The sequence below is a fragment of the Aulonocara stuartgranti genome (genome assembly GCF_965226115.1).
Source record: "Aulonocara stuartgranti genome assembly, chromosome: 15".
NCBI classification, from domain to species: Eukaryota; Metazoa; Chordata; class Actinopteri; order Cichliformes; family Cichlidae; genus Aulonocara; species Aulonocara stuartgranti.
The window spans coordinates 40,726,007-40,866,844 of record NC_138951.1 but is presented as its reverse complement, the minus strand read 5'-3'; the positions used below and the strand labels follow the sequence as shown (position 1 = coordinate 40,866,844).

At 41.9% G+C, this 140,838-nt stretch overlaps 10 protein-coding genes across 20 annotated transcripts in view; 6 read left to right on the top strand and 4 right to left on the bottom strand.

Annotated features, from left to right (window-relative positions):
* Positions 1-3,454, bottom strand: part of LOC309689058 (uncharacterized protein) — a 3,921-nt gene extending 467 nt beyond the window's left edge. Inside the window, exons 1-3 of one of the 3 annotated variants that reach the window (XM_082505206.1) lie at positions 3,367-3,454; positions 1,317-1,361; positions 1-1,224 (exon numbers count right to left, since the gene is read on the bottom strand). The exon at positions 1-1,224 is cut by the window's left edge and continues 467 nt beyond it. In XM_082505206.1, coding sequence (XP_082361332.1) covers positions 365-1,224; positions 1,317-1,356 — 900 coding nt within the window. In that variant the 5' untranslated portion in view covers positions 1,357-1,361; positions 3,367-3,454 and the 3' untranslated portion in view covers positions 1-364. Of the gene's footprint in view, positions 1,225-1,316; positions 1,362-1,461; positions 2,535-2,729; positions 2,965-3,366 lie in introns of those variants that run through there. The other 2 variants (XM_082505204.1, XM_082505205.1) reach the window with 2 other exon arrangements.
* A 7,973-nt stretch (positions 3,455-11,427) lies between these two features.
* LOC309690058 (chloride channel CLIC-like protein 1) lies at positions 11,428-17,274 on the top strand. Of its 2 annotated transcripts, none has more exons than XM_082506909.1 (3): positions 11,428-13,324; positions 15,521-15,667; positions 15,814-17,274. In XM_082506909.1, the coding sequence occupies exons 1-3, from the start codon at positions 13,010-13,012 to the stop codon at positions 15,979-15,981; spliced, it is 630 nt and encodes a 209-aa protein (XP_082363035.1). In that variant the 5' UTR covers positions 11,428-13,009; the 3' UTR covers positions 15,982-17,274. The 2 variants fall into 2 exon arrangements, with proteins under 2 accessions (XP_082363035.1, XP_082363036.1); XM_082506910.1 differs by having other exon boundaries at positions 11,432-13,304.
* A 1,803-nt stretch (positions 17,275-19,077) lies between these two features.
* LOC309690055 (chloride channel CLIC-like protein 1) lies at positions 19,078-24,900 on the top strand. 2 transcript variants are annotated; one of them, XM_082506905.1, is made up of 9 exons: positions 19,078-19,348; positions 19,434-19,541; positions 20,810-20,920; positions 21,067-21,288; positions 21,597-21,737; positions 21,842-21,941; positions 22,265-22,362; positions 23,019-23,165; positions 23,312-24,900. In XM_082506905.1, the coding sequence occupies exons 1-9, from the start codon at positions 19,217-19,219 to the stop codon at positions 23,471-23,473; spliced, it is 1,221 nt and encodes a 406-aa protein (XP_082363031.1). In that variant the 5' UTR covers positions 19,078-19,216; the 3' UTR covers positions 23,474-24,900. The 2 variants fall into 2 exon arrangements, with proteins under 2 accessions (XP_082363031.1, XP_082363032.1); XM_082506906.1 differs by lacking the exon at positions 19,434-19,541.
* A 778-nt stretch (positions 24,901-25,678) lies between these two features.
* On the top strand, positions 25,679-41,260 carry mcoln2 (mucolipin TRP cation channel 2). The gene is made up of 14 exons (XM_082505753.1): positions 25,679-25,877; positions 26,368-26,521; positions 27,006-27,179; positions 27,474-27,630; positions 28,008-28,086; positions 28,160-28,256; positions 28,352-28,451; positions 28,885-28,997; positions 29,149-29,298; positions 30,899-31,000; positions 31,313-31,435; positions 33,768-33,974; positions 35,142-35,275; positions 40,852-41,260. Coding segments are annotated over exons 1-14 (1,635 nt in total). The 5' UTR covers positions 25,679-25,833; the 3' UTR covers positions 40,853-41,260.
* Positions 41,261-44,940: 3,680 nt separating this feature from the next.
* On the top strand, positions 44,941-53,596 carry lpar3 (lysophosphatidic acid receptor 3). The gene is made up of 3 exons (XM_082506908.1): positions 44,941-45,134; positions 46,105-46,857; positions 51,655-53,596. Exons 2-3 carry the CDS (start codon positions 46,119-46,121, stop codon positions 51,978-51,980), a joined length of 1,065 nt encoding a protein of 354 aa, XP_082363034.1. The 5' UTR covers positions 44,941-45,134; positions 46,105-46,118; the 3' UTR covers positions 51,981-53,596.
* Positions 53,597-71,567: 17,971 nt separating this feature from the next.
* LOC309690053 (afadin- and alpha-actinin-binding protein-like) lies at positions 71,568-78,567 on the top strand. 4 transcript variants are annotated; one of them, XM_082506903.1, is made up of 14 exons: positions 71,568-71,673; positions 73,037-73,151; positions 73,371-73,522; positions 73,738-73,941; positions 74,134-74,244; positions 74,375-74,510; positions 74,641-74,716; positions 75,550-75,730; positions 75,927-76,083; positions 76,383-76,519; positions 76,787-76,960; positions 77,067-77,184; positions 77,386-77,533; positions 77,638-78,567. In XM_082506903.1, exons 2-14 carry the CDS (start codon positions 73,133-73,135, stop codon positions 77,771-77,773), a joined length of 1,749 nt encoding a protein of 582 aa, XP_082363029.1. In that variant the 5' UTR covers positions 71,568-71,673; positions 73,037-73,132; the 3' UTR covers positions 77,774-78,567. The 4 variants fall into 4 exon arrangements, with proteins under 4 accessions (XP_082363029.1, XP_082363026.1, XP_082363027.1 ...); XM_082506900.1 differs by having other exon boundaries at positions 77,383-77,533; XM_082506901.1 differs by having other exon boundaries at positions 71,574-71,677; positions 77,383-77,533.
* On the bottom strand, positions 78,350-102,419 carry LOC309688668 (vitellogenin-1-like; the record flags this gene model as incomplete). The annotated part of the gene is made up of 35 exons (XM_082504543.1): positions 78,350-79,603; positions 79,687-79,848; positions 79,943-80,108; positions 80,227-80,321; positions 80,440-80,534; positions 80,610-80,790; positions 80,867-80,990; positions 81,063-81,198; positions 81,278-81,420; positions 81,525-81,728; positions 81,802-81,882; positions 81,995-82,087; positions 82,280-82,950; positions 83,032-83,236; positions 83,314-83,434; positions 83,541-83,726; positions 85,482-85,575; positions 85,758-85,947; positions 86,040-86,159; positions 86,267-86,368; positions 86,439-86,563; positions 86,653-86,750; positions 86,842-87,059; positions 87,143-87,361; positions 87,456-87,581; positions 87,688-87,853; positions 87,934-88,091; positions 88,182-88,344; positions 88,418-88,566; positions 88,647-88,808; positions 88,886-89,137; positions 89,223-89,374; positions 89,490-89,510; positions 100,563-100,692; positions 102,366-102,419. The coding sequence occupies 35 exons, from the start codon at positions 102,417-102,419 to the stop codon at positions 79,512-79,514; spliced, it is 5,454 nt and encodes a 1,817-aa protein (XP_082360669.1). The 3' UTR covers positions 78,350-79,511.
* Positions 102,420-116,642: 14,223 nt separating this feature from the next.
* Positions 116,643-125,549, bottom strand: vtg2 (vitellogenin 2; the record flags this gene model as incomplete). The annotated part of the gene is made up of 33 exons (XM_082504542.1): positions 116,643-116,752; positions 116,844-117,005; positions 117,146-117,311; positions 117,438-117,532; positions 117,626-117,720; positions 117,812-117,995; positions 118,106-118,235; positions 118,339-118,477; positions 118,665-118,807; positions 118,891-119,097; positions 119,189-119,257; positions 119,337-119,381; positions 119,654-120,249; positions 120,349-120,565; positions 120,647-120,797; positions 120,896-121,081; positions 121,175-121,268; positions 121,365-121,548; positions 121,636-121,755; positions 121,866-121,970; positions 122,098-122,222; positions 122,310-122,407; positions 122,502-122,719; positions 122,828-123,046; positions 123,186-123,257; positions 123,338-123,503; positions 123,582-123,739; positions 123,828-123,978; positions 124,066-124,214; positions 124,304-124,465; positions 124,566-124,817; positions 124,915-125,099; positions 125,510-125,549. The coding sequence occupies 33 exons, from the start codon at positions 125,547-125,549 to the stop codon at positions 116,643-116,645; spliced, it is 5,193 nt and encodes a 1,730-aa protein (XP_082360668.1).
* A 3,494-nt stretch (positions 125,550-129,043) lies between these two features.
* ctbs (chitobiase, di-N-acetyl) lies at positions 129,044-134,670 on the top strand. Its single transcript, XM_082506413.1, has 7 exons — positions 129,044-129,367; positions 131,440-131,578; positions 132,401-132,609; positions 132,898-133,069; positions 133,162-133,259; positions 133,518-133,679; positions 134,195-134,670. Exons 1-7 carry the CDS (start codon positions 129,254-129,256, stop codon positions 134,381-134,383), a joined length of 1,083 nt encoding a protein of 360 aa, XP_082362539.1. The 5' UTR covers positions 129,044-129,253; the 3' UTR covers positions 134,384-134,670.
* A 71-nt stretch (positions 134,671-134,741) lies between these two features.
* spata1 (spermatogenesis associated 1) overlaps positions 134,742-140,838 on the bottom strand; it is a 10,482-nt gene continuing 4,385 nt past the window's right edge. For 2 of the 4 annotated variants that reach the window (XM_082506410.1, XM_082506409.1), the window contains exons 2-13: positions 139,200-139,414; positions 138,964-139,070; positions 138,440-138,557; positions 138,197-138,250; positions 137,692-138,091; positions 136,896-137,061; positions 136,756-136,816; positions 136,510-136,621; positions 136,313-136,438; positions 136,013-136,188; positions 135,134-135,232; positions 134,742-135,004 (exon numbers count right to left, since the gene is read on the bottom strand). In XM_082506410.1, the coding sequence (XP_082362536.1) occupies positions 134,849-135,004; positions 135,134-135,232; positions 136,013-136,188; positions 136,313-136,438; positions 136,510-136,621; positions 136,756-136,816; positions 136,896-137,061; positions 137,692-138,091; positions 138,197-138,250; positions 138,440-138,557; positions 138,964-139,070; positions 139,200-139,259 (1,635 nt within the window). In that variant the 5' untranslated portion in view covers positions 139,260-139,414 and the 3' untranslated portion in view covers positions 134,742-134,848. Of the gene's footprint in view, positions 135,005-135,133; positions 135,233-136,012; positions 136,189-136,312; positions 136,439-136,509; positions 136,622-136,755; positions 136,817-136,895; positions 137,062-137,691; positions 138,092-138,196; positions 138,251-138,439; positions 138,558-138,963; positions 139,133-139,199; positions 139,415-140,838 lie in introns of those variants that run through there. The other 2 variants (XM_082506411.1, XM_082506412.1) reach the window with 2 other exon arrangements.

The following is a 140,838-nucleotide window of genomic DNA, read 5'->3' as shown; positions in this document are numbered from 1 at the left end:
AACCTCACGACCAGCTCCCGATCATCAATCGTTTGCTCGCAAGAAAACCAAACCTGTTTGAAATCCTGTGGGTCGTCCTGAGGGTGTCACCGCAGCGTCTCACACTGCCCACGCACAAACGCAGAAATGAGAGCGAAAAGATGGAGTCGAACGGCGGTGCGGTGTGTGATCTGGACACAAGCGATGGAGGCACAAACCTCTCACCCCTGCGAGTCAATCGTACAGTTTGAGCAGGAGCTGAATAACGCGACTGAAAGAAATCGCACAGTGTCTGCCCAGCTTATTGCAGCATGGAGGATTCAGGGTCACCTGAGTAGGCCATCAGCCTACTAAAAGGATACTGAAGAAACCCGTCGAAATAGTGTTAGTCTTCATCACTGCTGCTGCTGGACTCATTTGAACACCTCCAAAGTTGGCAAACAGGCAAGTATTCCTCTTCTTCCTCAAAGTCCTCTCGGGAACGCTTCCTCGAGCCTCCAGCTTCATGGTTGTCAAGCTCTTCGTGCGCATCTTCAAAAAGTTCATCACTGCTGCTCTCAGAGTGGTCATACACAGCTGAGCTGGTCCCCGAATCAGAGTTTGCAAGCCTGGATTTTTTGCTATTATGCTCTTCTTCGTCTACATCTTCCTCTCTGGACCTTTTCGTGGATCCACCAGGCTGCGGTTCTTCTTCTGTTACCTGCTGAGGACAGCCCTCGCTATCAGTGTCACAAACAGAGAAGAAGTCAGAGTCGTCATCAGAAAACTCCTCGCTCCATCTGATTCTTTTGTTTGGTTCCACATCTGCTTCATCCATCTCTCTAGACCTCCTCCTGGATACACCTGGCTGAGGATCCTCTTCTGGGATGTACTGGTGAACATCCTCACAGTCTTCAAATGCCTCATCAGAATCCTCATTTTCAATTCCACCAACAACAACAGCATTATGATCCTCGTGCTGTTCATTGTTGTCAGCATTGGCATTATTGTCCCTCACATTCACATTTTGAATGTTGACATTATTGTCATTGGCATTGTGACGGTAATTAACATATTGTTCCACTAATACATCTATTAGCTCATTCATCATCCAAAACATATCATTGAGAAGAAAATAAAGATCGATCTGGAAGCCCCGGAGTCCATGAATAGGCTCGAAAGCTGGTCCATTAACTGGTCCATTAACTGGTTCATTAGCTGGTTCCTGATCTCCACTTTCAAACCTTTGTGGGTTAACCTGTCGGCCTGCAAGATCATTTAATCTTTTAATTAGCATTCATAACTATCTGCTGAAAATCAGTTTTTCATCCATTTTAAGACTGAGCACATGTGCTTACCATGACGGTTATTGTGTGATCCATCTCCTCTTCCACTCATTTTGACTACAAGGAACACAAAACAACAATGATCAGTAAACCTCAACTCAGCATGTTCAGAGAATTTGCTTTTTTTGTGATGACTTCAGGCTGCGTCCGAACGTACGCGGCTGTGTTTGAAAACGCACGTTTTTCCTTTTTCGTTTAAAAAAAATCCAGTCCACATGTGCAGTTTTGAAAAAATATCTCCTTCCACATGTAAACGCTAAAAACAAACTGAAACGCTGTCAAGAACACGCCAAATCTTAACCGTGTGGAAATGTTGGCCAATCAGAAGTCTAGAAGCCTGGGTGGGAAAACCTCACAAAACCTTACGTACTTCTGAGAAGTTTTTGTCTTTTTCTGGAAAAGCAGCTAATTTTGTGTTACTTTCACGTGCCTTCATTGTTTCAAATGTTAATAACTAAAGACAGCTTTTTGGCTGGAACAGACTCACAACTTTGGAATGGACAAAATGCATACAGCATACATAAATGTCATTTCTTTAAATGACATTTATTCCAAACTGACGTCAGGATTTGGGTTGGGAGAGCGTCTGTGTTGAATGTAGAAGCCACGTCTGATGCCTCTGTGTTTCTAAATGGAGGCACAGTAACTGTGTGTGTATGTAAGCGTGTAAAAACTGCAGATACTAAGAGTAACAGACACAGTATGTTGTCTACAGCTGCCATTGTAGAAATGGATCTCATGTAAACACTAACGTGGCCACAGCGTCAACAGCGGCGCACACTTTTGACATTGCCTGAGTAAATGTCCGTTTTCCTCGTCCACACCTAAACACAAAAACGTCGTTTTCAAAAATCTCCACCCTGGCAGGAGTTTTTAAAAATCTCACCTTTCAGTGACTCAATCTGCTGTTTAGGTGTGGATGAAAGGCCCAAATGCAGAGACAAAGCTGCGCTTTCAGAAACAGCCGTGTACATGTGGACGCAGCCTCAGTTTCTCAGAAATTCTAATAGTTTGTTGGAGAACAAAATGGTCGGGCATTGCACAGCTACAAGCATTTCACCCCCATGTCATACTGTGTATGGTTGTGTGTGTGTGACAAATAAAATTTGAATTTGAAAACTTAAGTCTTCTCTATTTTCCTAAATTAAGAAAATAATCGTGTTAAAAAGAGCTTCTGTCACTCAGATATGATTAAGAACATTTTCTCATTTATGTATAATTTGTCAAATATTACATCAGCTGACAAATAGTTAAGTCTTCATTTGTTTTCCTGAATAATAGATCCACATCATCCTCTCTATGATGGAAAATATAGTCTAGTCTTGCACAATGTAAAGTACATAAATACTGTCCTGGCAGGCAGGAAAATCAGGCTTTATATTGAAGTAAATGATCTTAAGTTTGTAAAGTGAAATTTGAGCTTACTTTAGTTCTTGGTAAATTACAGAGCAGTTAATCCTCAGGGAAACGTCGAAATGTCACTAAATAGTGGTCTGCTTTCATACGGTTGCAGTGTCTCTTCAGTTTTGTGTTCATATGCTGATGTTTTCGTTCAAAACATGCTTAAATCCCTAACTTTTCCCTGGAGGCATCGCTATGGCAACAAAACAACATGTTCCAAACAAAAACAACCAAGCTGTTTCCAGAGCTTAATATTTAACATATCTTTATTTGTACAAATCTGTGATGTTGATGTGCACAACGTGGGATTTAGACCTCGGAGGGTTAATCAACAACTCACGAAAAATTAGGTTTAAATTTGTGTTCATGACGGTGCAGATTTCTGACATTTTGTGTACTTTAAGCATTTAACAATTTGACTGTTTTCTAATAAAAACTGTGTGAAACTCAAGTTAGACCTGTGTTTGTAAATGAACCGCCCCATGTTGTGTAGCTTTCTGGATTTTATACTTATTGGGCTACATATTAATTTATTATACATGCTATACAGCAGATAAAATCTAAACTCACATGTTTTATGTAACTAAAGTGTTTAATCATGTGGGCCACAGACAATAATCAACTAATGGACTATATTGATATGAGAAACGTGCATACTTACTGCAGTTGAATCATTTTAACCATATGTAACCACCTGAGTATGTCTTTGAAAAAAAAGGCTTTGATTTTTCCCCTCCATTTGATTTCTTTGCCACCCTCATGCCGCCATAAGAAGATTTTTCTAGATCCGCCCCTGTCGAGACTTTCAACCCCAGGTAGGCCAAGTATGGAGAAACGCAAGAAAAAAAATATCTGAAGAAAACAGAACATTTAATGATGTCTGAGCAGATTTATTTGCGTTTCTGATGAGAGCGGTCTACCAGTATGCCTAATTTGTTGATTGTCGATCTTCCACATATGTATTTGAGTAGCTATCCCACACCTTGAACTATGATAAAAACAAACACCGCTCACACCTCACAGATGACAGCTTACAGTCCTGCGTAAAGAGGAAAGTGACTTCGTACAGCTCCGGTCTGCAGAGGTTCAGGAGCAAAAGTCCCATGTTAAACATATCACGGCAGACCCGACGATGTTTGCATGAACATGCTTGTGAAATGCACTATACACAGGTACACACACACACACACACACACACACACACACACACACACACACACACACACACACACACACACACACACACACACACACAGGTCTTTATCACCAGGTTCCACATTTATTTACAATTTTCCCAGGTTATGACTGAACACAGTCTGACAGCTGTCGGTCCCAGCTGATTTCCCTCTCTCTCCGCTCCTCTCCGTCTCACTATAAAAAGGGAGGGAAACCATTATCAGTCCAAATCGCCATCAGCTGTTCTCACCGGCATCTCCAGCACCGCCCCGTTGAGCCCACTGCACCACTCCTCCCCTGCAGCCGCACCCAGGACCACACCTCTGCCACAATGCTTTACGGCTTCTCTTTATTGACCACTTTTCACACACGGTTTCTGTACAAGTGCATCTGGCTAGCTTTCCAGCACAGAGCCCTGTACTAGTGATGTGCGGATCAATACTGAAATATTGATTCCTCCGATACAGTCATTTATGTTCTAGAATTGATTCTCACATTAAAATGTTGATATTTTAGTAATTTAGGGTAAATCTGTAGTCTATCATTAACAGGAACACAGTGGAAAGAAACATAACATTCAAATTCTAATAGTTTTGCCATCCATTCTGCCAGAGTTGCTTCTCTGACAGATTTGTCTAAGGATAGTGGAAAAGGTCTCCCATGAACAACCTCAAATGGTGTAAGTTTTTGAGAGCCTTGTGTTAATCTCATCCACATTTTTACTAGGCCTGTGCATTCAGGCCATGGTCTTCCTGTCTCTTCCATGCATTTTCTGAGTCTCTGTTTTAAGCTGTTAAGGGTTCAATATTGAGGAAGGGTACAAGAGGGGATCGAAGAATAACCACACTGATCCGGCCGGGTGAAGTCAAACGATGATTTTAAAACACGCGTGGGAAGATCACCACAGACAGCAATTGATCTTCGACTTAATCAAAGCATAAACAGATATTTTACATCACCTGGGCTTAAATTTAATGACGCCCCTTCAACGTCACAGATACATTTTATACATAGATCAGGTCAAAACCACAATGACTTTTAACACAATTTAAAAAGAACGCCGCCGTCGTCATCATAACAGGTACATCCTGTTACTGCCGGATGCTCGCTTGTCATCCAGACACATCAGCTGCAGTTCTGCGACAAACTGCTCCTTTTGCAACCCCAAGCAAAACATGCTTAAACTTTCACCTATAAATGATTCTCTCTAACTGAGTGTGTGTGTGTGTGTGTGTGTGTGTGTGTGTGTGTGTGTGTGTGTGTGTGTGTGTGTGTGTGTGTGTGTGCTAACCACAATTGCACCCTACTTCACCTCGCCGACTAGCTCCTGACCTCTCACCAGACAGAGAGACAGAAGCCACTCTCATGTATGTACTAACCTGAACTGAAACTATGTATATATCATCTACTAAATAAATGTTTTAATCAAGCACCTCTACTAAAAGCTTAATACAAAAATATGAACTTATCAATGATAATAAAAATAACCTGATATAAGTGTTTTGTAAGCATGTATTGCAATTTCTTCTATGTTCTAGTTTCCCTCAGCATGTATCACCTGGACAGTCACGCCAGTGAAGCTTAAGACCCTTAATGAACCAAACATCAACTCAAAATAAGCGCAGATATGCAATGTGTATAACATAATTATAACTGCATCTGAAATACAAAGTTAATATGATAACAGTATGCATAAACATCTTAAGGCCATCTTAAAGCTATCTGTTACATTGTTAAAGCAATGATCATACTGCAGATTATATTATGCTGGTAAAATACTTTTGTTCATCCCCACAAAGCCTAAGCCTGGACTCTGTGGGTGAGAAGCACAATGGTTTCTTATGCTGAATCCTAGTGCTTCAGAGACTTTACTGATCGCATCATTGACAAAATATGTGTCCCATTATCTGATCTTATCAGAGTAGGGATGCCATATGTTGGAATGAAATGGTTACATAGGCATTTTGCAACTGAGATTGCATCTGCTTTTTTTCACTGGCCATTTTGAGAATACGTCTATAATCACTAGAGCATATGTTGAGCCTTGACTTTCACTTAATTCAATGAAGTCCATATGAATGGTGTGAAATGGATGAGGTGGTGTGGGGAAATGTCCTCTTTTTGTCCTCAGACTGCCTCGTGAATTGTGTTTTTGACAGATCATGCATGTTCTCACAAATTCTTTTGCTGAAGTTTCGACATTTAGAGTGTAAAAGTGTGTAATAATGATCTGGAGCCTCCCTCCTGATGACACATGGGTTACCCCATGGGTCACTAATGCTGCTGTTCTGTGTAGGGACTTAGGAAGTATTGGTTTTCCTTCACAGATCATCTTTTAGTTGTGCTCCACACTTTAACCATTTCTTTTGTTCTGTGGTTGGTGCTGCGCTTTGTTCGTCTTTAAGGACGTCAAATGGTATTTGCATAGCGGATGCAGACATTAATGTGTCTACAGTTTGTTGTGCGGCTAACTTAGCTGCTTTAGCTGCAAAGTTATTGCCTTTAGTTATTTCTGATTTATCTTTTTGATGTGCAGCACATTTACACAACCCTAACTGTTTTGGCAATATTATTACTTCTAATAGTGTTTGTACTGGGTGTCCAGTGTAATCATTCCTCTGTTCTGCCAAATTTTTGCAAAGTGATGTACTGCTGAAAAAACATACTGACTGTCTGTGTGTATGTTTATGTCTTACCCTTCGTGTAATTCACATGCACGTATTACTGTGGTTTCGCTTCTATGACTCGCTACATGCAGGTAGAAGGGCTTATCATAGTCAGGCAATGCTAAAACTGTATTTGTCTGTAATGCTAGTTTTAAGTTACTGTATGCTTCTTCTTCTTTTTTTTTGTAGATGCGACACTACATTTTTATTTCAAATTCAAATTCAAATTTTATTTGTCACACACACACAGCCATACACAGTATGACATGGGGGTGAAATGCTTGTAGCTGTACAATGCCCGACCATTAAATGACAGAAGAAAAGTTTTACAATATTTACAATTTACAGGTTACTACAAAATTTACAAATTAACTTAGGAATTTACAGTAAAGAACGTGCAAATAGCAGAAGAGATTATAAAGATAAGGATTATAAATTATAGGAATTATAGGATTATAGGAAATGTGTGGTGGTGCGTGTGAGAGTCCAGTCTTATAGTGACGTGTTTGGGAGAGTCCAGTCCTACACCTGGTTCAGGGCCCGAATAGCCTGGGGGAAGAAGCTCCTCCTCATTCTCTCTGTTTTGGCCTTAAGGGAGCGGAAGCGCTTCCCAGACCTCAACAGTGAGAAGAGTCCATTGTTGGGATGGGAGAGGTCCATCATAGTCTTCCTAGCTTTGGACTTGCACCGCTTGGTGTAGATGGACAGCAGGTCAGGGAGCTCTGATTGAATGATGCGTTCAGCCGAGCGCACCTCTCTTTGCAGATCTCGTCTGTCCTGCTTGGTGCAGATGTTTGCCGTCAGGACGCTCTCGATGGTGCAGGAGTAGAAGTTCTTGAGCACCTTCAGTGGCAGATGGAAGTCTCTAAGTCTTCTGAGGAAGAAGAGACGCTGACGGGCTTTGTTAACCAGGGTGTTGATGTGGCAGGACCATGACAGGTCCTGAGTGATGTGGACACCCAGGTATCGGAAACTGTCCACTCTCTCCACTGGTGTGCCACTGATGATGATATTTAAGGCATTTTAGATCATTTCTATTTTTTTCAAAGAATTCACACATCTTACATATTTCAAACTTTTAAGTTAGGATTTAAAAAACTTCTTTATTTGAACTTTTCCCACAAGGTTCCATTCTTTCTATAGCAGCTTCATATAAAGTCTGCACCAGGCTTTTAATCTCAATGTGGATGCATTGCTCTGAGCTCTAAAACTAGACATTAGTAAATCATATGCCTAATCATTATGTGTCACTGTGATCCACAAGTATGATCACAAATTTATTTATTTTTCAAACCAACAACACAAACAAACAAACAAAAACAAGTTGCTGATGGCATGAACGCTTTACACACATGAGTCAGGACACAAAAAGAAAAAAGCTGCTGCCAAAAACAAATCAGAAGTGTGAGGAAAAAACTGAGCTCACAGACAGCTGCATGTGTGAGCTTTAATATCATGCAGCTCCTGCTCTAAAAAAAAAATAAAAAAATGTGTAACTTGCTCATTAGCTTAGCAGTGTCCACATATTTAATTCATCCATCCATCCATCTTCATCCGCTTATCCGAGGTCGGGTCGCGGGGGTAGCAGCCTAAGCAAAGAGGTCCAGACCTCCCTCTCCCCAGCCACCTCCTCCAGCTTGTCCGGGGGAATACCAAGGCGTTCCCAGGCCAGCCGAGAGATATAATCTCTCCAGCGTGTCCTGGGTCTGCCCCGGGGCCTCCTCCCGGTGGGACATGCCTGGAACACCTCGCCCAGGAGGCGCCCAGGGGGCATCCTTGCCAGATGCCCGAACCACCTCAGCTGGCTCCTTTCGATGTGGAGCAGCAGCTGCTCTACTCTAAGCCCCTCCCGGATGGCCGAACTTCTCACCCTATCTCTAAGGGAGAGGCCAGCCACCCTTCGGAGGAAGCTCATTTCCGCCGCTTGTATCCGCGATCTCGTTCTTTCGGTCACTACCCACAGCTCGTGGCCATAGGTGAGGGTAGGGACGTAGATCGACCGGTAAATTGAGAGCTTCGCTTTTACACTCAGCTCCCTCTTCACCACGACTGACCGGTGCAGCGTCCGCATTACTGCAGCCGCAGCCCCAATCCGTCTGTCGATCTCCAGCTCCCTTCTCCCATCACTCGCGAACAAGACCCCGAGATACTTGAACTCCTCCACTTGGGGCAGGAACTCATCCCCGACCCGGAGTGGGCACTCCACCCTTTTCCGGCTGAGAACCATGGCCTCAGATTTGGAGGTGCTGATCCTCATTCCCGCTGCGTTACACTCGGCTGCGAACCGCTCCAGTGCGAGCTGGAGGCCCTCACCCGATGAAGCCAACAGAACCACATCATCCGCAAAAATCAGAGATGAGATTCTGAGGCCACCAAAGCGAAAGCCCTCCGCCACTTGGCTGCGCCTAGAAATCCTGTCCATAAAAATTATGAACAGAACCGGAGACAAAGGGCAGCCTTGGCGGAGCCCATCACCCACCGGGAACGAGTCCGACTTATTGCCGGCAATGCGAACCAAGCTCTTGCAACGGTTGTATAGGGATTGAATGGCCCGTAGCAATGGGCCAGACACCCCATACTCGCGCAACACCTCCCACAGGACGCCCCGAGGGACACGGTCGAATGCCTTCTCCAGGTCCACAAAACACATGTAGACTGGTTGGGCAAACTCCCATGCACCCTCAAGTATCCTCGAGAGGACAAAGAGCTGGTCCAGTGTTCCGCGACCAGGACGAAAACCGCATTGTTCCTCCTGTATCCGAGGTTCGACTAGCGGACGAACCCTCCTCTCCAGCACCCTGGCATAGACTTTCCCAGGGAGGCTGAGGAGTGTGATCCCCCTGTAGTTGGAACACACCCTCCGGTCCCCCTTCTTGAAGATGGGGACCACCACCCCGGTCTGCCAGTCCACAGGTACTGCCCCTGATCTCCACGCAACATTGCAGAGACGTGTCAACCAAGACAGCCCTACAACGTCCAGAGCCTTCAGGAACTCGGGGCGGACCTCATCGACACCAGGGGCTCTGCCACCAAGGAGTTGTTTAACTGCCTCAGTGACCTCGCCCCCGGAAATCGGTGGGTCACACCCCTCATCCCCAGACTCTGCTTCCTCCCCGGAAGACGTGTCCACATATTTAATTCAGCTTCTTAATCTTGTAGCTTTAGCTGTCGCATACAGGGTTTAGCTTATTAGTTGTTAGTATAGGTGTGCTCTATATCTCAGCAAAGTCTCATCTAGGATGACAGGTTTTCAAGCAGGTCAAATGCCTCTGTGTCACGGGTTGCTTAGAGGATCCACTCGCAGGACTCCTGGGTAGCGTTCAAACAGAGATAGTTTATTACAGATCTTCACCAAGTGTATGTACAGACAGTGCGAGGTTAGTGCTATATACAAGACGTGAGGGGCAGGGGTCCAGGGCTCCAGGGAAAATGGGGAAATCACACACGCGCTCAGAACAGCCTCTCTCCACTCTGCTAGCGACCTGCCACTCCTTCCACACTCCACACGGGGAAACACGGGGAATCTAGGAACAAAAGAACACGTTAAGTCTCTGAGACAGAGGCACGGGAAACTTGAGCTAGGTGTGTACTGACAAGAGCCTTCACAACAATCCAGCGTTGAACAGCTGATCTCCTCCTTCTAATATACCAGCTGGTCTGATGAGGCCCAGGTGTGCACGATCCGGGAAGGCGTGGACCGAGGGCGTGAACCCGCCATGAGTTCCGCCCCGGCAAAACAGGGGAGAGGGAGAGAGAGGAAAAAGAGAAGAGAAGGGGGGCTAGGAGTGGAGAGATGCTGATCCCGCAGGTCGTGACACTATGCACTTAATTAGTTTAGATATTTTCTTCATCTCATATGTCGTTGTACTGAATTTGAGCAACCTTAAGCTTGATGCAGACTACTTCTAACAATTATCCACCTCACATCATAACTGACTAAGGTGCCTCTTCATATTAATATTATGTCATTATTAATGTTATTATCTTTTTTTTTTTACATATAACAGCAATGGTAAATGTTAAGCTGAATTGTTAAATGTTTGTCATTTTTATGTTTACCATTTGTACATAGTTTTAAGGAATTATTTCTGTCCTCCCCTCCCCAGATCCTTAAGATTCTGGGAGGGGGGCGGTAGTGTTTATTATCACAGGAACACCCTTGTGAAGGTCTGTTTGATGTGGGGAAAATTCCTCCCCTTTGTATGGCTTCACTGTGCTATCTAGGGTGAACCATCTAGGGTGTGGGGGAGACTACCCTCTTTATGACCAAGGATGTTCCTCCTGTGCTTTTATGTTATATGACCCTTTGATCAGCAGGATCACACACACACACACACACACACACACACACACACACACACACACACACACACACACACACACACACACACACACTCTTACACATATACATACAATGCTTTGTCTTAGAACCAAGGGGGCGTGGCTTTGTTCTGACGAGGAGGAGGTCAGATCTGGGGGTCATTTTCGTGGTAGACACAGACGAGGCCTCCCTTGCGCAAATAATAGATCGATCGACTGTCTTGTTTTCTTCATGATGAATAAGTCTCTAGAATTAGCGGGGCTTGTGGAAACACAGACCCAACAGTAAATTACAATATTTTATTGATATTTTATTTTGTATCCATCAAGGGCTTCGGGTGATCTGCAGTTTCACCCTTTCCCAAGCTGGAGACATTTTCCTTTTCACACACTTTCCTTGGCTGAACAATGACACAACCTTAATATACCTTATGCATCTCTCTATTTCATTTAATATGTCTTCGTGTGAATTATCTGCTTTCATTCATTCTATTCATTCTGGGCATGGTCGTCATCCCAACTATGTTTCATTGTTAATACCAGTTTACAGGTTGTTATCCTTGCTATTATTAGTTTGAATACATTAGAGATAAGCTCTAATTTAATTTATCCTTTTGTTTATTCCACTTTATTCCTCTTGTATTTATATGTATTCAGTTGGCTCTGTATCCAGCCCTTTTTAAACTTGTACTTTGATCTCTAATTTTTCACTTGATGAGGGATTATTATGTTCTGTTTTTCTGACTGTTTATCTTTTTTTCTCTTGTTTTTTCTCTTTGTTTTCGTCTCACCTATCTGCTTCTTTTTTTCTTTGGTTTTTTTTTCAGGCCAGGAAGTATTGTGATTCTTGAGTATGTTTTCCTTTCTTTTTTAAGTCTTTCGTCTCTCCTACTTCTTTTAAAGAGCCTCCTTCAGATGTGTTAGCGCTGAAGGACTACATTTCCCTTCCCAAGTGGGACTTTTATTTTCTTAGGATTTCTCCATCTACAAGCACTGATTTGTCTGGCACCTGGACATTTCTTTTCTAGCACTGCTCGTCAGCAGTGAGTTTGGTGGGCTGATTCCCCATTTACACAGAACTGCAAAGCCTTCTCTGGCACACTTGACTCGGGAGTGGTGGCTTACACGCCCTTCTACTCCGTGCTATTCATGGAGCGGTGTCAGTTTTATGAGGCGGAACTCAACCTTTCCCCTTTGTCACCAGTACGTGGGCTTTTGCAGGATACACAAACATGGAAGTAGTTCAGCAGTTTATTTGTGCTGTGAAATCAACTTACTTCCAAAACACATATAGACATAGACATTCACGCATTTTTAATAATTTGTCACGAAGTAATTGCAGCTACTTCTGAAACCAGTCTAAATATAATTTATCACGTGTTTATTTCTTTAAACCCTTGCGGCCGGTTAGACCTCTTTAGACCCTTGCGGCGGGCTAGACCTATTGCGCAAAAACCTTACGGCAGTTCAGACCAAAACAGTGTTTTCTCACCCTCAGTCGTCTTTTTGCTGGTTGTTCAGGTCGTCTGGCTGGATCCCAGCGACCAGAACTAATTCACCGGCCTGGACCCGAATTCACATCCCAGGACTTTCTCCTCTACCTGGAGAGGGCTGTCAACAGACTTCGGTGCTGGCTTCCCACGACGTCAGGATGCAGCAGTCAGACCTTGGATTGGAGTCACAGAAACGCGTCTGTTGTTTCCACTCCGGCTCGAAGGACCAATTTAAATGACAGGGGATTTCTAAGAATCTCCCAAACAGTTCTTCAGTTGAGACAACTAAGTTAGAAAACACAAACACTGCAGTTGATTTACTTGCAAGGGCAGCCACAGAGCGCTCGTACTCGCAGAGAGACACTCACGGACTCGTGCTCTGTGACTGTCTGCGTTCTTTATTTATACAAGCTGGTTACATGTGCGTACAAAGATAACAAAGTTATTCCAAGAACTCAGAGCTGAGGTTCCCCTTTTCTACATCTGTATGTTCTCGGAAAAGAGGAAGCTGTTAGTTGCTAAAATAAGTTTATCACTCAAAAGTTGTTATATGGCAAGTCACGTAGACATGTGGTTTGCTTAGTGATCCTAAAAAGGGCACATTTCATGTAGCTGATCACACTATGTACAATTTTCTTTTAACAGGGACATGGGCCCATCCTCCCGCAGGCCCACCACCCGCAGGAGGCGCCATAGGGGTCGGGTGCACTGTGTGCTGGGCGGCAGCCAGGAGCGGAGGCCCTGGCGGACTGATCCCCGGCTGCCAAGACTGGCAATTGGGACATGGAATGTCACCTCTCTGGTGGGGAAGGAGCCTGAGTTAGTGCGTGAGGTTGAGAGGTACCGGCTAGATATAGTCGGGCTCACCTCTACGCATGGCTTGGGCTCTGGAACCAGTCTCCTGGAGAGGGGCTGGACTCTGTCTCAGTCTGGAGTTGCCCCTGGTGAGAGGCGGCGGGCTGGGGTGGGTAAAAAAAAAAAAGGCCTGTATTTATATAGCGCTTTTACTAGTCCCTAAGGACCCCAAAGCGCTTTACATATCCAGTCATCCACCCATTCACACACATTCACACACTGGTGATGGCAAGCTACATTGTAGCCACAGCCACCCTGGGGCGCACTGACAGAGGTATTCTAATATCCCCTCGGCTTGCTGCTGGTACATTGGGGTTCTTGGATGAGAGGGTTTGTTCCCTGCTCCTTAGGGTCGGGGAACGGGTCCTGACTGTCAACTGCGCTTATGCGCTGAGTGGCAGTTCAGAGTACCCAGCCTTCTTAGAGTCCCTGGGTGGGGTGCTGGAAGGTGCTCCACCTGGAGACTCTGTTGTTCTGCTGGGAGACTTCAATGCTCACGTGGGTAATGACAGCGAGACCTGGAGGGGCGTGATTGGGAGGAACGGCCTCCCTGATCTGAACCCGAGCGGTGTCTTGTTATTGGACTTCTGTGCATATCACAGTTTGGCCATAGCGAACACCTTGTTTGAACATAAGAGTGTCCATAAGTGCACGTGGCACCAGGACGCTCTAGGCCGCAGGTCGATGATCGATTTTGTAATCGTATCACCAGACCTGCGACCATATGTTCTGGACACTCGGGTAAAGAGAGGGGCTGAGCTGTCAACTGATCACCACCTGGTGGTGAGTTGGATCAGGTGGCGGGGGAGGACGCTGGACAGACCTGGTGCACCTAAACGCGTAGTGAGGGTGTGCTGGGAACGTCTAGCAGAGGCCCCAGTCCGCGAGATCTTCAACACACACCTCCGGCAGAGCTTCAACAGCATTCTGAGGGAGACTGGGGACATTGAGTCCGAATGGACCATGTTCAGCATCTCCATTGCCGAAGCTGCTGCATTGAGCTGCAGCTGCAAGGAGGTTGGTGCCTGCTGTGGTGATAATCCCCGAACCAAATGGTGGACACCAGAGGTGAAGGGAGCCACCAGGCTGAAGAAGGAGTCCTATCGGGCTTGGTTAGCCTGTGGGACTCCGGAGGCAGCCGACAGGTATCGACAAGCCAAGCGGAATGCGGCTCGGGCAGTGGCTGAAGCAAAAACTCGGGTGTGGGAGGAGTTCGGAGAGGCGATGGAAAAAGACTTTCGGACTGCCTCGAAGAGATTCTTGCAAACCGTCAGGAGTCTCAGGAGGGGAAAGCGGTGCTCTACCTGCACTGTGTATAGTGCTGGCGGAGCGCTGCTGACTTGGACTGAGAAAATTTGTCAGGCGGTGGAAGGAATACTTCGAGGACCTCCTTAATCCCACTGACACGTCTTCTGAGGAGGAAGCAGAGTCTGGGGATGAGAGGAATGACCCGCCAATTTCCGGGGGCGAGGTCACTGAGGCAGTTAAACAACTCCTTGGTGGCTGAGCCCCTGGTGTTGATGAGGTCCGCCCCGAGTTCCTGAAGGCTCTGGATGTTGTTGGGCTGTCCTGGTTGACACGCCTCTACAATGTTGCATGGAGATCAGGGACAGTAGTCCTGGACTGGAAAACCAGGGTGGGTCCTCAGCCTCCCTGGGAAAGTCTATGCCAGGGTGCTGGAAAGGAGAGTTTGTCTGCTGGTCCAGTGTTCTGCCTGGTCGCGGAACACTGGACCAGCTCTTTATCCTCTCAAGGATACTAGAGGGTGAATGGGAGTTTGCCCAACCAGTCTACATGTGTTTTGTGGACTTGGAGAAGGCATTCGACCGTGTCCCTCGGGGTGTCCTGTGGGAGGTGCTGCGGGAGTATGGGGTGTCTGGCCCATACCCTTACTCTGAAGGCAAACCATCACTTTTTCAAGTTGTGCAACTTCTCGGCTATTAGTTAGCAAGTATTTACAGACAGATGTGAAAACTTACAGCCACTGTGGCAACCGGCTGAAAACCAAAGTTGTCACAAGGAGGTCTGTGGTACAGCGCCTTCTTTGCACCGATTTCACCCAGCGACCAGTTGGTGAATAACCATTCTTCCCTACAAACCAATGTTTAAATCACATCCGATATGGCTGAAACCTCATTGCTTTGCTTTCTATTAAGCTGACACATACATTTGCCACTTTTCTACCTTTTTCTAACTGCTATACGTTTTTCCATGCAAAGTCTTCCTAAACTGTGTTCCTTTGTATGAGTTTGGACTTTCTATATGTATGTACAGTTTTATAACCTGGACATGCTTCTCTGTTTAGGCAATCTTATTTACCATCACAACCTTCATCACAGAGCCACTGAAGTACTTCGGTCAGGGATTCAGTGAATTTCTTCGAGTGCTCCTCAAAGATCTTCCGGTTACCCTGCAGATCCCAGTCCTGCTCACTACCATGCCTGCTACTGTGGTAAAACCTGTTACCTTATTCACATTATAGAGCTTTCTATAGATGGATAAGATTAATAGAACAGGTCTCTGTCCAGAAGAGCGCAGAAAAGATGCTGCACAGGACCTTCAAGCTCTAAGGCCTTTTTTTATGTATATCTTCTTCAGGTGATTGTGTATGCAAGTGTGCAAGCAGCCTTCCAGAATGGCATCATGGCACTTTTACGCCGCCCACAAAGGGACCCACCACCACCAGAGCTGAACAGATCACCAGAGCTGAACAGACCACCAGAGATGCTGCGCTACCCAGACCTGAGCTCCCGAAGAAGTCGATGATGATGATGACTTCTTGGTTGTTCCTGTGGAAAGTACCAGTGAATATGAAAATCAGATCGTCAACATGCATGAACAAAACATACACAAACCCCAGACACTTCTCATCATGATCTTAATGTTGTACATATATATTTCCTTATTTCTGCATATTTTGCATCCAGGACAGTTGACAGAGCTCATCTTATGGCCTAAGTTTGGAGCCCTCCAAAGGAACTATACATTTGCCAGTCTGTACATAATTATCCAATATAAATAGTTTGCCTGTCAGTTTTTTAGGTGCTAAAACTCTTCTTAAATGTATCTTTGGGCTCAGGGTTGACTCTTTAGTCTGCCATCTTTAGAAAGAATTTCAGTCTGTGATGTTGGAAATTTGAGGCTGTTTTTGATGGATCTGTCAAGCACAAACCCCTCGCTGGAACAATCAGAGACAATTCTACTACAATGGCCAAAAGCATTGGACACAAGGCAGAGTTCTTTGTGTGATCTCGTGCGAGGGAGAGAACTGTGACGAGCGCTGCTCCTGACACTCGAACCCCAGTCACTCTCAGTTAGCTCACCCGTAGCACTGGTCTTTATTGTGGTACATGAATATGCATAGTCTCATTAACATATGACGTCATACACAGGCATACATGTGAACAAAGAGTACCGTCTGTGTGTATCAGAATCAGAATCAGAATCAGAATGGGGTTTATTGCCAAATGTTGAGCAGGTTTACAACATTAGGAAATTGCTGCGGTGCTTCAGTGCAAACATGCTGTCATAAATAGCACTTAAATAGACATGGAAAAAAATAAAAGTAGGGATAAGAATTAAAAGTGCTACGTGGAAAGATATGTGCATGAGATATACATGAGATATATACATGAGAATAAGAATTAAGAGTGCTACGTTGAAAGATATATACATAGAAATTATCCACACCCTCACTTTCCTTAACTGCACTACTGTATAGCTCTGTGTAAACAATCATTCTGTACATACGATAATTTTTAACCCTACAACTGTTTACAACTTGCATAGTTCCCATTTCTGTATAGCTGTATATCTCAGATTTCTGTAAAGTTATTTATTTCATATTCTGTATAGTTTTTCATATTTATATCCTGTTCATATCCTGTACATAGCTTGTACTCACTACAGCCTGTACATACTTATAGTTATAGAATATTCACAACATACTTCATACCGTGTACATTATAACATACCATAATAGACCCATTTCTGTAATATACTTACATATCTATATTATTGCTAATATATATTGTAATATATCTATATCACTAAAGCACTTCTGGATGGATGCAAAGTGCATTTCGTTGCCCTGTACCTGTGCATGTGCAATGACAATAAAGTTGAATTCTATTCTATTCTATTCTATTCTATTCTATTCTATTCTATGAGTGCAGGTGGTGATCAGTGCCAAACATAGAATGATGCAGTGACACAGCGTAGGGTCATGTGTTAGTGGTGGGAACAGTCATATGGTTATTGTTCATGTGTCCAACAGCAGAGGGGAAGAAACTGTTCTTATGGCGAGAGGTTCTGGTGCGAATGGACCGGAGCCTCCTGCCTGAGGGGAGCAGGTCAAACAGACTGTGTCCAGGGTGAGAAGGGTCAGCTGAGATCCGAGCTGCACGCCGCAGTGTCCTGGAGGTGTACAGGTCCTGCAGAGATGGGAGTCTGCAGCCAATCACCTTCTCAGCAGAGCGCACAACACGCTGCAGTCTCTGTTTGTCCCTGATAGTGGCTCCAGCGTACCACACGGTGATGGAGGAGGTGAGGATGGACTCGATGATTGCAGTGTAGAATTGCATCATCGTCCGTGTTGGCAGGTTGAATTTCTTCAGCTGCCTCAGGAAGTACATCCTCTGCTGGGCTTTCTTGATGACGGAGGTGATGGTGGGCTCCCACTTCAGGTCCTGGGTGATGGTGGTACCCAGGAAGCGGAATGAGTCCACAGAGGTGATGGGGGTGTCAGTCAGGATGATGGGGGGGAGTGGGGCTGTGTGCTTCCTGAAGTCCACAATAATCTCCACTGTCTTCTGGGCATTCAGCACCAGGTTGTTGTGGCTGCACCAGGACACCAGACGTTCAACCTCCCTCCTGTAGGCAGACTCGTCCCTACACGCATATGTGTAGGTATGCGTGTGTGTGTCAAGATGTGACCCTGTGAACGACTCCCCAAAGCTGGTGCCAGGAGTCCAGCGGTCCACCTAAACAAAGGGCTCTTATACTTAAACAGATACAGAGTAGGTGTCCTCCAGTACCATAAATCAGTAAGAGAAAGTACGACCTCTCTCATGACCTTAGGATGCGTGGGTATGCCAGAGTGCTCTGGAGGGCACACAGAGTCTTTGCAGACTGCTTAGGATGAGACATCCTATCAATATGCAATTGATTATATAACTCTAAGCATATATGAGTAAATGTTTCTAAGCATAAATGACAATCCAACAATATAAACCTAACAGTTTTTATGCTCACTGTGCGCCCCCTGTTGCATGGCAGTGTACATTGATAAAGATGCTCCATCCACTGGCACCCATCCATTTTGCGTTGCACCTCTCAGCTCTTTTTGTAACCTCATGAGTTGCGCTGCTGCTGCCACAGCTGGGTTGAAGACGCATTTAAATAACCTTCCAACGAAAGTGATCTTAAGTTATTGCATCTCGGCATTATTTTAATGTGTCTACAGCCTACATCCTGTGCCTCTGACACTTTATCCCACCCCATTTAGAGCTTTCTTGGATTTCTTTGAATATTCCTTGAAGAAAAACAGAAAAACAAAACAGCTCTTATAACCTTTTTGAGATGTCAGTCATCAAAACTAAATTAAGCACGAGCCTACAAACTTAAATTGCACTCACTTGGTAAAAATGGTAAATGACCTGTACTTGTATAGCGCTTTACATGGTCCCTAAGGACCCCAAAGCGCTTTACACATTCAGTAATCCACCCATTCACACACACATTCACACATTCACACACTGCATCACGTGGTTGTACAGTAAAGCGATTCCTTTTATGGTCACGTCTGTTAGGCTGTTTTGTTTTGTTCCCGCCTCACCCTGTTATACTACCTTTAAGGCCATGTGTGAGTCAGTGAGGCCGAAGCTGCTTTGTAGTTGAGCCTTAAACTTAGCTAACAGTGCTAGCTATAGGTGTCCACCTATGCTTGTTTTCACTGTAAAGGAATTAACACTGGATAAGAGTCTGTCTTCTCCCAGCCAGGATGCTCCTCATTGCTTTGTTGTGCAACCTGTTGCTCACTGCCGTGGGCCAGGAGGAGGAAAGCAAGTGGGTCAACCCTTACGACATGACCATGTATGATGCTACGACCAAAAGGATGAGAAAGCCTACTGAGGTTGGGAGATTTTTACTCTGAGTATTGTGAAGATGTTGTGTTGTCCAGCTCAGACACTTAGTTTGTATGTGTGTTTGCAACGCAGCCAGCAAGCTGTGACAATCTGGGCACTGAAAGACAAGAGTACAATCAGGACTCCAGCCAGACTGAGCCATCGCCCTGCAACAAACAAGTGGAGGAGTTAGAGGGACAGGTTGGTGTTTAGAGGTTTTAAATAGGAAAAACTATCTTCAAATTGTCTAATTATACGCCTCCAGGCTTATCGCTTTGTTCTAACTGGTACACAAAACATGAACGTCAACCGTGTCTAAAAAGGCCATTTAAATAAGGTGAACTCAATGTCATGTACAACAAACCAGTTTTACATGTTTTGAGCTGTAGTCTGTTAGAACAGTGTTTCCCAACCCTTTAGTGCCACGTCACATAGAAAAATCACAACACCAAATAAAAATGTCACAAAAGTTCATTTCTTACAAGATATATTTAAAATCTACTCTTAAGTTACATAGTGTGAAACCTGTGCCTGTTTAGTTGAACACAAAGCTGATATTCTTGCAGGAGTTGAAGGAAGACACACGAAGATCTTCCTCGACAGTCCTGAGTCTGTGTTTTGGTTTTTTCTTGTCTTGATAGCAATCATGTTTATAAAACCCATAGATGGGTTGTGGAGGAAGGAAGCAGAGCTGAAATAACTTTGTTTGCCAGAAAGGGAAAATAGTCTGTGATCTTGTTTTGAAGTCTTGGGTGTTTTGTCTAGAAATGGCATTTACGTTTACTTGGAACCTTGGCACTGTTTGACAGTTTTTCAGCAGCAGGCATAGTGGAATTGGCTTGGTTGGTTCCCCGGTGAATCCAATGGCAAGATGAGTTTCATTGTATTATCTTGAGCTCTCCTTTTGTTTTTTTCTGACCACTGCTCATGCCTTCAGGGCCTTCATCTGAGTCTTCTCCAGGACTCAGGTCAGATTCACTACTTTTTTTATTTTCAGATATTTATCCATCGCTATTACCTTCTTCTGTTTTACTGGCGGTTGGCAACCCTCTTAATTTGTGCAAGATGTTGCACTGCCCTCTAGTGGAAGAGAATGGAAATTTTCTGCCTATTACTACATGCTCCTCCCTTACCCATCTGGTGAAATTGGATAATCTTCCATGGCACACCTGATGATTTCTCATGGCATACTTCTGTGGGGCTGCACAGTGGTTTGGAAATGCTGTGCTATAACATCATCTGTGGGCAGACAGTGGTTAGCAACAAGACTAGGCTGAGATGTTTAAATGATGGTGAAGTGTTATTACCGGGCTCAAAGTGTATCGAGAAGATATCATTCAGATCCTTACACCACCAACCAGTCTTAGAAGAGAACCTGGGGTCTTTCCCATAATCCCAGAAGCTTTGACTGGGAAATAGGAACTTATTCAGGACAGGCACTTCAGATATTCTGCCTTGCCTTCATTCAGATTGAAGATCATAAGAAGACGATCGAGCGCATCTCACAGCAGCCAACATGCAGCCCAGTGTTCAAGAGATTTCTTAGCAGACTGTTGAAGGCAATACAAAGAGCTGGTGTGGTAGGTGGTCATCTCATGTTTTATGTTGAATTATGAGATTTCAGTCGAGCATATTGTGCTATCATATTTACTCTCTCGTTTAATAATTTTACAAGTGTGGTGGAAAAAAATGTGCAATTTAAGACACTTCTCCCATTTCTCTCCAGCCCAGTGACTCCACAGATGTCTTTTATGATGCCAAACTCAAAATGTCCAAACAAGCCATGGAGGAGATCCAGGCACATCTGGAGAGTGAAGACAGCTGTAGACCAGGCGCCCTGGACAAAGCCATCAGTCAGATACTTGTGGACGTTAAACCGCATGATTATGGGGCCTGGAAGTGGCCATTTGAAGACACCTTTGGGGTGGAGCTGCATACATTATTGAAAGTAATCTCAGTCTTTATTACTGTGACTCCACTTTCTCTGGTTTGAGGCCAACTCCCCCCAAATCTCTTGTCTAGTGTTGTCTCCATGAACAAGAAGGAGAGCTGTCTGTTGATTTCATGTACACTCAGTATGGTTTCGTGAGAAGTTGTCAGTGCAGATATAAAAACATGTCTTTTTTTTTTTTTTAAACCAAATGTAGCTTTTACCTTTGACCCCCTTCTGTTTTGACTTTTCTTAATGTGTCTGCTGTGTTTTAATGGTTTCTATTTTCTGTAACCACTTAAACTGTTCTCTGCTCCGTTCTCCAGATCGTGTTATTTATCCTGGTTATACTAGTCATTATCATGCTCCAACTGCGGACAAAGATCTCCTGGTTTGTGCTGTTCCAACAACTGTTTGCTGTCTGCTTATTCGTCAGTGTTATCTGGAACTGGTTTTACCTGTACAAGGTAAATAGGAGCCCCTGCAGTTTTCAGGGGTTTCAGTTCAACTGCAATTCAGTGTTTTGACTGTAAAATAAGATGTTTTTAATAAATATGTATATTTTGTTCAGCTTGCCTTTGCTGAGCATCAAAGTAATATATTGAAGATGGAGAATTTCAATGCAAAATGCACTGGAGTGGAGAAAATGGATTGGATTGACAGTTTGAAAGGTATGCCACTGCCAGTGTTGAACAGACATAGCATTGGTATTCTGTGAAAACCTCCTATATCTAAAATATTAACCGGCTGAGAAAAAAACTTCTTTTTATTTTTATTTTTAGAGCGTATTAAATATCATTTTGAAATACATTTCACTGCACAGCCATGAGATGGAGAGGAATTTAACGACAAGTCCCTCTGCAGTCATTGTGCAAAATCTGAAGTCTCAGCTGTTTTAATAGTTTTAGACTCCAGCACTGCTGTTTTGGATATATTAATCATATTTAGCGCATAACGTCTGCCTAAGCTTAGGCCTGTATTTGATTTCCTGCAGAGTGGTTTAGAAGCACCTGGACTCTTCAAGATGACCCCTGTAAGAGATACTATGAAGTTCTTATAGTTGACCCTCTTTTGTTGGTATCACCAATCAAGGTAAGTCACTCTGTTCAAGTTATTGAGGTCTTGCAGACACATCACTACTAAACACATGATTTAAATTTGTCTACCATTCTGGACATGTGACAAACATGCTGATAGTGTAGGAGTTTGTGAATCAGTTGCCACACAGACCTGGAGACTTGCTCACGACCATGCAACAACCACTAGTTGTGAGATAAAAAGTAAAAGTTGTGCCTTTTGAAACATCTTAACTGCAGCACTGAAGCACAACTTTTACTCTGAAGGCAAACCATCACTTTTTCAAGTTGTGCAACTTCTCGGCTATTAGTTAGCAAGTATTTACAGACAGATGTGAAAACTTACAGCCACTGTGGCAACCGGCTGAAAACCAAAGTTGTCACAAGGAGGTCTGTGGTACAGCGCCTTCTTTGCACCGATTTCACCCAGCGACCAGTTGGTGAATAACCATTCTTCCCTACAAACCAATGTTTAAATCACATCCGATATGGCTGAAACCTCATTGCTTTGCTTTCTATTAAGCTGACACATACATTTGCCACTTTTCTACCTTTTTCTAACTGCTATACGTTTTTCCATGCAAAGTCTTCCTAAACTGTGTTCCTTTGTATGAGTTTGGACTTTCTATATGTATGTACAGTTTTATAACCTAGACATGCTTCTCTGTTTAGGCAATCTTATTTACCATCACAACCTTCATCACAGAGCCACTGAAGTACTTCGGTCAGGGATTCAGTGAATTTCTTCGAGTGCTCCTCAAAGATCTTCCAGTTACCCTGCAGATCCCAGTCCTGCTCACTACCATGCCTGCTACTGTGGTAAAACCTGTCACCTTATTCACATTATAGAGCTTTCTATAGATGGATAAGATTAATAGAACAGGTCTCTGTCCAGAAGAGCGCAGAAAAGATGCTGCACAGGACCTTCAAGCTCTAAGGCCTTTTTTTATGTATATCTTCTTCAGGTGATTGTGTATGCAAGTGTGCAAGCAGCCTTCCAGAATGGCATCATGGCACTTTTACGCCGCCCACAAAGGGACCCACCACCACCAGAGCTGAACAGATCACCAGAGATGCTGCGCTACCCAGACCTGAGCTCCCAGAAGCGCAGAGTGTCGATCAGGTGACACCCCCCCCCACCCCCACCCCCACACACACACACTTTTTAAAATAATTTTTGTTTAGATTCATCCAATCAGCTTAAATATCAAATTAGACACACAATAGTGGGTTTTGGTGGAGACTAATGTCCTTATTATTTAATGCTTCTGCTGAGATGAAGTTAAATATTCATGTGCAACATAAATTGGTATCTTAATGTTTAATGAAAACTTTTTATTGATATTTTTGTCTTTTGGGGTTTTTTTCTTTGTTTTTGTTTGTTTTGATACCTGCTGATCTCGTCTTAGTTTTTTAATGCATTATTGGCTCTACATTATCATTACTGTTTGTTTCTTAGCTTGCACCTACCCACTCGAACTCTGTGCTCCTCCAGTCAGATGCCTCTATTAGTTTCACGCTCCCAGTTCAAATCTACAGGTGACAGGGCTTTTTCCATTGCCGAGACTCTGGAACAGTCTTCCCTCTTTTATAAAATCCTCTTCATCCTTGGAAGTCTTCAAATCGAATCTGAAGACCTCCCTATGTTCCAAGGCTTTCAGATCTCCCACCTTTATTCTGTTTCAGCTTGTCTGATCTTTTATCTCGTTGGATGATGTTTGCATGTGTAGACACGTATACATGTATTTTATGTTCACATATGTGTACTTGTGTGTGAATGTGTACATATTATTATTATTATCATTTTATTTTATTTTATTTTTATTTTTTTTACAAAAATGTATGGATGTCACAATGTTTCTGTTTTCATCTTATCTGTTTTAATTCTTTTTATCATATTCCTCTGTTCAGCACTTTGGCCGACACTTGATGTCTTTTAAATGTGCTATATGAATAAAGATGACTTGACTTGACTTTCTGCTTTATATATGCTGGATTTCTGTTGCTACCACAACATAGACATCTGTGCAAGAACAGTGGATTTTAACCATAGTGAGCTTGATGGAGCTCGCTCAGTATAAAAAGCAATGAAGTGGCTGAAATCCAGTGCATGTCATCGACTGTATCTCCACGTCATCATTTCATTTTTGTCATTTGAGGACGATGATTTACAGTTTTCCCTCCTGTCTGCTGGATGCAAGCAGCTTCAGGAGCTCACAGGCGTTCCAGCTCTGATCTGTGGAAGTCATATTTGATATCAGGAAGTTGACTTTGTTGCTCTGTGTTCATCAGTGGACAAATAAAGTTTTGTCACATCCGTCATGTTTCTTTGTCCAACGTGAGGTTTTGGAACAGAAATTAAACACGGTCCCTGCGTTTCACATTTAACACACTGTAGCTGTCATCTTAGGTGGATGCCAAGCAGCAGTAGATCGTATCAGGAATGTGCTGGTTTCTGTTTAACATAGGACCCGTCTTCCTCCGACCTCTTAGGATATGCTGCATGTATCTGTGAGACTTGGATGTCAAACATAAGGCCTGGCAAAGACACTGTTCCGGCCACTAGATGGCTTTGGGAAAATGTGAAGGATGGCATAAAAATTTGGAGTTTAAAATATTTGTTAATTTAGGTTTTATAGCTTCTCCTTCTGATAAAGACTTCCCCCGTGGCTATTAATACTATATCAGTTAATTCAATTAAATTACAAAGTACCCTGTTTTTTCACTATTGATCATAGAAACAAAAATGGCATCTTGTCTGAATTAACCAACTTTTTCATGTTTAATTACAGGAACATCTGGGCACTGAGCTATCAGGGTTTTTTCAGTAATTTCACACATTTCTTCTATTTTGAGCCCAAAGAATCACGCTGAAATATTTATTTCATGTACTACAGCACCGTTTCTGTATCATGAGGAAAACCTGAGATGTACCATTGAAACATCTCAGTGGTTAAATGTGTAGTTAAACTTCATTTCATTGACTGAAAGGGCAGTTTGATTGGTGAATTGTATGTTGCGTCCAATGTAAAATGAGTTTGACATCCCTGCTTTATAGTATCATGTGTGATGACGTGACCTACAGACTCTTGCCTGTGAAATATAGAAGTACCTTATGTCTTCTGTGGAGTTTGTTCCTATATCAGTAACTGCTCCAGGTTTTAATCAGTTCAAAGGTTTTACACTGACGCACTGATTTTCACACACACAGCAACGTTTCATTATTATTTTGTTTTTTCTATTTAAATCTAGTTTCTTAACCACATTATGTTTCGGGCCTTTCCGTGAGCACTCGTTCACTCGTAGATTGCGCACCTGTGCCGCCTCAAACCCATTTCCTGATTGGCTGACTGAAAGCGTCGTGGTCTCGCGGGGCACACGCGCAGCAGAGCAGAGTTGTCTCTGACTCTCTGCCGGAGCTGTCCGGCTTACGTTTAATAATCTCCCTTCAGTCATTTGGCTTTTTTCCCCACCTTGCTTTGCAAAAATGGAGTTATTTTCTCGCTATCTGGATAGAAGCAATTCGGTCAGGTAAGCTTTTTATGTTTAAATAAGTTGCGTTCAAATATAGTTTTGTTACCTCATCATTCTGAAATGCCGCATGTTAAAATGTAACAACGTTAAAAACAACCGCGAAAGTCATCAGGAAGTTTTATGACGTGATCAGGGTTGGATTTAACGTTGCACTTTGTAACTTGGAGACTTGGATTTGTGTTGTTTATAGTTGACAAATAATTGGGGGAAATGGTGAAAGTACATTTACTGAGCTAACCTTGAACTTCGTACACGGATCTCTCCGTGTGATTGATTACCAGTCTGGTACACCGCAACAACAAGCGCTGATAAAATAACTGTCTTTCTTTTAAACTTTCACTTCTGCATTTTCAGCCTTCTGGCTGCTTTCTTCTTCCTTCGTAGAGAAACTCCTCTCACCATCTGTTCATTTCCACGAGTTTTAACCGTGTAGCCCACAGCACTGCGATCTGTTTCTGTCATCTGCATGATGGTTGTTGTCTTACAGCTCTGTCATAACTCACGACATTATGAAAGAGGAGAACCTCAGAGATGACCTGAGGTATTATTTCATGAGCCCCTGTGAGAAGTACAGAGCCCGAAGACACATTCCCTGGAAAATGGGAGTCCAGATCCTGAAAATCATCATGGTCACCACACAAGTATGTGCACTGGGGTTTATTGTATGTTGGGAAAGACCAGGAAAGAGGCAGCACTCAGAAGGGGCTTCCTGGAACTGCAATATGTAATTGAAGGCATGCAGCCAAGAGCAGTGTGTATATACATGCTTACACTGAGGGTCCTGCTTAAAATGGGAGAATAAAGGAATATTTGTGTTTGTCTTTATTTTGCTGCTAAATTAGTATTGTTTCGGAAGCACATGGCCCTAAAACAACACAAACGTCTTCAAAGCACCTCATCAGTATTTCACGTAACACTTTAAAACTACTTGTAAATGTGTAGCTGTGGGAGATTGCACAATACTCCACGTCCATAACAACTACAGTTTTGGGTAATCTCCTTTTTAAAAGGCCCAACTGACTGAGAGGTATGTCAGAGATGTAAAGCTACCATAACATGTGTTTTCCACCTCAAAAGGAATAAGACGCGTATATGTTCAACTCTCCTTTCTTGTTTTCCCCACAGCTCGTCCTGTTCGGCCTCAACAACCAGCTGGTGGTTTCCTATAAGGAAGAGAACACCATGGCGCTCAAACACCTTTTCTTAAAAGGCTACAGCGGGGTCGATGAGGACGACTACAGCGTTGCCGTCTACACAAAGCACGACGTCTATGAAAGTCTGTTTTATGTCATGGATCAGGCAAGTAACAGTGACTTTTTTACTGTAGCATTATGAAGTGTATGTAGTGTTGAGTTTTATTATAGAATATGCACATCAGGAACTCCAATCTAATGCTCATATAAACATATCTGGTGTAATTTAAGCATCGCATGAGTTGGAACTGCTTTATTTTTTGAATTTCTTGTTTTATCGTGTTTCACTGCGATATTCCAGTTTTCAGCTTCTTTATTGTCTCGTCACCCTGGAGTGTTTTCTGTTTTTTTTTTTGTTTGTTTGTTTTTTTATTTTCCTAAAATTTCCTGTTGTGTACAGTACAGTCAGCTGGGCCAGCTCTCCGTGGGCCCGATCAGTTACGCAGAGGATGAAAATGGCAAGTTGCTGCCCCTCACCATATGTAAAGAGTACTATAGGAGGGGCAGCGTGGAGCCTTCAGATGAGATCTATGACATCGATGCTCAGCTGGAGACGGGTGAGAGGGAAAATTTGCATGTCAGTTTGCTGTTATACGCGGCGAAGTTGGTGTCAGATTTGCCATTTAGATAATTAAGCTCAGTGTTGTTAAAATTTCCCCTTTGGGCTCCTGTAGTTTTAGTATTTAATGACAAACCTGAATACCTGTAATGTAAATGTGTGATGAGAGTTTTCATTAGAAACGGGACAAAAGATTCATGTTTAAAAATACCATTTCTTATATATTTCAGACATTTTAGAACCATTATGGGATTTACTGGTAATTTAAACAGGTCATGAAATTCCATATTGGAGTATAAGAACAAATTTTGAGGGGGAAACAAAAGCTGTGTCTGTGCTTTTTACACACCTCATATATGTGATGGGTTTTTTCAGTTTGTATGTCACACGATCCAAATACTGCAAACCTGTGGAGAGCAGAGAATTCATCCTTTTTTAATCTGGATTTTTACAGGTATGCTGTTTAAATTATTTACATTACATGCTGACATCCCCTTTTTAAATCAAACATTTCGCCGCTTTTTCAGACTTGTCGACATCAAAATAACCTTCCAGTTGAAGGGAATCAACCTCCAGACGGTGCGTTCGCGAGAGTTACCCGACTGCTACTCCTTCTTTGTTACGGTATAAGTTTCTTGGCTTTATTAACGCCATGTAAAAGCAGCAAACACAGCTGGATTGAAGCACATATAAACACCTGGATCCCTTTGATTTGATAGATAACGTTCGATAACCAGTGTCACAGTGGAAAGGTGAAACTATTCCTGGACATAGACGCTGAAAGCAGCGCGTGCCGAGACTGGAAGATATCGGGGACGGGTAAGGTGAACTTCTCTAACCGAAAAATTAATTAATGGTAACAAATGAGGGAGGAATGAGACAGGTTATGGCGTTGAAAACTGTTTTTCACATTTGAGTAAAACAACAGGTCAGCCTGCAAATGCATGTTTGGAATATTTGTAAAAATATCAAAATGTTGTCAAGTTTTAAAGAATCAGACTAAATAAAAATAAACTCTTGTGGACCAATGTGTCTGTCCAGTTTATTTTGTGTTGCAGCAGCTTGTTCACCACGTTGTTAAAGTGTGTGGAAGGATTTGTCTCCAAACTTGTACCAGGACTGGGCAGTTTCCTGTAACTGAGGCGTTTGCATTCAGACTTGTGTTATCAGTGTCAGAACTGTGAGTGTGAGGGAGTTGAGTGATAAACCCTCTCACACCCACACTTGTGCTTTTTGTGTGTGTGTATTTCAGCTCAGAAGAACACACACTATCTGCTGGTATTTGATGCCTTCGTCATTCTGATGTGCCTCACATCAGCCGTGCTGTGCACTCGCTCCATCATACTGGCCGTCAGGTTACTGCAGGTCAGCAACACCATGCAAGCAGCTACCTTTTTGCTTTTTTTTTTTTCTTTTTGAAATTAACTTAAACATCGTGGATAAAGGTGTGTGCGTGCGTGTGTTTGTGTGTGTGTGTGTGTTAAATTGACTGAATTTCCATTGTTTTATTTTGAAGAGGTTCTCCAGATTCTTCCATGAAAACTTTAATCGGAAAGTGTGCGAGGACGACCAGAGGGAGTTTCTGAACGGCTGGTACTTGCTGGTCATCGTCAGCGACCTCTTCGCCATAATTGGATCGATTCTGAAGATGGAGATACAAGCAAAGGTAAAATGAATAATCCCTTTCTTTCTTGCAATGGCGTTTAACCATACCCCCCCCCCCCCCCCCATTCAGTTGTCATTTAAAAGGTGTCAAATAATTGCAGAAGATTTGAAAATGTACATCTTTATGTAGAAAAGGTTTTGTATAATAAGCTGTTGTCAGAATTTATTTAATATTACTTTCTACACCAGGATCTTTTTCTACAGCTGACGCTGGTAACTGTGCAGGGGCGGATCTAGCAAAGTTTAGCCAGGGGGGCCGATAGGGCATTAACAGGGAAAAGGGGGCACAAAGACATACTTTTCTTTCTTATTCTCATTTAAAATGTTGAGCTTTTAATAAATAATTATCTGAATCTTACACCCAAAGTTTTTACCTGATATAACATGTATAGAAGTCCATTACTGTATATAGTAACTGTTAAGTCTAATATACCCTAGTAAGCTGTAGTACTTTTTCCTTTGGGAACCATCTGTGCAGTCTGCAGCTCTGTTGAAGAAAGATGTTGAATCTATTTAATTATTGTAGAAAAATCATTGATTTCTGTGCATTTTATTTTACCGGTGCATTCGATTAAGGTTGATTACGTCAATTAAGCATCACGAGGTGGAAAGTGGTTCCCTTTGTTGTTGCTGGGAGTTGGCAACCCTATTAGTTAGGTTGTTTAATATTTCTACTAAGTACTCTTTAAAATACCAGAATAGGGAGGCTAGAGGATTTAAGTTTATTAGATTGATCAGTTTTGCTGAACTATGAAGTATTTTTTTTTTTTTTTTTTTTTTTTTTTGTATTTGTTTGTTTTTTTGTTTTTTTTGTTTTTTAAACGTGAGTATGAACTTATACAAAATGCAGCAAGACATTTAAAAAACTGTTTTATTGATTAAAAAAACACTATATCAGATTCATATCGGACATAAAAAAGTGGTATCGTGCCATCTCTAGTGTGTAGGCAAATTTTTATCATATTTCATTATTTTAATGTTTTATTTATATCCACCGATGTGTTTTAAGTTTTAAAGACTCATTTATGCCCAACTTTACTTCTTTTGTATAATTTATCACTGTAGGTGAAGCTCTACTATTATTTGCTACAATAACTTTTCAGCGGAGGTTAAGTTGTCTGATTGCAGCATTAATTCACCAGTTCAGTTTTAATATCTTATAATTACATTGTTAGACGTATAAAGGACAGTTTGGACCTTTAATCAAACTTTAAATTCCAAACCAAATTTCAACGTGACTGACGACACTTTGCATTGTGATTCGGACGTTGATAATAACTTTGAGCAGTTGGACACAAATAGAAATTGCAAAATCAGTGAAGCTGTCCTTTAAGAAACCTGCAGTTTACATTTATAGTTTTCTTCTCAGTGCACATGCATTAAAGCATAAAAGCACGTTAAGGTTTATCGTTCCTTGGCTTCACTTTGTACTTTGAACCCTAATAAAATAATCACCCAGACTATGTCATTTACTGCAATCATACAGCAAAACCAGCTTTACTGTAATATAACTTATGTATACTGTGTGTAATTATGTAACAGAGTTTTCTAGAACTATGATTTCATCCCTAATCGTGGACTTTCTCTGCTCTCTTTTGTAGAACCTTACAAATTATGACGTGTGCAGTATCTTCCTGGGGACGTCTACATTACTGGTGTGGGTTGGAGTGATCAGGTACCTGGGATACTTCCAGAAATACAATGTGAGTCCATGCTCGGCACGACTGATGTAAGGCATTAATGTTCTACATTTATGATCTCAGAGTTTGAAGTCTGTTTCATGTGAGAGCTTCCAATGAGCAAAATATTAAGCAGGAGCTCATCACATTAAGCTTAATGCAACAGTGATGGAGAAACTTGTATTAATATGCTGTGAGAATGATATATTTATTTTAATTCTCATCATGCACATGTGTAGACCTGTATCAGTCCGCTCCACTCTCACATAAATCTTTATTTGTTGTCTCATAAGGTTTAAAATTCACTTAAAAACAGTATATTTCTTCCAAGTTTAGGTGCTGATCCTAACCATGAAGGCAGCCTTTCCAAAGGTCCTGCGTTTCTGCTGCTGTGCTGGCATGATCTACCTCGGCTATACTTTTTGTGGCTGGATTGTACTGGGGCCGTACCACGAGAAGGTAACTTTCTAACTGGTTTTGAGGAAATCACTGTGATGGGTGTGACAGAGATGCAGGGGAAACAGTCCAGGCTTCTTTTTTCTTTCTCTCGAAATGTTGCTGACGCTACAGATATTGAATTGAGGAACTCCCAAAAGTGCACATCTTTTAAAAAACGGACTTACAGTAGTGTTTTAGGTGATTGTTTTTGATCGTGTCCCAGATTCAGACTCTTGATAACCTGTAGATGAGATATTCAAAGTTTGATTTTTATGAGTTTTATGAGATTTGCAAATCAGTGATTTGTTTATTTGACAGTTTATTTTTTATTTACTTTTTTGGAACTGTGGTTGTACGATACTTTCCTTTTTATGATGACTGTCAGATTGGACTTGGAGAAGTTAAATCTTAACTTCTCCATCAGGTTTTCCAAGCTCTTTCTTTCAAATTGCTATTTCAGCATGTTGCTCTTCAAACTGAACAAAGTGTACACATGGCCTTTGGCTTCCCTGTACAGGAGCAACTAGAGTTCACAGTGCATTTATAAGACTCTCTAAATAAAACGGCCACTAGGTGTCAGTGCACGATAATGCTTGTTTTGCTTCACTGGCTGCTGTTTGCTGCTTCATTGGTGACCAGGTTTTCAACATTGTACAGTGATTGCTGCCACATTCATAACACATTCATTTGTACACTGATGTGTGTGCATATGCGTGGATGAATCAACCATTTGAGGAATGAATCAAATGGTTGATGATTAGCAACAGAATTGTGCCACATTCAGTTTTGGGCCAACTGCCCCGAAACAGAGCAAATATCTCAAACTGAAAGAGGCTACAAGAAGCAGTTTCCTCCAAATACATACAAGTGAGAAACAAAGTTGAGCGGCTCATGTTTTAAGAATTTGTGGAGATTACAGCTGGACTTGAGCAACATTTGGAGCACTTCTTAAAATCCTGAGAAACTCTAACCTTAACTGGGAGCTCCCCAGACAGTGATCTGTATGTTTAGCTGTTCTGGCTTGTTAAGATAAATTATTTACGGAAGTCTGAGCAGAAGTAGGCGTCTAAACACGGCAGAGCTCCTAATCTGCAGAGGCAGATGTGGGGAAGCCTGAGAACAGCTGCCTCACATCTTGCCTCTCACTGGCTAAATTGTTGATAATCTTGTGCTGAAGAGGAGTAACTACTGTAAATATATTGTGAGCTGATTTTTGTGTTTGCCTTTATGTCACTTCACTACCTCCCATGTTTAGGAATGCCCGTCTGTGGAACTAACAAAGCATCCATACGGTTGGTGCACTGAAGGCATTCAAGCAGGTCATTTTAGCTGTTAAGTACACTTTTCTCTGTTTAACAGTGAAATAGACTCTTATCAGGCCCACATGAAAAGCAAACTGTTACCCGACTACCATTTGTGCAACCAGCTCTGCTATGCCAGCGTTTCACGTCAGCCGTGTTACAGTTCTTTACGTTTGCGCAGCGATGCAGTCAACGGAGACTTTTATATTTATACTGCGATGTTTCGGGGAGTCCCCCGTAGTGACCTGTAAGTGTTTCCAGGATCCTCAGGTTATTTACAGAAGGAAATCAGCAGGGGATGACCTGCGGCTTGCCGTTCCACACGTCTTCAAGTGCTGTCAGCTGAATCCATAGTGTCTGAGAGCGATGTTGTTTTTAGATCTTATCTCATTCTTGTGGAACATGACTTCTTTCTGTTTTGTGTCGGGCTTTCTGATTGGTTCTTTCAACCAACGGTCTCCCTTTTTTCCTTTATTGCGTCATTCCTATCAGTCTTTAGACAAACTCGTTGTCTTATTATTAAGCCTGCGAGGTCCAGCGTTTCTTTTAGTACAACCAAGTACTTTTGGAAACTCCAAGTTTTCTTTAATCTCTGATCAAAACACAGTGAAGCTGACCTATACCTGAGCATTCAGGCTGTTTACTTAAACACTTCTGTTGCCTGTTTAATATGTTGATGGTAATAATCTGTGACTCGTCTTTCTTTGATAAACTGGGTTTCGACCTAAGACTTACTCATTGTCATTTGTTACATCAGCTACTTAAAAGATCAAAACAGTGTTTCAGTGTGAAGAATTTTTACTTGCAATTTATAAGAAAAATAATAAAATAATGTCATGTTGTTCTTTTGAAGTTGGTGATTAACACTAAATTGTATTTTATGGCATTTTTACAGACCAAATGTATAACTTTTTTTTTTTAAAGGAAGAAAAGCTGCAGTAATGTAACAAATTTCTTTCAATCTCCTCATTTGTTTTGTTTTCCAGGAAATCTCAGATTTCTGTGGATTTGTTAACTGCTCACTGCACTGTTATTTCCCTCTTTCTCTGTAGTTTGAGGGCCTGAGTCTTGTGGCAGAGTGCCTGTTCTCTCTGCTGAATGGAGACGACATGTTCACCACCTTCGCCCAGCTTAAGGACAAAAACACCTTGGTGTGGCTCTTCAGTCGGGCTTACCTGTACTCCTTCATCTCCCTGTTCATCTACATGGTGCTGTCGCTCTTTATCGCTCTTATAACCGACGCCTATGAGACCATCAAGGTACTTACGTTACCGAGTGCGAGTCATTTGAAAACTGTGGCATTTTGTCAATTAAACTCTTGGATCTTGTTAGACCTGACAGGAGGCTGGAAAATGTGGACTAAAACTGAACAACAATCCTTACTGTACTTTGAGCTTTCTGCCAGCAAGACAAAAGGGATGTTCACATCTCTTCTGACAGAACCACAAAAAAGGGACGTCCCTGTGTGAGATTGCCACTCTTCAACCAAATGCCACATCAGTGTTGCAGGTTAAGTCTAGCTGCGTGACAAAGAGAAAGGATGGTGCAAATCGAGTGCATTCATATGAGTGAAGTAGTGTGTCTTCACTCTGGGTTGGGAAGCAACTCCTTCAAGTTGAAGGAGTTAAGGTGGCTTCGGGGTCCTGTTCATGAGTCGGGGAATGAGCGGGAGATTGACAGATGGATTGGTGCAGCGTCTGCAGTAATGAGGATGCTGTAGCTGTCTGCTATGGGAGGAGATGGCATCAATTTACTGGGTGCTTTATGCCTCCCACCCACGCATGGCCACAAGCTGTTGATAGCAGCCAGAAGGAGCTTCCTCAGTAGGGTGTCTGGGTTATTTCTTAAAAAGGGTGAAGACCTTAGTTATTTAAAAGGGGCTCAGTAGAATGGTACTTGGGCATTTGGGTGCCTCCTGCATGAATCCTAGGTTAGGTGTTTGCGCGCATCACAGATAGTTCAGGGCTGAAGAAACTGCAGAGGAGCTGGATGAGGTTGACAGATGAGTGGGGAGTCTGGGCATCTATGAACCAAATAAGCAGCAGGATGGACGGAGAGAAGTGTCGAGGACAAAAAGAGGGGGGGGTTAAGTGCATCTTGTGCTCTTCTTACATCTTACTTCCTGTCTTGCTTGTCCCTTAGGCAATAATGTAATTGCATCTTGCTGAGAGGAGACAACAATCAGTGAATATCACATCTATAAAAAGCCTTTATTTCAAATTTTATATTTAAATTATGAAGAAAAATGTGAAGAAACCAGTCACAATGTTTCTCAATCCATGTTTCAGTCATTGCGGTACCTGTTTGTGGGCTTGAGTCTACAATATGTGTTAAATTGGTGTGCATTTCTCAAATCTAGCATGGAAAAAGTTTTGTCTTCTGACTTTAAATGTGATGCATTTTGGACTTTTTCTATTTGCTAACAGAGTTACCAGAAAAATGGGTTCCCGCAGACCGACCTGCAGAAGTTTCTCCACGAGCCGACAGAGCTGCCTAACATAGAGGAGAGCGATCAGACAGACGTCAGCGTCAGACACTCTGTACTCTGCTACTGCCAGTGGTACGACTGTTCACAGCAGTGTTGCTTGTTTAATATTTAATCTCTCTTCACACACTCAGCCACACCTGGAACCTGTTCTCTACAAACATCAATGTAACATAAGAGGTATTGTGTTTTAAATACCTGCTTAGAGTTGTTAGCCAGTGAGATTTAAGATTTTATTATAGTTTGACGGTTGCTTGTTGACTATTAGGGCTATTACTTGGCTTAGCTTATTACTTAGGTCTTAGCTTGAGAAGAAGATGTAGTCTTAACCTCTTAAATCTTGGCCATCAATCAATATCTAAATCAACTGATGGTCAAAACAACTGTCACTTTTAGTTACTGTTAACATGAATGCTGACGGTCATGCTGGCAAGAGTGAAACACATATCTTGTTCTTGGGAAAGATTCATGAAGTCTTTGGAAAAGAGCTGGCACCAGCGTCAAAAGTGAAGTTGATCAGAGAAATGTCGAGGAAACGCCGTTACATTCTCACTCTCCCTTTCAGTCCGTGTACAAATAAACAGGATTCACGGTAACATTCAGAAATGAAAACAGAGTTTGTGTCGCTTACACCTTGTCGCCATGATATACAGTGGGGCAAAAAAGTATTTAGTCAGCCACCGATTGTGCAAGTTCCCCCACTTAAAATGATGACAGAGGTCAGTAATTTGCACCAGAGGTACACTTCAACTGTGAGAGACAGAATGTGAAAAAAAAAATCCATGAATCCACATGGTAGGATTTGTAAAGAATTTATTGGTAAATCAGGGTGGAAAATAAGTATTTGGTCACCTCAAACAAGGAAAATCTCTGGCTCTCACAGACCTGTAACGTCTTCTGTAAGAAGCTTTTCTGTCCCCCACTCGTTACCTGTATGAATGGCACCTGTTTGAACTCATCATCTGTATAAAAGACACCTGTCCACAGCCTCAAACAGTCAGACTCCAAACTCCGCCATGGCCAAGACCAAAGAGCTTTCGAAGGACACCAGGAAAAGTATTGTAGACCTGCACCAGACTGGGAAGAGTGAATCTACAATAGGCAAGCAGCTTGGTGTGAAAAAATCAACTGTGGGAGCAATCATCAGAAAATGGAAGACATACAAGACCACTGATAATCTCCCTCCATCTGGGGCTCCACGCAAGATCTCATCCCGTGGGGTCAAAATGATCATGAGAACGGTGAGCAAAGATCCCAGAACCACACGGGGGGACCTGGTGAATGACCTGCAGAGAGCTGGGACCAAAGTAACAAAGGTCACCATCAGTAACACACTACAACGGCAGGGAATCAAATCCCGCAGTGCCAGACGTGTTCCGCTGCTGAAGCCAGTGCATGTCCAGGCCCGTCTGAAGTTTGCCAGAGAGCACATGGATGATACAGCAGAGGATTGGGAGAATGTCATGTGGTCAGATGAAACCAAAGTAGAACTTTTTGGTATAAACTCAACTCGTCGTGTTTGGAGGAAGAAGAATACAGAGTTGCATCCCAAGAACACCATACCTACTGTGAAGCATGGGGGTGGAAACATCATGCTATGGGGCTGTTTTTCTGCCAAGGGGACAGGACGACTGATCCGTGTTAAGGACAGAATGAATGGGGCCATGTATCGTGAGATTTTGAGCCAAAACCTCCTTCCATCAGTGAGAACTTTGAAGATGAAACGAGGCTGGGTCTTCCAACATGACAATGATCCAAAACACACCGCCCGGGCAACAAAGGAGTGGCTCCGTAAGAAGCATTTGAAAGTCCTGGAGTGGCCTAGCCAGTCTCCAGACCTCAACCCCATAGAAAATCTGTGGCGGGAGTTGAAAGTCCGTGTTTCTCGGCGACAGCCCCAAAACATCACTGCTCTCGAGAAGATCTGCATGGAGGAATGGGCCAAAATACCAGCTACTGTGTGTGCAAACCTGGTAAAGACCTATAGTAAACGTTTGACCTCTGTTATTGCCAACAAAGGTTATGTTACAAAGTACTGAGTTGTATTTTTGTTATTGACCAAATACTTATTTTCCACCCTGATTTACCAATAAATTCTTTACAAATCCTACCATGTGGATTCATGGATTTTTTTTTCACATTCTGTCTCTCACAGTTGAAGTGTACCTCTGGTGCAAATTACTGACCTCTGTCATCATTTTAGGTGGGGGAACTTGCACAATCGGTGGCTGACTAAATACTTTTTTGCCCCACTGTACGGACACCGTACTCCTCTGTATGTCGGTGTTTTCTTCTCATTCCATTTCCATGAGCCAATCTCCATCATCGGCAGGCAGCCGACTGCAGCGGAGTTTCCTCCACGCTGCGGTTTGGCTCCGTCTTACGTGGTTTGAGAGCAATGAAATTAGTGGTGGGAGCTATGCTGACACACCCAGTGATGGGCTGATTACAGAGAAACTGAGGGCCTCCACACTGAGGAACACCCCTGCCCCCACCGTCCCCTTAAACTCCCAGCACCTCTGTACTGTGTTATGTCCTTGAATGCACAGGTCACAGTAAACATTGTGACTCAAAATGAGCTGAAAAGGCTCAGTGGTGAGTCGAAAGCAGTTTTGAATGCATTGGAGAGACTGGTTTAGCGGCTCTGTTGTGCGTGGTTTTATTAGAACGACCTCACACTGTGTTCTCTCTTTATCATTTACTTAACCTCTTTTCGGTTGTCTGATAACATGAAGTGTTTAACATGCCTGAGAAATGTTTCATTTTATTTCCCGTTATCGTTTAAAGCGGCAGCGCAGTGCCCCGTTTGCTCCCAGCAACACTTCCTCCATCACAGTCAGCACATTACTGTGAAGTTGATGTTTCTGTTCAGGAGAATGTTTCGCTGTAAACGGACACCAGGATTGGTTTCTGTAGCCGTCATCACAATCATTCCACTTCAAAAGCAGGAGACTGTTTTGTGACTGAGTGCATGAGATGTTGTTTACCCAGTAAAGCAACTACTGTAGTCATTTGTATAGAGCTGTGTTTCGCGTTTGCCACCAAACTGTTATTTTTTTCCTGCCAGAGCTTTGAATGTTTGTACACACTGTAAAAATGATCTGTAGTCGTGTACTCGTTGGGAAAGTCCTGGCACTGGGAAAAGTTTCCTTTGCTGTATGTGTTATGATGACACATTGGAGCTTAGACAGTCTGTTTCCTCCCTCGGGGCTCTTCAGCCGTTGTTTCAGCAGACGTTAACACGCCGACTTTGAGGGTTTTGTTTTGGGCTTGTCATTTTATTTTTATTTATTTTTTATGGATGTTTGTCAGCCGTTTTCTATCACCCAGCTTTCCTGGGATTCCAGCTCTGGTTGCCTTGAGTGTTTAAGGAAGTCGAGTTTCAGTTACAGTGCCATTATGTACTGATGTGTAATGTACATCCTCTGTTGAAATTGGTGACCATCTTTTAAAGTTGGTTCAGTTTTCTTATTAGCACTCTTGTAGATTTGCACTGACTCTATAATTGCATTCATTTGCAGCCTTTGACCTGGCTAGATCTCATTTTTTACAAGCATCCTTATCTTACTGTCCCAGCAAAAATTAGATCAGTGTTCTCAGTTAACGTTTTAATGTCTTACTGGGTGAAATTTCATCTGGATCTGTTACCTTGTTTGGAAAGGAAGCTGGGAAGTGATCCTTGGGTTGGATTTAAAACTTGTTTACCAAAAGCGTCAGGTTTGTTATCTCTTGTATATTATGACTCTTGTGAATTCAATTAAATGTAATAGAACGTATATGTGTGACAAAGGTTGTAAACTTAACAGTATTTGGACTTAAATGTATCAGCTGCAGTCTGTCAAAGATTATGGCCCTATTCCTCAAAATGTTGACTCCCATCATAAACTCTGAGATCAGCAACTCAGACTTTACAGTTTCAGAACAGGCCGATCAGACTTCACCTGGAGTTTCACGTGCATGAGTAGGAAAAAGAAAGCAGCAGTCAGCGGCGCTCCGATACTATGACTCACCGTAGCATTTGGTAAATAAAGAGAAGAGCCTCCACTTTAATCCGGTGTACTGAGGAATCTGAATGTGTCAGTGTGGATCATGATGTTTATCTTACAAACAGGACAGGTGAATGGAGTCATTTTAATCAGCCTGGGGCACTCTGTCATCATCAGACAGAAAACATTCATGTCTTGTCTTTGGCTGCGTTTTGACAGTCACCACCATTGCTAAGCCTCATATCAAAGACATTACATTCATGCAAATTAATTGTATCCTGTGTGGTCAGCAGGAGGGATTTACACTCTTTGTTATGGTCAGTGTTGGGGTTAACAACACTGTCAGTGCGCCCCAGGGCGGCTGTGGCTACATGTAGCTGCCATAGTGTGTGGGTGGGTGGATGACTGGATGTGTAAAGCGCTTTGGGGTCCTTAGGGACTAGTAAAGCGATATATAAATACAGGCCATTTACCATTTAACACGGAACACCTTTAAGAAAAGTATTGCATTACATTACTGATTTACTCCCAGGAGAAAGTAATTCGTAGCACTGAAAAAGGTCCTGAAGGGCACACACCTCATGAAACGGCTCATAATTACCAGTTAAGAATGTAAAAACCTGAGTGAGTGACTGCGCATCAGTTTGTTACCTGTTGAAGATCAGGGTCTTTGTGCTGGTCTGGGGTCAGCATTCACTCAGCTTTTACTCTGGGTTCTTGGCTAGCTTAGCATTAGCGTGCTGTCTGTGCTTGCAAAGAGCTGAAATATGTTAGCAGCATAATGTCGTTGTTTCTGTCCTGTATGCAGTCTGCACTTCACCACCGTGCACTCGTCCTTTTGTGCAATAAAAGTTTGTTTTCTCCTTTCACAACAAAATGATTAGATACAACTTCCTTGCTCACTTGGTCTCATCGTCATCATCAATCATTCCAATCCTGGAAAATGTTCTGCTTACAGCAGATCATAAAAATGAAGGAAAATTATCTTTTGTTTAAAAACAAAGTGTTTGAACTTACAGCTTTCTTTGGTGGGTTTACTTTGATACAGTGAAGTGTGCAAATCTTTGCTGTGTGTTGCTATCAAACCTGCGTGAAGTTGAAATTACAGATTGGAGAACGAGGCCTTAATGATGCGTGTGTGGGAATTATCCCAAGAACATTACCGTGATAGTGTTGCAAGATTATGCCCTAAAGTGAGAATTCCTGTCTGCTTGTGTAACAAGTTGGATGTATCATCCCAACATAATATTGATACACTTGGGAATAACAGTGTTGCCTTGGTAGCTACATTTAGAATGGCATGTACCCTGCATTTGAACAACCTGTGTCGCTTTAATAAAGCTGGAGCACATTTGATTAAACATGGGACATGCAAGGTCATTCGTATACAAGCATGTAGGAGTCCCATAAATAGGATACTGCCATTATTTAAGATCGTACACTGCTTGCTTTGATTTTGAATACCAGCAGAAACCACCTATTTTTCTTTCTTGAATTTGGTTCATATCATTTATGAGTAAGATGCGTATTGGTGCTTTCTAAAGAGAAGCATTCGCTAACCACGCAATCGAACGTCCGAGTGAAAAGTAGCCTATGCTGTAGTTTGTCATGATGAAAGGTTGGTGGTTTTATGAGTTCTCTCTCTCCTTCCCTCTCTCCTTACAGAGTTCCAGCAAATGATGATGTCATACTTATCAGCTGACGGCTGCCCCGCCTCTGGATGAGACAGTTTAGGGAGGAAAATGCTGGGAACAATACTTCACATGTCTGAGACAAACTTCTCAACGCTGAAACACTGAAAAAATCCTGGAGAATGTAGATTTACACGTGTAACATCCCGTGAGGTGCAATAAGAAAGGCCAAATGAGTTTCCTCCACTGAATGGGAGTCAGGAGCTCAAGATGCGGAGCTGGAACTGGGACTAAGAAGAAGTGGTTGCTTGGATTAATTGTGTATGTTTATAATACTGCTTAGATGTTTATTTGGCCAAGGAGTTTGGTCGAGTGCTGTTGGGGAATGTACAACATTAAAGTTAATTTATTAAGTGTTGAAGTAAAGGTTGCAGCAAGGCTAATCTTCCTATTTGTCCCTTTTTTTTATTTTTTATTTTTATTTAAATGTAATCATGTCACTGGTGGGAGTGGGGGGTGAGTTTTCTCTGAAGTGCACAAACATGTTTCCAGCAGAGTTGTGAGTAAGACTAGTTTTGAATGAACACACCACAACGATGAGTCAGCTCGATCAGTGTAGAAACCAGCAGGTTAAAGTTAAAGACAAGCTGGAGCATGACTTCTGTTGCAGAGCTGTGCTCCTAGTTTGATCAAAGCATCACATTTCTCCCACATTTTCTCAGCTACGTTGGCCACTAGGTTGCCTTTTATTTATTTAATCATTCAGCTGTTTAAAATCTTCAAAGCTAGTTTACAAATGAGGCAAAGAAGATATCTGCAGACTGTTAAACGTGCCTGGATCATGAAGTTACAGACCCCTGGACAAAAATGTTTGATGAGCCCTCGCTCATTTTTGTGTTTTGTTTTTTATTTCCTCCTTCTCTTCCCCTTTCTTCAGTAATCAGATGCATCATACAGGAATGTGTGTGTATACAGTGGGGCAAAAAAGTATTTAGTCAGCCACCGATTGTGCAAGTTCCCCCACCTAAAATGATGACAGAGGTCAGTAATTTGCACCAGAGGTACACTTCAACTGTGAGAGACAGAATGTGAAAAAAAAAATCCATGAATCCACATGGTAGGATTTGTAAAGAATTTATTGGTAAATCAGGGTGGAAAATAAGTATTTGGTCAATAACAAAAATACAACTCAATACTTTGTAACATAACCTTTGTTGGCAATAACAGAGGTCAAACGTTTACTATAGGTCTTTACCAGGTTTGCACACACAGTAGCTGGTATTTTGGCCCATTCCTCCATGCAGATCTTCTCGAGAGCAGTGATGTTTTGGGGCTGTCGCCGAGCAACACGGACTTTCAACTCCCGCCACAGATTTTCTATGGGGTTGAGGTCTGGAGACTGGCTAGGCCACTCCAGGACTTTCAAATGCTTCTTACGGAGCCACTCCTTTGTTGCCCGGGCGGTGTGTTTTGGATCATTGTCATGTTGGAAGACCCAGCCTCGTTTCATCTTCAAAGTTCTCACTGATGGAAGGAGGTTTTGGCTCAAAATCTCACGATACATGGCCCCATTCATTCTGTCCTTAACACGGATCAGTCGTCCTGTCCCCTTGGCAGAAAAACAGCCCCATAGCATGATGTTTCCACCCCCATGCTTCACAGTAGGTATGGTGTTCTTGGGATGCAACTCAGTATTCTTCTTCCTCCAAACACGACGAGTTGAGTTTATACCAAAAAGTTCTACTTTGGTTTCATCTGACCACATGACATTCTCCCAATCCTCTGCTGTATCATCCATGTGCTCTCTGGCAAACTTCAGACGGGCCTGGACATGCACTGGCTTCAGCAGCGGAACACGTCTGGCACTGCAGGATTTGATTCCCTGCCGTTGTAGTGTGTTACTGATGGTGACCTTTGTTACTTTGGTCCCAGCTCTCTGCAGGTCATTCACCAGGTCCCCCCGTGTGGTTCTGGGATCTTTGCTCACCGTTCTCATGATCATTTTGACCCCACGGGATGAGATCTTGCGTGGAGCCCCAGATGGAGGGAGATTATCAGTGGTCTTGTATGTCTTCCATTTTCTGATGATTGCTCCCACAGTTGATTTTTTCACACCAAGCTGCTTGCCTATTGTAGATTCACTCTTCCCAGTCTGGTGCAGGTCTACAATACTTTTCCTGGTGTCCTTCGAAAGCTCTTTGGTCTTGGCCATGGCGGCGTTTGGAGTCTGACTGTTTGAGGCTGTGGACAGGTGTCTTTTATACAGATGATGAGTTCAAACAGGTGCCATTCATACAGGTAACGAGTGGGGGACAGAAAAGCTTCTTACAGAAGACGTTACAGGTCTGTGAGAGCCAGAGATTTTCCTTGTTTGAGGTGACCAAATACTTATTTTCCACCCTGATTTACCAATAAATTCTTTACAAATCCTACCATGTGGATTCATGGATTTTTTTTTCACATTCTGTCTCTCACAGTTGAAGTGTACCTCTGGTGCAAATTACTGACCTCTGTCATCATTTTAGGTGGGGGAACTTGCACAATCGGTGGCTGACTAAATACTTTTTTGCCCCACTGTATGTACACAGAACAGTTTTGAAATAGAGAGCACTGCACCTTTTAGTGAAGAAATATCAAAATACAAGTTTTGTAAAAGCTGTATTATCCTTACACTAAATGAAACAGCCAGAGATTGTTTAAAAAAAAAAATGATGCTATGTTTTCGTGCACAAGCAGCTGTTATCATCTTCGTCTTGGTTTCTGCCCCCAACGCACCACAACCCTCGAGATTCTTGCCAATCTCGGTCATGGATGATTGTTCGTTGTTGTAACGGAGAGCTTTTCTTGGGAAAAGGCACGTTTGGCATGTGTCCACTGAAAAAGGACCTTTTTTTTTTTCTTTGATGGGGGAAAAAATCCTGCAGGTAAAACAAAACTATTCCCTGGATGCTAAAGGTTTCAGGTCATCAATCCATTGTGATTAGCTTGCATGTCATCTAACTGACATCTCAATAACTTCACTGAAAGGTTTTCATCCAGAATTATTTACAAAAATGAATCAGGAACACATTTATTCACATTTCCTCTATTGTGCCCATGGGTTTGGGAGTACCTGGTCCACAAGATGTCTAACTTTGGGAGAGCCTACTAGCATCGGCATTGTAGGGGAGAAAAGGGGCAGGAAAAATACATACTACTATATTTTACCAATTATGCCATCCTGCTATGATATAAACAAGACAATATGGTTTAAAAATCTAACGTTTAAGTCGATACAGTTTGGTATTTCTTTTATGCGCCTCTTGGTTGGGGCCCCATCTCTACGAGAACCCCGGTCACAGGCCCTGAATGGCCATTGGATAACCTGAGCCTGCTTCTCGAAACCCCAAAGGAACAAATCCCTTCCAAGGACGATTTACCAGAAAATCAGGTAATGGTGCTAAGCTGCTGGTTAATTGGTTTCAACTTTTTTCAGTGCTGACTCTAATCAGTTTTCTGACTCAAGTAAAGTTGCATTAAAACTAGTTTAAGATGCTGTTGTGTCAAAAAGAAAAGTGCCTATGCAGGAAAAATGCCTCGCCTGTAATTAATATTTTATCAGACATATTTATTATTAATGCTAAGTGGTTGTATTGTTGTTCAAGGTGGAGCTGCTTCTAGCTACCGCACATAGTCTTCTGTAGCTCAGTCTAGGAGCCGGAGTCCTTCCAGCGCTACGTTTCCAGTGTATATGAGACTAGATGAGCAAGGGTTAAAAAAACAGGTTAAACGTCACATATTATGATGCTTATAGGAATGAAACCAGATGAGTTTAAAGGAGAAATGTTTTTGTGAATGACCTGGTAAAAATTCATGGACATGTTAAAAGTGACAGGGACTCCAAATGACTGATTTTAAAAGCCAAAAAGTTAGAATGTTTCATTATTCACACTGAAAACGCGAATAAGACGTCACACTGTTAAGATGTAACTGTATCCGCAGCTGTCACGTAGTCTAGCTGATAAACTTCTGGTTCATTCAGATCACTGACTTGTTATCGGTTTCGTTTGGTCATCGTGCGCTCGCGGGGTCTCGTGCAAAGAATACAGCAGTGAGCGTGGGTGGCTCCACGCTCACGCCCTCTGCGTCACGCTGCTGAGACCTGGGGAGGAAGACGCTCTGCTCTCACTCTGTCCTGGCAGCGGCGCAGTGAAGTCACCTCCCTCCGTCCTCAGCCGAGGACGCACAGCGCTACAGGAGAAACATGTTCATTAAGTCCAACTGAGGATTTCGCAACTTTAAGTCTGCTGACGCTCAAAGGACAAACATTTCCCACAGGTAAACCCACCTGGCTCTTTTTCCCTTCTGCTCGATCTCCTGTAATTGCCTTTTTTGTTAACTTCTTATTAGTTTTGACTAGTTTTTCTGTGGTTTCTCCAAGTGCTTATCATTTGTCTGTCCCGCTGTTAGAATCTCCTCCCCTGGCTTTGCTGCCCACTGGTTTCCAAGTCGGACCGGTTGTAGTAAAGTTTGAGTGAACAAAGGAGTCATGAAGAAAAGTGTACCTTGCACCGTGTTACAGTCAACTCTGGTTTATTACCATGTATGCAGCGTTTACCCTAAGAAATGTTTGCATACATGGAACTTTCAGATGGGGTCCATATGATTTTCACTCTGATTTTTTAATATATGGCCATGCCCTTCAGCTTTAGTAATGAGGGTTTACTGTGAGTTTAGTTTTGTACAATCAGAGCGGCTCCGGTAAACAGGCTGTGCTGTGTGCGTTTTGGAGTCAAATGAATGAATCTCTTCCTTGGCTTAGGGCAGGGGTGTCAAACTCAAATACACAGTGGGCCAAAATTCAAAACTGGAACAAAGTCGCGGGCTAATGTTAATATTTATTGAAATATATTTATTCCTCCAGATTTAAGAATGAATCTTTTCTTATGGACTCAAACACGTTTTGCTGAAAAACTGAATATGGATCAAGCAAAGCTTAATACTAAACAATATATATATTAGCTGTGTAATACCAGTAGGCCAGCTCTGATAGTAATTTGGTATGGCTTCACGGGCCATATGTAATTGTTTGACACCTATGGCTCAGGGGGAGAGAAAAAACTCAGTCAGTCTAGAGATTTCATCACAACAAATTTGTAGAAGATGATATTAATGAGTTGTGCTTTTTTATAGCTGGTGACTAAGACTGCATAGATGCAACATGAGACAAAAGGTTTAAAGAGTCCATCGTATTGACATGGATAATGAAAAGTTCTGCTTTTAACGTCTTGGTTTTCTCATTTCACAGACCTGCCTTTTAAAATGGCCGAACAGAACACCTGTCATTACAATGAGACGATGAAGTTCTTTTACAACCAGAGCGGAGGTGATGACAAATGGGACACCACTCAGCTCATCCTGGTCCAGGTTGTGGGCTCCATCTTCTGCTGTTTCATCCTGGTCTCCAATGTCATGGTCATAGCTGCTGTCATTACCAATAAAAGGTTTCATTATCCTTTCTACTATCTCCTTTCCAACCTGGCTGCCTCGGACTTCCTCGCAGGGATAGCGTACGTGTACCTCATGTTCAACACGGGCGAGGTGTCACGGCAACTTACTGTCACTGGTTACTTCATCCGCCAAGGTCTTCTAGACATCAGTCTCTCAGCTTCACTGGCAAACCTGCTAGTCATAGCTCTGGAGCGCTACATATCTGTTATGAGCTGGAAAGTTCATAGCAACCTGACGAAGAGGAGGGTGACGCTGCTTATTGTGCTGGTGTGGGCCATTTCCATCTTCATGGGGGCTGTGCCCAGTCTGGGCTGGAACTGTATCTGCAACCTGAACACGTGCTCCAAGCTCGCTCCCATCTTCAGCAGGAGCTACTTGATCTTCTGGTCTGTCTCCAACCTGGTGGTGTTCCTTATCATGGTGTCCATCTACCTGAGAATCTACGCCTACGTTAAAAAGAAGACGGCGATGCTCATGCCACACACCTCCGGCTCCATCAACCGCAAGAGGACACCCATGAAGCTCATGAAGACGGTCTTGGTTGTGCTTGGTAGGTGCTACTCATAAAGTAGTTCCCTGAGGAGTATCGCTGATCAGCGGATCATAAAAACACTATTGTGCTTTTTAAAGTTGTCACAAACTTTAGAAACAATTTGGAGTCTCTGCTGAAGATACTTGATTATAATCTAGATGTTCCTGACAAGATGGAAAAGCAAGTTATAAAAGGGGCAAAAAAAATATTAGCTGCGTTCGCCCAAACAGCAGCCATTCAGTGCCCTCACGTCTGAGAAGCTGTAGCCTCAGAGTAATAAGAAATACCTCTTGTTTTTTAACCGCTGGCACATAAACTCATGATTTAGTGGTACAACGCTTGTCATAATACCTTCTCCCCTTCTCAGTTGACTCATCTTAGACGAGGGCCTCGGATATCATTACTTGGCTCCCTTTGTTGGCGTTTTGCAAGAGGATACCTTTCAATAGAGGCTCAGTAATAAAATCAGACCAGTGCTTTCTATTGTAAACGGTACAATAGGAGTGTACAAGGATATTCTACTGCAGTGCAACTACAGACCATTGGAAGTTACACTGTTTTAAGTACAGTGCTGTGAAAAAGTCTTGAGCCACCCCCCACGTCTGTACATTTGGCTTAGAAAAGGGGCGGCAATTCATTGAAACGTGTGCAAACGTGCACAGAGATTTAGAATACGAGTCAAAAACAGTTAATTATTTGGTATGACCACCTTTATTCTTCAGCACAGCCTGAACTCTCTTAGACAAGCTCGCTTGTCATTCCTTTAAATGGTCTTCAGGAATAGTTCACCAGACTTTGAAGGTCATTTGAAGCTATTTTGTTTGAGGCTCTGGGGCGGCCATTGTGTGCTGTTCTATGCTTGTATGCTTTTACTGCATTGGCAGCATGTTTTAGATAACAAGTACGTCACTGCCAATTTGATATTTTCCAGATGGTTGAATGGTTGATCAAAATCTGAAAGTGTTTTGACATCTTGACAAGATTCCCAACACCATTGACTGACAGGCAGCCTTAAACCATGGCAGAGCCTCCACCGTGTTTTACAGATGGCTGTAGACACTCGCTGCTGCACCTCTCTCCCGACCTCCTCCTCCACACCACATCCTTTCCCCCCAGCTAACAGCTCTTAGTAAATCACCTTTGTGGTCCAAACATACCATTTTATGTCCGTCAAACTGCGTTATCATTGTTATTTTACACAGATTCAGTTCAGGAATAAACTGTTTTTGTGACAGGCTGTTGGCAACAAAGTGCCTAAAGATACAATTTAAAATAGCTTCTTTATGCATAGCAGAAAACTTAGCAGACACAACAATCGTTTATCCCTTGAGTTAGCTGCCTCAGTGTTAGTTGGCTTAATAAACAAAACATTCCTTTGAAAATGGTCAGGTACGAGGACTGGAATGAACTGATTGAAAAAGCAGCCAATGTCCAAAGACAAACTAAAAGAGAACTCGAAGCATTTGCACAGAACTGTATAACACAGTCTGTGTATAGTAAGTCACCAAAGCTAGGAATGCAGGCTGGACTGATGCATCTCTGATAGCGCTGCAGGTCAGACGAGTTCCTCAGCGTTCAGTGTGATTGCTTTTTGTTTTGTGTGCTCTTCAGATAAAAGAGAAGGTTGAAGCGTCACACCACAGAGAAATGGTCCGGCGTTGATCTTTCTCAGCTCACACGGGCAGATATCTCAGTGCTGAATGTAGTGTAGAAGATGTTTGTCTGTTTAGACACTTTATTGCAGACGGCTGTGTAATTATCTCTTCCTGCAAGGACACTGCTTCACAGCCTGTGTGGCGTACCATCCACCACACCGCACTGGTTTTCAGTGAACGTCCCCTCCTCCCTACCCAAAAAAGGGAAAAAAGAAAAAGAACCTATACTCGGGGACTTCGGCGATTGCTTTCAGATGCACTTCTCCATGGCTTGAAGTGTAATCACACAAGTGTAGGTTCGTCCCTTCAGTATGTTAATTTATCTGTTGATTTCCTTCTTCCTCTTAACCTATCTCAGCTTTCATAGGGCGAGATATGGTATAAATCTCCTGTCTATCACAGGGCTAAAGCCCTCCACCGCTGCTCACAGTAGCAATAAGCTTCAACAGTTAACACAGAAACTTACTTACTTAAAACTGTAGCTGGAGAGTATGTAACACAATTATTTTAATGATTATGCTTTATGGGAAAAAGTCAATGAAGCTCTTATGGAAGAAACAATTGGACTATCAAAACCTGTAGGGCATGGAGTCAGGTCCAAGGTAAAGGGAAAACTGCTTGTGCAGACAAAAACGGCAGCAGGGCAAACCAGTTCAGAAATGCGTACGAAGCACACATGCTTTGTTAAAAGCAGTAAAATAACTGATTGCAGAAAGACTGGAAATGCTATGGCCTTTGTCACACCAAAGAATGAATATGCTAATGCATAAACTGTCCTTTAGAAGTAAAAGGAAACAACAGCTGTCCCTGTTTTCTCTCAGTGTTCGGCCTGTAACAGGTTCGAAGATTGTTTTTAGGGTGTTTTGTTTTTTTGCTCATAATCTTTCCGACTTCATACAATAAATTCACTCAAATTTAAAACAAGTAAGCGTCAGGAATCACTCTTCTTCTTTTTTCATAATTGCGCTTCATGGCACTAGTTTGTCAGCATGCAGTTGTTGTAGTTTAAGCATCCATCTGTTTAAATGTAGCACATCCCAGTGTGTTGGGGCCTGCTTTTGAAGTGAAGCATCGTAATACTCCCGGCAGATTTGTTTTCATTCTTTAAGCGTAACCACAAATCGACAAATGAATAGCAAAAGGAGCAGATGTTCAAAACATGGGCTTCTAAAGCCTTTTTATTTGTAAGAGATTTAAGAGGAAAAAAGTTTGAGCTTGTAGAATACCTCAAAATCTGCACGGTGATGGAATCTCAGTTACAGTTTGGTTCACGTTACTTTGGACATCAAAGATGATGAAAACAAATTCAGGCGGAAGAAGGCTGCATATAAATAACTCGTTTTTGAGTTTTAGAATAAAACTCAAAAACGAGTTTTATTCTCTGTCTGACAAAAGAAATGGTGAGCTGTAAAAAAAACCCAAACAAAAAACATGTTTTTCTCCTGCTGTTGACATAAAGCTCAGAGATGCTCTAGTAGAGCAGACAGGTTGATGCTTGTTGGTTCGTTTTATTTCCAGAAAAGCTTTAGTTGCTTTGCTTTGTGCCCAAACATGTTTGAAGTAGATGGCTGCTTCAGTGCCTCCATGACCCACCTCATTATCTGCTACACACAGTTAAGTACTGAGCACAATAATGGCATTGTGTTTCCAACCTGCGTCTACTTGTTTCTCGACTAGAATAGGTTGAATTTAAGCAACGTGGTTCTTTTACATTCTGTGCTTTAACTTCAGGAGTGAAGTTTGTTAACACATAATTCCATTTGTGTAAAATATAACTTCTGCACAATTCCTGATCTCCACATGTGCACAGCAATCGGACACCGGGTGGAAGTTTGAATGTTTATACAGAGCATCCAAAAATCTACAGGCTGTGGTTATGTTTACCGTCTGCTGAAAACCTCTGGTTAATGTAGGTCCGATCGTGACGTAAGGTCGGGCAGAAGCAAATAAATAAATGAAATATGTACAAGTGGCCCCCTCAGCCCAGCAGCATTTATTATGCCAAGAAGATGCTAATGGAAAAATGCAGACTGGCTTCATTTTGGAGTAATAAACCGTAACTATCACCCGACCCCTGCATCATCTCTGGCCACACAACCTCAGCAACCATCTTTTTTCATTTTCCTGCTTCCTCTGCTCACCTCAGTCTGTTTGCTAAGCCTTTACATTGATTGTCACGAACTGGCCCAAGTGAAATGCAGCATCCTGCAAACAAAAAAAAAAAACACGAGAGGAATTAATAAGAGTAACCAAACTAAAAGTTTAACATAGTGTGAAAAGAAGATGGAGCACACCGGTGACCTCAGTAACATAAAAATGCCTGCAAGTCTGCAGAAGAGAGAAGTGAATGTTCGCAGCATGTATTGTAAAGAAAAACCACCAGAAAGGAAAGATTAGAGATGACCAAAAACAAACACAGCTCTAAAGAGGCGTGTGGACAGATGAATCGGAGCTCGGCTGTACCGGTTCCTCTGAAAGAAGTGAACTGTTGAGGTCTTGTTCTGAGTCGAAGCATCGGAAAAGGTGTGTCAAACATGGCGGAGGCAGTGAGATGACGTAAGCATGCACACCCTCCAGAGGCAGTGAGTTCATTGATGATGTGCCAGAAGACAGAAGCAGCCATATAAGCTCTGAAGTGTGCAAAGCTACACTTTCTGCTCTTTCAGCTGAATACACCAAAGCAGTGAAAATGACCCTTTTTTAAAAAGATAACGAAATGAAACGATCTGCAGTGGGAGAGTCAGTCACACCAGGTTAACCTGATTTATCACTTGCTGATGATAAAGTAGTATGATAAGGCAAAACAAAGAAGACTGTTTGCTGTTTGTTTTTGCCTTTTCAAACTGTTCATGACGAAGGTTTTAAAATATGGAAACAAAAGGACGTAATTCCTCAATCTTTAATGCAGTTTTTGTTGTTCGTTTGCTAGGATCAAAGCTGAAAGTCGCCTCTTTAGAACAATTTTCATCAATATTTTAGTTCATATAATAAATGTCCAAAATGTCTTGTCATAACTGTATAATAAGACATTTATTATTTAAGTTTCATCTGCAAAATGTTGAAGATGCGACTTTTCAGACTGCCATTGTGCAAAAATTATACACATTTTTGAAAGGAAACGTACAGTAGATGATGACGCAGTTTGCTTCTTTCTCTTCAGGGGCCTTTGTGATCTGCTGGACTCCTGGCTTGGTGGTTCTGCTGATGGATGGCCTTAACTGTGAGAATTGTCACGTCATGAAGTTAAAGCGCTGGCTCCTGCTCCTGGCTGTACTCAACTCTGTCATGAATCCCTGCATCTACTCTTACAAGGATGAGGAAATGTGGGCAACTTTTAAGAACCTCATGCGCTGCATTGGCAACGGCACTCGTCGGCAGAGGTCAACAAATGCCAACTCCAAGCCACTGAGCTCTGGGCACGACACGGGCAACAGCCAGCCTCCCTCAGAAGAGATGAAGAATGATGAGGGTTTACTCAAGAACTGAAAACTTTTTCTTTTTTTTCTTTTTTTTTTGAGAACATCTGTCCAGATCTGAACGATCTTTATGAAAAGAGACTGGAGCCGACTTGAAAGAGAAGCTGCACATGTCTCCAGTTGGTCTCAGTGGGTTGTGTTTGTCCTCAGATTAAAAGCAGTCTCCTGAAGAGACATTTCACCCCAACTCCTCCACTGCTGGAGTTGGTTCGATGGAGATAGGGATCTTCATGCACTGCTGTTTCCCCTAATGAATGCAAACGAGCTGTTCTGTCAGGGTTTGATCATGTTTGGACACATACCTCCCATTCTTCCATAATGGGAATCATCCTGTGTTTTTTTTATCATATCCTCTGGGTTGCGTAAGCACGGGTGACACTGCACTCGAATGGCTGATTAAAACAAGTCGGCGTGGCGTGCACGGCTGTTCATTTCTCCTTTAAGCCTGCGAGGGAGTAAACCATATGAAGTGTGACATCAATATGATTTTCTGTATATCTGCTTGATTCTTCCACTAAGTTCACTTCCTGGTTAGCTTTTAAGGAATGCTGTAGTGGAAGAACTAGTCAAGAAGAGTGACATTTCGTTCCAAGTCGGGCACTGTAAAGCTGCGGCTTCGCTTGGGCAGGACGCGGTTTTATGTTTATTTTATGCTTTCAATAGATCTAGCAAAGCATTCTTGAAACTATACTGTGCAGAAAATATGTACTTGGTGTGAGAATTTCAGTCACTTCTTGTTGAGTAGTTTGGCCTCTGGTGGACAGTCTGTCTCCTTTTTTCAGTTCACCTGTGCAAAACTATGACCTGCAGCAAATCACGCAGACAGACTTGTTGTGTAACTTTTCTTTATTCAAACATCCGCTTCAGCTTGCTGAGTGGCTGATGCTGCTCTGATGAAACAGCTGGTCACCAGTAAAAGAGCTGTAAAATGATGTTGCAACACACTGGATTCCAGCTGGAGGTTTGGCATACAGTAGGCCCTCAGGACCTGAAGACGATACGACTGAATAGACTGTACCTCCCTTTGCGAACACAAGCGCTGCAGGCTGATTAGGAAAACTTCCTGGTCAAATCTAAACCACTGACTGGGCTCAAATGACTTTTCTTTGGTTGTAAAGTATTTATGCCATGTATGTTGTAAAGGACGTCATTAAAATTGTAAATTGAGAGACAAGTTAGTGGAGCCGTTTACACCTTCTGTGGTTTGTTTGTTAGGCTGAGATGACCTGTGTTCCTGTGTAGTTTTGGACTTTTAAAGCCATAAAACTTTAATGTCTTTTTAAATATCTAAGGACATTCTTTTTTTTAAATAAGCAAATATAAGAATGTGTACAATATTTCTTTTATGACATGATATAGAAACCTTAAGTTAATTCCAGAAGAATATGTAAAATATATACATTTTTATATCCTTCAGTATTTCCTGTATTTTCAGTCAGTTTTTTGTTGTTTTTTTGCTTTATCTTCATCTCCAGAGGACTAATGGTGGAAAATAGCCCCCCCCCCCCCCCACCACCCCCCCCCCAACCCCCACCCCGCCGCATTGTCATCATTACACTGACTTTGGTGGTTTTAAGTCTCTTAACAACCATCAGTTTGTCATAAAGTTTTGCTGCAGACTTTTCAGCTTGACTCTGGACTGTAGTCTTGTTAAATGTTGCACACACCACCCATTTGGCACCCACACCAGTCAAAACAAGCCATGCAATACCTGAAAATCCAGTTCGACTGAAGCTAAGTGTCTATAGATTTTAACTCTGATGATCAATGCTAAGTGATGACTGATTATAATACTATAAACCTTTGCAGAATTGATTGCACCAAGAAGAAGCACTAAAAGGACCGTCTGTAATGAAGTACTGCAGCTTGAGAGCACTTTGGGATGATTTAGGCTATTTAATGGGCCTCAAGCACTAAACGCTTCCAGTCAATTATATTATTGGGCAACGAGTCTGATAAAAATAAGTAAACCCTGTGTGGATCGCACTGTAAAACTTGGACAATATGCGTCACTGCAACCCCCCCTGGCTTCTGCTCCGTGGCTGCTGAGTGAGCCCTCATCTGGGACTCTCCTCAGCTCTTTCTGGGACAGTGGCGCGGCTGCCCCTCTGTTGGTCTTCCTTGGTCTCTTGTGTTCTGGGGGCCTCTGGATGTCTGGAGTTTTGATCTCCTCCATACCTGCTTCACGCCCTGGAGGACGGGGCTGTGGCCCCCCCACACCCTCTAGCAGATCATTACATGAAGGAACCTTTTAAAAAACAAAAAACAAGCGCGTCCATGCTCACAGGTGTACACACGGGTGATCACACCCACAAACTACACCCTTTTTGGCTCCTACCTCAAAGCACACTGTGTTCTGTTGATCTTATGTGCTGCACAATAATGTTTAACATTTAGTATTTACTGTCATATTCCCATATATCATTGTGATGTTGTTTATTCTATTACTCTTGTTCTCTTCTGCTTGCTTTCTTTTTCTTTCTCAGCAGGTGATCCAGGTGATTGATATATGCATTTTTTTTCTCTGCTCATTCTGTTGGTTTTTGTTTTTTGCCCTTCTCCCCGTCCCTCTTCTCAGCTGTTTCTCTTTCCCTCTTTCTTTCTCCCCTTCTTTCCCCCAGTCAAGTCTGTCCCGTATTCAGTAAGTGAAAATAAAATAAACAATAAAAGGTGAATCAAATGGACCATTACGGCAAGGCTGGGATGGTCAATTTGGTAAAGTAAATCCGTTGGGCATCTTTCTTTGCCTTTAGACAACAATTCTGAGGGCAAAAGAGCCAAACGGGACAGGCAAAAAAAAAATAAAAATTGGACAATATGAATTAAGTATAGATTTAGGCAGTTAATAATAATCATTAAATGCAGGTATAAGAGCGAACTATTCAAACCCACTCTCTAGATTTCGGTCCATATAGATGTAAATTCCTTTCTTTCCAAAGTAAACACTCGATACTGCGTATCATAGACGTAGTTCTTGTTCTCCCCAAAAGCCCTGTTTATGTGTCAGGTCTCCCTCTAATTTACAACAATCAACATGCTTGAAACGAATGCCTATTGTTTACTCTTAGCAACCACAAACCCACAGCCATTTTTATTTTTCCACAAGCCGGATGTACTGTTTTACTGCATTAACATCCTTTCAAGCTTTAAAACCTCACACGGCGGTCTGAATGTATTGCCCTGTGCAGAAGCAGAACAGGTACATGTATAGCCTGGTTGTAAATGACATCCAGTTTCGTTTCAGTTGTTGAGATATGGGTTGACTCGGGTCATGTGGTTTGCATGTACATGATGCTGCATGGCAGCGCACATTGTATGACCAAAGCAGAGGCCTCTGCAGATCTGTAATTCCTGCTGATTAGCACGCTGGTTCAACCTTCTGAAAAACCTGAACTGTTAACTGCGTTGTGTGGCCGTCTTTTTCTACAGCTGTGCTGTAATTATGCCTTCTTGAAAAGCCAATTAAATTTCACATATGTTCAGAAATGCCGTCTTTTGGTTTATTCTAAATGTTAGGGCAAACAGATGTAGGCACAGATGGGAAATGTTGCGTAAATCATCCCTTTTGCTCTAAAAATAAGGACTTATATCGCATATGAAGGCCAGCTTCAAAATTAAATCAGATTACAGACTTATTCAGCATAAATCAGCAAAAGATGAAAATAAAAAGTTTGTCATGTATTCACTTTATATGGTTCTCACATCCAGAGAACCTCAACATACTTTATTAAATACATCTGTCTGACTGCAAGTAAGTGCAAATTACATCGTATGGCAGCAACTCAGTGCATCTACACTTGTAGGAAGAAAGGTGACTTTGGAAGTGGCCGAGTTGTTGGTGCCAAACATCTGATATTTTAGAAACTGTTGATCTTCTGGGATTCTCCCGACACAACCATCTTTGAAACTGGCCCGTTACCTGAGAGAAAATCCCTCGTTGATGCCAGCGGTCACAGGAGCATAGCCAGGCTGCTTTAGCTGATAGGAACGCAACAGTAACTCAAATAACCACAAAGGTATGCAGAAGAGTGAAGTCTGAATGCGCAGCATGTTGAACTTTGAAGCAGATGAGCTGCAGCAGCAAAAGACAATGCCCGTGTCACTTTTGTCATCTACGAACAGGAAACTGAGGCTATGGTTCAGAAAACTGGAAAAATGCTCCCACGAGGCTCAATTTCTGCTGCAACATTTGGTTGATGAATGAAACAAAACAAAACATGAAAGCATGGATCCATCTCGCCTTGTATCAACGGTTCAGGCTACTGCTGGTGATGTAATGATTTTTTTTAGCACACTTGGTCCCTTTGGTACCAACTGAGCATCATTTAAAGGCCACAGCCTGCCTGAGGTTATTTAAGACTCTATTTCAAATAGAGATGGACCGATCCGATATTACGTATCGGTATCGGTCCGATACTGACCTAAATTACTGGATCGGATATCGGAGAAAAATAAAAAATGTAATCCGATCCATTAAATATCACGAAAGCACCTCACAAAACTTGCAACACGCCGTAACTCACCTCAGAACGTTAGCACGTGGAGCAGTATGCATCACGTGATAGAGCGGCTGTGGCATGCGGGACCTGTCGGTGGTCTGGATAGCATTTGGAGCTTCGCTAGCAACCTGGCATTTCATCTCCGACAAAGTTATCCCGAGAGAAGTAAAGCAAGTGTGTAAGTCCATCTCTGAATGTTTGTAAAGCATTCCTGCGTTAAGCTTAACGAGCGACTGCCTCTCGCTCTCCGGCTGCTACTTCAATCATGAAACTGCTTAACGATCAGCTGATCGGCTTTTCTGTCGCGAGTCCGTCTCTCTTGTTTGTTTTTGGCCCACTTTGCACCAGAAAGAGGAAACCAGCGGCTGAACAACAGCAGCACGTTTAAGCTTGATCAGCTGTTGTTAGAATTTATTTAATATTACTTTCTACACCAGGATCTTTTTCTACAGCTGACGCTGGTAACTGTGCAGGGGCGGATCTAGCAAAGTTTAGCCAGGGGGGCCGATAGGGCATTAACAGGGAAAAGGGGGCACAAAGACATACTTTTCTTTCTTATTCTCATTTAAAATGTCGAGCTTTTAATAAATAATTATCTGACACCCAAAGTTTTAATTTGATGCAAAATGAATAGAAGTCCATTACCATTAACTATTAAGTATAATATATACCCTAGTAATCTATAGTACTTTTTACTTTGGGAAGGTACCATCTGTGCAGTCTGCAATTTTGTTGAAGAAAGATGTTGAATCTATTTAATATTTCTTGAAAAATAATTGATTTCTGTGCATTTTTTTTCACACTGCATCAAATTAAGGTTGATTACGTCGATTAAGCATCATGAGGTGGAGCGTGAGGGGTGGTTCCCTATTTTTTATTTATTTATTTTTGTTGCTGGGAGTTGGAACCCTATTAGTTAGGTTGCTTAATATTTACGCTAAGTACTCTTTAAAATACCAGAATAGGGAGGATGGTGCAGGTTTACAGTTTTTTACAGACGCTAGGACACATTTCTCAATACTTAGGTCACGTTTGCAAAACTCCTCACACAGTGAGCACAACAGAAGTCTATGTGGGCTAAACTGAGGACCAGTTATCATTGTTTTGGCACAAAATGCATTCAATGACTACATCTCTCAAATTTCATGAATTATCTTCTCACTCAGACACAACAACTGCCAAAAATCTTTGTACGTACAGGACATTTTGCATGTGCTTACATACTGTTTTCAAAACTGTTAAACTTATGGCCAAAACAATAACACAATGCAAAACTTAAAAAGACAGCAAAATCCAACAGCAATATTTTATTGAAACATATTTTAAATCTAAAAATGCAGTTTAACCAGCCACAGCTGATTCTCATTGTAGATGAACATCTGCACAGGTGTTACTCCTTCAATTGTTCAACTCCTTCAATTCTGGCAGCCAGGAGATTCTTTCCTAGGTGTATTGCCCTAGATGACATAAGATGTGATGTGGCCAAATGGAGAAGACCGAATAGATTAGCATTACTATTGTATGTGTATCAGTGGATGGTGTGTATACAAATTCTTGTATTTTGGGATTACTTAGTGCAAAAACATAAAAATACATAAACAAATATTACAGTTTTTTTCAATCGCTAACAAGCGCCTACCCATACTTCAGATACTTTTTCTAAACTCTTAACACAGACTCACACCTACAAAACACAATTGGCCAAATGGATAATTTTCTTCTCAAAAATACATTTTGTTAAATATATACTAACTCTTCATTTCAAAATAGAACACATCTTTCTCTGCACACACTAACTGTACAAAAACACTATAAATCTGACTCAAAATGAAATTAGTCTGTCAAAGAATAACACTTGTTTTCACCTCACAAGGTACATGCAGTCAATCAAAGTACACCTTGTTTCAAAATACTGGCTATTATTGACATTACAAAAACTGCATAGACTTTTATGTTTCAGTTTTACAGGTATTTGCATGCGAAACATGCAATCCACCATTTTGACACCAGAAATGTCTTGGTTGGTAACTGTATGTCCACATGTACAGTAATGTTCACATTCAAAAGCATTCCAGTAAAAAAAAGCATTTTTGTTTCTCTACTGTTTACTACAGGAGGTACAGTAGAAACACGGTATGATAGGACAGAGAAAGTTTTACAGTATTGCTTACAGTGAACAAAATATCCATGAAACACACAAGAGCATTCTGAACAAAAAAACAACAGCAAAAAGCCAAGATAAAAAGGGGGGGAGGGGGGCTAAAAAAAGGCAAAAAATTTGCATCTAATCTCTGCGATCTTCAGGGTTAGGCCACATGTTTTCATCAACATCACATCTGATGTTATCCAAGTCGATGCACCTGGGATAAAACCGCCTGGTATGTCGGATCCACCCTTGGCAATCGTCAACTGTGATGTCCCTGGAGCCAGCATCCATGGCTTCAAGGAGGGACATCTGGTCATGTGGCTGATGGTCATAAACCTTCCACCGCCATGCAGAAAAGAACTCCTCTATGGGGTTGAGGAAAGGTGAATAGGGTGGAAGGAAGAGACTCACCAGTCTTGGGTGGACTTCAAACCATGTTGTTATTGCTTGCGAGTGATGGAAAGCCACATTGTCCCAGGTAATTACAAAGGTCCTCATGTTTTCACCCTCCTGACCCTGCTCTGGAACCAGGCGCTGGTGGAGATCATTGAGAAAGGCAAGCAAGCGCTCTGTATTATAGGGTCCAACCTGACATCTGTGAAGGAGTAATCCTGCATTTGCAATTGCTGCACACATGGTAATGTTTGCCCCTCTCTGTCCTGGCACATCAACTGTGGCCCTTTTTCCAATTACATTTCGTCCACGTCGACGCCTTTTGGCCAGATTGAATCCTGCCTCATCGATGTATATGAATTCATGAGGGGCCTGGTTGGCCTCCAATTCCATAACTCTCTGAAACAAAGTTTATGTAAGTCATGTTATTACTGTATACCATACTGTACTGTAACCTAGTATTGTGTAGGTTACCTACTTGCAAAGTGCAAAGCTTATAGAACTGGACATTGGATTGAATATACACTATACCTGGACATATTGTCGTCGTAGCTCCTTGACCCTCTCACTGTTCCTCTCAAAGGGAACAGTGTAGAGCTGCTTCATCCACACTCTGTGTTTGGACAATGTCCGCGTAATGGTTGTGAGGCTGATTCTATCGATATTGTCAAATATCTCATGGTCCGCCACAATTCTAGTTTGAATTTCACGCAGTTTTATTGCATTATTTGCAGTAACCATTTCTACAATGGCAAGCTCCTGATCATTACTGAGGAGCTTTCCTCTTCCCCCAGAGGGTGGAAGACGTTGCATTCTTTAGAAAGACAGAAAATTCAACATATGCATTACTGTATGACCATATTGACATGTCAAGTGAGAATAGAAACAATCCATGTAAAATGCAATACTTACCTGTTGGTTTGTTGAAAGATGCGTATAATGGAGGCAACCGTTGACCGCCTCAAATTGGGCTGCACTCTTTCACCAGCCTCTCTTAGTGAAAGACCATGGTTGATTACATGGTCAATGATAGTGGCACGAATTTCATCACTGACTACTGTTCTTGCAGCCCTTGGAATGCCACCACCACGCATTCTCACACCTCTACCTTGCCCTCTCCTTGGGCCTGCTCTTCTCCCTGGGCCCCTTGCTCTTACTCTTCCTCGACCAGACATTACAGTGTTTGTCTTTTTTTTGTTTCCAAAAACATCACTCCTCAAGTCTAAGCCAGGATGGAAGAAGCTGTGGTTGGCCCAATTTACCCAACATAAATCAGCTGTGTGTCAATTATTCAATTGTTTGTTTATTATCAGCTGAGATATATTTTTGATATTGATATTGGTTTTGTACTGATATCATTGCAGAAGCAGAGGTTTTTATACTGTATCTAAGGTTTAGAATATTGTTTTTGCTATTGTGGGATGTTGTGTGTTAACATTCGTACATACTACAAAAACAGTCCATAATTTTGTTGGGAGGTATAGCTTGACTGTTAAGAAAATGTAAGCATCGTGGAAATGTGTTCACTGACTGCATATTGGGTGAACACGACATGAAATGTGTGAATGGTATGGCCACAACAGACCGATCCTGTGCTAATTGTGTTTAGAGTTTTGCAAATGTGACAACTGTTTGGACAAACGCTTGTTAGCGACTGAAAAAAACTGTAACGAATTCTGCATGATGTCTGATTCATTCCAGTAACATATATTGAAATTATAAACAGAGATGTGTCCTTGTTTTACACAAGAAAACACTGTGTAATGCTACATGTTGTTAGTGTTTTTAGGTCATTGTTTTGTGGGTGACAAAGTGTGTTTGTCGGCTGTCAACCTTTGCTAGTGTTCTGGAAGAATGAGTTTATTTGAGACCTGAATGAAGTGTTTTGGTAGTTGTAGTGCATTTTGAATGTGAAATGAACTGCTTTGCCAAGCTGACGGTCAGTTAGGAGGATTGTGTGAAGAGTTTTGCAAAAGTGACCTAAGTATTGGGAAATGTGTCCTAGCGTCTGTAAAAAACTGTAAGTTTATTAGATTGATCAGTATTGCTGAACTATGAAATTTTTTTTTTTTGCATACAGTTATAACAGAATAGCTTTAGTGTAGTTGTTGTTTTAAACTTGAGTATGAACTTATACAAAATGCAGCAAGATATTTAAAAAACAGTTTTGTTGATTAAAAAACACTATATCGGATTCATATCGGTATCGGCAGATATCCAAATTTATGATATCGGTATCGGTATCGGACATAAAAAAGTGGTATCGTGCCATCTCTAATTTCAAACACAAAGGACAAACTAACCAAGTATGGCAACTTAGTTTGCAATGTTCAGGTTTTTGTGTAATGCTGAGGAACCCAATTATTTTGCTGTCCCCTCAAAAGGTGTAGAGATTTTTATTATAATGTGTTAGCAGAGTGCTTTTGTTGATGCCCACTGCTGATCTTTTCCTTTTATTTTTGGCTTAAGTTAAAGATGTGTCTTAAATGAATGAACATTTCCACTTTACACACATGTGGCTGTCGTGTCTGCTGGGATCTGGACAACACAGTGCTGAACAAACCAAATGACCTATGAACGTTTGACCACCTCCAGCTCTCTGTCTTGCACTCTGTCTCTTGCTGTTTTCCAAAGTTTATGACAGGTTTGGAAAGGAAGGAGGAATTTCAGTGTCTTTGGAGAAACTAGGGCCTCTATAAATCATATCTGTTTGTGAAATGTGCAAATATTGGATATAGTATCCCCGCCTTCAAGCATATTTACACTGTTTGAATGCAAATGCAAACCCATGTGTTGTCACAAGTCAGGCCTCACATTACCCACGAGTAGCAGCAACTATTGGGGAAGAGTTCAGTGTCATGCACACAGTTACAGCTTCAGACTCCTACGAATACAACGTCACAAACAGGATTTTCGAGCTCAGGTGAAGATCTGCCGTGCCCAAAACACACACATACGTATGCAAACACATGCTTGGCATTACACTGAATCAGTGATTGTTACTTTAAGAGCTGCTGCTGGGAAAGACAAAAATGAAAGCGCCTGTGTTAATTACACATTTGTGTAGCTGGACACAAATACTAGAAAAATCTCACAGCGTCTATATAAAAGGTGACTATTCAGCGAAAGCTCTACAACAAGCAATAACAACATCACATGTGAGGAGTTTCAGCTCTGTTTGGTTTTGTGGAGCTTCTGCATTTGAAAAACCGACACAGACTGTCGTGTTGACCGCGCGCTAACTTTCACTTCTAGTAATGCGTCCGAGCATCTGTCATGAACGTGAGCCTGTCACACAGGAGTAACGCTAATGGCACAAACTGCTCGAGTATCAGGGGCCACAACTGACACAACAATATGTGACGCACATCATAATGACAATGCTGAGCTGTTTCATTACCTGTTTAATTAACTGTTAATGTATTTCATATATTTATATTACTGACAGAAACACACACACACACACACACACACACACACACACACACACAGATATTTGCATTGTTAACGTCCTTTATAACCAAGAGAAATAATACAGAAACATCATCTTCTTCACTCTGACTTCCTCAGGATTCATCTGAAAATATTTGGTACTTAATGCTCGTGTGGTGCTTCTCTTTACTTTCTAATGACTGACTTACTGCGAGTGTACGGCTGTGAACGGCTTAAACTGCAAGATTGGAAGCATTGTAGTGATAAAGCACATAATTCTCTTTGACTCTGTCTCAGCTGGCACACCCAGAATATGCTTCGTGTAAAAACCTTTTAAATTCCTTTTCAAAGCATCATAACTTCATCTAATGTCGCAGCTCTGGTGGAAGATACTTATGAATGAATCCACATGTCTGCAGACTTGAACAACTAGTGTAGAGGAGTGAAAGCACATTTTGTTGGAGCACTTCTGCAAACTGTCTGTTGAAAACAAAAAAACCCCCAAGGAGGACTGTGTGACCACCGAGTGTGTGACAGCGGTAAAAATAGTGACTCACAGTGTAACCAAAGCAGGAAGGATGACTCAGAAATACTGGACTTCAAAGGTAAAGCAGCACAAACAAAAAGCGCTGCATATGTTACGCCGGTGTTGTGGACCGGCGTAACGTTGTGTAACATGAATTTCAGAACTGACGACATTTTACTTTTACTTCTACTGACAAAATGCAGCTCTTAAAAACACACACGTGCTCACAGAGATATGCAACAGTGTGAGAACATGTTTTCATTTGCTCAGGCATGTCGCCTAACAGCCGACTCACTGCATATTTGTACCAAATTAGAAGCTGGTGTACTTTGGATTGTGTCATACCTACTGAGTCACGGGATTCGTTTTTAATATTCTGGGAAAATATTTTTTAATATGATTATACATCCATACCAGGTTTTGCAGCTCCGCATCCATGACGTGAATCTCCTGTTCTACCACCTCGTAAAGGCGCTCTGCTGGATTGAGAACTGGTGGCTGTGGAGGCCGTTTAAGTGTCATGTTCAAGAAAGCAGTCTGAGATTATCTCAGCTTTGCCACACGGCTTATTATCCTGAAGGAGGCAGCCATAAAAACATGGGCACACTGTGGTCGTACAGGGACAGACACGTCAGCAACTATTCCCAGGTGTGGTGTTTAAATGAAGGTCGTCTGGTCCAAAGGGCTCTGAAGTGTACTGAGAAGTATCCCCTACACCATCATGCTGCCACCATCAGTCTGAACCATTGAAACCAAAATGAAAGATCAAGGTTTTCATGTTGTCTATGCTCAGTTCTGACCCCACTATCTGAATGTTGCAGCTGAAATCAAGACTCGTCAGACAAGACGGGATTTTTCCGACCTTCTTTGGTGAGCCTGTGTGACACGGAGTCTAACATTCCTGTTCTTATCTGACAGGAGTGGCACCCGGTGTGATCTTTGCACATCTGCTTTATTTGCATTATTTGCATTGCTGCTGCCTTCCTATCATCTCATACCAGTCTGGTTTACTCCTCTGGCCTCTGGCAAGAAAGCATTTTCACCCTCTCACTGGACATTTTATCAGTTTCAGGATGATCTCTGTATACCTTAGAGACCGTGTGGGAAAATCCCAACAACCACGCAGCATTCAGCGTCACTTAAATCACCTTTCTTCCTCATTCTGGTGGATTTCAGCAGAAACCTTTGACACTGATGGCATGCTTAAATACCTCGATTTGCTATCATGTTATTTGCTGATTAGATATTTGCATTTGTGAGCAGTTAAAGAGGAATGCTTAACAAAGTGGGGGAGTAATTTTAATGTCTATCACAGTTTTATTAAATGTTTATTCAGCAGTTTTTACAGCAAAAACACATTAAATGCAGATTTATGTAAAGATTCTGTCTGTTGCATGAAAAACAAATGATTTTGTCTGAACATGGGGATGTAGTCGACGTGCAGCGTGTTTCATTCACTGCTAGAAAACTCAGTCATTTACTCATTGACTGTATTTAAGTACAGTTTTGAAGCATTTGTGTTTACGCCACTTGTGTTTTTACTGCAATTAGTTGCTTGTTGTTTGGTAGCCTGTTAACACAAAATATGGTACAGAAATAAGTTAGGATGCATTTATATGCAGCAGGGCCAGGTTAGATAAAGATCCCAGTGGAAAAACTATCTGGGTGCAAAGTAGTTATATGTAGTAATATGATACACATCCATCATCCTCTTCTCTTTCTTCCCAATCTTCATCAGTGTCAAGGTGGGCCTTGGGCTTCCAGTCCCCCCATTCAGCAATGGCTTCATCCTAACCATGATGGTCAAGCTGTGCACTAGAATAGAATAGAATAGAATTCAACTTTATTGTCATTGCACATGCACAGGTACAGGGCAATGAAATGCAGTTTGCATCCATCCAGAAGTGCTTTAGTGATATAGATATATTACAATATATATAGATATGTAAGTATATTACAGAAATGGGTCTATTATGGTATGTTATAATGTACACGGTATGAAGTATGTTATGAATATGCTATAACTATAAGTATGTACAGGCTGTAGTGAGTACAAGCTATGTACAGGCTATGAACAGGATATAAATATGAAATAAATAACTTTACAGAATCTGAGATATATAGTTATACAGAAATGGGAACTATGCAAGTTGCAAACAGTTGTAGGATTAAAAATTATCGAATGTACAGAATGATTATTTACACAGAGCTATACAGTAGTGCAGTTAAGATAAGTGAGATATAATTCCTACAGAGGCTATAAAGTGCTGGTGGTTGTGAGTGGTGGTTCAGTCCATGTTGTTATTATTGTGTGTTTGAGGGTACAGTTGTCCATTGTGTGTGTGTGTAGGTGGTTGTGTGTGTTCAGTCCATGAGTTTAACGTGGGTCAGATGTCAGGAGGCAGAGTTCAGGAGTCTGACAGCTGTGGGGAAGAAGCTGTTCCGGTTCCTGGTGGTCTTAGTCCGGAGGCTCCTGTAGCAATTCTGGATGAATAATCCGGTTGAAAGTATGCATGCAAACACACAGACACACAAATAAATGCATGTGACTCATGTGTTGATGTTTATCTTTTCTTCTCCTTCCTGCAGCGGCTGCAGTACCAGAAACAGAAGATGTTTTGGGCTGAAAGCTGGATCATCAACTACAAGATCATAATATTTGGTAAAAATGTCTCAAAGATGCAGTTTACACTTACACATGCATTTCCACAGAAAACACAACTTACTGGAAGCTCAACAGTTTAACTTTCTTTTGAGAAAAGAAAAGAAAGAGAACAAAGTGTGAAATAATAGACCTTGATTGATCTTTTGCATACTGAGATTTTAATCATATTGATGATGAGTGACTTTTGTCTTTTAATAAGAGCGTTTTTCATCCACGCACACTAGACTCCTCTCAGGATTTGGAGATCACATCAATGTAAAAGCAGCAGGGGTCAACACTTCCTTCAAACAAGGCTTCATACAGCCTGATATATAGTGAGATGCTGTCAAAAATTGCTGACATAACTGATGTCATTTTATTTTGGCCAAGTAACTGGACCAGTCCCAGTCCGTGCATGTTCATGGACTGTGTGCTAATCCACTGTCCCAGTGGAAGCCTGGCTTATGTCCTGCTGAAGGATGACGTCCTTATTAACTCTGGCTTTAAGTGGGAAAAACTCGCATTTACAATATTCTGATAATTTACTATTATTATGTTTTCAATCTACGTTTAACAATAATCATGTACTAGCTACAGATACAGACTATATAGTGGAAATGATCCGTGAACTGATCTTTGCTATAAGAAATATTAGAAATTAATCTCAGTCATTAAAATCAGTAAATACTGCTAAATAATACTAATACTGTTTTGAATGACCGGAGAAAAAATTGAAAATCCTTTCAAAATGTCCTCATCTTACCATTATGAAATGCTAGCAGAAGGCATTTTTGTGTTTGTTTGGGTGTGTTGCTAACTTTGGTTGGAAGAAAACTTGCAAAAGTCAAAATCTCAGATCATCTCATACTGGTTTCTCAGTAATGCTAGTACTGGTATGTCTTTTCCCCTGCAGGCTTTTGTTTGTCACCGGTATCACCCGTAGGATGTCCAGCACAAAAAGTTTCACAAGACACTTGAAACTGTAACAGGTAACAATATGTCATCATAAATTACACAGTGAGTCGTGATTATACTGGCAAAACACACAATTTGTGTTACAGTAGTCACACTTACTCACCTTAGCCCTCATAGGAGTCATAGCACTACACACCCTACAACAGCAGCATCGTCCTACTTCACTGAACCCTTGTGCTTTTCTGTGTTCGGCCTCAGATTGTCGACTCTGTGCCTGCAGAAAGGAGAAATTTGACAACTTTAATTTAGGGCATGTAAACCTCATATACGAAACTCCAGAGGTCCTGCCGGCAAGCAGCTCCACAACATCAGCAGCAGATGTGTATCGGTGTTTTGGAGAGACACACTATAAGCAGTTAGTGGTAGTTAAAGCAGCAAAATTGGATTATTGTAGTATTTGGATCATGCAGTTACTCCGTATAGCTAAGCTGAAGACTTAGACTTAGTTACTGAATCTGTCTCTTTTTTTGTGTCTTTTCTGTAGCCTTGACTGTAGTTGTGATTGCAGCTTGTTCTGACCTCATTTCAGCAAGTATGACAGCCCTCTAGATTACAACCTTCAGCATCCTTTTGATCTTTGTTTTGTGACCAGCAGGAACAGGCTGAGGGACTGAGGATGTGGCGTCCCCCCCCTCCCGCCGCCTGAACTCAAAGCAGAAGACAGATAATAACTGTCGTAGTCCCCAAACACTATTTTGAGGTCTGTAACATGTGCAAATATAGCTGGGAATATATGATTTTTGTACAAAGAAAGCAGCTGGTAATTTTAAAGTCGTGTGAAAAGTTTTCACGGTGCTCTATGCTGTCCTGTGAAAAACTAACGCTACCCCGAGTGTTTGCACAGGAATTACGAGGGTGGGTAGCCGCTTTCTGCTGATAATCAAATACACTCGACTAATTGGTTATCAGCAAGTATGAGCGCCTTTATAAAAGCAGAGATTCTGACAGTTTTCTGGTTCGGAGCATTGCGGTGTGTTGATACAGTGTCACAGTCTCCCCAGAAAATTCACCCCAAGGTCAGACCATGCAGTGCTCAACCCAAGAGCTACATCTGAGACTCTTCGGGCTCCGTTAACATGTTAAATGGAAAAGTTCATGACAGGACAGTTAGAAAAAGACTGCACCGGTATGACTTGCTTGAAAGTGTTCACACGAGAAAGCCTCTTTTCTCTCAAAAGAACATTGCAGCATGGTCTGTGTTTGCAAGTTTCATCCAAACAAACCGCAATACTTCTGGAACAATGTCCTTTGGATGGACAAAACCAAAGGGAGATGTTTGGCCTTAATGCACAGCGCCACATTTGGCCTAAATATAACAAAGCACATCAGCAGAAACACTTCATTCCAACTGTCAAGCATGGTGGTGGAGGGGTGATGATTTGGGCTGATTTTGCAGCTGCTGGATCTGGACACCTTGTTGTCTTTGACCCTATCGTGAACTCCTCTGTATGCCAAAGTATTCTAGAGTCAAATATGAGGCTATCTGTCCAATAGCTAAAGACTAAAAGTGGCTGAAAGTGGGTCATGCAAGAGAACAATACACAGCAGCAAATCTAAAACAGAATGACTGAAAACTGAAATGTTGTTGTTGAAAATTAAGAGAGCTCTGCTAAACAAATGCCCACAAAGCTGACTGAACTAAAGCAGCACTGTGCAGAAAATTCCTCTGCAGTGATGTGAGAGACTCGTAAAGTCATGCAGAAAACAACTGCTTCAAGTTATGGCTCCTAAGAATTCTTCTAAAAGTTATTTAACTGTGGAGTTTAGTTGTTCAGATGATTGCACAGTGTCCTATGAAAACGTTCTTTTTCACATGACTGTATGTTTTTGCAAATTATAACTTTTGATTTGTTATAAGTCACTCAGTTTTCTTCCCTGTAAAACTTTAGCAGCTCATTAAGGGGTGTTGGTCACAACGAAGCCCAGGTAACGCTACGAAGCATGTAAAGAAGATGCCTGAAAAGATGAACCCCCACACAGTCAGCCCTGTGAACACAATGATGAACCTGGTAAAAAGAAAGTTACATTAGAAATAATTACAGACTGTTATCTTTAAGAAATCCAGGTTTCTGTGAGTTTTAGACTCACAGAAACATCTGGTGTCCTTGGAGGAAGTCCACTAGATCTTCTTCAAGAGAAAGTGAAGACTGATTGATATACTGTAAGAAAAACAATGAGGAGAGATGGAAAGGGTCCACACTGCTTTAATGAGGATTATGAGAAGAGAACACACTAATATATATAGGCCAGCAGAACTTATATTTATGTAATAGGTGGTTAGGAACAGTAAAATATTGTATTACTACTACTTTGTATTTCCGCTGTGCACATTTCACAGTGAAGCATATGAACAAAAAACAACACTTGAATTGAGATTTAAGGACGTAGTGAAATGTACTCACTGCCATCTGGTGGAACATTAGAGACAGTTATTGCTCCAAATACAGAGTGAAAGCACCGTCAGCTGTGAAATGCTGTGTATGCTACCAAAGCTAATGGCTGCACAACATTGGACACAATGCTGTTTACTTCAGCGTTGTGTCCACTGAGCTTGTTTCCTAGTGGATATTATTTCATTTGAAAATAATACGTCTGAAAGATTTATTATCTAAAGGGTAATTTATCAATTTGCTGTCAGAGATTGCCTAATTGTTAGTGGAGCTGTTCCTGTAGTTCCTCCATGGCAGTCTCTGGGGTCCTTGAAGAAAGTGGCATCAATCATGTGGGAGAGGAGAGATTCCCAGTATGGCACTGGATCTTGAGCGCGTCTGGCCCACAGTTCAGATCAATCCTGACACACAGATGAAGATCCCCCAATCTGCTCCTGTGGTCCTCTTAAGCACATCCATCATCCTTTTAACAGTTAGTCTCACCACACAAACTACTGTGCACCATGTCACAAATCAGACTGTACATAAAAATAATCTGACATGCAGATAAAAAATAATATAAAGACTATAATTAAACCACGAGAACAAACGTCAGCTTTCTTTTTACCTAAACACAGCGTTTGCTTAGTTTATTGGGATCCAGTCACCCTGCACATACGTGAAGTCTGATCAGGACTCATAGTACTTTCTCAACTTTTACTTGCGTGTGCATTTCTGTGGGGAAATACATTTACAAACACTCCAGAAGGGGGCGATCTTCAGCACATTCCTGGCCACTGGCAGCGTCGTTGCTGCAGTGATTGGATCTTTTGTGGCATCTCAATGAACAAAGAGGATCCCTAAACCCACCCAAGTTAAACCTAATTATGGTGGTATTTCTTGCATACCATGACATTTGTTTGGTTTTTTTTGTATTTTGAAGGTAAATGGATGCTAAGAACAGATAAGCCTCTCTCATATTTGAAACTGACCAGAAAACACATTTATAAAGCCAGGGAAACTTCACTCCAAATATAAATGCGTGTAACAGATATTTGTACTCATTTCCCATTATCTTGTACATTTCTGGCTTCTTTTCACATGGTAACCTAAAACCTCTTTTTATGTGGGTGGTGGCAGTATGATTACCGGGGAGTGGTTAACATCTCGGTCCCGGGGGACAGGGCTGAAGAGCTGACATTGATGTCTTACTCAGATGGAGCCTCAGCTGCTACTCTCTGCCATCAGATCCTAATGGCTTTATTTAAAATTCAAAGGGGAGACACTGCAATATGACTCTCTTCTCTCATTCAGCCACTCTCATTTTCTTTCTTTCAATACAACAGGGAAAAGGTTGTGCATGAATCTTCTATTTGAAAGTTAATGTGAAGTAAGAGTTGTGATAGTTTTGTATTCTCCAATAATTTTTATTTATTTATTTTTTTTGACATTTTGACTTTTTTTTAAATTAGTTTCTGTGTTAAAAAAATCTGATTATTATTTTTTAAATGATTAGCTTTTATTTTTGTCTAGAGGGCTTATGTCAGATTTATGAAAATCAGTACAGGTGTTATAATAAAAACACAGAACTTTTTGAAAGCAGTTGACTCACAGACTTGTAGACATCCAAAGTCTCAATAAACATGTGCATCAATGCCTCATTGGGCATTATTAGTTGTAATAACACGGTGACCAAACCAACAAGTACTAAAACTAAAGATATTTTCTTTATATTTTATTTTATTTTTAAAAGCCTTTTTTACGTTTTAGTTTAGTTAACAAAACTGCCTTTTTCAACAGGTTACTATAGTTAACTAAAAAGCATTTTAGTTAGGTCCCAACTTCAATGAGTGACTGATTGCTTCCTAAAACTACAGAAAACCAGTGCGTGAAAAGGCTGTGTCCTTGCAGGCTGTTTAGAGAACAAATATGCAGATAGGGCAATAGGATGAACATATATATCATTATTTAGTTATTAATCAGGATTAACACTTAATCAGGATTGGGTATGTTACAAAAATAGTGTCTGACCCAAACATTGCTTTTGTAATATAAGAATGTCTGTTTTGTCGTTTTGATCATTGTAACTACAATTTGGAGTATTAATTCTACTTTTACTATAGACATTAAAGTTAATGTGATATGATAATTTTGTTCGTACGATGGTGAATGCATCTGATTACAGAATAATCCCACTATTCACGAAAATGTGCTCCTTCTATAATTAAATCTCCCTCTTATTGCTGAACACTAAATTACTAAATAATAATGAAATAAATAATGAATATATATAAAAAAAAACACCCAGCGCGCCCCTGCGGGCGGTTTATCCTTCAAGCTCGGGTCCTCTACCAGAGGCCTGGGAGCTTGAGGGTCCTGCGCAGTATCTTAGCTGTTCCCAGGACTGCGCTCTTCTGGACAGAGATCTCCGATGTTATATATATATATATATATATATATATATATATATATATATATCACTAACATTGTGTATTATAATAAGTGTAATAAATAAAATAAACACTTGCTGTTGAAGCAGATAAAACGCCAAGAGCCAATCACAATAAGCCATGTTTGGTTGCTAGACAACGAGTGGGCCAATTAGCGCTATGCTTGGAGTGCTTGCGGTGGCGTACACTGTCATTAGGAACGACGGGGCTTAAGGAGACGGTCCGGTGCGAGCTGCATTGGAGAGATACGTGTCAAATTGTATCGTAAGGCAAGTGAGTTTTGTTTCCTCATGATGTAAACATTTAAAACACCAACTGTCGAGGCTACCTAACTTGTTCGTCCGGCTGTGGTAGCCCTCCGGCTTCTGTTTTCGCTGTTCTGCGGTGGTAGCGCTCCGTGGACAACGTTAGTTTAGCGCTGACGGCTGGTGAGAAACCCGAATAACATTTGCTTTATTATGCTTTATTTATTTATTTAATTTCATCGGCAAACCTTAACGTTAGCTAAAATAATGCGTGACTGGACACTTTACTTGGATTTTTGAGTTTCCAATAATTAGGAACACCGACTGCGCAGTTATGGTGTAATAAATCCTTCATTCAAACGGCCAATAATCTTCATTTCCAATTTAAATAATTTTAGAGATGTTTTTAATTTAATATAGCTGCCAATTTTGTAAAGGGATGTAGCTGAACTTTTAATTATATTATATTATACTATTATATGAAGGAAAGATTTACTACAGAGAGCTTTAGCTTCCACCCGGTAAACATAAACAGTGCGGCTTAGTTTAGTTTCTGCTGTGATCCCATCAAGTTCTCCGGTCTAAAATTTCAGTGACTATTTTATGTTATTTCACCATTACACTGTAAACACATTCTGTCAGGACTCAGTTTGTGAATGGTGACCTAATGAGCTAAAGGTTAGTACTTGTTGAGTAGTCTATATAAGCCGGGCCCATGCTCCTCAGGCTTTGTGGCTGAAGGCTTGCCATCTGTTTCTGCAGACTGATTAAGTATCACTGAAACCAAAGGTAGGTCCCCTAAAAGTCACACTTCTCATAACAGATGGTGATAAGAGGGAAAAATGTCTGAGTAAGAGAAATATTTTTAGGTCTCACTCTGGTACAGTAGCTGATGTCTTGTGAAGCGCTGTAAAAGGATGTTGTATGTTTGAAGTAGTGTCAGTGCACACTGTTTATTTTGTTAGAAGGAAATGCTTTCCTCACATAATTTTTTTCATTCATGTTTTTGAACGTGAATGCCTGCAGACAAACAAGCATGTTGTCTGTCTGGGATTAGTCTAATCAGCTGATAAGCACATTGTGATGAGAGGATCTCTTGTGTCCCAAACCGTAACCTGTTAGATACTCAGCCTGCACTGACAATGGTTTGATAACAAAAGCTACATTGTTAGATTTGAAGCTAAACGTTTTAAATAAACACACTGTGGGGTAACTGCGAGTGCGCTGGATGTTTTCTGTGTAGCTTGTTGCCACTGATAAGTGAATAAATCACTTATCCTCAGACCGTGCTCTCTAGCTTCATGCCTCCATCTCTCACCACTGCCTCCCAAATCCTTGTAATCCAGACGAGTTGAATCGCTGCTGTTAATCTGATCGTCTATTTCAGGAGCAGGCTGCGTAGGTGGATCCCGTGGCAAACGTTGCCTGTCCTGCAAATGCAGTAGATGATCCAGAGACAAAGCCTGAGGTCTGCACTGCAAACATGCCAGAGTCCTCCCTGGGTGAGTTTTGACGTCTTTAAAGGCCACTGAATATATATCAGTGCAGTGTTGTACCTTCAGTTCTCAATGTCGACCTCGGCTTTGCAGTAAAGAACACTTAATTGATAAATATGATTGATAAAAGCCATTTTTAGTGACACCTAGTAAATGTATTGTTAGACACTGAATCAGCGTAGAGTAATGTACAATACTTAACAGGCTTCTTTCTTTCTCCACAAGTCAAGGACGGTCGCAGCAGGTCTGTTGAATATGGAGCATCCCCCTTGAGACAGTTTAGCCAATCATCACTGCTGCTGCACAGAAACTCCTACATGCTCAGTACCTTCTGCACAGAGCACAATGTGCAACAATGTCTGTCACACATCAATCAGGTTGGTAGCCTTGCACATTACCACAGCTGTTACTGATGTTAGGTGCCCTATTGAAACGTGTACATGACTGCAGTCTCCTGGGTTTGTCTTGTACTGCTAAAACAAATTAGCCTTTAAAGAAAATCTTTATTTGAATGAATGTTTTCAGGGACACAAGACAGAGAGAATTTGTGTTAGTCCTCCTTCACACTTTTCCCTTTGCTCTGCCTTTAAAGGAAATATCTTCTCTTGGCCTCCCACCAGTTTGGACAGAGTCGGGCGACAGCTCAGAGCTGAATATTGTGGCTGTGCTAAATTGCATGTATGACCTGATTCAGCTGCAGCGCCGGGGCCTCAGAACCCTTGAAAGCATGGAAGTGGAGCAGCTTAAATCTAGCAGCAGTATCGATCACCTGCAGCTCACCATCACTCATCTGAAGGTACACTAGCTCACCTGAAAAACACAGGTAGCATTATCTGTGGTAAAGCAACGTGCTGTTGGTGAATTGGCATTAGAGTTTTGTTTCTTCCTTTTATTTCTGAAAAAACATTGTGATGTGCATCCTTTTGTTAAGCTCTCCAAAACACTTCTGGTCTTTTACTGAGTTCCTGCCCATTGTATTATTTTTTAGGAGCAGCTCGAACTCTCTAAAAGAGAAAACACGGGACTTCTTGAGAGAGAACGGCAGCTGCAGCTGAAAGCAAAAAGTTTGCAGAGCTGTCTGAAGAATGAAAAAGAAGAGGTATTTTTATTAAGTGCTGCCACAGACAGTGTGAGACCAATCTGGCTTTCATGGTCTGGTATTTGGGTTTCAGGAGAAAGGGCGCCAATTTTATTAGAAGTCACAGTTTCTTTTATTCACAATCCCCTAGGTTCAAAAGCTTCAGAACATTATTGCAAGCCGGGCCAGCCAGTACAATCACGAGATGAAAAGGAAGGAAAGAGAATTTAACAAACTGAAGGAACGACTGAATCAGCTGCTGGTTGACAAAAAGGAGAAGAAACAGGGTAAAATCCTCTTTACATCATTCGTTGCATCAATAGTTAATTCAATGTCTTGTGTGTGAGAGGTGAAACTTCTTTCCTTTCAAGTCTCAGAATTTCTTATTTTCCCACATTTGTTCTCCGGGCTCTTCAGCCATTGATGTATTAAACAACATTGGGAGAGCTGATGGGAAGAGAAGCCTTTGGAAAACTGAAAAGACAGAAGCAAAGTAAGTTCACTTCTTTTATATGTCAAATCTGGGTTTTGACTGCAAAGAATCAAGTTAAATTACTAACATTTAACTGTTAGTGTGAAGATTGATTGTATGTGTCAAAGTTATAGAGGTTCAGTCTGATACTGCCTTAGTCACATGATCCTAGAGACTGGGCAAAATGCATATTCTCCAACTAATTCTTGAATAGTTGCAATTTTTTAAAATTTACTGGTTGCAGTGTTGAGGCACAACCTTTACTCCGAGTGCCAAAATTCTCAGTTTCCAGTTTGTGTTGCACCTTCCACAGTTTAACTAGCACTCGGTGAGTAGTTGGCAAGTGTTTGCAGACAGCCTGACAGCTACAGTAACCGCGGCTATCTGCTAGTGACCAAATTAATCATAAGGTGCATCACTGCATACCTCTTTGTGATTATGTTCACCTATTGACCAGCAACCTCCAATAACCACTCGCCTAGAGACACTGGTGTCTAGACCTGTGTGACTAAGATGACTGGAGAGTGGAAAGTTGGCATTAGAGAAATGACCCCTCTGCTCAATCTTCTTTGTTGCTTGCATAAACTCTTAGTAAGGGTGGCCAGTGGCACTCTGAGAACCCTAGATACATAGGTGAACCTTTTTTGGATCAGAGACACTCCTCTATGTTAGTCGCTATACTTTGGAGCCTCAAACAAGAAGCAGATTAGTGCCTTTGTCAGTTTTCTAGGTCACTCTAATGAACATTTTTGGCAGCATGAACCTCAAACATGGCTGGCACTAATCTTGGATGTTTCCTCTTAAATTGAGCGCAACTGTCTAACTGATAAGAGACCTGTGTTTCTCTTCATAAGGCATGAAGGGGAAATGTATAAGACTCTGCTGAGCGACTATGACGCTCGCCACAGAGAGCTCGTGCTGGAAAATGCAGAGCTGAGGAAAGTGTTGCAGCAGATAAAAAAAGACATGGTGTCCATTCTAAGTTCAAGAAAACCAGCTGCGAAAAGCGACAAACCTGAACACAGTGGCGTACAGGTAGTGTTTGATCACCTTTTGTATACTTTGTATTTTTCTTTTGCGACTCTTCCGTCACATTTTAAAGCCGCTGATGACATTTCCTCGCAATTTCAAACAATCAGCCTCCTTCTTTGTTTCACTTAGTCGTTCAAAAATGTTTGTTAGATGTGCTACCAGGAGACTGGAAAATGTTTGATTGATTTATTCACTCCAGGCCACATCGGAGGAGGAAGAGGAAGAGGAAGAGGTGTTCGATTCCAGTAAGGAAAGTGTAGAGCTTTATTGCTTTCATGCCCGGGAGAAACTGACCAACAGTATTCGTCTCCAGTGGAGGAGACTTAAGAGCCACATGGAAAGACTGGACAGCCAGGGTAAAATACTGTGACATCAACGATTCCTCACTAATTCAAATAATTGTTTAAATTATTAACTGAAGCCTCTGCTGTGATTGCTCAAAGAATTAAAAGTCAGTATTCACACATGGACCTGTTATGTTTTTTTGTCTGTTAAAATCAAGAAATGTTATGAGCTGATTGGAAGCAAAAGATAATGAATGGTGTGAATATTTTATATACAGCGGCTCTGTCACTTTGTGTTTGATGTTTACTTACTGTTCCTTCTTGTTGAATTCAGTATTTATAAGACATGTTTATTTGGGCTTTTTGCTTAGCATCCTTGGTTCAGATGGTGGAAAGCAAAAACACTGATGCTGTTCCACAAGAGACTCAGGAGGAAGAGATGGACAGACTAAAGCTGGAGATCCAGCAGTGCAAAGACTTTATTCAAACACAGCAGCAGCTCCTGCAGGTACGGGTGAATTAGCCCTGAGGTTGTGTGGATTTAAAAGCTGAAATTTGCACACACACAGAGAAAGTGTCTTTAATATTTATCGGTGTTGAGTGAAAGGAAAATACATTTACCAAAAACAGGATCAGAGATGTCTGCTACTTCTCACGTTACTCTGGAATGAACACCTGACTTACTGTTGTTTGTGTTTTGGTTGAAACTCATTTTGTTTTATAAATAATCAATAAATTGTTGATTAATTCATCCACGTTCCTTTCTTTCCTATAGCATCAGGTAAGCTCTGCATGTGATGAGGAAACCGCATCCCTGCTAAGCAATTGCTACATGCTTCAAGAGAAGGCGCGCCTCGGGGACGAGTGGAAGACTCTGGAGGAGCAGAGGAAGATCTTTGAGAGGGAGAGGAAGAACTTTACAGAGGCAGCCATCAGACTGAGCCACGAGGTGATTAAAAACAAATATTAGTTTACATCTTGTGCAAAGTTGTGTGCATATGACAGGTAAGATGCTTGAACTGTTTTTAAAACCTTTTTTTGGGTTCATTTTGCAGAGGAAGGCCTTTGAGGAGGATCGGGCAACATGGCTCAAACACCAGTTTTTAAACTTGAGTCCATTTGCAGACTCAAAGAAAACCCCATTGTTAAAATCTAAAAGTGCCTTTTTGATATGTGAGTCTCTCAGTTTTCTATCAGTTTCCCTAAAATGAAGAGCAGCAGTTGCTTTAGATGGTTTGAAAATGTTACGTATTGACAGGAGTTGAAAAAAGGAAAATATATCCAAATAGACTTATGACTAAGTTTCTTTTTAAGTGATGAGTAATTTCCATCAATTCCAGCAGTCATTAAATCAGCCTCTTTTTTCCCCAGCAGCTGAAACAGAGGCGGCTGCGACGGTGGCTCCAGAAAAGCTCATCAAATGTCCTTCAGACACAGCCTCCCCCACACCCAGGTGTGTCGCGCTCGCGTCGGCTTCCACCACTGACCTGTGTCGCACGCTTTGCTTTATCCCAGAAAACAGGTGTGGTTGCTTTATGTGTACCACAGTTTCTGAATTAGTAATAAGCATGGCATAATGTACCTGCATGAACTTCATTTGAAGTTTTCCCCTCAATGTGATTGCAGCTCAGTGCAACCAAAGACAAACGGGGAACATGTGGAGGAATCGGGCACGTTTTGTGGAGATGTTTTCGTCCAGCACCAACAGTGGGAGTACAGCGAGGACCACACACTCTCACAGGAGAAGAACAGCTCCATCTGAAGCCAAAAACTCCGTTCACTTGAATCAGACGTATCATGTCCAGTGTTTATGTCTGATGCGTCTGATGGGTGGATGCCAAAGGCCCACAGATGGACTGTAAAATGATTAAACAGCTTAAGAAGGAAAGAGCGTTAAGAGTGACGTTCTGGTTTGCTGGATCTGTATTAATGTACTGCATATAGTATGTAGTTAGTTTACTTATTTATGGTACTGTAAATCATAAATTGGCATATCTTACATTTAGATGCTGCTGATGCAATATGTGACAATATGTGACTGGGTAAATCAAATCAAGTATGCCGGCTCTGTTTACAACACTGAGAATGTGACTGAGTGACAGCTCATTTTTCCAGTAAATGTTGCTGTTAGGTTTGTAACAGGTAGTTTATCTGCTGCTTTGAATAGGAAGAATGTAACATCTTGCACAATTTACATATTATGTAGGAGATAGTGACTTTAGTCCACTGTGACGTTAATATGATTTGTCATGAAACAATTTGTTTCTTTAATGTCACTTTTCTTTTAGGAGCTTTGTGTTGACAGGTGGCCGTTATTTTCCTCTCAAATGTTAAATGACATGTTCATGTTCACGCTCATTATAGTTTTGACTTCTATCGGGGAAGTAATCACTGATTTTTTTTTTAATCATCACTGCCTCTCCTGGTTCCCATTCCTCTGTGGTGGACTGAGACTGGAAAACAAAATGCACTATAAGAAGAATACCATGGCACCAATAATTATAGCCATTCAATGGGTGTGTTTATTAAGAGGTAAAATAAAATACTTTATCTATATGAATAGAATACACTTGGTTTTGTATACTAAACACGGCATCATTCATTAATGTGTGTTTCAATGTTCTTCCTTTGCACAAACTGAGTGCATACAAAACTTCTGTTGACTTTAGGACATCACTATGTGTGTGTTTCTGAATCACTAGTTCATTCGAAGTCAACAGTAGAGGTGGACGGATTGATCCAAATAGTTTCGACACCAATGCTGGTATTGGTATCAGATCAATACTTTGTTTCTATCCTCTTAAGTTCAATTTCATTCATAGCCTAAAGCACATTTAAACAACAGAAGTTGACCCAAAGCTCTTTGGAAACAGGCATATTTACATTCCATGTCCAAAAAAATCTTTCAAATTACACAAAAAGCTGAAAGGTGTGTTTTAGTGGCTTAAGTAATTATTGTGCAAAGTAAAAATCACAGTAGAAGTCTTTAAAAGGCGTTCAGAATTTGCAAAATGATTGTGATGTATCTAATAAATGATAACGCACAGCTCTTCTCTACATAAGCTGCCTTTATATGTTAGTAGTCCCACTATCAGTGTTTGGATCGATACCAAAATTTGGAGAATTACACAACACTTGTCATCTGGCATGTGCAAATTAATTGCAGTCACCACACTGTATAAGGGAAGCATTTATGTGGATGATATCACAGAAAGCAGGGAAGTGGATGGAGAATATGGATCACTTATTTAAGCCAGAAGGAAAACTGGCAATTACTGAATTTATATGGGTGCGTTCAGCTTCACACTTTATTTCACAGATGATCTCATTTCTATTGTCTCTGTTACAATAAATGTAATAAACAGTCTTATTCGGTACAGATTTTCCTTTTGAAATTCGCCAGAGTTCATTTTTAGCTCAGTAAGTTTATCTGGAGATTCACTTTATTTAAAATAACATTCAAAACATACATGTAATGTCTGAGACTGACAGTGCTGTTGTTAAGCACACTGAGCTGTGCAGGTGCAGGCGAGGTGACTCTCCGTAGTTTCCATCAGGTCCACGCTCTTATACACGCTGGAGGGGCTGGAACCTGCGGACGTGAAGGGAGCAAAAATAATTAGAAACTCCGTGTTTTTCTCCACGATGTTGCATTTTTAATCTTTGTAGACTCACCAGCTGGAAGGCAGTGGAAGCCAACAGTGACGCTGGTGGTGCGCACAGGGAAGCACCCAGGCATGCAGCGCAGTACAGGGTCGACAGAGTAGCACTTGGAGTTCTGAGCTTGCATGTTTCCCTGCTTCTCCAGCTGCACCGATTCATGCCTCATACGGCACTCTGTAACACAGCAGGGATTTTAGGGTTCCTGATAGATTCAGTATATTATTCTTTAGAAGACTTGCCATGATTACATCAGATATCTTTGTCTTACCAGTGGCGTCTCTGCAGTTCTCAGCTGGCAGAATCCAAGAATGAGCAAAGCTCACTGCTGTCGTGGCTATCCATCCAGTGGGTGTGCGATACTCCTGCATGGTCTCCCCGTCAGCCTTTCCGCAGAGCCCACAAGTCTTCCCCTTCATCCAGTCCACAACTTTAATCTGCATCGTAGGATCACGTGATTAATCAGACGTCAATTTTAACTGAATTTCCATCTCGCTTGGTCTTTTTCGTTTTTCCTTTTAAGCTCATAACCAAAGTTATCAGTTTTGCTTTTACCTTCCATGACTTCTTGTCAAAGTAGACTTCATGAAGACCAAAGCTAGCTGCATACACAGAGATGCCTTCGCCACTTTGTTTGATCTGGATGTCAGCTGTAAGACAAAAAGGTTCCTCTCGTTTTTTCAACACAAAGATCTGGGATAAAATTTGATCGTAGGTTTGATGGTAGTTTGCAAAATCCGATTCAAAGGTTTTAGACTGCATAGAAACCTCGGGGATAATGATAGGGCAGGTTGCTCGTGAGTATTTCCAGCCCGTTCACATCCACAGTCACACTGGTTCTCCTCTGATAGAGGTCAATGTCTCTGCACGAGAAGAAATAAAAAGACTCAGTTTTGTCAAAAACCAGAGTTTCTTTCGTGTTTTTAATGAAATCTTACATGTGAGCAATTTTCACACTGATCTGCTTGTGTTCAGTGCGATCCTTCCTCAGTAGAACGATGAATTTCAGCTCGTCTGTGCCGTCCTGTGCCAGAACCTGATAGCAGTTTGAGGGCATCTCGTTCTTTAATTTCTCGTTGTTGAATGTGGTCAGTGTATTGCCGGTGAAGCTACATTCAACTGAGGAGGGGGAAAAATGATGTGTCAGAAAAGGACACAGCCTGTCCACGTTTAAATGACAGGCACGAGCCATTACCTGCGCCAGCCGCAGCTAACAAGTGCTTGACCTTTCCAGAGACGTCACCGAAGGGAGTAAGATCTTTGATCTCGTTACTTGGCAGAGTGATGGGAAGATGCAAAGCCCGCTTATGAACAGTGCTCTGTAAACAGAATAATTATTGTGAGAAAAATCAAAACATATGATTTTGAAACAACAACTTTGCTGTTCGTACTCTCGGTGTTTTCCAAATCAGGTCGATGATCTTGTCAGATACTACAGCCACAGTAAGCGAGAGCTGCTTGTCGCTGTTTCTGTCCTTTTCCTGAATCAAGCCGGCTGGCATGTGAGCAGAAATGTACTTATACATCCTGCAAAGGAATTTACAGATATCAGATGGTTTCATATTGTCTGTATGACATGCGTGACAGTGTCTGTGAAGTTTCATACGTCTTTGCACAATGCTTGAGATCAGACGGTAACCGATTCCAGTCCACCTTCAACCGAGCTGCAGGGTTTCGACCGACAAGACCAGTTTCCGCTGTAATCGCGGTGTCATGTTGGTTGCATTCTGCTCCCCAGTTCATTTTAGCCTAGAAAGAACAAATCGAAATGACAAATGGCAGAAAGGTTTAGGTTCGTTTTTTTCGTGCTATGCTTAGTTCAACATCCAAAAATAAGGCGGACAGTGTCTCACTTTGACTTTGTGCATGCTCAACACGGCTCCATCAGCACAGAGCCTCCAGTTGTTATCAGGAACAATGTCATCTAGAATGATCTGAAGTCTGCTGGTGGTTTTGTCCATGTAAGCAATGAACTGGTATCCCTGCTTCTTCTTGTCAGCTTTAACAGCACGGAAGATCATGCCAAACACGGCAGCTTGACTGTCAAGGAACCGCTTCTGTGGGGACAACTATTCATGTGAGTACATCCATAAAATCCCTCGCCGGAAAGAAGATTTGACGGGATTTGACCTTATGTTGGATAGCGTCCAAGCTTGAGCCACTGCTTCTGCTTCTGAAAACCTCTGATGATGTGGCTTTAGAGGTGTGATGCTACAAGAATGCCATATAGTGCCACGCAAAAGACAACACAAGTTACCACCTGTGCAAACTGTACAATGTGCAGTATTGTCATACTTCAAACATGGTGTAAATGGGTTCTCACTGGAGTCTTGTGACCTTTGTGGTTTTTCTTGTGCTTCTCTTTGTGTTTCTCTTTGTGATTCTCCTTCGATTTGTGGCGATGACTCGCAGGTTGCTATGAAGAAACATTTTGTCAGCAACCACAGTGGCCATATATACTCAGATAACTATGAGATTTCAAATCAATTAAAACTATAGATAGAAAACAGAATATTAATAAAATGCTGACTTATACAATATAAATATTCAAACAGTAGTAGTGACAGCTCAAGCGGCTCTTTGTCTGAATATAATACAGCATGTTTACCTTTCTGTGGTGCACACTGTAGTGAGAAGAGCTTGAACTAAGACTGAAGAGCGACGCAAAGCTTGATGCAAAGCTGGACTTGGAAGTACCGACAGAGGTGGAGAAGCTGAAGCTGCTGCTTCTTTTGCTTGTGCTGCTGCTGCTTCTACTTATGCTGCTGCTTCTACTACTACTGATACTGCTGCTTCTACTACTGCTACTACTACTACTACTGCTGCTGCTACTACTGCTGCTTCTGCTGCTACTACTTATGCTTCTGCTGCTTCTACTACTACTGCTACTGCTGCTGCTACTGCTGCTGCTACTCCTGCTACTACTACTTCTACTACTACTGCTACTACTACTACTGCTGCTGCTGTAACGTCTTTTCACCAACTGGACTTGTTGAGCAGTTGCATCAGTGGTCTTCCTGCTAGAATGGGATGAAGAGCTGGAGTTAGAGGAAGAGGAGCTGCCAGGAAGGCGAGAGCTCCTGGAACTGGAGGACGAGGAGGAGGAGGACATGGTGCTATTCTTCTGGGTAGAGGCCAGGATTTTGTGGAGCTTCATTAAGACTGGTGTTTCCTCGGGGATTTCTTCTTCTCTAAGGGTGATGTGTTTGATGATCTTCTGTGCAGCCTTACTTCCAAGTTGAACCTCTAATTCCAGTCTCTCAGCAGCTTCACCTTCGACTGAAAGCATCATCAGTTAATGCGGTTAGCAGCTAATTTCTGCACTGTGTCACTAGAAAAAGCACTTTTCTAAGTTCTTACTTGGTATGACAGAAAAAACAGCAGAGTGCTTTCCAGCCAGTTTATACACTGCAGCATCCCCCGTGTGAGCAGTGGCAATCTTGAGACAGGCCTTGAGTCCAGCGTTAACAGTCTGAGCGCAGTACTTCTTCTTACTCTTCACCATTTTAGATTTGATGTGCCTGCCAGCTTTCTGACGTTGAGAAATGAACTCTGCGGATCTCGACTATGAGGAGAAAGTATGTAAATTACATAAAAAAGACACAATATTTTTTTATATCTCTAAAACGGTTTTAAATTCACCTCATTAGCAGCATCAGAAGAAGTGTTATTCGATATAAGAATCTGTCTTGGGTTGGCAGGGATCACAGGAGTGATACTTTCTCCCGAAACAGGATTTCTTACCACAGCAAAAGTCTCAACCCTGTTAAAGAGAAGCAAGGATGAACCGTAATCATCAGTGCAAAGGTAAAAGCATCTCAGAAGCGATGTTTAAGAATATGCAATAAATTAAAGATGTCATGGCTTACTCCACAGCGGTAATGTTTTCAGGCACTGAAACAGGAAGAGCTGTGAAGTTTAAGTAGCCCTCATTGATGTTAAATGTGACTTCAGTTTTGGCAGGTGCGATGGAGTAGAGTTTGGCTCTTGATACCATGACAGCCTGGAGTATGGCAGTGTTTATCCCGAACACAGCAAATGTGTTCACAGCCGCACTAGAAGAGGAGGACAGTTGAACATTATATTACATTTGTTGGTAACACGTCATAATACAGCCGGCGCCCAAGAGGTTAATTCCCCTAGAAATAAGTGGAATTTCCTTATATTATACCTGAAATTACAATATAATTATATTTACCAACAAATACCCAGAGGTAGACTCAGTTGCATAAGGGTAATAATTTAAGTTTTCTACAAGAAAATAATAATTACACTGTTAGTAATTTTACATTATGCACACGTACCTTTAATCTGCATGTAACTTCAGGTATTTTAGAGGAATGGAGACATAAATCATGCAAATTATAATGTGAGTAATTTTAAATAGTACAGAAATACCTGCATCACTCAGGTCGCTTGCACACAGACTCTATTCAGACCTTTTCTTTGCACTACTTCCAACCTGTTTGCAACTATTTTGTTGTCTAACGTGCGCCTTTCCCTTATTTTTGTATATATCCCTCTTGATTGTATATATTCCTGCTGTACACTATTTATATTTTATTTTGGCACAAATAGTGTGGAGCATCTGCAATTTTGTTGTACATGTACAATGACAATAAATGGCTATTCTATTCTATTCTATTCTATTCTATTCTATTCTAATATCTTTAAATATTGCTTAAGAAAATTCAAGTAGTGCGTATCTTTGAGTATTTTACAGGAAAAGAGACACAAATTGTACCTTAATTTTTTTTCATTTTAAGAAAACAAGGAAATTCATGGATAAGTAACTTTAAGTAGTATGCAAGTAGTTACAAGTATTGTGTTTCCAGGAAAAGACAAATTGTACTGTAAGCAATTTAAACAGTACAGAAGTAGCAATAAAAGTGAGTAAGCAGTGTGTAACTTTGGTTATTTTGCAAGAAAAGAGACACAAATTACACTGAAAGTAATTTTAAATAGTCAAAGGAGCTTGGAAAGAAAAGCGTCTGGACTTCTTTAAGTTGCTTGAAGACGTTTCACCTTCATCCGAGAAGCTTCTTCAGTTCTAAGGTCAAATGGTGGAGAGTCCCAGATTTAAACCTAGTGGGAGTGACCCCCCACAGAGGGACAAAAGGACCCCTGATGATCCGCTAATCGCCTGAGCCAAGGTGTGAAACTGGGTGTGGGTCCCAATCAGCCAGAGTTTCGGGTGTGTTCATTGTGAAACCTGGCCCCACCTTGTCATGCGAATTCCTGAGGTCAGATGGCCCAGGATGTGAGTGGGCGTTAAGGCGTCTGGGGAGGGATCTCAAAAGGGAACTCTCCACCATTTGACCTTAGAACTGAAGAAGCTTCTCGGATGAGAGGTGAAACGTCTTCAAGTAACTTAAAGAAGTCCAGACGCTTTTCTTTGCAAGCTCCTTTGACTACGATGACCTGGATGACTGAGAACCTTCACAGTCATTTTAAATAGTACATGAAGAGTTTTGAGTAATGCATAAGTAATTTTAAGTAGTGCGTAACTTCAGGTATTTTACAGAAACTGAGGCACAAACACAAAATTAAGCCATTTTCAGTGGGGAGCTTCCCCATCTCACACTGCAGGTACCTGCTGTATTTTAGGTTCTCCAACCATCAAGTAGCTTAACTTTGCCTTTTTACATTTCAGTATTCATTATGCTGGTGTGAACCATTCAGGTAAAATAATTTCAGGTAAAATTCTTGGAAATTCCCACTTGATTCCAGGGGTAGAATTAAACCCTTAGTTATGTGCTGTGTTATAAAGTATTAGCCATTTACTATTGTAGCGACAGCTATTGCCCCACCTTGGTGTGACCTTGGTAGTAATGTATATGTCTGCCTTGAGAAGGTATCTGAGATAAAAGTCTTCTGGCAGAGCTGGAGTTGTCGTGACTTTGACTAAGAAAACAGAAGAGAAAAGTTACTTTTCTGCACATTGTTATGATATTTCCACATTAATTTATTAAAAGGAAGTTTGCAACTTCTTCTTTCTTTGAAAGAAGTTTAAAAAAATGCTCAAAACTTTTAAAGAAGTTTTGGTGTTGATGGAAATATTAGGTCGTTAAGTAATATTCACTCACTTTGACCACGAACAGCAGCCACAGCAGCAGTGTACAGACCGAGCTCCATGGGGAAACCAGCTATAGTAGGCATGATATGTCTCACCTCATTAGCCAGCAGAGGCTTAACAAAGCGCCAAGTAGGACCAGACTGCAGAGCCTTGAAAACATCTCTACCAAACGTGTCAGCATCGTTATTGCCAAGGATGAGCTGCAGGGGAAGAATATTTTATAAATATTGCGTCTTGCAAAATCGTGATTAAACTGATCTTTAGGTTGATGGGTTGTTTGTTTAAATCGTACATTAAAGGTGTTGCCAAACCAGTTTTTGTCAAAGTCAACAAAGGCAACTTCTTGTCCAAAACACTTGACGTAGATGGAAGTCAGGGGTTTGCTGTTGGGTGCAGACTTCCAGTGAGAGAGCTGTAGAGAGAGAGATGCAGTCCAGCTGATCACTAGTCTTCTGTTTCATTTTGCAGATAGCAGATAAGATGTCCCTGTCGTTCTTGTAACTTTATGGTGTTGCTTACAGCCTTAATGACATGTTTCATCCTGGTGACCCTGTCAGCACTATCAAAAACTGCTGGGTTTTTCAGAAAAGCCTCCTGTAGTCCCCCAGTTCTTACTCCCACCTAGAAAAAAAAAGACAAGTAACTTTCAGGTTAGTTATTAAATATCTGGACTGATTTCGGTTTCCTTTACCTCCAGAATGTCAGCAGCAGCTCCAGCAAAGAAAGCCTTGATCCTAGACGTAATAGATTTGGGCATGATGGTGGCAGCATCATTGATGTAGTAAGCAGTCGCAGCAGCACCAAGCATAAAGGGACCTAACAGAGAGTTTAATGAGATGCAGTTAAACATTATTAAATCGAAAATAAAGATCCAGGTTAGTTAAACCAGGCACGGCGATTCTCACTGTTATAGACGTCGACATGGATGGCTTTGCTGAAACGTGAGCTCAGTTTGTCCAGGTTTGGGCCCAACATTCTCAGGCCAGCTTTGCATGCTGCAGCACTGCAGTGATAACATGAAAGAGCTCACTGCAGGATGGATCAAATCACAGAGATTTATCCGATTGTGACGAAGGATTAGAAAGCACTCTTACACTGAGGCATAAATAACGCTGGTGCTCCAAGTCAGGGACTTCATGTGGGAGTAGGTGAAGCTTGCTACTTGCAAATTTGTATCTGTCTTCACAATATGAACAACAGCTGACACCAAACTCATTGAAGGTTTTGTCTCAAAGAGCACCATGCACGCAAGCATGCGGATCTCTGCATGAAGAGTCTTGTCCCCGTAGAGCTGAAAGGCTAAATACTGGACCTAATGTATGAGAGAACGCAGACTCAGTGTGGAGCTTTGTGCAAAACTAGAATGATCAGGAAATCTCTGCGTTGATAATTCACCGTTTTAGGCTCCTTTTTGGCGATGTTCCTCAAGGCCATCATGGCTTCAGCATGAACTCTCACTGGCAGTGATGAACCTAATTTACTATGTAGGGGCAGCATCTTTGTGATTGTCTTGAGGCTAGAAGGATGCGCAGCATTTCCCAAAGCCTTCACAAACAGGATGATGTCCTCTGTGTTTCCATCTTTCAGAGCCTGTGCAAGAAGGTCTTGAATGGGCTGCAAGAGCAAATAAGGAAGTAAATCACCCGTTCTCTCATTCTTAAATGTGTACGTGATTCTAAGGCAGCATGTAAGGTCAATGTTATATTACTTGTATGAGCTTAGCAGGACAGGAAGTCCTCTCATAGCAGTGTTTGTAAATCATGGTACCGTAGCCAAGGAATACAATCTGGCGCAGAACTGGGTTTCTCGCGATGCTGCTTTCCTTTGATAGGCTCTAAAACATCACACAGAGTTAAGAGTATCAGAGTTAATGCAAAAACGTCCCTTCTTACTCTGGACAAAATAACTTGACTTCACTAGATATGTTGAGATTTACCGACCTCGATGACCTCAATGGCCTCGGTGGTTGCTGTCACCATGTGAAACGAAGTAATCAAAGCCTGAACGGCTTCAAACACAGTTATGGTTTCTGCTAGGTATTTCTCTTTGATAAATCTCAGAGCATCAGGATTTCCCACAGCAGGAATGGCGTCCATGATCCATTTTCTGAAACAATAAAAAGGAAGTTTGCCAAATTGTGCAAATATCTTTACATGATATTTTAAACATTTAATCAGTGAAATCACCTGTGGGCAGAGCTCCCTGAGTGTTTGCTCCACAGGTTCTCCAGAGTTTCATTGGAGGCTGCACGGAGGAGTTGAACAAACTTCAAAAATTCCAGAGGTGCATCTTCATGAACTTTTCCTACAGCCTGTTTGACCAGGTGATTCAGAGTGTCCTCGAGCTAATGACACAGGGGTAAACAGGATATCACCGAGCACGGCACAGACTTTTAATTCATGCCTTAGCAATAATCTCTTAATTACGACAATACCTGAGACTCTATGTCGCTGATATTGAGGAGCAGAATGGGTAACTGAAGAAGCTCAGTGGAGAATTGATATGTGAGATTTCCACGGTGTGGATACTGAGCCAGGGGTGGTGGTGTAGTGGGTGCATAAGGGGGTGTTTGAACCTCAAGGAGCATCAAGGATTGCCTTGAATGTGGAAAGAAAAGTTCATTTACGTTCTTTGAATCAATTTTTGTATTCACAGTTGTTATGGACATACTTGGTCTCCATATGGGCAGCTCCATGCTGCTCGCTGAAAGGTGAGAACTGGATCAGCTCATGGACCGATGCCTCCTTGATCTGGATGCCATTATCGAGTGGTTTCATGATGTAACTGTATGATGAAACTCCTTTCAGGTTTTTAGTGTCCTGTAAGAACAAAGCTGTTGCTTGTCATGCATCCCATCACTTTCACAGATGTTTCCTGATATAAAATGTGTAAAACCTACCTCCTGGCACTTTCCACATTTCTCTGTGTATGCTAACCCCATGTCTTTAGTTATTCTTTCTTGACAGTGGTTCATATCTCTGGTCTTTCTCAGATAGACACGTTCAGCCTCTGTGTCCTCAGTGATGGAGTAAAGTGTCTTGCACACACCCTGAGTTCCAGCCTATAGAGCAGCACACATATTCAGTAGGGAGATTCAACTTCTTGTCACACACAGGTTTATAAAGATCTTTCACCAACCTCCTGCAACTCGTAGACATTTTGTGTCTTTTTGATGTTGAGCTGAAAGACATTCAGGATACCTCTGTAGATATTAAGCACTGTTGTTGAGACGGTTTCAGGGGCGAAGACTTTTCCCACAGCACCATTGACATACTCAAACTTAATGGGAGTCGTGAGCTCAGCTTGGAGGGCTGAAGTCAGCTCAGTTGCTGGGATAAAAGGATCCTCAGGCCAAATTCCACTATACTCCTGGAGCTCAGGTTCCTCAAGCTTTCATATAAGAGTAAGGTTTAATTCAATTAGTATACATGTAAAAGGTAAATGACTGCAGCTTGTGCAGGATTTTGATCTTTACCTTAATGAAGTATGTGTTCTGGTCTATAGCATTGATGCTAACTTTGCTGCTGATATTTAGTCCAGCTCTCGCTGAACCTTTCTCTAGCAGGCCCGCCAGGAGCAGCGCCTCATACTTGTATACGTAGGTTTTACCAGCTTCAAAAACAGGATCTGGAAGAAGTCAGTGAATGTAATTTATATGACTCATTTGTGAAATTATATGAACTATAAACTCTAAACCAGGCCTACAGTTTTTGTTTCACAATGAACACAGTATTAAACTTACCTTGATGTTGAAGATCACCAGCTGTAAGAAAATAAGAAAGAAATCAGTAATACAGCGAGTAAAATCTGAAACTATTACAACATTTGAAAACATAGTTTGCATTTTGTTTTACAAATTAAAACCAGAGGTAAAAGGAAAGCAGTGCACTGTAAATGTTAAAGGCCGAACATTGTGATTATACAAACCACTAATTCAACCCCAAATCTCTTAAGCATGTTTCAGAACTGAGCCAGACAGAGACTCAAAGCACAAAGAGATTTAGAAAAATCTGTTGAAAAAAAGAAAACACACAAAAAAAGAATCTGAATCCACAAACAATGACAAAAATATGAATGGGCTTGAATATGCTTTTCAGCAGTGTTTATATGTTATGATTTATATTTACTGTGCAAATCACTGCATGTTCGCTCCAAAGACTCTGCTCTGAAATTTCATTATAATTGTGTACAATAAGACTTCTATTTTAATTCAGATAATGAAGTAGTAAAGATGAGCAACTAAACCAAATGATAGGCAAAGTTTTGCTGGAAATGGAAATTTGAATGTCTTTGAATGTTGTGGTGGAATTTTCTGTTAATAAAGTCTGCAACAAGGTCAGCTGTGGTCAAGCCGCTTTATTTACTGCATGCAGGAGAGCAAACGCACATCAAACATCACAGTTCTACAGTCATGAAAGCTTTGTCCTCGAGGCATCACAGGTCTCTTTTATACCCTCACACACAAAACCCTGCATCTTTTCAATTACAACTATTTTTCATCCCACCCGACTGTTGCTGGGCAGGAAAGACTTCCCACTACCTATGCTCCAGGAAGCACCTGGACTGGTCTTCTTGGGAATTTTGTCCTTCTACACCTTAACAGTCAGTAGATACATAGTGAAACATCGTTAAGCATAGCTAAGCAGTTACACCTGGTCATATTGAAACACACACACCCTTCATCTAAGAAACAAAAGGTTATACAAAATCCTACAGTGACTAAACACCTGAATCGAAATGTGAGGATAAACTAGAATTTTCCCCATTACAAAGTCACACTGTACAAAACTTAGCGGTTCTTTGTGAGTAGAGTCTACAGTAGCTGACAAACTGACCCATTTTAAACTGATCTTGATCATTTGAATTGATTTTAGTTATTAAAGTGAGCTAAAATGCTTTTTCATTTCTAGTTCTAGGTTTTAGCTCCCTGCTTACAAGAAAAGTTGAACTGCTGGGTCTGTATATATTAAAATTCACATAAAGCACCAAATATGTAACAAACACGCAGCATGTTTTCTGTTACATATGCCTAAAAATGAAAACCTTTTTTTAAAAGAGGCATAAACCCACTACCAATGTATAACAAGTACATAACTATAATTTGTCTTTACCTACATTCAACTCAATTCAAATGTTATTTACATTTCACCAAATCACAACAACAGTTGCTTCAAGGTGCTTTTTATTGTTGGGTAAAGACCCTACATTACACTGACATTACCATTCAACGCATAATCAATAAAACTCCAAATATGAAATCAGCATTATTTTTGAACATATTTATAAAATAGCAAAGTTTTGCACAAACATCATCACTCACCCACAACGGCCAGAATCAGGGCGAGCACGAGCGCTCTCATTGCTGACAGGGTGGTGCTGGTCTGCAGAGTAAGCAGCCTTTTAAAGGGAAATTTGTGCTGACAAATTGCACGAAGGTATGATTCAAACCCCTGGACATTTGATCATTGCACTCATATATCAGTGAATGAAAAGTCAGGGTCACCTGCCCTTGTTCTCTTCAAATATGGCAGGCTAAGTCCTGACGTGATGTGTAGAAATTTTCATTGCGTTTCAGTCGAAAGTAAAACTGAAAAATAGAATTTTTTTTCACAACAATCTTATTTTGTTGCAGTGTATTTGCCGATGTGTTTATCTTTTCACTTTTTTTCCTGACATATAACTAATCTCCCTTTATCCAAAAGACTTTTTGCTATATAAGAATAGCAAAAAGGTTCATTAAAAATAAGGTTTCACTGACATTTTCAGTTGTTTACATACATGTCAAGTGTTTGCTTAAATATTATTTGTCTCATCAAATCAAGACAGTGCCACTGATTTATTTATTTATTTAATGTTGTAACATTTGTGGCATCTCTCCATCACATTTTTCAAATGTGGCTTCAAAGTTCAGATAAAGGGGCAGCGTGACTATTGCTGTTTGCTCACTTTATTTGTTGTGGTCAGACTGTGAAGGCTGTGACATTTTAGCAGATCTGCCTGCTCTGCTTTTATCTGCTGTCATGTTCTGACACCGTTTATTTATTTTTGCTTAATTTCTGCTTGTTGCTTTGACTCTGTCCATTTTTCTGCCAAATATTATGATTTATGTGACGGTTGCTTAAGTAAAATTTACTTTGTTTCCATGTTGTTTTATTTAGCTTTTTACTTATGCTTCTAAATGTTCCCTTTAAAAAATATGAAATGTTGTGAAATATTAGACAGGACCAAAGACTATAAGATTCAATAAGATGACTATATCATACTTTTAATTGACTAAAATTGAGCAAATTCAGCTGATTATAAATGCAAAGTATGGGGTCACCCCCTTTGCTCACCTTGCAGATCTCATCCCTTATTCCCAGTTTGAGTTTTTAATGGCTTGATCCAGTCCCAGGGCCCATGCTGGATGTCATTCCTTGCTCTCCACCCACCCACCCTCCCCACCCACCCACCCACCCACTCTGTAGCTGTCACTAGCAAATGAGACCAAAAAACAAAAAAACTAATCACATGACTTGTAAAACAGATTGATGATCAGAATGATTAACAGAGCTCAAGTTTCCCAACTGCAGTATCAATGAATTATATTCTAACTTCCTATAAAATTGACAGTGTAACATTACTGAATACTACATAATATTTTAACCATGGTAAGTATGGCTGTGTCTCAGGCTTCTCATCAAGAGCCCACTTTCCAAATCCCATCTCATTTTATTAACAATGCCTTTTTTGCAATTCATGACAAAATTAATTTAATTCTTAAAGCTTCTCATCCCAATCCTGATATCCTAATATCATCCTATCAATGAAGTTAAGTATAATAATAACTATAATGATCTCACTTTCAATAATTTTGTTATCAGCATAGCTAATCTAGGGAAAATTAGGCTGCTGATCCCCTCTTTCACCCGTTGTTCAAATGGTCTTTAATGCAACTATCGAATCAGTCCCACGGCAGCAGCTCAATGCATGTATATGTCTGAGCTGTTGAAGTTCAAATTGAGCATCAGAAGACCAGAGCAGTCTGGGTTATGATTATGATTGTGGATGGCTGCTAACTTTCTGCTTCTTAATTCAGATCAAACTGAGGTTATTGTACTAAAATCTTAGAAATATGGTATCTAAGCAGATTCTTACTCTGGATGGCATTACCTTGGCCTCCAGTAACACTGTGAGGAACCTTGGAGTCATTTTTGACCAGGACATGTCCTTCAACGCACATATTAAACAAATATGTAAGACTGCTTTCTTCCATTTGTGCAACATCTCTAAAGTTAGAAATATCCTGTCTCCGGCCTCTGGGCCTGGGGCTCGGTCACTCAGGCGCAGCTGGCTGCCGGCGGAGCTCACGGGCGCGTCACTGCAACCCCCCCTGGCTTCTGCTCCGCGGCTGCTGAGTGAGCCCTCATCTGGGACTCTCCTCAGCTCTTTCTGGGACAGTGGCGCAGCTGCCCCTCTGTTGGTCTTCCTTGGTCTCTTGTGTTCTGGGGGCCTCTGGATGTCTGGAGTCTTGATCTCCTCCATACCTGCTTCATGCCCTGGAGGACGGGGCTGTGGCCCCCCCACACCCTAACAGATCATTACATGAAGGAACCTTTTAAAAACAAGCGCGTCCATGCTCACAGGTGTACACACGGGTGATCACACCCACAAACTACACCCTTTTTGGCTCCTACCTCAAAGCACACTGTGCGCTGTCGATCTTACGTGCTGCACAATAATGTTTAATATTTAGTATTTACTGTCATATTCCCATATATCATCGTGATGTTGTTTATTATGTTGCTCTAGTCTTCTTCTGCTTGTTTTCTTTTTTTCTCAACAGGTGATCCAGGAAAAGAGAAAGAAAAAAAAGGTGATGAAGCAGATTTTCATCGTCTTTTCTCTCTATCTCTTTTCTCCTTTTTCTTTCCCTCTCCTTCTGTTAACTTTCTTCTGAACTTTTCTTCTTGTTTTTCTTTCCCATCCCTGAGTCCAGTCTGGTCTGATTACAATAACTTAGAATAAAAATAACTAATAAAGATCAAATAAACTATGACAATCAAGTGGACTAGTATAGCAAAAGGCCCACTTGGGAAAGTAAATCTGTTGGGCATTTTTCTTGGCCTTCAGACAATAATTCTGATTGCTACAGTGCCAGACAGGACACAAAGAAAAAGAAAGAAATATCCTGTCTCAGAGTGACGCTGAAAAACTAGTTCATGCATTTATTACTTCCAGGCTGGACGACTGTAATTCATTATTATCAGGAAGTCCTAAAAACTCCCTGAAAAGCCTTCAGCTGATCCAAAATGCTGCAGCAAGAGTCCTGACAGGGACTAGAAAGAGAGAGCAGATTTCTCCTGTTTTGGCTTCCTGTTAAATCCAGAATTCAAAATCCTGCTCCTCACATACAAGGTCTTAAATAATCAGGCCCCATCTTATCTTAATGACCTTGTAGTACCATATCACCCTATTAGAGCACTTCGCTCTCGCTCTGCAGGCCTACTTGTTGTTCCTAGAGTATTTAAAAGTAGAATGGGAGGCAGAGCCTTCAGTTTTCAGGCCCCTCTTCTGTGGAACCAGCTTCCAGTTTGGATTCAGGAGACAGACACTAGCTCTACTTTCAAGATTAGGCTTAAAACTTTTCTCTTTGCTAAAGCATATAGTTAGGGCTGGACCAGGTGACCCTGAATCCTCCCTTAGTTATGCTGCAATAGACGTAGGCTGCCGGGGATTCCCATGATGATAATAATAATAATAATAATGGATTGGATTTATATAGCGCTTTTCAAGGCACCCAAAGCGCTTTACAATGCCACTATTCATTCACTCTTGCATTCACACACTGGTGGAGGCAGCTATGGTTGTAGCCACAGCTGCCCTGGGGCAGACTGACAGAAGCGAGGCTGCCATATCGCGCCATCGGCAGGGTAAAGTGTCTTTCCCAAGGACACAACGACCAGGACAGAGAGCCCAGGGATCGAACCAGCGACCTTCCGGTTACAGATATGCTTCCTTCCCAACCCCCTGAGTTTTTCCTTTCCAGTCACCTTTCTCACTCACTATGTGTTAACAGACCTCTCTGCATTGAATCATATCTGTTATTAATCTCTGTCTCTCTTCCACAGCATGTCTTTATCCTGTTTTCCTTCTCTCACCCCAACCAATCACAGCAGATGGCCCCGCCCCTCCCTGAGCCTGGTTCTGCCGGAGGTTTCTTCCTGTTAAAAGGGAGTTTTTCCTTCCCACTGTCGCCAAAGTGCTGCTCATAGGGGGTTATATGATTGTTGGGTTTTTCTCTGTATCTATGAAGCGCCTTGAGGCGACTTATGTTGTGATTTGGCGCTATATAAATAAAATTGAATTGAATTGAATTGAAATCATTAGAATAGAGAACTTGCACTAACATATATTTCTGTTTTTACTGGACTCAAAGATGTGATCGTGACGGATTTATCAAAATATTTTGCATAGATTTTTGGGTATGAGTGCTGAACTGTGTGATTACTATTGATATACACAAACACAATAAATAATCATTCATCAACCTGTCTTGTGACCTGCCTGACTATCAAGCTCTCTTCTGGAGAACCATGGTGGCCCTAAGCAGCTGCACAGTCTGCTTATCCCTTTGGCTGCCATGCATTAACATAAATTTTTTGCCTGGGAAATACACCCACCGTACCTTTAGCTAACAAACAAATTGTGTGCTAAACTACAGAAGTGGGAACAAAGTACAATCACTTTGTTTATTTTTTCTTTTCTTTTTTTGCCTGTCCCGGTTGGTTCTTTAACCATCAGAATTACTGTGTGAAGGCCAAGAAAGATACCCAACAGATTTACTTTACCTTTGTTATCACGGCCTTGCCGTATTGGTCAATTTGATTGATCTTTGTTATTATTTATTTATTTTATTCAGACGGGACAGACATGACTGGGGAATGGGAAAGGGAGAGAGAAAGTGTTGGGTCGGCCCCGCTAGTTCAAAGACTTATCACCCGTGAAGAAAGCAAGACAACAACTTAACCGGTTTTTACTTGCTAGCAAGGGGAGGATCTCAGAGCAGCACCTCTGCCCTCGGTCTCAGACCACTCCAAAGAACCCAGCTTCCCCTGCAGCCTTTATTCTGTGAACACAGTTTACAAAAACACCCATCGTAAAAAAAAACCCTATAGTGCGTCATAAAACTAAGGCACTGAGTGTGTGCGTATGCATGTACGAGCATGTGTGTGTGTGTGTGTGTGTGTGTGTGTGTGTGTGTGCACGTGTGTGTGTGCACGTGTGTGAGTCTGTGTGTGGATGTGGGTGTTTTTGTGTGACTTCCTGCTGATCACAAAGGGTCATCTCCCCTCACCCTGTATATGCCTCAACCCCTTTAATGGTCACCCATACACAAGCACAGGCGGGGCCATAAATTGAAAGAAGTAAACATCCTCACTAAATAAGGACAGAAACAGAATGTCTTTGATCATACAGTTTGAACCAAGGCTTAAAAATGTACGTACAATAATGGCAACATTTAACAATTTCACCCTAACAGAAAGAGGAGGGGGGGGTGAAGAAAAACAGAGGAGAAACGGGACAGTGAGAGAAGACAATAAAAGAGAGCGAACAAGAAGCAAAAGGAGGGACAGTGAGAAAGGGCACTTAAAAAGAGAAAGAAGAAAAAAAAATCTCCTGGATCACCTGTTGACAGAAAAAGAAGAGAAAACAAGCAAAAAAAAAAAAACCAGAGCAACAAACTAAACACAACACCATCACGTTAATCTAGCCAAGTGTAAACAGCAGTAAATACTAAATATCGAATGTTGTTGTGTAGCAAGAAGGACCGACAGCGCACAATGTGCTTGGAAATAGCAGCCAATAAAGGTGTAGTTTATGTCTATGAACAGTGAACACCCGTGTGCACACCTGTGTGAATCAGCGTGCTTGTATTCAAAAGATTTCCCCATGTAATGGTGTGCTAGATCACAGGTGTCCAATTCCAGGCCTCGAGGGCCGGTGTCCTGCAGGTTTCAGATGTGTCCTTGATCCAACACAGCTATTTCAATGCCTAAATTACCTCCTCAACATGTCCTGAAGTTCTGCAGAGGCCTGGTAATGAACTAATCATTTGATTCAGGTGTGTTGACCCAGGGTGAGATCATGTACTGCAGGGTTTAGATTGGGGCGATCGTGGCTCAAGAGTTGGGACAAAGGGCCCAGTGGCACTAGTGTGGGGAACCATAGCCCACAGGGCATGAAGCAGGCATGGATCCAGGCCGCAGAAATCCAGAGGCCCGAGGGCCCCCCAGTCTCCAAACGGGGTCCGACTGAGCCACGGGCGCCAGGCCCCGCCAAGCAGCCACCGGGAGTGAGCCGGTACATACCTGAGCACCCAACCCCGGACACCAAGAAACACCAAGGCCTGGGGGCATCAGCTACTGGCAGGGAGTGTGGTGAGGGGAGAAAGGCCCCTATACCTGGGGCTTATAACACATGTCATAACACAAACACCATGGGGGTGAGCACGCTATACAGCGTTCAGAGGACCGTCTGTGTATTCAACCTCACCTCTGGCGCTGGTGCCCACCTCTCAGTTTTAATTGCATGTTGAGGGTTCTCGGGAGGGGCCAAGCAGACACCGGCTGCTCTCTGGCAGGAACCACCATGCCCTCCCATGTTTTAAATGCACTTTAGAACAGCATGCAGCAACACTACATATGAGCGGGCGGAGGGAGGTTTGGGGTCTTCACTCACTCCTGTTCTGTTAACCGTCGGATTGGGGTCTGGGATGCGGGGCCTCCCTGCTATTGCAGATAAGGAGGCGGCCTGCTTTCCTCCACCCCAGAGAGAAGGGCTAGATCTCCTGGGTCTGGGTACGGTTTGCCCCTCTAGGGGCAGGGGTACCCGGACCTGGGATATAGAGTATTTTTGGGGAGTGTGAATGTGTGTAATGTGTCTATTTGTGTCTGTCTCCACTTCGGGTGAGTGCCGAGTATTCGTTTGTGTATATGGGGGTGGGAATGCACGTTTGTGTCTGTGTGCGCCTGTTCGTCTGTGTCTATATGTCAGGTTGGGTCTTAGACTCCACCTCTCTGGGAACATCTCAGGCTCTCCGAGGTATGGAGGCCCATCTCCCCTCACCACACTCCCTGCCGGTGGCTGACGCCCTCAGACGTTGGTGTGTTGGTGGTTCTTGGTGTCTGAGGGTGGGCGCTCATCTATGTACCGGCTCACTCCTGGTGGCCGATTGGCGGGGCCTGACGCCTGTGGCCCGGCTGGGCCCCTTCCGTCCTCTCTGGCACAGCTGGCTGCCGGCAGAGCCCGCTGGCATGTCACTGCAACCCCCTCTGGCCTCTGCTCCATGGCGGCTGGGTGACCTATCGTTTGGGGCTCTCCTCATCTCTACCCAGGAGGGTGGCACGGTTGCCCCCCTGGTGGTCCTCCTTGGGTCCTCGTATTCTGGGGCCTCTGGATGTCTGGGGCCTGGATCTCCTCCATACCTGCTTCATTGCCTGGGGGACGGGGCTATGGCTCCCCACTCCCTAGCAGATCGTTACATGGAGAAACCTTTTGAATACAAGCGTGCTGATGCACACAGGTGTACACGGGTGTTCACAGACACAAACTACACCCTTCTTGGCTGCTACCTCAAAGCACATTGTGCACTGTCAATCTTGCGTACTGCACAATAATATGTAATATTTACTATCTACTATTATCCACTGTTAGCTAGTTTATTGTGACTGTGTTGTATTCATTATGTTGCTCTTTCTTGTTTGTTTTCTCTTCTGTTTTTTCTTATCTCCATACAGGTGATCCAGGTGTTTTGTTTGTTTGTTTCTTTCTTCCCTCCTTTCTCACCATCTCTTCTCTCCTCTATTTTTCTTTCTCTCGCTCTCTTTCTTTCATTCTTTCTCCCTGTCCTATCCCCCAGTCATGTCTGTCCCGTCTGTAACAACTGAAAATCAAATAAAATTAATACATAATTGTCATAAAGGTCAATCAAATGGACCAATATGGCAAGGCCATGATGATCCAACTGGTAAAGTAAATCCGTTTGGCATCTCTTTGCCTTCAGACAACAATTCTGATGGCTAAAGATCCAAAGGGGAAAAACTGCACTTTAGAACAGCACACAGTAACACCACATATGAACGGGCGGAGGGAAGCATGGGTCTCTTTATACCTCCGTTCTCTCTTTACCATTGGGGCTGGGAGAAAGAGTTGGCCATCTGATCGAGGTCTGGATGCGGGGCCTCCCTGCTGCTGCGGGGCCGTGGGCAGTCTGCTTGTCTCCACCCCAGTGAAAAGAGTAACATCTCCTGTGTCTGGGTACCATCACCCCTCTGGGGGTGGTGGTGCCTGGACTAGGGGTTTAGAGTATGTTTGGGGAGTGTGAGTGTGTGTACAGTGTCCATTTATGTTTGTCTCCACGTTGGGCGAATGATGAGTATTTGTATATGTGTGCATGAGGATGGGAATGTACGCTTGTGTCTGTGTGTGCCTGTTCGTCTGTGTCTATATGTCAGGTCGAGTCTTAGACTCCACCTCTCTGGGAACAAATACTTTGTTTCTGCAGGTCATATTTTTCAGGTATACATTCAGGTGTATTTGTGCATTTATTTTTCAGGACACTTTTTACTTTTACGACCTACATGGTTACACGAGTATTTGTACTTTTCACTCTCTATATTTTCAAAACAGACATTAAGTTAGGTTTAGGTCTATCAAATATAGCTAGGTGTTTATAGTGGGGGGCTAAAGTGGGCCAGAAAGAGTGCAAGTGTTGTGAGTTGTGGTTGCGGTTCTTGAGCATCTAGCTAGCCCTACAGAAGAGGAGTGAGGATAAAGGGAGTAACGTTTTGCTTTTGGGTTTTTTTGTCAAATAATTAGAAATGTGTCAATTTTATGAGCTCAACAAACACACAAACTGTTTGTCCAGCTTGTCACATATTTTGTTGCTAGGTAAAAAAAAACAACAACAGCTGCTGTATTTCCAGGTACAGAAAGAAGTTTCAAGATAAATTCAATAAGAGATGGAGAAAGACGTAAGAAAGGACAGACGTTAGATTTAAAGGTAAGGACTGCTCAGCGGCAAGAAATCTGCTGTGTTTTGGTAAATTATGTATTTTCATGCTGTGAAACATCCTGCACAACAAACTACGGTATAATTATTTTGTGTTATTTAAATGTTGAATGAAAATACTCTGTAGTCTTGTGCAGAATAATCAGGTTAGCTGCAAGCTACTTTGGTGAATTCACAATAAAAGAGTATGTTGGACAATTACATTTGGCGATATGAGCGCCAACAAAGCGGCCTCATACGGCGTGCGGCGCGCGGTGAGAGATGCCAAACGCTGGTACCGGGAACGTGTGGAGTCCCGCTTCCACCAGGGCGACACACGGAGTATGTGGCACGGACTACGCACCATTACGGACTACAAAGCCAGGGACACTGCGCCGATCAACGCCAACTCTGCATTCACCAACGAGCTGAATCGGTTCTACGCCCGTTTCGAGGTTAGCCAGGCGGCTAATGCTATCTACCGCCTGACTACCGAGGACAGTGATGTCATCAGCGAGAGACCGGTGACCAGCATCGCGGAGCATGACGTCCGAGCGGCATTGAGGAGAGTGAACACAAGGAAAGCGGCAGGGCCAGACGGCATCACCGGCCGTCTGCTGCGCTGCTGTGCTGACCAGCTAGCAGGTGTGTTCACTTACATCTTCAACGAGTCCCTGGCGAAGTCTGTGGTCCCCACATGCTTAAAAAAAGTTCCACCATCATCCCTGTGCCCAAGAACAGCAAACCCTCATCCCTGAACGATTACCGGCCAGTTGCACTGACCTCTGTAGTAATGAAGGTGTTTGAGAGGCTGCTGAAGAACATCATCTCCTCCGCCATCCCAGACACCACAGATCCGCTGCAGTTCGCCTACAGATCCAACAGATCCACAGAGGATGCCATCGCCCGCGTCCTACACACCACTCTCAGCCACGTGGACAAGAAACAGGGTAACTATGTGCGAATGCTGTTTGTTGATTACAGTTCAGCGTTTAACACAATAGTGCCCTGCAGACTGTTCACAAAGCTGAGGGATCTGGGACTTAACAGCCGTCTGTGTGCATGGGTGTTGGACTTCCTCACTGGCAGAACTCAGGTGGTGAGGGTGGGCAGGTGCTTCTCCAACAGCATCACCATCAACACAGGAGCATCTCAGGGATGTGTCCTCTCGCCACTGCTCTACTCCCTCTACACTTCAGACTGTGTGGCCACCCACGGCTCCAACACCATTGTGAAGTTTGCTGACGACACAGTGGTGTTGGGTGCCATCTCCAACAATGATGAGGCGGCCTACATGGATGAAGTGAGAAATCTGGCATCATGGTGCCAGGACAACCACCTCCAGCTGAACGTCGGCAAGACCAAGGAGCTGGTGGTGGACTTCAGAAGGGGTCAGCACAGAGACTACAAGCCCATTATCATCAATGGAGCTCCAGTGGAGAGGGTGCAGTCCTTCAAGTATCTTGGTGTCCACATCTCCTCAGACCTGACATGGGCTGCCCACATTCAGGTCCAGACCAAAAAGGCTAGGCAGTGCCTGTATCACCTACGACAACTGAGGAAGTTCAGGGTCTCTCCAAAGATCCTCAGGATCTTCTATACAGGCGCTGTGGAGAGCATCCTCACACAGAACATGACATCGTGGTTTGGGAACAGCTGTGTGAAGGACCAAAAAGCTCTCCAGAGAGTGATCCGTACAGCAGAACGCTGCTGCAGGATTGCTCTCCCCCCGCTTCAGGACACCTACACCAGGAGATGCCGGACTAGAACAGCGCAGATACTGAAGGACCCGTCCCATCCTGGCAACAAACTGTTCCAACTTCTGCAATCTGGTAGAAGGTTCCTCATCATCCGGGCAAGGACAGAGAGACTCAAGAGGAGCTTCTATCCCCAAGCCATCCGTGCCCTAAACACACACACCCGCCCTCTCACATCATCTATAACTGACTGAGACAGGACTCTTCCAGACACTAAACCAAGGAACAATGTACATTTCAATTCCTTTAATTTCAAATATTTTTATATCGTCTATTCTGTAAAATAGTCAGATGTCTATTCTTATTATATGTTCTTCCTCTACTACCCCCCCCCCCCCATTTTTGCACATGTCGAGGAGCATGTCAGGCTACATTTCACTGTGTGTTATACTTGTATAACTATGCATGTGACAAATAAAGAACCTTGAACCTTTAAATAATTTGCAAAGAAGCTGATGATGCTTAGATTAATTGTGCCAGCTGTATATGGTCTAGTATGAAGACAATATGCAGTATATTGTCAGTGTAGGAAATGTAAATTAGCCAAGATATAGAGCTCTACTGAGCCACTACAACCAATTGTAGGGTTCCCAATTGAGCAAAGAAGTTGATTCTGTACTTTAGCTTTTACTGGAGTATTTTTAACACAGGTGGCCTGTCTGTGCTTCTACCTAAGTAAAGAATGTCTGTATTTTTGCCACCTCTACCGCACTGTGCAAAAACAGTTTGGTTGTTATGTGTATTGAGCTTTTTGAAATGTTGAATTTGAAATTATATGCCACTTTAAGTAACTCTGTTTATCCTTGAAGTAATGCAAGCATAGCTTTACATCTGAACCGTCACAGGGATGAGAGGAGAACAGGATGTGTGCAGGTGGTGTCATGTGGTTACTTACATAACAGTCTCTAAAAGGACCAGCTCATAAAAACCTGGCATCTCTTAACAGTATTTCATAATAAAATGCCAATCGGATTTAATTATAATTCATTCATAATTCACAGCTTTGAACTTTTCTAGCGTCTAACTCAGTTGGATGTGTATTTAACCTGCTAATTCACTGGTAGGCCTACAAAGTCAAAGTTGCACCAGATAATCTAAATAAAAGTGGTAAGTCATACTTGCAGGGGTGGATCTAGAAAGGTGGCATGTGCCACCCCAAAATGATCCCTTGCCAGCCCTAGTGCCACAAGGTATCTTACCAACGTGTACATAATAAGCAAATACTCCTGTGTGCTATAGACTACAGTATACACACCTACTTACTGTTTTTTGTTTGTTTGTTTTTGTTCAGCCTGCGTCTGTTAATTAATTTGTGTTAATTAATTACAGCTCAAACGGCAAAAAATGCACATGCTCTTTGCCAGCCCGTTCCCAGCCTGTAACCAGCGCGCTATGCTGTTAAGGGCGATCATTGGTTAATGGTAGTCATATGACTGATGCAAGCCAGTCCTTTTATTGAGCAAAACTGTGATTAATAGTTAAATATTACTGTTGAGGGGCACAGACACACACACACACACACACACACACACACACACACACACACACACACACACACACATAGTGCCTTGTCTTAGAACCATTGGGGGGGTTTACGATGGGAGGTGCTTGTGTTGTTGTGTATTGTAACAGTTTGTCAATAAATAGCTGCGAGGAGAGCTGCTCTTTGAAGGATTTGGGCTGGAGACAGGTGAGGAGCATTGCTCCACTGCCTGTTTCTGACCAAAGCTCTCCCTCGCTAGCGAGTTAAAAAAGACTGGTTGAAGATGTTCTGTTTTGTCTTATGTTCTTCATGAGGAATAAGTCTCTAAACTAGCGGGCCTGTGGAAACACAGACCCAACACTTTTATTACCAAGTTGAACCTGCCAATTAGTTTTGGTATGAATTACTCTTCCAAGATGAAGAGCATGCTTAGATGTCCTAACTAGGCCTTCCTGTTTTTTGTTTTTTTTTACTTTCACAGTGCACTGAAAGTTTTGTTTGGTCATGCAACATGCAGCACTTGTACATAAAAGGCCAAAGCTGACTGTACTTCCTCAGGAGGCGGAGGTCCTTCAACATCTGCAGGAAGCTCCTGAGGATGTTTTATCAGTCGGTGGTTGCAGGAGTACTGTTCTATGCTGTGGTGTGCTGGGGGAGCAGCACAGCAAAGAAGGACTCATCCTGGCTGGACAAACAAATCAGGCTGGCTCTGTGGGGAAATCCTCTAGTTGAAAATCCTGTTTAAAAAAAGCACTTGGGACAATTGTGTTGGTGACAGCTTTTGTTATAATATCAATAATATTCATATGAATATGGGATACTGTTACATGTTTGCACAGACTTTTGTGGAATATGGAGACACTCCTGGCATTATATGAGCAAAGTGAGACTCATTTTTTAGGGTTGGTGGAGATGAGTGTGAAGATCCAAACAATCCCTGTCAGTGATGGAGAAGCTTTGATGGAAATATTTGGTAAAAAGTTCACCAGCATGAAGGAAATGAAGTTTCAAACTTTCCTTAGGAGGAGCCCAGCACGCCTGCTTAAAGAAAAGTGAGTGTGGCGATGTGGATGCTTGCAGCGACTGCTGTATAGAGGCCATCCTGCTACACATGAAACACATCAGAGTCATAATTGTTATTTTAGTCACGTGTTTGTTTATTATCCTTATTGTTTTATCTGGGACTGTTTGCAGACATCTCAGAGAGAGGAGACACCAGCATCTGAACAGAGACTCAAACCAGCAACCTGCAGCTCCCTGCTTGGCTGCTCCAGTTTTCTCCTCACTCATGTTGCCCACCAGTGATTTCTAGCTGCCCACCCACACAGCAGGCTAGAATATGCGCTGAGCCTCAGCACCCAATACTTGGACATGTTTTCTTTATTAAATAATGAACCAGACCCCAAAAGTAAACAGCTGTTATTGCTAGGCAACGGGAGCAGCATTTGGCGATGCAGCACCTGACATTCCTGACCATGTGGGCGGAGCATGCATGAAATGGAATGTTTAGTAGAACTGTGCAACACAAGCACTTAGTTCCAGCATGTTTCATTGTATCCAGACACAGCTAGAGACACATCTACAGCAGCATCTCTGTGCAGGACAAACGACAGTTGACGAAGAAACATCCAAAACTTCACTTCACTCCTCTACAAAACGTTGGCTCCTTTGTTTAAAAGGCCAAAATGAATCAGGGGAGAACGAGAAGAGGATCGGCAAGTGCTTCACCTCACAATTCAGTACAGCTGATTAACCTGCAAGAAGAACTTCAAATGATACAGGCTGAAAATATCAAATTAAAAGAAGAGGCAGAAAAATCAAGAGGAGAAGCTAAAGATTCACAGTTTGAAACTGAAGTAGTATTGCAGGAATTACTGCATGTGGGTCTCAAACTTAAAGGAGAGAAAATGGGAAAACAACAGGCAGAAAAGGAGAATGAAAAGATGAAGAAAGAACTGTTGGAAGCTCAAAAAGCATTGGAGGAAGAGAAAAGCACAGCACAAGAAGCCAAAAATAAATATCAAACTGCAAAGAAGGAGGCAGGAAATGTGATGCAGGAATTACAGGAGGTGCAGGAAGCTTTTGGAGAGGGAAAAAGGAAAATGCAGTTGGCAACACAAGAAGCTGCAAATGTAACAGCTGAAGCTGAAACACTAAGAAAGGAATTACTGCATGTAAAGCAACAACTTGAAGAGGAGAAAAGACGTAAAGATGAGGCAGAAAATGAGATTGAAAATTTGAAGAAAGAATTGTTGGAAGCTCAAAAAGTGTTGGAGGAAGAGAAAATGAAAATAGAGGAAGCAAAGAAAGAAATGGAAGATACAAAGAGTCACACTGAAAACATGAAGAAGGAACTGATGAAAGTGCAAGAAGAACTTGCAGAAGAGAAAATTGAGGTGAAGGTATTCAAGAAAGAAATGACGGTGACCAAGAAAGACTGCAAAGACGCACTGAAAGAAATGCGAAAGCACAAAAAGGAAGCTAAAGAGCTCCTCAAACACAAAGGGAAACTGGCCAAACAGCAGCTGAAAGAAAAATTTAAAGATGCCGAGGAGCAGCTCAACAAGACCTTAAACGAACTGAAGGCAAAAGAAAAAGAAAAGCAAGCTGAGGACAGGAGGGGATTCTGGAGCAGACTGCTGAGAAAGAACTGACCCAGCAGCATCAATAGTTTCTTCCCCCTCTCTCCACCTTTCTTTCACCCCATCCTTCTTCTTGGGACGTTTGTTTGTTTTTTAAAAACTGAAATGCACAAATAAAATTGCCATAACTTGACCTCATGTTGCCTGCTTCTTTTCTTGTGTGTCTGTGGATGTAAAACAGTAACACACTTTCTGCTCTGTGTCTTTAATTGTAAATAAATGCAATATGTTTTCATTTTAAAATGCAGTGCAAAAAACTTCTGCTCTGAATCTTTTTTGTTTAGCAAAAAGCTTTTTTTTTGTCTGTTGTTGAAGTTTTCCATTTAAATAAAGCCTGCAGACGAGCGGTGAGCGGTAGCTAACATTCTTTAATCAAACACACAAAGAACAGACAACCAAGCTTGATGAAGTCCCTGCATGACCGCGGGACAGACGGTCAGCAGAGTCTGAGCCCAGCATGGCTCTCAGTTAAATATCTCCAGGAACAAAAGGCAGTACACAGCTGTTTCACACCTTAAGCTTCACACTCCCTTGCTGCCTCCCAGAGTCCTCAAAGAGACAAAAGACTCTTCCTGTGGAGTTGTCTGCTTCCCCCAACTTCCTTACTACACCCCCACCATTTGTCTTACTGTATGAGTGTGAGACATGTTAAAATCCAGTGGCACCAAGGCATCATACAATAAAATAATGTGATTAATACATAAGTAAAAGAAATTCCTATACATGCCCCTTCCTGATTTCTTACACTTACATGTTTCCAATTTCAAATGTTAACACAGATGTTCAGAGTAAATACAGATTGTAGTTTTTTAAATGATGATTTCATTTAGTTTGGGGAAACAGCTCCAACTTTACCTCATGTAGAAAAAGTCATTTCCTTCTAAACCTAATAAGTGGTTTTGTCATCTAGCAAGAACTGCAATCAAGCATTTGCAATAACTAATAAAAAAAAGCACTTGTGACAATTGTGTTGGTGACAGCTTTTGTTATAATATCAATAATATTCATATGAATATGGGATACTGTTACATGTTTGCACAGACTTTTGTGGAATATGGAGACACTCCTGGCATTATATGAGCAAAGTGAGACTCATTTTTTAGGGTTGGTGGAGATGAGTGTGAAGATCCAAACAATCCCTGTCAGTGATGGAGAAGCTTTGATGGAAATATTTGGTAAAAAGTTCACCAGCATGAAGGAAATGAAGTTTCAAACTTTCCTTAGGAGGAGCCCAGCACGCCTGCTTAAAGAAAAGTGAGTGTGGCGATGTGGATGCTTGCAGCAACTGCTGTATAGAGGCCATCCTGCTACACATGAAACACATCAGAGTCATAATTGTTATTTTAGTCACGTGTTTGTTTATTATCCTTATTGTTTTATCTGGGACTGTTTGCAGACATCTCAGAGAGAGGAGACACCAGCATCTGAACAGAGACTCAAACCAGCAACCTGCAGCTCCCTGCTTGGCTGCTCCAGTTTTCTCCTCACTCATGTTGCCCACCAGTGATTTCTAGCTGCCCACCCACACAGCAGGCTAGAATATGCGCTGAGCCTCAGCACCCAATACTTGGACATGTTTTCTTTATTAAATAATGAACCAGACCCCAAAAGTAAACAGCTGTTATTGCTAGGCAACGGGAGCAGCATTTGGCGATGCAGCACCTGACATTCCTGACCATGTGGGCGGAGCATGCATGAAATGGAATGTTTAGTAGAACTGTGCAACACAAGCACTTAGTTCCAGCATGTTTCATTGTATCCAGACACAGCTAGAGACACATCTACAGCAGCATCTCTGTGCAGGACAAACGACAGTTGACGAAGAAACATCGAAAACTTCACTTCACTCCTCTACAAAACGTTGGCTCCTTTGTTTAAAAGGCCAAAATGAATCAGGGGAGAACGAGAAGAGGATCGGCGAGTGCTTCACCTCACAATTCAGTACAGCTGATTAACCTGCAAGAAGAACTTCAAATGATACAGGCTGAAAATTTCAAATTAAAAGAAGAGGCAGAAAAATCAAGAGGAGAAGCTAAAGATTCAAAGTTTGAAACTGATGTAGTATTGCAGGAATTACTGCATGTGGGTCTCAAACTTAAAGGAGAGAAAATGGGAAAACAACAGGCAGAAAAGGAGAATGAAAAGATGAAGAAAGAACTGTTGGAAGCTCAAAAAGCATTGGAGGAAGAGAAAAGCACAGCACAAGAAGCCAAAAATAAATATCAAACTGCAAAGAAGGAGGCAGGAAATGTGATGCAGGAATTACAGGAGGTGCAGGAAGCTTTTGAAGAGGGAAAAAAGAAAATGCAGTTGGCAACTCAAGAAGCTGCAAATGTAACAGCTGAAGCTGAAACACTAAGAAAGGAATTACTGCATGTAAAGCAACAACTTGAAGAGGAGAAAAGACGTAAAGATGAGGCAGAAAATGAGATTGAAAATTTGAAGAAAGAATTGTTGGAAGCTCAAAAAGTGTTGGAGGAAGAGAAAATGAAAATAGAGGAAGCAAAGAAAGAAATGGAAGATACAAAGAGTCACACTGAAAACATGAAGAAGGAACTGATGAAAGTGCAAGAAGAACTTGCAGAAGAGAAAATTGAGGTGAAGGTATTCAAGAAAGAAATGACGGTGACCAAGAAAGACTGCAGAGACGCACTGAAAGAAATGCGAAAGCACAAAAAGGAAGCTAAAGAGCTCCTCAAACACAAAGGGAAACTGGCCAAACAGCAGCTGAAAGAAAAATTTAAAGATGCCGAGGAGCAGCTCAACAAGACCTTAAACGAACTGAAGGCAAAAGAAAAAGAAAAGCAAGCCGAGGACAGGAGGGGATTCTGGAGCAGACTGCTGAGAAAGAACTGACCCAGCAGCATCAATAGTTTCTTCCCCCTCTCTCCACCTTTCTTTCACCCCATCCTTCTTCTTGGGACGTTTGTTTGTTTTTTAAAAACTGAAATGCACAAATAAAATTGCCATAACTTGACCTCATGTTGCCTGCTTCTTTTCTTGTGTGTCTGTGGATGTAAAACAGTAACACACTTTCTGCTCTGTGTCTTTAATTGTAAATAAATGCAATATGTTTTCATTTTAAAATGCAGTGCAAAAAACTTCTGCTCTGAATCTTTTTTTTAGCAAAAAGCTTTTTTTTGCCTGTTGTGGAAGTTTTCCATTTAAATAAAGTCTGCAGACGAGCGGTGAGCGGTAGCTAACATTCTTTAATCAAACACACAAAGAACAGACAACCAAGCTTGATGAAGTCCCTGCATGACCGCGGGACAGACGGTCAGCAGAGTCTGAGCCCAGCATGGCTCTCAGTTAAATATCTCCAGGAACAAAAGGCAGTACACAGCTGTTTCACACCTTAAGGTTCACACTCCCTTGCTGCCTCCCAGAGTCCTCAAAGAGACAAAAGACTCTTCCTGTGGAGTTGTCTGCTTCCCCCAACTTCCTTACTACACCCCCACCATTTGTCTTACTGTATGAGTGTGAGACATGTTAAAATCCAGTGGCACCAAGGCATCATACAATAAAATAATGTGATTAATACATAAGTAAAAGAAATTCCTATACATGCCCCTTCCTGATTTCTTACACTTACATGTTTCCAATTTCAAATGTTAACACAGATGTTCAGAGTAAATACAGATTGTAGTTTTTTAAATGATGATTTCATTTAGTTTGGGGAAACAGCTCCAACTTTACCTCATGTAGAAAAAGTCATTTCCTTCTAAACCTAATAAGTGGTTTTGTCATCTAGCAAGAACTGCAATCAAGCATTTGCAATAACTAATAAAAAAAGCACTTGGGACAATTGTGTTGGTGACAGCTTTTGTTATAATATCAATAATATTCATATGAATATGGGATACTGTTACATGTTTGCACAGACTTTTGTGGAATATGGAGACACTCCTGGCATTATATGAGCAAAGTGAGACTCATTTTTTAGGGTTGGTGGAGATGAGTGTGAAGATCCAAACAATCCCTGTCAGTGATGGAGAAGCTTTGATGGAAATATTTGGTAAAAAGTTCACCAGCATGAAGGAAATGAAGTTTCAAACTTTCCTTAGGAGGAGCCCAGCACGCCTGCTTAAAGAAAAGTGAGTGTGGCGATGTGGATGCTTGCAGCAACTGCTGTATAGAGGCCATCCTGCTACACATGAAACACATCAGAGTCATAATTGTTATTTTAGTCACGTGTTTGTTTATTATCCTTATTGTTTTATCTGGGACTGTTTGCAGACATCTCAGAGAGAGGAGACACCAGCATCTGAACAGAGACTCAAACCAGCAACCTGCAGCTCCCTGCTTGGCTGCTCCAGTTTTCTCCTCACTCATGTTGCCCACCAGTGATTTCTAGCTGCCCACCCACACAGCAGGCTAGAATATGCGCTGAGCCTCAGCACCCAATACTTGGACATGTTTTCTTTATTAAATAATGAACCAGACCCCAAAAGTAAACAGCTGTTATTGCTAGGCAACGGGAGCAGCATTTGGCGATGCAGCACCTGACATTCCTGACCATGTGGGCGGAGCATGCATGAAATGGAATGTTTAGTAGAACTGTGCAACACAAGCACTTAGTTCCAGCATGTTTCATTGTATCCAGACACAGCTAGAGACACATCTACAGCAGCATCTCTGTGCAGGACAAACGACAGTTGACGAAGAAACATCCAAAACTTCACTTCACTCCTCTACAAAACGTTGGCTCCTTTGTTTAAAAGGCCAAAATGAATCAGGGGAGAACGAGAAGAGGATCGGCGAGTGCTTCACCTCACAATTCAGTACAGCTGATTAACCTGCAAGAAGAACTTCAAATGATACAGGCTGAAAATTTCAAATTAAAAGAAGAGGCAGAAAAATCAAGAGGAGAAGCTAAAGATTCACAGTTTGAAACTGAAGTAGTATTGCAGGAATTACTGCATGTGGGTCTCAAACTTAAAGGAGAGAAAATGGGAAAACAACAGGCAGAAAAGGAGAATGAAAAGATGAAGAAAGAACTGTTGGAAGCTCAAAAAGCATTGGAGGAAGAGAAAAGCACAGCACAAGAAGCCAACAATAAATATCAAACTGCAAAGAAGGAGGCAGGAAATGTGATGCAGGAATTACAGGAGGTGCAGGAAGCTTTTGGAGAGGGAAAAAAGAAAATGCAGTTGGCAACTCAAGAAGCTGCAAATGTAACAGCTGAAGCTGAAACACTAAGAAAGGAATTACTGCATGTAAAGCAACAACTTGAAGAGGAGAAAAGACGTAAAGATGAGGCAGAAAATGAGATTGAAAATTTGAAGAAAGAATTGTTGGAAGCTCAAAAAGTGTTGGAGGAAGAGAAAATGAAAATAGAGGAAGCAAAGAAAGAAATGGAAGATACAAAGAGTCACACTGAAAACATGAAGAAGGAACTGATGAAAGTGCAAGAAGAACTTGCAGAAGAGAAACTTGAGGTGAAGGTATTCAAGAAAGAAATGACGGTGACCAAGAAAGACTGCAGAGACGCACTGAAAGAAATGCGAAAGCACAAAAAGGAAGCTAAAGAGCTCCTCAAACACAAAGGGAAACTGGCCAAACAGCAGCTGAAAGAAAAATTTAAAGATGCCGAGGAGCAGCTCAACAAGACCTTAAACGAACTGAAGGCAAAAGAAAAAGAAAAGCAAGCCGAGGACAGGAGGGGATTCTGGAGCAGACTGCTGAGAAAGAACTGACCCAGCAGCATCAATAGTTTCTTCCCCCTCTCTCCACCTTTCTTTCTCCCCATCCTTCTTCTTGGGACGTTTGTTTGTTTTTTAAAAACTGAAATGCACAAATAAAATTGCCATAACTTTACATGTTGCCTGCTTCTTTTCTTGTGTGTCTGTGGATGTAAAACAGTAACACACTTTCTGCTCTGTGTCTTTAATTGTAAATAAATGCAATATGTTTTCATTTTAAAATGCAGTGCAAAAAACTTCTGCTCTGAATCTTTTTTTTAGCAAAAAGCTTTTTTTTGCCTGTTGTGGAAGTTTTCCATTTAAATAAAGTCTGCAGACGAGCGGTGAGCGGTAGCTAACATTCTTTAATCAAACACACAAAGAACAGACAACCAAGCTTGATGAAGTCCCTGCATGACCGCGGGACAGACGGTCAGCAGAGTCTGAGCCCAGCATGGCTCTCAGTTAAATATCTCCAGGAACAAAAGGCAGTACACAGCTGTTTCACACCTTAAGCTTCACACTCCCTTGCTGCCTCCCAGAGTCCTCAAAGAGACAAAAGACTCTTCCTGTGGAGTTGTCTGCTTCCCCCAACTTCCTTACTACACCCCCACCATTTGTCTTACTGTATGAGTGTGAGACATGTTAAAATCCAGTGGCACCAAGGCATCATACAATAAAATAATGTGATTAATACATAAGTAAAAGAAATTCCTATACATGCCCCTTCCTGATTTCTTACACTTACATGTTTCCAATTTCAAATGTTAACACAGATGTTCAGAGTAAATACAGATTGTAGTTTTTCAAATGATGATTTCATTTAGTTTGGGGAAACAGCTCCAACTTTACCTCATGTAGAAAAAGTCATTTCCTTCTAAACCTAATAAGTGGTTTTGTCATCTAGCAAGAACTGCAATCAAGCATTTGCAATAACTAATAAAAAAAGCACTTGGGACAATTGTGTTGGTGACAGCTTTTGTTATAATATCAATAATATTCATATGAATATGGGATACTGTTACATGTTTGCACAGACTTTTGTGGAATATGGAGACACTCCTGGCATTATATGAGCAAAGTGAGACTCATTTTTTAGGGTTGGTGGAGATGAGTGTGAAGATCCAAACAATCCCTGTCAGTGATGGAGAAGCTTTGATGGAAATATTTGGTAAAAAGTTCACCAGCATGAAGGAAATGAAGTTTCAAACTTTCCTTAGGAGGAGCCCAGCACGCCTGCTTAAAGAAAAGTGAGTGTGGCGATGTGGATGCTTGCAGCGACTGCTGTATAGAGGCCATCCTGCTACACATGAAACACATCAGAGTCATAATTGTTATTTTAGTCACGTGTTTGTTTATTATCCTTATTGTTTTATCTGGGACTGTTTGCAGACATCTCAGAGAGAGGAGACACCAGCATCTGAACAGAGACTCAAACCAGCAACCTGCAGCTCCCTGCTTGGCTGCTCCAGTTTTCTCCTCACTCATGTTGCCCACCAGTGATTTCTAGCTGCCCACCCACACAGCAGGCTAGAATATGCGCTGAGCCTCAGCACCCAATACTTGGACATGTTTTCTTTATTAAATAATGAACCAGACCCCAAAAGTAAACAGCTGTTATTGCTAGGCAACGGGAGCAGCATTTGGCGATGCAGCACCTGACATTCCTGACCATGTGGGCGGAGCATGCATGAAATGGAATGTTTAGTAGAACTGTGCAACACAAGCACTTAGTTCCAGCATGTTTCATTGTATCCAGACACAGCTAGAGACACATCTACAGCAGCATCTCTGTGCAGGACAAACGACAGTTGACGAAGAAACATCGAAAACTTCACTTCACTCCTCTACAAAACGTTGGCTCCTTTGTTTAAAAGGCCAAAATGAATCAGGGGAGAACGAGAAGAGGATCGGCGAGTGCTTCACCTCACAATTCAGTACAGCTGATTAACCTGCAAGAAGAACTTCAAATGATACAGGCTGAAAATATCAAATTAAAAGAAGAGGCAGAAAAATCAAGAGGAGAAGCTAAAGATTCACAGTTTGAAACTGAAGTAGTATTGCAGGAATTACTGCATGTGGGTCTCAAACTTAAAGGAGAGAAAATGGGAAAACAACAGGCAGAAAAGGAGAATGAAAAGATGAAGAAAGAACTGTTGGAAGCTCAAAAAGCATTGGAGGAAGAGAAAAGCACAGCACAAGAAGCCAACAATAAATATCAAACTGCAAAGAAGGAGGCAGGAAATGTGATGCAGGAATTACAGGAGGTGCAGGAAGCTTTTGAAGAGGGAAAAAAGAAAATGCAGTTGGCAACTCAAGAAGCTGCAAATGTAACAGCTGAAGCTGAAACACTAAGAAAGGAATTACTGCATGTAAAGCAACAACTTGAAGAGGAGAAAAGACGTAAAGATGAGGCAGAAAATGAGATTGAAAATTTGAAGAAAGAATTGTTGGAAGCTCAAAAAGTGTTGGAGGAAGAGAAAATGAAAATAGAGGAAGCAAAGAAAGAAATGGAAGATACAAAGAGTCACACTGAAAACATGAAGAAGGAACTGATGAAAGTGCAAGAAGAACTTGCAGAAGAGAAAATTGAGGTGAAGGTATTCAAGAAAGAAATGACGGTGACCAAGAAAGACTGCAGAGACGCACTGAAAGAAATGCGAAAGCACAAAAAGGAAGCTAAAGAGCTCCTCAAACACAAAGGGAAACTGGCCAAACAGCAGCTGAAAGAAAAATTTAAAGATGCCGAGGAGCAGCTCAACAAGACCTTAAACGAACTGAAGGCAAAAGAAAAAGAAAAGCAAGCTGAGGACAGGAGGGGATTCTGGAGCAGACTGCTGAGAAAGAACTGACCCAGCAGCATCAATAGTTTCTTCCCCCTCTCTCCACCTTTCTTTCACCCCATCCTTCTTCTTGGGACGTTTGTTTGTTTTTTAAAAACTGAAATGCACAAATAAAATTGCCATAACTTGACCTCATGTTGCCTGCTTCTTTTCTTGTGTGTCTGTGGATGTAAAACAGTAACACACTTTCTGCTCTGTGTCTTTAATTGTAAATAAATGCAATATGTTTTCATTTTAAAATGCAGTGCAAAAAACTTCTGCTCTGAATCTTTTTTGTTTAGCAAAAAGCTTTTTTTTGCCTGTTGTGGAAGTTTTCCATTTAAATAAAGCCTGCAGACGAGCGGTGAGCGGTAGCTAACATTCTTTAATCAAACACACAAAGAACAGACAACCAAGCTTGATGAAGTCCCTGCATGACCGCGGGACAGACGGTCAGCAGAGTCTGAGCCCAGCATGGCTCTCAGTTAAATATCTCCAGGAACAAAAGGCAGTACACAGCTGTTTCACACCTTAAGGTTCACACTCCCTTGCTGCCTCCCAGAGTCCTCAAAGAGACAAAAGACTCTTCCTGTGGAGTTTTCTGCTTCCCCCAACTTCCTTACTACACCCCCACCATTTGTCTTACTGTATGAGTGTGAGACATGTTAAAATCCAGTGGCACCAAGGCATCATACAATAAAATAATGTGATTAATACATAAGTAAAAGAAATTCCTATACATGCCCCTTCCTGATTTCTTACACTTACATGTTTCCAATTTCAAATGTTAACACAGATGTTCAGAGTAAATACAGATTGTAGTTTTTTAAATGATGATTTCATTTAGTTTGGGGAAACAGCTCCAACTTTACCTCATGTAGAAAAAGTCATTTCCTTCTAAACCTAATAAGTGGTTTTGTCATTAGAGGATGTAGAGAGCCATAGCCCCGCCCCCAGGGCATGAAGCAGGCATGGAGGAGATCCAGGCCCCAGACATCCAGAGGCCCCAGAGTTTGAGAACCCAAGGAGGACCACCGGAGGGGCATCCGTGCCACCCTCCTGGGAAGAGCTGAGGAGAGCCCCAGGTGAGGGGTCACCCAGTAGCCACGGAGCAGAAGCCAGAGTGAACTGAGCCGCCGGCCCAGAGGCCGGAGGCCCAAAGGGCCCCCTTTGCCCCGGAAGAGGCCTGACCAGGCAACAGGCACCAGGCCCTGCCAAGTAGTCACCGGGAGTGAGCTGGTACATACCTGAGCGCCCAGCCCTGGACACAGGGAAAGGGCGGCACAACGAAATACTTTTCTTTGTTATTCTCATTTTAAATGTCTAATTTTTAATAAATAATTATCTGAATCTTACAACCAAAGTTTTTATCTGATGTAAAACGTATAGAAATCATATATAAATACCAATAAGACTGTACATCACTGTCACAACAGCGTTTGTTTTCATTCAAAGGCCGATTTTTTGTCCCAGTCCAGCCCTGAACGTAGTCAAAAATGGCTAATTATATTTTGGACCTCAGAGGGTTAACCCAACAAATCATAAAAAATTAGGTTTAAATTTTTATTCGTGACAGTGTAAACTTGTGTAAATTTAAGCATGTAACAATCAGATTTTTTCTAACAAAAAACAAGTTAGACTTGAGTTTGTAAACAAACCGCCCCATGTTGTGTTGCTTTCTGCAACTTAACATGCTATACTTATTGGGCAGGTTGTAGACAGGTCCCTGTTTACGGCTACATTATAATGATGTGAATAAGCCAACCTTCCACAAATCAAGGGGTGCACTAAAAGGGTCTCTTTCACTTGTACCATGATAAATGTTCCTAAACTGCTTAGGTTGTATTACAAATGTAATTTTAATGTGAGCTCATGACTACTGTGCTTACAAAGATTTCATGTTACTGCAAAATGTGCAACAAATACATACAAGAAGAGGATGAGCAGATTTCTTTTAGAGTTTCTTTAGTAATCCATTTTTATCTAGTTTAATCTTACTCTGTAAAATCACTTTGATGTATTTTATTTACATTTTTATTGGGGGTTTTTTGTATTTATTGCATTTCTTTAAGATTTTAATATTTTGAGCTCCTTACTGTATTATATCAAGCTTTTTACATAACATTTTATTGCATTTGATTTTGATTTATTTTATTTATTTTACTTTTCTTTAATTTTTCTATTCAGTTTTGCTTCTTTTGAGTAGACTTGACCTCACTGACATCTGTTTGTCATGTTGCATTTTTTCAAATTTTGGTTTCTGTGACTAACTTTTGGGACAAATTAAGTTGATCTTATTTATGTTTTGTTATAATAAAGAATAAGGAAATAATAATAATAATAATAAAAGATGAGCACAACAGTTTCATGCTTCACATGCTTTTCCAATTTATTTAAGTTTACAAGTTGAGCCAAAGCTAATTAACAACACCTGTCTAAAACAGAAAACAAAATGTCATGTGGCCGAAGGCAATGAGCTCAAGCACACTGAGGAGTGCAGCGACAGGCCAGGTGGGCTTCTGCAGTATCCCTCAGGTCGATGCTCTTCTCGAAGAAGCTGCTCAGACCAGAACGGTTCACAGTTGTTTCTGCAACAGTGAAAAAAGAGAAGTGATTGGAGACTGTACGTGATACTAAAACAGAGATAATGTTTTTCAAAGAAGCTTTCTTGCAACTCACCACTGGGCAGGCAGTGAAAGCCAACGTTGACGGTAGTGGTTCTCACTGGGATACAGCCGGGCAGGCACTGCAGCACAGGCTCAACAGAGTAGCATTTGGACTCCACACCTTCAAAGACCATCTGCTTCTCCAGCTTCACAGATTCCTGCTTGATGGAACACTCTGGAAGAGTGTAGAAGGTGAAGGTAAGTATTGTATGTGTGCATTGTTTGATGCCAAATATTCATTGTTTGTGTTGTGACAGTTTGCATTGCAGGTAATGTTCTCTTAGAGAAAGGTCAAGGAAATATTGCAAGGATTACCGGAGGGATCGCGGCAGGTGTTTGAAGACAGAACCCAGGAGTGGGCGTAGCTGATGGCATCCTTGGTCACCTGTTCACTGGGTGTGCGGTACTCATCTCCGACATTTCCGCTTGCCGTTCCACAGGCTCCACAAGTCTTTCCTTTCATCCAGTCTGCAATTTTAACCTGAAATAAAAAAGTTCAGATATTAGTACAATGTAGATTAAAGCAGGTATACAAATAGGAAATTGCCTCAGAAAATAATAAATATGCATATTAGATATATGTATTATCAGCATTTTTTTGTATTACCCTCATCTCGTTGAAGCCAAGGAAGACCTCCTGAAGACCATGGCTGGGTGCCATGAGAGCAATGCCTTCATTTAACTGTCTGATCTGTATCTTACCTAAAGTAAGTGCAAATATGTATAAGCATGGTTTCAAATGGCACAATCTGGCAGTTCAATATTTTTGTTAAATTAAAAAAACAAAACAAAAACCTGATGGATGCAGGTATGGCAGGTTGCTTTTAGGGATTTCAACTCCGTTAACCATCACCACAATAGCGTTGTTCTTCCGATACATGTCCACATCGCTGTTGAGAAGCAGTTCAAATACATATGATTATTTTTTGGCTCACAGGCTGACCATTATTTCTTTTCCACATAAATCCTGGCTGCTCTTACATGTCTGAAATCTTAACATTGATCTGGTTCTGATCCTGTATTTGGTCTTTCTTCAGCAGAACCATGAATTTGAGTTCTGGTGTGCAATCCTGAGCCAAGACCTGGTAGCACGAGTGTGGCAGCTCATTTCTAGCTTCCTTGTTGTTGAATGTGGTCAGTGTGTTGTTGATGAGGGAGCATTCAACTGAAATGGAACGAAAAGGAAATCACAAGTCAAATCACAGAAATATGAAATCTGTTTTGGGTTTTTTTGTTGTTGTTTTTTGTTAAAAAAAAACATTAAAATATTTTTACCTGCGTTAGCTTTGGTAACTAAATAGGACATCTTGTCAGCCCAGTTGTCCCGGGATGCTTGCAGCTCGGCGGCAGTGTTTCCAATAGGTAAAGCAACAGGTAGACACATCCCACGCTTGTAAAGGATCGCCTGGAATATTAAACAGTCAGAAAGTAGTTAGAAACACTCTGAGTGACAAAGTGCATTGCAAACATTTTCAGTGCATACAGAAGAAGGGGCAACAAAACTGTACCTTTGGTGTGTGCATCACAATATTCATTCTTGTCTCAGTAGCAACAGCTACAGTCATTTTGATCTGATTACGAGGATTCTTGGCCTTTGCGTAGTTTACTCCAAATGCTTGACCAATAGGGATCATGGATTTCCACGCCCTAGACAAGCATAAAGGTTACTGAGTGTTTTATAAAGCTTTTATCAGTTTTCAGTACAAACGACAGGTTCGAGAGGATGTCAGAAGAAAGTAATTGCTATGCACTGCCATCTGCAAAATGTCTGCAAAAGCTTTTTGATAAAAGCACTGATTATATGCATGAATCGAAATAATGTCCACAGCTTTACCTCTTTGCGTAGTGCTTTATGCTTCTTGGCAGTTTGTCCCAGTTCAGCTTCATGCGGGCTGCGGGCTCATGGCCCAAAAGACCAGTTTCAGCTATAATCGTGATGGAGTATTGCTTGCAATCAACACCCCAGGATATCTTGGCCTAAAATAAATTTCAGTGAGTTAAAGCCTAAGCATCATACCTAATTTTAGTTGGTTACTTCCTCATAAGTTCATTATGTTTACCATCAGCTTGTGCGCGCTCAGCTGCACAGCGTCGGCACAGATTTTCCAGTTGTCCTTCTCAGCAACTCTGGCAAAAATCAGCTGCACTCTGTTGGTCTGTTTGTCCAGGTAAGCTGCTAGCTGGTATCCCTGGACCTTGTGGTCGACTCTCACGGCACGGATTGCAATGGACATGGCAGGAGTGAGTGTGTTAGCGAGGTACTTGGCCTAAAAGTGAAAACCAGAGGTTGATATTAATAATTATGTTTATTCCCAGTTTAATGTGTAACACCGTAAATATCTTCATTTGACTGATCACCTTATTGTAGATGGAATCGAAGCTGCGGGCACTGCTGTGACTGCTGCCACGCTGTGTGGAGATGGCGTGCTGCAAACAAGGAAACCACACATTTAGCCTGCTTAAACAGAAGACATGACGGAGCTTTGATGTGATGCCTAATAATTACCCTGTGGACGTGGTTCTTTCTGAACTTCAAGGCCAGCAGTTGTTGCTGTAATAGGAAAAGAATTGTAAAATAAGTGCCCCACATTCCATAAAATTCCACACACGTCTGCATGCTGCGAAGAGAGGATGACTCACCTTGGACTGAGCACTGCGCCGAGAGGACCTAGAGCTTGATGACTTGCTGTTGCTGCTCTTGCTGTTCTTGCTGTTCTTGCTGTTCTTGCTACTCCTGCTGCTGCTGCTGCTGCTACTGCTGCTGCTGCTGCTGCTGCTGCTGCCAGATGGCCTGAGCAAGTATGAAGCACTGGAGCTGTTCACTCTGGTTCTTCTGCTGCTGCTGCTGCTGCTGCTAGATGTCCTGAGCAAGTATGAAGCACTGGAGCTGTTCACTCTGGTGGACGTCGTGATAATAGGAGCAGCAATGTCAGCCATCTTAGGTCTGGAGCGAGAGGAGGACCTAGAAGAAGATCTGGAAGATGATCTGGAAGATGATCTGGAAGATGATCTGGAAGATGATCTGGAAGATGACTTGGAAGAAGATCTGGATGATGAAGAGGAGGAAGAGGAGGAAGAGCTTGAGGGAGAGCGGCTTGACTGAGAGCTGCTAGACTGGGACTTTCTGGAGCGAGACCTATGGGAACGAGAGCTGGATGACTTGGAGCTGCTGGAGCGGGAGCTGGATGAAGAAGACTTGCTGGAGCTAGAGCTGGATGAAGAGGAGCTGGAGGAGCTGGAGGAAGATGATGTGGTGTTCTTGAGACCAGGTGCCAGTATTTTCTTGATTTTCAAGAGGACATTCTTATCCTCAAGAGCTTCCTCCTCTTCGCTCATGTCAATCGCTTTAATCATATTTTCTGCTGCTTTATCTCCGACCTGAATCTCAACTTCAATCTTCTCAATGACTGGTCCAGAAGCTGGAATATAAATTAAAGAATAATAATTAAAAACAAAAACAGGACTTTTCCACAATGTTTTGCAAATTTGTTAGGTTAAAGCTTCAACTTCAAGTTCACCTGGAGCAATCCTAACAGAAGCAGCATGCTTTCCCATCAGAGCGTAGAGAGGGCAGTCTCTGATGTAGGCAGCATTGTGAGATTCAATCTCAGCGTAGGCCTTGAATCCTAGCATTCTGCTTGAAGCACGGACTTTCTTCCTGTAGGTTTTAGGGAATTTCATTTTCCTCCCAATCTTACGTGGCAGGTCAGCAGGAATGATTTCAGATGACGCAGACTGTAAAACCACAGCAGAGATCGCCACGTTTATTTCAAAAAGTTAAATGTTGAAAATAGGAGGCAAGTGAACCAAACTTACCATTCCACCAGTTATAGATGATGCCATTCTGGAGATCTTTGAGTTGAGAGAGGCCTTTGAAAGTTGTGATGCAGCTTCAGATGACATCAGTGGTGTGCTTCTTGCGACTGGGAGGTCTTCCACATTTCTCGCAATGGCAACCGTCTCAGCGCTGTATGAGAGAAAAAACCCCACCCAATAAAAACAGATGCCGAAAAGGACCAAAAATCTTTGAAATGCATGGCAATTAGTGACAAGGATGGAACATACTGTGCAGATGCAATTGTGTTAATGCCCTGGAGAGACAGGAACTCAACCTTGAAGTGGCCCTTAACAATGTCAATCCTTGCTTTCATCTGTGCAGGAACAGCTGTGTAAACTTTGGCTTTTGTCATCACTGCAGCCTGGATTAAGGCGGTGTTCACACCCATGACTGCATAGGTCTGTATGGCAACACTGCAAAAAGACAGAAAATATTTATTCATTAAGAGTTATCTCTGAATTCATTCATTAAACTGCGGAAAAGAAGCTTCTCAAGCTGTTGTGTACCTTGGAGCAACTGTAGCCCTCAGTTGAATATCGGACTCCACAAGCTGGGAAACCCGGTAGTTGACAGGCAGAGGTGGTGACACAGTGGCTTGGACTAGCAAAAGAACACAAGAGAACAATATATTTTTCATATCAATATCAATATATTTTTACCTTTTGTAAACTTGTAAACTGTCCAAATGAAACTTACCTTCAATGGATGCAGCAGTCACAGCGGATGTAATGAGGCTGATCTCCATGGGCAACCCAACAGTGGTGGGAAGGATGCGACGGAGCTCACCGAGCAGCATTGGTTTAGCAAAATGTGTTGCGTAACCAGACATCATAGAATTTACAGCATCTCTGAACATGTTTCTCAAAGGTCCACTTGCAAACTGTGAAGGCAACGTTGCTTATTAGTTTCAACTTAACATAATGCATCATTACTAAGAAACCATATGAGGCTGTGGGAGAAACCGTACCTGGATAAGCTGGTCAACCTTGGATTTGTCAATGTTGACAAATGCAATTTCTTGTCCGAAGAACTTCACATACATAGAGGCCAGGGCCTGGCTCGAAGGATTAGCCCTCCACTCATAAAGCTATTGTGGGAATAAATTAGGTTAAAAACAAGTAAAAGAAAAGTCAGCTCTCGTAAAGAAAATGTGCCTCAGAATCCCATTTTCACTCTTGCCACAGTAGTTCAACTTACAGCTCTCATGGCTTGTTTAATCTTGGTGATCCTGTCTGCATTCTCAGAATTTTCATGTCGTCTTTTCAAAAGAGCCTCCTGGATTCCCTCAGTCCTCACTCCAACCTGAAAAGTACGTTATTGAATGCATTCGAGTGCAGATACTGAAAAATGTATGGTTTACATATTGAAGCCATTGAATTGCATTGCCGAGTGTTTTTTTAGTTACTTACTTAACATTTAAACGTCTTACCTCAAAAGCATCAACATAAGCTCCGGCCATGTAAGTACGGGCTTTGGCCATAAACATTCTTGGTAACACGGTTGCAGCGTCATTAATGAAGACGGCGCTGGCGGCAGCACCCATCATCCAGGCATCTGGCAGGCAAATGGATAAACATCATCACACCACATGCACAAATCTAAGGTGTGCAACAGCGGGTTATTTATCTGCTATCGTCTTACTGTTATAGGTATCCACATGGAAGGCTCGGCTGTAGCGGAAGTTCAGTCTGCCTAATTTGGGGTTGAGGAACCTCAAGGCAACAGTACATGCTGCAGCACTTAAAATAGAACAAGGGGATATTTGAGATTCGATAGACTAGCATGCATAGATATAAAGCATCTTAGAAACATGAAAATCATTTAGGTTCTTACACAGAAGCGTGGTCAGGGGATGTGGTCTTGGCCATGGCCTTCATGTAAGAGTAGACAAAGCTAACGACCTGCAGGTTTTTTTCTTTGATCAAGGCTGTGGAAATGCTAGCTGCTAGACCCACGGGGAGCTTAGTCTCAAAGAGCACCATGGCAGCAACCATACGGAGTTCTGCGTGGAGATGCTTTTCCATGAGCAACTGAGCAGCTATTTCCTGGACCTAATGAGAAAGACCGATTACTATAGCCCCAACTGAACACTGCACACAAAATAGGTCTCAAGTATATTTATTGCTATTGATGGTAGGAATCAGAAAATGTAGTCTCACCATCTTGGGTTCCCTCTTTGCAATTCTCCTCAGAGCTAGAACAGCGTCGACCTGAACTTTGGGTGGGACTCGGGCAGCAGCACTGCCAAAGCCAGGCAGGAACTTCATGATTGTCTTAAGGCTAGCAGGATGTCCAGCGTTATCCAGGCATTTGAGAGCGACAGTGAGCTGATCGATGTCACCTGTTTCAACAGCCTCCGCAACTTGTCTATGTACAGGCTGTGCAAGAATGTAAAAAAACATTAAAGCCACTGATGTCTAAATTGAACTTTAGCAGAATAAAACATGTTCAAATAATACATACTGTCACAAGATCAGATGAGCAAGAATGCTGCGCTTTACAGAACCTGGAAATTACAGTGCCCCAGCCCAGCATCACAATCTCGTTGAGCACAGCGTTACGTTTCACTCTGTGGTTCTCAGCCAGGCTCTGAAAAGTGGTGAAGACACAATATAAAACTGATTTCATGTCACTGCAAATATATAGGAAAGCTTAAAAAAAATACTTACTCTGACAAGTTCGATGGTTTTCTGGTCAGGTGTCACAGAGTGCAGACATTCCAAGAGAGCCATAGCAGCTTCAGTCTCACTTAGCTCATTAGCGAGGAGCTTCTCCATGAGGAACTTAAGAGCAGCATGAGTGCGAAGGTGGGGGACAGCATTCAGTAACCAGTACCTGGGAAAGAGGAGTACAATCCCATTATCCGTGTCATGTTAGTTTCTTGGGCCTTTACTGAATCAAAGCTGCACTTACCTGTGATCAGGTCTAGATTTAAACTGAGCCCAGAGGGACTCAATAGTCTCGACTCTGGCCACACGCATCAACTGGATGAGCTCAACAAACTTCAGAGGGGCATCTTCATGGACCTTGGCCACGTTGGAGGCTACCAGGTGGTTCAGAGTGCTGACAATCTGTGAGGAAACAAACAATCCAGATGAAAAGGTTTGTGGATACAGGGTGAATTCAGAAAAGGCTTTTTCCAAGTAAATGCTGCAGTACCTGAGCCTCGGCATGGGTGACCCTCAGAAGATGGATGGGTGTCTGGAGAATCTCGCTGCCGTGCTCGTACTGCAGGGATCCGCGGTGAACATAGGTGTATCTGGCATGATCCACGGGGGTGTTCTCGATATCCAGGAAGGTCAGAATTTGCCTGTGAGGGGAGATAATCATTCAATCAATGTGGCACGATGCTTATAAATCTGTAATGAAGCATAATATTTTAGTTTAAACCACATACTTAGACTCCATCTGAGCAGCGCCATTCAAAATGTTGAAAGGTGAGAACTCGATGACCTCTCTAGCAACAGCCTCCATAATCAGAGAACCACTGGGTGCTGGCTTCATGATGTAGTTATAGGAAGCAGTTCCCTTCAGGCTCTTTCCTCTCTGCAATTATAAAACCAACGCAATCTTCAAACTGCCAGCATGAAGACTTCTAGAAGAGAGATTATGAAACAACTAGAAAATGCCCTTACAGCTTCACAATCATGGCATTTCTCTACGTGTTCCAAGCCGACGTCCTTCATGATTTTCTCCTGGCAGTGGTTCAGGTCCTTGGTCTTGGTCAGATGAATGCGTTCGGCCCTCATGTCCTCCCTGATGACATAGTTGGTCTTGCACACACCGTGAGCACCAGACTAGATCACGAAATACAATCAAAATATAGATTGTTGTTATTTTCCGTCAGTGTTCAAGCATTTTGTATGAAGGACCTGATGAAAGCGAATTTTTTTGTACCTCTTGCATCTCATAGACATTCTGTGTCTTCTTTACATTCAGCTGCAGGAGGTTGATGATTCCCCTGTAGATATTCAGCACTGTTGTGGAGACACCAGCCGGTGCAGACACTCTCCCGACAACGCCATTTGTATACTCAAACTTGATCGGTGTCGAGAGCTGAGTAGCCAGGGCTGTGGTGAGCTTGGTGGCCGGATGGAAAGGATCTTTGGGCCAGATGCCACTGTACTCCAGCAACTGAGGGTCTACAAGCTGCAAAAAAAAAGAGGAGAAAGAGAGAGAAACAAGCTATGTTTCAAGTTGTCTGTTTCAATAATCTTTCATTTTAATTCTGCCTAGTGATCTGTACCTTCAGAATGTAGTCGTTGGCACTTGTTGCACTGATCAAAACTTTGCTCTGGATTTTAACCCCAGCTCGAGCCAGGCCCTCTTCAGGCAAGCCGCCCATAAGAACCGCTTCATATTTGTACATGTAGGTCTTAACAGAAGCGAATCCTGGGGCTGTAAAAACAGAAAAAGAAACAAAGTGCATTTCTAAGATGAGGGAGAAGCTTTCTCTATTAACTGCCTTTTGTGTTTAACATAACAGGACAACAACATACCCAAGTTGGACTGGTCCCCCACTGTAACAGGAGAAGAATAAATGTTAATTTGGTGTCACAAATGACAAGAAATAGGGAAGAGAATTTGTAAAGGGATAATGATACTAATTTATATAAAATTTATGCTATTTTGCCAGAATGTGCTTAACATTTGGCAATTAGCATTGTTATATTCTGGCAGCATTAAACTGCTAGCACTGGCAGTAACAATTCTTCTCAGCTGCAAGTCTATTGAAATTCTTATTCTTAGTTGTTATCTAATTCTTAAAAAAGACTGTTTTTTCAGAAGATGAATTTTTAGTTCAATTTAACAACATTTAGTTGTAAATAATTCCTACTCACCTGCGAGAGCCACAGCAAGAGCTAGTACAAGCACCCTCATGGCTGGTGGATGTGAGGATCTGCAGGCAGAGGCGTCCTTTTTAAGCAGATTTTTTGCTGACGTTTCCCATCAAATGTATCATTAACTAAATGCCGGCTGTCTTTGGTGTTGATGTGACCATGCCCTGATCATACAGATTAGACAAAGTAAATAAACTAATAGGAAACATCACAGATGTGACAAGTTGTATTGACCTGGCTCTTACCTTTCACAAATTTCCAGAGATTTCCCAATGTCGCAATTACAAGAATATGTTTTTCTTCTATAGCACTTCACACATTTTAAACACAATCGGTTTTCTAATCTTAAGCATTTCGCTATTTTCATAGGTATTTTAATTTATGAATGAATAGAAATATTAGCATACCAATATTTCAACATCCTTAGAATTAGCTTTATGTGTCCACTGTTTTCAATAAGCGATTTATCTCAAACCATTGGTTTTTTTGGTGAGATGCTTTAAACAAAGGTGGACAAAGGTTAAATAATTATCTCTCGCAGATATGATTTGTTTCCACTTAGTAATTCAGTGAAATGTCAGTGTGCCCTGGCAGGCGACTTTTTCACAGTCATGTCATCTTGCTCCTGCGACTGGCCATGACCAAGGGCACCTTTCAAAAGTCAAGCCAACACATGTTGACTTAACAACCGCTGTCACGGGTTTTTTTAAGAAAAGAAAATAAATTATCTAATTTAATGAAACTCAAATGAGTAATAAAAAATTTATATTGAAATTGTGAGTTCTGTTTTGTCTTGGGGCGGATTTGGGATGCCAGGAACAGCTTATAAGGCATCAACAGATATAAAAGCTCATGCACACATTTTCAGAGGCTATTAATATACTTAAAAAATAAGTGAGAGTCGAGTGACAAATTCAAATGCAGTGTAGTTTAAAAAAATTCAATACATTAAGGCCATATGTTTTCTCTAAATGTGTTTGATAAATATTAGAACAAGAAACAAAAAGCAATAAAACTCATTAAAAAACCCTAAATTTAAATCTACTAACAGAAAATTCAAAAAGGATTCAGACCACAGACTGGTCAGGACTTATTGAGGCACTACGTATCCACATGTATTGATGGCATTTTGTAACTACTTATTAACTGATCTGTGTTTTCTCATTTAGATGGAAATTGTTTCAGTGAAACACACTCACACTTCATGATTTTGTGAATTGCAAAATTATTTTGCAGATAATACAAAAGAAAGAATATTTCATTCAGATGGGGTTAGCACCACTATGTTTATTTATGGGCGATCGCGGCTCAAAGAGTTGGCTGTTCGTCTTGTAACTGGAAGGTTGCCGGTTCGAGCCCCGGCTCGGACAGTCTCGGTCGTTGTGTCCTTGGGCAAGACGCTTCATCTACCGCCTACTGGTGATGGCCAGAGGGGCCGATGGCGTGATATGGCAGCCTCGCTTCTGTCAGTCTGCCCCAGGGCAGCTGTGGCTACAACTGTAGCTGCCTCCACCAGTGTGTGAATGTGAGAGTGAAAGAATAGTGGAATTGTAAAGCGCTTTGAGGGTCTCGAAAAGCGCTATATAAATGCAATCCATTATTATTAACAAAGGGGAAAAGGAAAAGGTTCATGTCTACAAGCATCAGACACAAAGTGTGACAATGAAATCACCACACCTATTCTTCTGCATCACACTTCTTATCACCCTCAGTGTGAGTCCTGAGGCTGATACCAGCCAGTGTAAACAAGTCCTGGCCTGTTTGTTGGTGCCGCTTTCATTTGTCTCTGTCAGTGAATGAGGACGAGGTCACGTTTCCCAGCCATTATGAGACACAGGCTAATTTCAGGTCTGCCCCCCTCCCCTCCCCTTTTTGACTTGTACACACAATAAATTTATAATATTTTAAATGAAGTTCTACAAGCAATTCACATGTTCCAATAATCTGGTATCCCCCACCCCAACACCTCTGATTGTTTTTAACTTAACTTTTGTGTGCGTTTGTGTGAGTAAACTGTGTGCAAAATTATTAATCCAAGTGTTACAGGGTTATTTATACTGTTGAGATGCAATTATTATTCTATATACAATTATAAAGAATAAATGGATAAATAACGATGCCCAGCAATGCTGGATAAAACTGTAAGTAGATTTGAATCTCTGCTAAAGAAAAATTAATTCCAAAATTATTTCACCAGCTCATTTTTATATTTTCAATAATTAAAATCGGGTAGAAAAAAACATCAATTCATCTAAATCTATTTATTTATTTTTGCTTTTTAGAGATATTCAGTGTTTTGCTCATGACCAGCTGTTCTTGAAGCCAAACAAAAGCTGCAAATTTTACGTTTGAACAAACACCACAATTTGTAATGTTCACGTAATGCCACATTATTACACCCCGAGTACAAAACACATCGTTTCATCTGGTGCCCAACATCTTTAGCAGGTTAGCTTTTGCCAAAATGTCAGACAGTTGTACATTCAGATGCACTAAAAACTGGACACAGCGTGCTGATTGCTGGGAACAACATGCAGAGGGTGACACTGGGAGCAAACACCTCCTCCTCACCCTCACGTACACACAGAGGGTTTTCATTGGACTCCTGACATCTGCTGGCTCTCCTGTGACGGCCTGATTGGCAGATGGTGTGCAGGTCATCACATGCTGATATTGCTCCCTTAGCTGCTGGATGTTTAGTTTCTTATCTCTTTGTTACAGTAAAGGTCTCCTCATTTCGACCAGTTAAATTGCCTTCAAAATCCTTAAATTCTTCTTTTCTGTTGTTCATGAACAGATGATTTTAGTTCACATGTGCTGAGTTTTGTGAAAAGTGAGGGAGTGCTCTTGATGCAGTGCCCTGGATCAACTTTTTAGGGACTTTTAAGGAAACACTGATGATAAGGAGTTACAATATTGCTATTATTTGACAATTCTGCACACATAAATGAAGACAGTCCTAGAAACTTGTTTTACATGCATCTTAGAGAATAAATGTCACTAAAAAATTACTTCAAAGATGTGTCACAATAGCACTGGAGCACAGCTATATACCAATTACAACAAACCATTCAGACCTTTATGTCTTTAGGACATGTATACTTTTGGTTAAGACACATGGTTGTTGTAATCTGGCTTCACAGATAACTATAACTGGGATCCATCTCAATTGAAGTACTGTATATAGTGTTTTTTTGTTTTGTTTTATTTTTTAAATAAAAGGCCAAAGGAAGCATGACACTCGAAATACCTGTATTAAGTTCCCTCAAAAGCCTGCAAATAAAAAGAGACGACTCACATTAAATATCAAAGCTTTCAAGAGTTTCTTTGTAAAGTATTTATGTGGTTCTTTATGATGATCCGAACAGAATAACACTTGATGCAGCGACAAAGAAACATTGTGTAACCGATCAAAGGAAGAGAGGGTGGTAATGGGTCAGATTGACCCATATCATAATTGGGAAGGTTAGATCAGAGTTCATCATTTGGAGATGTGTTCTGCCCCTGAACTCAAATCTGTCAATATTTGCCTGGTTTACTTTGACCTCTGTTGGCAGCCTGGCCCGCTTTTTCTGTAATATAGAAATATATCTATTTGAAAGTTTTCTAGCGACTTGGATTACTTTGTTTTCTGAAGCTGTACAAATAAATGACAGTAGAAGTTTGTCCCATCTCGCACGCCGTAGGGCAGCTCACAGTCGCACGGGTTCACTCTGCGCTAAAACTTTCCTCTTTCTGCTAAAGATGTTGAGCTTTCTTGTGATTTTGTGCTCGCTCCTGACCGCCTGTAGGTCCAGCGTGTGTCCGTGTGAGAGACCGGAGCTCTGCCAGCAGATCCGCGAGGAGAAAGACTTCGAGGTAAACTTAGTTGACCAACCTGTTGCTGCTAAAACTTGGCCGAAAAAAACAAAAAACCTTTGAACCCTCCGCTCATCGCTCGCAGCCAGAGACATCTGAGACACTTTACAAACAGTGTGGTGGCGTAAATCACGTAAGTGTTGGTGCTGCTGATGTAAAAGCTCATCGGAAACAGGTGAAACGTTGCGGGTTTACTCTGATTACAAATGGCAACAACGGCAATGAGCTAAGGCTGCTGCTTGGTGCTGTCGCCACTGTAATAATAAAAGTTGGTCTTGTGATGGAGGTGTGACTCAGTATCCCCATGATAGAACAGAGAAAGCCCGACTCATAGTGGTCAAAACCATTTATAATTCTTTTTATTCAATCATCTTCCGGAAGAGAGAGAGAGAGCCCTGCACAGCCCAAAGCTCTAACATTAGAATTTAAAAACGTCTCACATACAGGTGTTATTTCGGTACTTTACACGTCACACAGTTTCGATACAAACACTCCTTATATGGTACAAGTTCCTCTTTTCTGTCTGGCTTCCTGTATTTATTAATATACTTGTATATTTCTACACTAACGTCCTGTTTTTCAGTCTGGCTGAGCACAGTTTATGAGTCAAAAGTGGCCTTGCTTTACAAACCTTCATTATTAAAGTACATAAAACAATATAATAAAGAAAATAAGCACTAAGGATATATTAATTACATGACACTACCAGTCCTCTTTAGTGTCGCTTACAGGTGTAAAACTATAAGGCTCGTGGCCCAGATTCGTTTGACAGCTGTTTGACTCTCTCTCTCAGAGACCATCCTCAGGTGAAACTAACAGGGCTCCCAGTTAGGCGAGCTCCCAGCTCGTATGTGTGTCCAGGGACCAGCTCAATAGTCCGCACACACACTGAACCTCGTATTGGTTTCCAGATAATCGCAGTCCAGCCCCATATCATCACACACTGTTCTCGTTACGTGCTCTCAGGAGAACACGGTGAATATGTGGCCCTTTAAAGTTTGTGTTTGGTTCATTATTTCTTTGTTGTATATCAGTGAAAAGCATGATTGTTTCCTCGTAAATGGTGAAACATTTGTAAGGCATATTTGTGCATTTGTGGGTTGTGCCCATGAAAAACGAATACCAAACAGCTTATTCTGCTATCGCACAAACACACATTTGCTTACCGTTTGTGCTGAGTTTATATAAATCTGGGTAACATAGTCTGTTCATTTAATTTAATTTAATTTTATGCTTGTGGTTAATGCTGCATCTATTAACCACAGGCCATTCAAAATTAAGAAAACACCCCCAGAATCTTTTTCTACTTAGGAGCTTGAGGAAACTTCAGTATTCCCCAGTAAGGGTAAAAAAACAATCCCACCAACACTTTATTTTGTTGTTGTTGTTGTTGTTTTATGCCATGAAACATATAAATAGAACTTTTTAGCTCTTCTGTTTCTTCCGTGCTGATAAGAATGTGTCCATACCTGCCTGGAGGTCGCCCCTGATGGAACAATACTCTAAACACAGTATTTTCAGTTCCCATTTACAAGGCACATCAAAGCCCTGTTGGAGCACCAGGGGCTTTTCTGTTAAAGCTAAATATATTCAGCTTCATAAAGTTCCACTGTGAAATAGTGAAGTGCTTTCTATAAACATATGTTTGCTCTGCTGAATGCAGGATTTTGTTGACCAAAAATGATTCGGGCAAATAGTTTCAATAACAGTTTATTTGACATCAGTAGTACAGAAGAAGTGCAGAAGAACGAGGTGGTATTTGTCTACATTTACCTATTTAACCAGGAAGTCTCCAGAGGTTAAAATCTGGTTTTCAGGGGATGCTTGACCAACAATGAACACCATCATAAGGTTACAAAATTATACACTCGGCCATATAACTCTCAGATAATCAGTAAATCCTACTTTAATCTTCAGTTTCTGATTTATTTTTTCAGACAGCTGTTCAGTAGGTATACCAGATGTTCCTTTACACATATAGTACTTAACAGTTCTGACCTTTCAGTAAATCCTCATCATTAGCTTTGCTATTATGCCACTGTATGTGTTTTAATTGTGTGCGTCGTTTTCAGGTGTTTATATTTGACGTGGGTGGGAAGACATGGAAATCCTACAACTGGAGCATGGTAACAACAGTGGCAGCGTTTGGAAAATATGATGCTGAGCTCATGTGTTACGCTCACTCCAAAGGCGCACGGGTCGTCCTCAAAGGTAAGATAACTTTCTTTATTGTACTAAGAGCTGACTGGAGTTTACCTACATGTAACTAAATATCTCTCAGTACTGATGTTGTGATAATTCCATATTTCATTTTTCCATTTACGTCTATTTACGTCCTGTGACTGTTCAGTTCACAGCAGCACCCCTCACTACTTTTTATTTTAATAGGAAATTTATTGAAACATATGCAAACATACATGGAATCACAATACACAAAGAACAAATAGATTTTTAAAATTCTAACAAGCTTGAAAGTCAATATTCGGTATTACCACCTTTATTTCTCAGCAAAAAAACCTGAACTTTCTTAAACACGATTTCTTTCTGTCAACACTCACTGCTCTACACCTCTCCTGACCTCCTCCTCTACATACTGGTGATGGTTTGAAGCAAAATACAAATTTCAAATTTGGATTCATAGTTGTAGATAAAGAAATTAGAACAATTTATGCGTCTTTGCCACAGATTGGCAACAAAGTGCCTAAAGATAATATTTAAAATGTGTTGTTTTTTTTCTGACAGATTGTTATGTGTAGACACAACCCCGGTTCATCCCTTGAATTAGCTGCATTTTATGCCCGAGTGATTCATAGGTCAGCGTCTGAAAACGATCAGATACAAGGACTGATGAGTGAACAATCGTCCAAATGTCCAAAGAAAGACTGTTGCTCAAGACAACTTAAATGAATTGCAAGAAAGTCTGGATATAAAGAAACCAGGCGTGGCTCAATACTTTTGCACGGTACTGTATGTGGTGCTTCTTCTCGTTGAGTTTTTGTACATTTGTCTATCTTTTTGTGTTATTGGGTAAAGGCGACGTCCCCCTCTCCTACATTGTGGACCAGGACAACAGAACTGCGTGGATAACAGACAAGGTCATGTTGGCCAAGAGTCAGTTTATGGACGGGATTAACATAGACATTGAACAAGCTGTGGAAGAGGGCTCACCGGAGTACTATGCCTTAACATCTCTGGTCAAAGAGACCACTGAGATGTTTCACAGGGAGATCCCAGGATCTCAGGTAAAGCGGAATGACTGGGCACTCGGAGACAACGGTCATTTTCCAAGGCCAGTCTCTCAGTTTGAAATCCATACTAAACCCAGCTTCACCAGTCTTCACAGGACGTGCTTATTTTTCTATATCGTTACAAGCACATCATCCACTATAATTATTTTATCTGAGCTGAGCACTAAATCAGATAAAAAGTCTTTTGGCAAGACTGGGTAAATGAAAAAAGGCCTATGAGCACTTTCTGAGTGATTTTAAAATCATCATCCCGTTGATGTTTACCTTTTCCTGATTCCTCAGGTCTCATTTGATGTCGCTTGGTCACTAAAATGCATTGATAAGCGCTGCTATGATTACGTAACCATTGCCGAATCCTGCGACTTGCTGTTTGTGATGTCCTACGACGAGCAGAGCCAGATCACCGGCGACTGCATTGCAATGGCAAACGCTCCTCTCCGTCAGACACTCGAAGGTTTGTGGTTTTATAGTAGAACAGGAGAAAGGCATGTTGTTGTAAATCTACTTGAGACAATGACATGAAATACTCGGTGTCGTTCTTTGTAGCTTATGACCAGTATTTGAATCTGAAGATCAGTCCAAAGAAGATAGTGATGGGAGTGCCGTGGTACGGCTATGACTATCCATGCCTCAACTTTTCCCAGGTAAGAGATCGTTCATTAAAAAAATAAAAGTGAGGATTCGTTTGTTGTTGAAGGTTTTTGAAGACCAGTGAAAAGGTGTCTCCTCGAATGGGGACACGAGGTTGTTCATTAGGCTGAACAAAGGCGGGATAATGACATTTTTATAGGTTATTAGCCGATAGCATTACTAACCTTGCCCAGTGTGGGCCATATGTGATATAATACGAGGCCACTCCCGCCTGTTATTATAACACACCGTCATTTCTTTTCTCACACCAGGAGGGCGTGTGCTCTATAGAGAAAGTGCCTTTCCGTGGAGTTCCTTGCAGCGATGCGGCTGGAAAACAGAAACCGTACAAGTGGCTCATGGAGCAGGTCAACAGCTCGATGTCAGGCAGGCTCTGGGACGACGAGCAGCAGGCTCCCTACTTCAATTACAAGGTGCTCAATTTTCTTTCATATTTTAAGGATAAATCCTTTTTCTTCTTGAAGTATACAAACGCATGGATAAGGTGTTCAATTAATTATAAAATTAAATGTGCATTTAAATATTTGGGTTTTAGTTCTTTTGCTTCCAGGCGAAATGTTTTAGGTCTCGGACCAAAAAGGCAATATGTGCAAGAAAGGATCTGTGCACTGTTTAGCTCCAGTTAATATTTAAAACAAATATTAATATGCAAACCAAGATTTCGACTGATATGATCATCTCTTCAGGCTTGTGTTCTTTGTTTAAGTTTGACTAGCTTCATGCCTGCGTGGCGCTTGTATTTCAGGGAAGAGCCGTTTATCTGGATGCACTGTTAAAGTACAGCAGTGTCACTTCCCAAACGGAAGGAATTAGCCTTCTGAAACAACTAGAAACATTTCTGCTATTTGCCCTCAGGGTGGATGGACAAATCTTTTCAGACCACAAGATGGCGCTATTATCAAATTTATGTTGTTGCTTCTTTCCTCAGGACCAGGACGGACAGATCCATCAAGTTTGGTACGATGACCCACAGAGTATTTGCCCAAAGGCGGATTCGGTGATGTCTAAGGGCCTGAGGGGTATTGGCATGTGGAACGCCAACATCTTGGACTACAGTGACGATCCGGTCGCCAGGCAACAGACAACAATGATGTGGAACGCTCTTTTAGGATGCTAGCTGTGCATGTGACAAACCATCCCAGAGCCCGCCTCTGTTTGTTGCTAAGTCAACACCTCCCTTTGTAGCAGTAAAGGGGGTATTCGAGGCATACTTGCACTTGAGAGTTAATTGTTTCTTTTATTGCTGCTGCCTTTGACTGGGTTACATTCCTCTTTGCTAAGCGAAATAACTGTGATTCTCTAAAAAGGAAAGCCAGTCTTTAAACGTCCCTACACTGAGCTTACTGAGATTTATGCACTTTTTTAAATAAATAAAACTTGTTTCTAATAAATCTTTGAATGAAATTACAGAGTAAGCAGTGGAATTTTGTTATCTCAGCACATCAGAGTTTACATCATCTGAGAAACCCAAACTTAAATTGACATTATAAAACAATGCAAACTATTTTGGTCCAATCAAATAACATAACTAATTAGAAAGATGCATTCAAGTCCAAAATAATTAAACCAGAAAACGGGTTTTTCACGTGCAGTTTATTCTGAACTGGGCAGCGCTGCTCTGGACTTGTGCTCCGTGCCGTGGAGTATTTCCCATCAGGCCGGGATGAGATGACTGACTCTTCTTCTGAGCCAGCTCAGCCTTCAGGGCTCTGAGCTCAGTGGCCGCCTGTTTTCTCAACTAGAAAAACATTCATAGGAAACACAAGAAAATGAGCTCTGCTGTGCGCCGTGATTAGATGATTTTATTGATGATATGTCTCTTGACCAACCAACTCAGGTATTTTAACAGTTTTCATACATCACTTACCTTTATCTCCGTCACCAGCTTCATCTTGCCATCTTCTACCTTCCTCTTCAGGTTGTCAATCTCGTGGCTCTCAGTCATGATCTGAATGATGAGCTCATTCTGTAAGGGATAGTCCGTCATTAAGTTTATGGGTGGAAAACTGTTTATGGGTGAGTGGCCATTTGAATTAGATACACCTGTTCAACTACCCGTTAACACAAATATCCAAATCAGCCAATCATATGGCAGAAACGGTGCGTTTAGGCATGTAAGCAAGGTCGAAATGAGCTGCTGAAATTCAAACTGAGTGTCAGAATAGGGAAAAAAGATGATTTATCATTTACTACCTGACTGCTGGTAGAAAGACAACAAATTATTTCAACTATTATATGCTTGGTTGAAGGCTACAGCAGCAAGAACGCCACACTGGCTGCCGCTCCTGAGGGACGCTGAGGCTACACCAAAATGGAACCATTAGACGATTGGAAAAGTTTTGCCTGGTCTGATTCAACTCTATTTCTGCTGCAACGCTCGGATGGTAGGGTCAGAAACTGGCCCCTGTTAGTACCATTTCATCATTTTTTAAACACCACGGCCTAGCCGAGTGTTGTTTTTGGGATGTGATGGAACAGGAAATTCAAATCCTGGATGTGCAGCCAATAAATCTGCAGAACTGTGAATATGAACCAAAATCTCTGAAGAACGTTTCCTGCATCTCGTTGAATCTGTGCATAAAGAATTAAAGCAGTTCTGAAAGCAAAAGAGGGTCCAGCCCAGAACTAGCAAGGTGTAAGTAACGACTGGTTCATTGTACAGACCTGAAACTGAGCCACTGAGACTTTAATATTAATACTGAAGATGCATTTAAAAAAAGAAGGGAATCGTGTGGTTAGATTGTACCTTCATGGAGGATCTTCCTTGGTGTCTGGGCTTTGCTCTGTTATCTCGGGCCTGCAGCTGATGCAGGACTTTGTTGTAAAACGTCTCCAGTTCTTGTCTCAAGTTTCTCAAGTTCTCGTCCAATGGCGCTGTGGCCTTCTTGGCTTCAAAATATTTCTTTTTCCAGCTGTCACGTGCTTTATGTTAAAAGGACGGAGACAAATTGGTTAACAACTTCAACAAAAAAAAAGTTTCACTAAATTGTTAGCGCTTTAACTCAGATTGGGGAATAATTAAAAACCTCTGGTGACTGGTGCTGACCTTGGTTCCTGCGGTGTCTGTTCTGGGCTAACAAGTCTTTCCCCTTTCGCAGCAGCTCTTGTCGCGTCCTCTCCAGCTGCTTTCTCTCCTCCCGTACCAGCTGGATTTCACTGATTAGTTCTTCCCCTTTTAAATAAAAAGCCCGTCAGTTGTACTAATAACAATCAGCATAAAGCCTGCAGATACGTCCGGCTTACTGTTTGTGTGAAGGACTGGAGAAGCAGCCGTTTCATGGGTGACTGTGGCCAAGTCTAAACCTGAAGGTGGTGATACGGCAGGCTGAGACAACGGAGCTAGGCTTTCTGACAGCTTCACAGAAAAACAGAAGATTATCCTGCAAAGTGTTTTTCTTTTGTGGATCCATGTTTTACAAAGAGCACTGAAAAGGAGACGATCATGTAACCAAGATATACTTTGTGTTTTTTCTAAATGTCACACGTTACCCTGGCTGTTCGATTGTTTCTGATGGACTTCAGCACGTGTTCCACTTTTGATTTCCCAACCCTGAAAAACACACACAAGTAGTTTCAGTCGTGTCCATGGAGTAAGAAGTTTTTAGGTCAGTATGCTGGCTGCTCGGTACCCGTCTGTTAGGGAGAAGCCTGAATCTCTGTCCTCCAGGGACTCCGCCACTCCTGAATGTCTGGCTGCTCTGTTTCCTCTTTGGTTATGTTTCTTCTTTCTGCAGGTTTCTTCTTTCTCTGGCAATTCCTTCACCTGAGCTGAATCAGCCACACACTGCTGGAAATCTGTAAGCAGAAAAACCTGCATCTGTCTTTTCTAAGAGTTTCAGCAAATAGACATTTTATTGCATCAAATACAAGACGACGACTTCTTCTTTTGGCTGCTCCTTCTAGGTGTCACCACAGCGACTCATATTTCACCCTAGCATCCTCTTCTGTTACACAAACCCTCTGCACGTCCTCCTTCACTACATCCATGAACTTTCTCCGAGGTCTTCCTCTTTTCCTCCTTTCTAGTTGCTCCATATTGCACATTCTTTGTCCCATATATCAACTCTCCCTCCTCTGCGCATATCCAAACCATTTTAGCTTTGCCTCTCTAACGTTGTCTCCAAACTGCTCAATCTGGGATGTCCCACTAATGTATTCATTTCTAATCTTGTCCATCTTTCACTCTTGCTTTCATTGTTCTGTCACAAATGGCGCTTGTCTCCACCCACTCCACCCTGTTTGCACTCTCTTCTTCACCTCTCTTGTGCACCGTCTATTATTTTGGATGGTTGGGCTCAGGTATTTAAACTCCTCCACCTTCACTATCTCTACTCGTAACTTCACTCTTACACCTTTCTCCCTCTCATTCACATGTTTTCTGTCTTGCTTCAACTGACTTTCATGCCTCATTTCTCCAGAGCATACCTCCACCTCTGCAGCCTTGCAGTTGGGGTGTGTGCAAAGCAAGCTGGGGTGCCCTTTGCTTTTGCCCTCGAAAACACTCCTGCTCTGCTCTCCTGATGGAGGAGAGAGTTTCACCTTCCTTCTCCCCGCCTCCTTCTGAAGAGCTGTAGCTCCTATCATCCCCTTCTTCCTCCTCTTCTTCTAGCCGGTGTGTGGGAGGTGGCTGATGGGAATACTGGGGGATATGGGGGAATTTGGTGGGCTCCTTTGTTCCTGTTGCCCGGCTGCACGTTTTGGGAGGGTGGTAATAGATCTGGTGGTCTGGGGAGGTGCTGGTGGTGTCAGGGGTGAGAGACCGGGAGCAAACGCTGCTGTCATTCTCCACAGCGGGCAGCAAGTAAAGCTCCGGCTGCGTGGCCTGCTGACAGGTGACAACAACGTGTTACTGGAACCAACCCACTACATAAAGAGAAGCATCATCCGATTAAATGTTTAGATTTAAGTATCCAACACTGACTCTACGCACATAGGGTGGGGCGAACACTTTCACTTTCAGGTCTTGCTCCTGTTTGCTTTTGACCTGCAGCAGACAAGAATTTGGAAGCTGTAAAAGGCACGGCAGTAAAAAGTGTGTTCCCCACTCGCCCGCACACACGTTTTACACCCTTTACTCTGAGCAGTAAACTGTCTGTGCAGTTTCTCTCTATTGTGTGTCTGGTGAAATACAATCAGCTCTACAAAAGAGCACTAAATAGCCAGCTGCACTCACCAGCGCCAGACTGCGCCCCACACATTTAAGGAAGGAGAATTTGTTGACGCTCCTCTGTGCACCAAGGAGAGCGCCCAGCTCACTTCTAAGCGTTTTCAGGGTAACATCAGGATAAACCCTAAGGTCACAGAAAAGGAGAGGTGGTGTCCACGTTAAAAAAAGAATGATAGTCAGGATTGTTCAAGAAAAAAGCTACATGTCACCTATCGAGTGCTCAAATAAATTTGACTTATCAAGTTTAAAAAGCAAAATGACACGTTCAGCAACTGTAATACTGTAATTTTTCAACTGAGACTTGGAAAGATTGTATCATTGCAACACTTTTAAAGCACTGAACAATGTTAAAGCAGTCTGACACTGTTATCAGACAATTACGTTACTGAATTTCCTAAGGACAAAGCCTAAGTAATACAACATATCTCAGTATCTTTTATGTGTCTGCACAGTGGAGTGCAGTCCAGAAGTGTTAAACAATCCTTATCTTGAGTTTTCTATATTAAAACAAACATTTGCGGCAGTTTCACCTGATGAAGCCGGCTGATATGAAGCTCTCTGTGGCTTCAGCAGGGACTTTATTGAGCTTCACATTCCACTGGTCAGCTGGCACAAACAGCACATGGAGCTCCAGAAGCTGCACACGAATGCAAACATGATAACACGGTCCGTTTGCATCATCAGGCATGTGTCTGCTTGCTTGAAAAAAATAATTTTGTCATTTTATTTCATCCTTAAAAAGAAAAAAAGAAAGAAAAGAAAATACCTTGCAGCTGTGAGGTCTCCTGTCCTCTGTATATCTCGCTGACGCGCAAGACAGCTCCATCAGAGAAGGAACAGAAACACTGGAAGATTTCTGCTCTTGTGCTCTGAAGGCGTGCACTGCTAAGTTCCAGTCTGTAGTAATCAAACACCCTCAGTTGTCCAGTGAAGTTTCTTTTATGAGAGTGCCAGCAGTGGTTGCTCTGCTGCGGATCATAGCTGCAGAGAAAAAAAAACATGAAGCCGCTAATCTGCGATGACCACTGTGGGCGCAATTTCATCTGTATTTTCACTCTTTAGGGTTAATTTTATATATACACATACATACATATATATATATACACATACATATATATACATATACACATACATACATATATATATATACACATACATACATATACACACATACATACATATACACATACATATACACATACATACATATACACATACATACATATACACATACATATACATATACACATACATATACATATACACATACATATACATATACACATACATATACATATATATATATATATATATATATATATATAGGGACGAAAACAGGGCGTTGAGGGACGAAAACAGGGCGTTGTTGGAATGCTACTACGCAAGTAACCCCGGCGGAAGGGGCTACATGAATAGGATGAGGGACCTATGGATTCTTCGATACCCAACATCCACAATGACGGCGAAACAACTAGTAGCTCAGTGTTCCAACATTCGAAAGAAGGGACTGCTCTCACAGCTAGAGATTGATGAGGTACAACACAAATGCTACGGCAAGGAGGAGTCAGGACGCCAGGTCAGGGGGGAGATATCATCACCCCCACCCAAGATTGGGTACATAGCCCCAAGTGTGATAGGAGAAGGATCGTTGAGTGCGAGAGGAACTGACCTGAAAAATAGGATCATGGCCAAGCTTGAAACCTGGATCCCCCGTAGCCGGTTACCAAGATTACGTGAAGTACCCTCAGAAGGTCTGCTAGATGATGTTAATGCAGCACTACGGGCAATACCTACAACCACGATTACCGACACTAACAAGCTGATCTACAATACGGCAGCAGTGATCAGTGAGATGCTTGGCTACAAGTTGAACAGCCACAAGGGGCAGTACCCTCCATGGAGAAGGAGGCTAGAGGGCAAGATCAAAGTAGCACGGAGAGAGGTTAGCCAACTAACGGAGTTGCAGAAAGGTGCGACGAATAAGGTGCCTAAGAAATACAGCAAGCTGTCCATACCTGAGGCCTTGGAAACTGCCAAGCAAAGACTCACAGCCTTGGCCAGCCGCTTGAGGAGGTACACCAGAGAGATAGAAGGCAGGAGAATAAACCAGCTGTTCTCCACAGAACCAGCAAAGGTGTACTCTCAGTGGCAAGGGAACAATAAGAGAACAGCACCACCAAGGCTGGAGACGGAGCAATACTGGAAGAGCATATGGGAGAAGGATGCAACCCATAACGGCAATGCTCAGTGGCTAGTGGATCTGAGGGCAGACCACAGCGACCTCCCTGAACAGGGTCCAGTAACCATCACAGTGGCAGATATCCAAGAAAGGGTCTCCAGTATGAAGAGTTGGACAGCACCAGGGCCCGACATGGTTCACGCCTACTGGCTGAAGAAGCTGACTG

Excerpts from the sequence above, each read along its gene's own strand:
- LOC309690058 (XM_082506909.1), top strand. The coding sequence starts at position 13,010 with ATGGGCCCATCCTCCCGCAGGCCCACCACCCGCAGGAGGCGCCATAGG. Across the intron at positions 13,325-15,520 it reads GTGAGAGGCGGCGGGCTGGG|GCAATCTTATTTACCATCAC; the intron begins GTGGGTAAAAAA and ends TTCTCTGTTTAG. Across the intron at positions 15,668-15,813 it reads CTACCATGCCTGCTACTGTG|GTGATTGTGTATGCAAGTGT; the intron begins GTAAAACCTGTT and ends TATCTTCTTCAG.
- LOC309690055 (XM_082506905.1), top strand. The coding sequence starts at position 19,217 with ATGCTCCTCATTGCTTTGTTGTGCAACCTGTTGCTCACTGCCGTGGGC. Across the intron at positions 21,738-21,841 it reads ACTGGTTTTACCTGTACAAG|CTTGCCTTTGCTGAGCATCA; the intron begins GTAAATAGGAGC and ends TATTTTGTTCAG. Across the intron at positions 22,363-23,018 it reads TGTTGGTATCACCAATCAAG|GCAATCTTATTTACCATCAC; the intron begins GTAAGTCACTCT and ends TTCTCTGTTTAG.
- mcoln2 (XM_082505753.1), top strand. The coding sequence starts at position 25,834 with ATGGAGTTATTTTCTCGCTATCTGGATAGAAGCAATTCGGTCAG. Across the intron at positions 26,522-27,005 it reads TCATCATGGTCACCACACAA|CTCGTCCTGTTCGGCCTCAA; the intron begins GTATGTGCACTG and ends TTTTCCCCACAG. Across the intron at positions 29,299-30,898 it reads AGATGGAGATACAAGCAAAG|AACCTTACAAATTATGACGT; the intron begins GTAAAATGAATA and ends TCTCTTTTGTAG.
- lpar3 (XM_082506908.1), top strand. The coding sequence starts at position 46,119 with ATGGCCGAACAGAACACCTGTCATTACAATGAGACGATGAAGTTCTTT. Across the intron at positions 46,858-51,654 it reads GACGGTCTTGGTTGTGCTTG|GGGCCTTTGTGATCTGCTGG; the intron begins GTAGGTGCTACT and ends CTTTCTCTTCAG.
- LOC309690053 (XM_082506900.1), top strand. Across the intron at positions 74,511-74,640 it reads CAAAAAGGAGAAGAAACAGG|CCATTGATGTATTAAACAAC; the intron begins GTAAAATCCTCT and ends CGGGCTCTTCAG. Across the intron at positions 74,717-75,549 it reads ACTGAAAAGACAGAAGCAAA|GCATGAAGGGGAAATGTATA; the intron begins GTAAGTTCACTT and ends TCTCTTCATAAG.
- ctbs (XM_082506413.1), top strand. The coding sequence starts at position 129,254 with ATGTTGAGCTTTCTTGTGATTTTGTGCTCGCTCCTGACCGCCTGTAGG. Across the intron at positions 131,579-132,400 it reads CGCACGGGTCGTCCTCAAAG|GCGACGTCCCCCTCTCCTAC; the intron begins GTAAGATAACTT and ends TATTGGGTAAAG. Across the intron at positions 133,680-134,194 it reads CTCCCTACTTCAATTACAAG|GACCAGGACGGACAGATCCA; the intron begins GTGCTCAATTTT and ends TTCTTTCCTCAG.